Genomic DNA, 144,179 nt, shown 5'->3' on the forward strand with positions numbered 1-144,179 from the left:
AAGATTACTGAAATGAAAGAGAAGCTGCTTTGAACAAGATTTCAGGGATTTTTGTGGAGCTATTAGACACAAAAATAATCTTTCATTCCCATTAATATTGTAAAGTTAAAATTTGAATAACTTTAAAAGTAAGCAGCCTGTTCAGCAGTGTTGCCATTAAGGGCAAACTTACCACTCCCAAAGTCCAGTAAGTAGCTGCAGAAATACAGGTTATTGAGGGAAGTGAAAATGTGAATACCACAGCCATTAATGAAAGTTTCCTGAGAACTTTAGGAAAAAAATGTAGAAAAAGTTACAGAGCTAGGCCTGTCCTGGAAAGACCCAAAAGATAATCCATAACACAGCAAAATATTTGAAAGATCCAACTTTCCAGGCAAACAGGAATAATTACTAGCCTATGATCAAATGAAATAAATTCCCCAAATGAGTATTTTCTTTACAAGTCTGTCCTCTCTTCTTTTTTCTCATACCATTTACACCTAGTCTAAGTTACATGGATAATTAACAGTGTCATGACTAATAAAAAGATCATGGGATCACTGGAAATTATGGGTTAATTTTAAGAACATATTATCGAAAAGGAAGAGAACAGGAAATACGAACCTGCCTTTTCTTGTATTACCCACAAAGACAACAGAAGAGATTTTACACTGGAATCTGAAAAACTTTAATGTTTTAATACAGGTGGAAGGTTAAGACAGCTATATACATTTTGTGCAACATATACACAAGCCCTCTTAACAACTGCTAGCTCTACCACACTGACACAACTCCTAGTGCATTCAACACGTTCAGTACTAGAGATCACAGTTTTTTCCCATTCTACTAAAATAATAAATTAGAAATTACAAAGTTATGATTTTCATAAGACAATACTGAATAAGATTTTCAAAAGTTAAGAGGGTCAGGTCTCACTCGATGTGAATTGAGTTCTGAAATTCCTGATTCTTTGAAATCCTACCTCGTATGTTGCAATACACCTTCTGCTCACATACACATTTTAACATGTAATAAATTTGCTGTATCTTTCAATCGCCATTCAACAGTATATTGAGAGTTACTCTTTAGATACATGACAATACTCAAATACCACAGAAATTATTAAAATTAATACATAACAAAACAAAATTGATAAATGTATTGTCATTGTAAAGAAAAAGAACTTGGCTAGTGTGTTGTAGAGTGCAGTTTTAGGTATCGACAGTGTCAGAACATTCAAGAGGAAACGATTAATCACCAGCACACTGCTAACCTGTCTCGTTTTCCAGCTTTTGTATCTCATTTTGTCCAGCCTCTGTGAGGTGAGATAAGAGTCTTTTATAGGCTTCTCTGTTGAAAAAAACAAAAGAATGTAACATGTTACTTAAACAATCTCAATCTCACACATCCTAGGAGTAAAAGCACGTAATTCCTAAACACATTGTTTACATATTGGGATATTAAAACATAGTAACTTTCCTCCCCTCCCACCCACCCCCATCTATTCAACTGCTTTGTTTGCTCTGAATTTTTAGCATGGCCAGGTTGGAAGAAGAATAAGGATTGCATTGTTTATGGCTACAAGTGTAGTAGTGAAGATGCTTAGAAGTCTACTTGTTTAGTAAAATGCTGTTTTGTTTTGGGTTTTTTTTTCATTTTAAAACATGAAGTTTCCAAGGCTTAGATGAGATGATTGGCATTCAGACTTCATCATGTTTGCTATCCGATTTCTGCATAAGAAATCTGTCTGTGACTCATGCTACAGCACAGTGATGTGAGCCACTGGCACTAGGGTGCAGACTGGCACTCACACTGATTTAGACCATCATCCTCAACAAAAGGGAATGACTGTTTCAAAATAAACCTGGAGGTCAGAAAGGGACTGTCACGTAAGTGGATTTTCCAGAAGAGTACGTATGCATTGGCAAGACTTTTCACTTGATGTTGATTCTAATCCTCTCCAACCCACACAATATAAATTTTGTTAAAGTACTGCCTCTGACATTTAGGTCTATTCTAATTATATATCTTTTTCATGAAATATTAACTTGTGCAAACAAAACTGCAGTTTTCATACTAGTTCCTTGCAATAATAATACTGACATCACCAGTATAAGCATCTAATGCAACTTCTGAACTTCGTTCCTGGTTTTTTTTTATATATATATATATATATGCTTGCAGTTTAATGTCTACAATAATTGCACAGAATATGTTAATATAATGTTACTTAGTGGCCAGGACTGAAGAGAGAAAATCAGTTATTAGTGTTCTTACAATAAAATGTTCAGGGATCACCTTAGACTGCTGGGTAATGGAATACATTCTAAATACAAATTATTACTACTAAACATCAACAACAGATTAGGTAATATATACATTAAGTGATGAGGCTAAAAGAAATTTAGCTCTTCAGTAATTTCCAAGCATGTATTTCAGGAAGCTCAACTAACCTGCTTTTTTTTTCATATTTTTTAGGTAAAGGGATGAATTGTACCTTATTAACAGTATAAAAAAAAATGAAAATTGGCTATGAAATATATTATCAAAAGATCAAAACGAAATAGTTTGAAAATCCTGCACATAATGGTACTTCAGTCTGACCTTGGATGAATTCCCTTAAATAAAAACAAATGCATTTGTTGGTAGAGGATAATAAAAAGTGAATAATATAACTACAAATGAGTTAAATATATTTTTCATGCAATGGAAAATGAATAACCTTTCCTGTCTCAAGAGTTACATTCTTGTACAACTCCGTCTTTTGGGTGTTTTATAGCCCCGGCCCTGCTGAGATGCACCTCAAAACTTCTCCAGCCTGAGGCGCGACTAGGATCCTACCCGTGGAGTAGTCCCAGTACCTGAATTAATGCAAATGCTGAGGCCAGTTCCTTGCCCGGACCCACACGCGGGTCAAGGGCCAGCCTTCCAGTGAGCACAACTGCCAGGAGAAGCCCTTCTGGCTCAGGTGCCGCACTGGGCAGAGCGTCCTGGAGTTTTGTAAGAGCATTTATACAGATGCTGAAAGTTCACTGCCGCATCTGTGCGCTGAGACGCTGTGCGTCTGCACGGAGCTGCTCACCTCGTGTGACAGCTCCTCCTAATGTTAGATGGATTCACGAGTCAAATATTTCTGTCCTAAGTTCTTGGGGGCAAAGGGAGGAAGTGCGAGTCTGCTGTGCCTATTGGGGAGAGGCGGCCAGCCTTTTCTGGATGCCCACTACTCTCCTATGTTTGTGTTATGAGAGACCTCTTGAAATGAAGCCATGGTTATTTCTTTTCCAAGCATCTCACTCGGATCATACCTGATTATATTGTAATTTTAGATATGACCCATATAGTCCTTTAAAACAGGGGCTGACAGGAAAATTCTTTGGGGCAGGAATTCTTCTTTATTCTGTTTTGGAACATAGAGTGTAGTGAGCAGAGGCAACCCAGCTTCACATAAATTCTACTGGGGTCTGGAGCCCTAGTGTCAAAACATCTCTGAAAATATTTAGCAAATATAGATGGCTTAAAACAATGAAAAGCCTGAGCAAAGGGAGATTTCTAGCTGAAAACGCTTAAAAATCACTCATTTTTTAGTATCTGTGCTGCTGTCTGACATTGCTTTCTTTCAAGAGAATAAACCTTGCTGCTCATCGTCAAAAACCAATATTAAATAAAAATCAAACCTCTGTGCAGCATTCCTTCCAAGACCTTGTTTGTGCTCCGACTCCTTCAGAGACTGTGTGATTGTGGGAATCAGGCTGGTAACTAATGTCTGATCCAACACTGCCACTGTTTCTAGTATGCTGAAAACCCGGTGATCATACACGGCAGTATAGTCCTGGATAAACTGCCTGAGGGGGACACAGAGGCATTTAATGCAAGGTCAAAACTAGATGCAGAGAACATGCCAAGAACAACTGAAGAGTCTAATCAGAACAAGCAATCTGGCTGCATGGCAATTTTCATATTGTTACACTGAAATACTCTACATGGAATACTTTCTCCAAACGAAGCCATGCTTTTGAAGGCTAATGCTAAAAATCCTACATGTTTATTTTCGAGCAAATAATTGTCAGATTCTGCTGCTGTTTCACCAGGGCTGACTTGTTCCAGAGCACTGCACTTTGTAATGTGCCTGAATGCAAAACTGTGTATTATTTAATAAAAAATAAGAATTAAAAAAAATAAAGACCAGCAAAACAAGAGATATCGATTCAATTCTGCAGAAATAATGTTAGCATTTCTTATAAAGCTCCACTGGACCTTAAGCAGGGCAGACCACTGGATGGAAGCATACCCATTTGTCTTCCTGAGGGTTTGAGGCCTTTTAAGATCACAGATTACATTTGAATCAGAAGTAACACCCTAGGGATGAAACAGCCCATGAACGTGATATATCACATACTGGGAGACTGGCATGCCCACAAACATCCATTCTTATTTCAGTGAGTCCCTCTGGAGCCTTCACCTAGACATGACCCAACACAGCACCAGTGCCTAGGTTTGCAAAATGTCTTCAGGTCTCAGCTCATGCAGCTCTTCTACTGTATCCAGGTGAGAAATAGGATTCATTTTGCAGAGGTATGAAATAAGTATAATTTACATTATAATAAGCTATTATTTATTTGTCACAAAATCAAGTCAATCAAACAAAAAAGAAGCTAAGCTTCTTGTATGAGGATTTGCTCTTCATTATATATGCTTCAAATCAGGCATGCACATCTTTCACAGCACCTAACACTGACCATCCCCATTCATGAGCAGTTTTTCCCATTGCAGCAGCAACATACCTCTCTATTATACACCTTTCAAACCAGTACCTAATCCAGCAGAAAGCAGGTACGTTTCTCTCTTCTACTTTTCTTGCTCTGGCTTTTTGGCCAAGCTATGTTTAAAACCAGTGCCAAAAGCACCATTATTTAAATACCATAAACAAGTGATAATGCAGTATGTTAAGGATAATCAGTTATTTTAAAAAAAACATGTTTGCTGACAATTGGCTTGCAGTAGCTTCACTGCCAATTGGCATATTTTCTGGTTACCTAAATACAGAAGTCAGCTGGGTGGCACGTTCTCCTCCTGACCCTGCTTGGCAGCCTTCTACCATGTACTGTACGATGTCTGTAGATATTTTTTTAACTGTAAAAGAAAAATCACAAGATTCACACAGAGCTCTTGAACTGACCATCTGGAGAATGTCCTTCATGAAGACTACAATTTTTAAATGAGAAAAAAATGGTTTTATCTTACTTAGATGCAAGGGAAATGACTGTGAGAGCAGTTAGTTAGATTGGCTATAAAGAACAGAATGAATCACAGATTTATGCAAAAGTCTTATTTTCACTACCATTATCCTTTAAACATACAGATTTTTAAGGACGCTATGGTCTCTAAGTCAAATCAAAGAGACACACACTTAGTGGAAATAGAGATTTTATTTAAATTTAAGTTCTGTTTGTATTCTTTAATCATTCCTATTTGAATTAAAGAAAAGCAGTCATGGCATTATACCCTGCCCAAAGCTATATAGATCTACTCCTTACTTTCAGTGGTGGGTATTGTTCTGAATTCCACCCTACCTCTTTTTTTAAGGGGCAGAAAAAAACCCAAACCCACAAACCCCACTATTTTCTTCCTCTTAATTGTTTCCGAATAAATATTCAAGTTGCAAGATACAGCTCTTCCTGTATAAAGGTGGAACTGGGCTGCCAGGACTTTTCTACACAGGTGTGGTGGAGCCCTGCCTAGGCAGGCAGTGAGCTGGTGGCTACAGCAGCCCAGACATTCAGCTCATTCTACTCCACAGCACGTTGCAAAGCAAGTCCTTTCAGCTTCAGGCAGATATGGCTATGATGGCAAAAGGGGGAAGAAAGGTGTGTGATGATTCAGCTAATTTCCTAAGCATATCTTGTCCTTGAAACTTTTATAGAGCAGAATCAAAAAGTACTTTATTAGACAAAATTCCCAGGAGAAGTCATAGGTGAATCCCCATTTTGCTTAATGCCTCTACTGGCAGCAAGAAGTGGAAATTTTGAGCTTATGCACACATTCATTATACAACTGTGGGGTGAACAGAGTGCTTCATTTTTTAAGAAGCTAAAAATAAAGAAGTTCTCACTACCAAACAAAGCATGCTAAAAGAAGAAAGAAGACTCAAAGATGCCTACAGAGAGCAACATGCTGCTTTTAATCCATTTATAATGCCTCTATGGGGAGAACATACGCTAGTCTTATTTGGTCTCAAACCTTTAGGTGCAAGAAAACTTCCACAGTTTCCAAGCTTGGGAGAAATGAGAAGGCAAGGATGGGGAGAAAGGAAATGCTCTTTAGATTCCTGAGAAGTTGATCATTAGTTCATTAGAGAGCAAAACGAGGCAGGACTTCTCTGCCTTTTGGAGACAGAAACCCCAGACGAGTTAATGAAAAAAGAAAGCTTGTCCAGTTTATCTGGCCATCTAAGAGTCTTAAATACTGGGATGAAAGATGCTCAGCAGTACAAAAATCTTACAGAGATGTATTTAAAGCGAACAAGCAGCTCACCTTGTAGCTCGTTAACCAACACGATGCATTTCAACACGGCCGGGAGAACTAAGTCAATGTCACACAGTTCAGTGCTCTGGGTTCTCTGAAGTACTTCAAGAATGAAAGCAAGAACTGAGGCCAAGCGAGGAGGTGGAGCATTGCCTTTGAACTGCATGTAGTTTTCACTGGGAAGACAAAGCAAACCAAAAGAGAGTCTATAATTTGTTTTTTTCCATTCAATGCAAGCACCATACACCTTAAAATAACTTTGTGATATTTCAGCAGGAGGCCTATTACATAGATTTCTATCTTTATCTAGGCTCAACTAATGGCTTCTATTTGTCTTAGTCTTAGAAAAGACTCCCAATTTATCAGAGGACAGTGATGCCTTCTGACTCTTCTGTTGAGGGAAGTGAGAAATAGCAGCTATCATAATTATAGTTAAAAACCAAAGTGTGACTATAAAAGTTAAAATATGAAGGCAGCTTCATCAAATAACTGAAAAAAAATGGAGGAATCAAGACTCTAAGACCCTAAACCAACATCCAAAATACAACTGTTGTTCAATTACTTTATTTAGCTTTATGTGCTTTTGTCAACTCACAATCCAACTTGTTATAACAGCTCTGCTTTTATACTGGTACTGTTATTTTATTTTTGTCAACAGTATGTTGTAGCGGGGCAGCCAATGTCTGCTTTTGCTCCATCGCAATTAACACAATCATGTCCAGTATAAAATTTGTTACAAACATAAAAGGTGACCTGTCGATCTGCAGCAAGAGCAAATTTTGACATCATGCACACTGAATGTTCCAATCTGAACGGCTTGATAGGTTATTTTTCCAGAAAAGGATATAAAAATCTGAACTACTGTTCATTTGTCATTACAAATGACTTTACTGGAACCTGAAGACCCTAAGTTTCAATGGGAGTATTCAGGACAGAAAAGTGCCAGTAAAAAGAACACAGCATTTAATCATCAGTTAGCAAGAGCACTCTCAAAAGCTGCAAAATAACTTTTTAGGTATTTAATATTAGGTACCATTAGCTACCCAAAGGAGGCATCCATGTTTACTGAGCAACGCATCAACTAAGAACTACCATCCTTGTTAAAAACTTACTAAGGCATGCTTCTACAACTTTCAAATGAAATCTGACTTTCAGAGATCTGGGTATTTCATTGCACAGCTTGAGGGCACTGGTATAACTTGGCAAATGAAAGTTGTAACACTTTACTTCTACGTTCCTTCTATCGTGTGGTCTTACTCACTTTAATATTAGCAACTCTGAAATCTTCTATCCCATTAATTTACAATGAAAATTTCACACTGATTTTTTTTGGAGGTGCTCTTCCACTAAACCAGTTCTTTGACCTGGGTAGTACACCCCTGATCATGTGGTTCAATTTCCTCTGTGCAGCAGCAAGATATTCACTTGCTTTCATATGTCAAAATTGCTAGCGATCTCTGTATGTATTTATGTAAAGACTGACTGCTTCCTGACCACACAACAGTTTGTAAATCAGACTGCTGCTCAGTTCTAAGATGTTCTTCGCAGATCACTAAGGAACTTTTTCATGTCTTACAAGTCACCAAGTGCCACTATACTTTCAGAATTTACTTTCCACTATCAATCTTAAAATTCACACATGCATGCACACATTCACAAATAAATTTAAGATGATTGAGTATTCGTAAGTTAAAAACATGTCAGAAATCAGACTATGAAATCTTAATTCACTCCTTCAATATGTGATAATACAGGCTTTACTTACAGGATTGCCTGTAATATTTACTTAAAATCAACACTAAAATTCTCTCAATCAACATGTATACATACTCTTTTAACACAGAAAAATACAATTGCCTTAGATATAAGCAATCACGTTATATTTGAGGGGGGTTAGTTCCTCTCCCAACCTAGACAAAAAGTACAGATTGTTCCCTATTCTGCAGTACATAAAACAAAACGTTGGCTTTTCAGCAGCAGAGACCCAGCATTTATAGCTGCTGTTGACATCATGCAAGTAGTGACAGCACAGTGAACAAGTACTCTCTCCTTGCCTCTACCTCTCCCTCTTCCCACACCCCAAATTTTCCTTTTCCCCTAGGTAGCTGGCACACTTACTTATACCCTGACACAGAGCAACAAGGCCTCCCATGTGCAGGTAACTGTGGCAACACTATGGGTCTGTGACCCTAATACAGCCTGAGACACAAACATACGATGATGCATATCGGAGTGCTATTTTTCTAGAAAAATACTTGCTTTTCTTGTGGCCCCATGTGATATTTTTTCTTATAGTCTAGGACCTCCATCCTCAGTGACTCTCTTATTAGCCTCCAGATCTTCCCAACTTTACTCTTCTGCTCTATACACGTTGTCTTTCCTTTGCTCCCTGCCCAGCAACTTACCGGCTCTTCCCACAGCCAAACTATTAGTTACTGAGAAGAAAACAGTGGCATTCCCTTTCTCATTAGCTATTTTTGAAATCTGAGTAAGTGATGGTTTTTACTTCACTGGTCCTTACTTTATGACATGCAGAGTGGTCTTCCTTAGACGGAGCATCTGGGGGGCTGTAATGGAAGTACATAAGGCAGTCAGCATAGGATGCTGTCCGGCTCCAAGCGCAGTCGGAGAAGAAGGGAGAAATCGTCCAAAATACTGTTGAATGATGCTCCCAAGCAGTTGATTTAAGTAGGCGCCCTGCATTTGGGACTGACAACATATAAAGGACAGACCCTGCAGAAGAAAATTTTTAAAAGTGAGAAATTGAATAAATCTTTAACAATACTTTTGAATAAATCTTTAATAACCATAGGCTAAATACTCACTACATGCTGTGTAAACTGCTGCACACAGAGTAACTACTGCATGACAAATAAGCATCAGTAATTTCCTGCAGATATGATGGTCTACAAATGAAGACAGAGCCAGGGCAAGGCTTGCAAAGGAGAGAAAAATCTTTTACTAGACTAATTAATATATTGGAAGATAAGCTTTGGGACACGCAACCTCCCCTTCAAATTTGAAATAAAACCTTGGCGTTTCAGACCTGAGAAGTGTTTCTGTGCCCAAGAGCTCCCAATTTCTTTTTCAACTCAGTATGTGGCCTAACAAAGTACAGTTGAGTAAGATTTAGGAAGGGAGAGAGAGAATACCTCATCTGTTTGTAAAGCACCGTGTGAAATTTTTGTATGAACAACACAGCAGAAAAATGAGGACTTAGAGTCGTGGTCTGACAAGACAAATCTTGCTCATAGTGTGAACAAAGTAGGGTAAAAATTAGGCACCATTTATGGGGTATTTAGAGGGTTTCTTTAAGTCTGTTTAAGATAAGGCTAAAACTGCTGTGATTTATCCAATATAAGCTATATTGATCCAGAGAAAAATCTATAATGAAAGTACTTGCCCAGAAAGTGCCTATATGAACGCTACCCATAGTTATACAACATATATACGGTACGTCTCTGAAAAAAGAGTATTCTTCTTACTGGTATAGGTTGCTGTGAGAAGAAGTTAAGAGTTTCCTTCCCCTTTCTTTGATTACTGAAAGCAAGAAGAACAAATCACTAAGAAAAAAAAAAGTCCAGTGATCTCTTATCACAAGGGTCGCACTCAGTGGCACAAACAGAAGCCTCTTGAGAATTCAGTTTTCACAATAGTTTTGTCCAACAAGAATAACGGCATAAAAGAAGTTCAAGCAGAGTTCTCTGGACAGCTACTTCAACAGTACTTCAAACTTTGACTAGCATTGCAATTCAGACTCCAGTTTTCGTAGGAGGAGTATCTGCCTGAATACTGATGGTTACTGAGGTAAGCTAATGCCCCTAATATATGAATATATAGTTCAAGACAAGCTGCTTTTGTTCCCCCGCTATTGACGATGAGTATTTCTGTTGCTTTTCACATAGAAGTCCCTCCCCCAAAAGATTTTCATTTACACCTGCCTGTGTGAACAGGACAGAACAATTCATTCAGAAAAAAAGCAAGCTGAGACATAGCTGAGGGTCTTCTGGGCACTTTCTTGAAATGGGGAGTTCCCACTTCTGGTTCCACAGGAAACAAATACAGGAAACGTGAGATTTCAAGAAACAAGGTGCTTCAGGACCTGCCTGAAGACTTGCTGTAGGTGGCCCTCTTGAACACAGACATGTTTGGTTAGAGTTTAACTTCACATACTTCTAGAGCCCCTGGGTAATTTTGGTAAGTCCCAATGATAAAAACCGCACTTCCTGAACTGGGGCTTTGATAAACAGTTCAGATTCTCTCCTCCTTTTGAGTACATATGGCAAAGTTTTGTAGGAAAAAGCAGCTGCTGCTATATCAAAATTCTTAAAAACACTGCTTAGCAAGTAGCAGACTCAGAGAAACTGTTACAGATGACATTATTTAGTATGTAAGCTTGAGTGTTTGGTGTTTTCAATAAGATGTTGCAGCAGGCATAAAGAAGAGTTGTCTGTGCTTTCTGTACTAAAGCTCTTACAAAAAGATAGAAAATATTGCATAATCCCAAAATCAGAGCTGGCACTCTTAAGGCTCTAGACTGTTTTAACAGTAAGAAAGTGTATTAATCTATCTGATAAAAAGGACACAAAGAACATCACAACCTTACAGAGGCCACCTGTAGGAATACATGAAGATGTAACATCTGTGAAGAACTAACAATGATAATTACTAAAATGAGACAGTTCTTCAAATTAAGGATCAACAAATGCTACACAGTATCAAGAAAAGAAGAAAGAAATCAGTTATTATTAAATAATAAGAGTTATTGTTTTTAAGAAATTATCCTAAAGATACTTAAAAGGTGCAATAAAAAGCAAAAAACATTAGAATTTAGATATCTGAAGGAACACTGACTAATTTTTGCAGCTCTTCTAACAGTTTCATTTGAAGATGGCTCAACAAGTCTAGCCTGATCCTTCATAAAAGCATTTTTATTTTTTGAGTTGAAGTAAACTGAGTCTAATTTTCAGGTATGGGATGGGAAGAGATGTAGTCTGAAAAAGAAGGGAAAGATTAAAGAAGAAAACAACTAATGCTCTTGACAGGGTGTTAAGAAGAGTACCTTTCAGTAGAGAAGAAAATAAGGACATAAGTTAACCAGTGATTTTTTTTTTTTTCTTATAGTTATCTGATGAGGACAGAGTTCTCTTGAAACCCTATAAGGAGAGCTGTTAACTTAAGAAGTGTTTAAAAACATGGAAAATGCCTTTTTTCTGTAATCTAATGTTTTCTTTGAAAAGATTCCAGGTTCTCTTTTGGTGGGTCAGGCAGAGATGCTGCCTCTCAAAAAAGGTGTAATTTTTAAAACCACATAGTAATACCAAAATTCTCTACTAAAATTCTCAATACCAAAATCTCTAAGGAGGATCCTTACAATTTTTCCTAATGAAAGTTACAAGATTAGCACCAATGGCTTCCAAGATACAAATTCTTTTTTTGAGTGAGACAACAGTGAGAAAAATCACCTTCCATTTTGTTGAGAGCCAGAAAAACACCCCCGAACAAAAAATCCTTCTCTTCTACATAGTAGAAAAATCCATGAATCAGTCCTCACACATGAAGGGCATTTCTACAGCATTAAAGCACTTCAGGGAAGATTCGTCACACCTTTGACCCTTCTACTGTTCCCAGAAGTTTCCAGAGAAGAATTTGGATTTCTCTTTTGGACACGAAGGCCCATTGACTTTAGCTCAACACTGTGTTCTTTATTTTGGACTCTTTTTTCTCACAAAAGTGCAGAGAGCAACAAACCTGCACAAGGTCTGACAATGCCAAGTCCCAAGTGGCACAAGGGATAAACTACCAACACTGCACAGTAGCTGCAAATCTGTCAGTACAATGGCAAAATATCCTAGGCAGCACTGGCCAAGGATGTGATTACAAGGAAATCACATCGAACTTTCTTCTTTTAAATCCTACCAGTAATTAACAGAGATGAAGGAAGCTACTGTTCATGTGAGAGAGAAAAGAAACACATGCTACTGGACTGCAATTCTGGACCAGAGATCTGAAATCAATCACATCAGACCCCTAGGACAATCCCTACAAAGCAGATGGACATTAAAGGGTTGATAGAGCCGCTCTCTTTTTCTTAACTATGTTCTTTATCCATCTTCTGAGGTTAAAAAAAACCAACTGGAAAAACAAAGACATTTTAAGGGGAGCAGAGGGGCATGACAACATCTGCTCCTCATTTTAGCAGAAAGGCAATTGATTCCTGTGCGTGTTCACTGCAGGAACCTTTTGTGGCCAGAGCTGCCTCTTTCTTCTGATTTATCCATATATCTGTAAATCACCTGTGGAGAGCGAAGAACCGATTAGTATGGATTACTGGAACTATTCACTGCAGAAATGCCAAGCTACCTAATGATGACTTATAATATCAGTCCTGCTGTTGGAATAAATCTGCTGTTCACCAATTAATGTTGTACAATTCCTATTAAACACATACTATAATTCACAAAACGTATTAATAAGCTTGCTTAAATATCGGACCACAGATGTGGCTCACAGGAGGGCTTTTAAGGTCTGATCTCTGACAAATGCTGAGCCTGCACAGGCCCATTAAAATCACTGGAAAATGTATGTGCCAAGCACTACTTAGAATTAAGATCTTTCACCACTCTCCTGTATTTAGATAGAAATCAACCATCTCCTGTGTTTGGACAGGATTAATGCTGATAAAGCAAGCAGGGTATCTTACCTTTCCCATCATTATGTATATTATGCTTATTCCATGCACCTACACTGTATTCTGCAAGATATATTTAAACTAGTATTTATTCTCTAAAATAAGTTTCGTACACTGCTTCAGTTCTTTCCCATATTACTGGTAAACGCGTACCAAATTTTCTCCAAATCATTCTCCAAGAAATCCATCCAAGAGCAATCTCAACTGCTCTCAAATTTCCTGTGGTAAGCTTCAGCAATCTACTATCACACAAATCAACTCAACTTCTTTTTAAAATGACAGAACATCTAGAGATAGATTTTTATATGCCTCACTATCTCATAATTAAGAACAGTCCCATCAAATTATAAAATGGCTGTTCATTCATGTTCTTCATGCTTCACTTTCTGAAGTCCATCATTCAAACAACTCTGAGGACAATTTTGATATTATATCCCAACAAAATCTTTCTTAGGTCAGCAAAGATTATCCTAACAGATGATGCACAGTGAAAGAAATAATATCCAGACAGTAATCCTTTAGGCAAGAAAAAAAATACTAGTTTAAAAGTTGTTAGAGCTAAGCTATTTTGACAAGGCAGCATCAGTGACTTAACTTCTAGATAAGTTCCATGTAGAGTGGACAACAGACCAGCTGCCCAAAAACTGTCAAAAGGCACAGCTGTATAGCCCAGATGTATATATACAGTAAACACAAACATAACAAGTAAATAAAGTCAGTCTGAACTGAGGAGAGAGAAATGCACCATCTAGTCTTAATTAGCACGTTTGACAATTATTTGTGCTTGTGTAAAGTTAAACAAAGCCTGTAATTTTGATCTATTAAAAATAAACCTGTAGGTTTGGGGTGGTAAAGGAGGGTGAGATACAGTCATCGGTTTTGATGAATTGTGAAGGTAGTAATGAACTATGTTGTGGGGAGAGAAGGAGCTTTGTATGTTGCCCTAAAAGATGAAAAATTGGCCTCCGCCATTATAGGGTGACAAACAAAGGCGATGCCCTCTCTTAATACAGCCCAGTGACAACAACGTTGTCCCTGGGTTTAAGCCTGCTGCCCAAGTTGTGTGGCCAGTTGCATTACCATTTCACAGGGTATGTGACCGTTTGGGGAATCTTTTTCTATACAGTTCCAGAATTCTATAGGATTTCATAAGATTGCTGCATCAATGAATATGAGAAATTAATTACCTGCTACTAAGACTGATTTCAAATCCTTTCAAAAACCCCTACAAAAGGATCAAATAAACCACATTAAGATTAGTTGTTAAAAGCTCTGGAAAGAGGGAAGTTTCACAAACCATTGCTTGCAAACTAAGACGTTTTCTGAGATCTAAGGAGGTTGGGGTTTTGGGGGGGTTTTTTTTGGTTTTGGTCCCGTGTCCCCCCCCCGACAAAGGAGCAGCAGCCCACTGAAGAAGGAAAATTCAGGACAAGAAAAGAAGAGAAGATTCTGAGTAGAAATGCTACTCAAGGGCTTTTATGCTTTGACTATGAATAAATGTATAAGAAGATATTTTGCATGGTCTCCAAATTCCTGTTTCTTTATTTTCATGTAACTGCCAAAGGATTAAGTTGTAAGCTAGAATATTAACGGGGATGGATCTATAGAACAATGTTTGTCAAACAGTAGGGTGAATTAAGGCTCCTGCACTAAATACCACTGTTCCACCTCTATGAATGGGCACCAGACACAGCGCAGCCACCCAAGGAAAGCTTGATCACACATTTCACCAGCAGTTTAAGGTAGTCAAGGTGGGGTTATTCCCAGAGGATTCTGTTTCTCTATCTCTCCTCCCACCACATTTCCATGCTTTCCCTCCCACATATACTGTTTTATCACTTTTCTGATATGCCCATTTGGGTTTGGTTGGGTTTTTGGGGGTTTTTTTGTTCATTTGTTTTGTGGGGCTAGTTACTAGTTGAGTCAGTTCACAAATTGGTATTGACAGATTAAAGCAAATTAAATGGGAATGCACATGGGGGTGAAAGGGAATGAATTTAGCCTTAAGCCAACTTGGCTTAAGCCAACTGTGAAACAATAACCTGAGAAGTCAGAGAGTGTGTAGAATCCATGCAATCTCAAAGGAGCTCAGAAGCAGTCCTAAGAGTGTTTTTTTAAAAAAAACAGATATTGACATATTTTCATTTTGAGTTGATTCTAAATTGGAATTTTTCCACTTTCCCAAATAAAGGGGAAGGAAGTACTTTGAAATGAATGAAGCATTTTGAAGCGCTTAAAAATTTTGGAACTTTGTAAATACAAACAATTAATAAAATGTAGAAGTACCATATTGAAACAGGAAAAATAAGTCTTCTCCGCTGTCTTCTGTCCCCCAAAGTGTTTGTCAAATTAAAGAACTACTTGTTTTCTAGAAGCAGCATTTGTCCAAAATAACCTATTTGGTCAATAAGATCATCTAGCTTAGCCAGAAAGCACATGGACTACGCAGCAGACTGCTGAAGAGTATGACAGTGAGGTCAGGAAGTCAGAGACTGACAAAGAAAACAGGAAACAAGGGTCCACAACACTTGAACTTCAAAACCAACTTGAGTGGCTTCATCTTAAAGCTACATCTGTATGTGCAGACTACAGAGAAACAGTGGTCTCTAACTAAACTACTGAATTAGCAACCAGTCACACCGTGGTCGTATCAGTGTCCAGGTGGTCCTACATGTATATAGCTTCTGAAAATACCTACAGAGCAGCAAAGCAAGTCATATTCTGCACATCATTATATAATCATATTCACTTCTGTATGACATGCCATCAATCACAATGCAACTTTTGAAAGGAATAAATCCGAGGGATGCTTACAATGTCACCACTGCATTGTTTCACAACACAATCCTGTAAAGTAATCAGTTAAGACTGCAATCAAAATGAAGACTTACAAGGGAAGAGAAAATAAGTAAGCAAAAAAGACCCAAGGATTTACAAGGACGAACATGTGAACTTATTTTAAAAAATATATTCTTTTCTCTTCCTCACTGGCAGGTATTAGTCTCTTTCTACAGCATCAAGAAGCCTTATAGAGTTGCAAGAGTGACAGGTAAACTGAGGGAAGAATAGGAGGAATAACGGGCAAGAAAGCTTTAGTCATGTAAGCGTAAGCAGCAGGAACTTGGTTCAGCAAAACATACTCTCAAACTGTTAAAACAGTGCCATGATACACAAAGGATTGTCTTTTGTTCCTAAAAGCAATGAAGAGAGAGTAGCTCATCTTTAATTATCTACGGTTAGCCAAGTCACAGATGATTTAAAACATTTGTTTGCTCTGCCATCTCAACAAGTGTCTTGCTACATATCATGATTATTTGATCCACTGTTTCAGAAATCTCTCACATCAGAGACCAGTGTAAACAGCAGGTTGGCTAACAGCTTTCTCTACACAGCTATTAGACTAGCAGCTCTGGAGCGTACCACAGCATAGCTGCATGCAATGAGAGGAAAGCCAATGGGGTGGCATTTTTCCTTCCACTTCTACAAGAAGAAAAAACTCCTCTTGCTGCTTCTTTTAAATTCAGTCAACGCTTGTTTTGATTAGGGAAAAAGAAAACATCCTCTGCAATATGAATCTTTTCCTGAAGATAGGTTTTTCTGCTGATAATAGAGTTCAGCTTTTTACCTGAAGATAAAGAGGTAGGCTTTCCTGAATGGCTGACAGCAAAGCCACAGGCAGCTCTTTGTCCTGCTGGAGCACAGAGTGTGGCAGCAGTAAGCAGTCCACAATGCGGAACAACAGTTGCTGCGCTTTGGAAGTAGCCAGTATCGGTGCCCAGAACTTTACCAGACATCCTGTTGAAAAAAAAAAAAAATAATCAAGAAATCCCAAAACAATTTACACTCAGGAAAAAAAAAATAAATTAAGAAAGCCTAAAGAGGCAGTTACGTTAAATTAGAGAATCCAAGAGTAGCAACAGCAACTGAAATGTCTCACTCCCATGTACTCATTCCATGTTATTCCCTTAGAAAAAGCCCAGTCAAGATGACTCAAAGTCCATTTACAGTTCAGCAAAATGGAAGTACTAAATTGACTCAATACATTACAAGTTCTTAGGCAAGTGGAGCTGCTTTAGTAAAAGTACAGTAAAGCTAAAGAAAGGACAGTCTCTCACATCCATGCAGAAAAATTAACTAAACTTGACACATAACACTATTGCAATCAGCACACATGCACTTAAACATTTACCTTACTGTGTGCATTCATCACAATTTGCAGAGACACTGCCTTTGCCTTCCCTTCACATTTATCTAACACCACTGTGGCCACATCAGTAACTACTCACATAGCAATTCAATGTTAGGAAAATATCTTTCAAGTTGTATTTAATGCATCTAATTCAGCAGATTAAAAAGAATGAGGGGCAGCCAACTCCATTAAGCCAGCATGGTCTCTCCAGATCTTTGTGGGCTCGGGTGACAAAATGAGAGCCTCAGAGAACATCTTTCTTGTTTTCAACACATTAATGTATCACTTGCACAGCTTTGAGCCAGTTTATAACCTTCCTTTTCAGTTGCAAAAAAAATGTAAAAAGGTGTTGATGTGTAAACACCTAACTTTGAGAAACATCTTTATTGCAGGTGAGGTGTACTTTTTCTTGAGAAAATAACTATACTCATGAGTGTTAATACTCAAAATACAGATTAAAAAACCCAAGGTTTCTACATAGTAGTTCCCACAAATATTCGTAACTTTATATTTAATTAGAAGCAAGAAGAAGTTTGCTGGGTTGAAAATACAGGAATATCCCAAGAAAAAATATGTTTAAGACTTTGAAAATAATGAAAGATCAAAAGTAGGCTGTTACAAGATATTACTAATCCATAAAAGTCATTCATTACCATCTCTAAAAACAACGCAAAACAACATTAATCTTGTGGAGTGAAAGAAAACACAATGATCAATCATAGAGAAAGAGAATGATCACTTAACAATACTTCTAATAATGTTGTCTAAGCTTCCTGTTTTGAAAGAAATATGCTCATTCCAGCTGAAAGTACTCCTTCTATTATCACTGCTGTGATGTACGGGACAGTAGAAGACACAATCTGACCACAGACAGGAGGTGTTTAGACTTGTTAAGTTTCTTGCTTTTCATTACAATTTAACAAGCCCACAGAATGTGAGGAAGTGATTGAAATACACTTAAAATATTTCTTTTCTTTTAAACTTCTTTTATGTTTTCTTAACTAAAAAGAAAGGACAATTCCTCGCACACAACAGCATGAATGAAGATTAATCATTTCCTACTGCAAAGAACAGAAAGGAAAATACCAATCTAAAATTACTTTACAAGGCTCTAGCCCAACCTCTGGATATCTAAAAACATTTGATTTGACATATGTCTTGTGTAACAAAATATGCAGATCTTGCAATAGAAAAGTAAAGTATTTTACAAAATTCATATTCTATTACATTTGATGCACCTTCTGCATCGTGGTCACGCTTTTCACTGTAGTCCTTATAATCATGATATACACTGCGTGTACATGCAAATCATTACCTCTGTCTTTAAGATACACAAGGTTTACCCTGTTTTTAAAGGTAAGTGAGTCAGACTGGCACATTCATTCATAATAAACAGCACTCATATTTTTCCATCTCATCAGTGGTTCCACACTTTAATGAACAAATACCAGAATTTGGGCTTTAATAAAGTTCTAAAAGGAAGCAGATTAAATTCCTAAACCAACCTCTTCACTGTCCTAACTCCATTAAATACAATTTACCATGTCATAACACTGTGTCGTGGTTTAACCACAGCCAGCAACTAAACACCACGCAGCCGCTCACTCACTCCCCCTCCACACAGTTGGATGGGGGAGAAAATTGGGAAAAGAAGTAAAACTCGTGGGTTGAGATAAGAACGGTTTAATAGAACAGAAAAGAAGAAACTAATAATGATAACGATAACACTAATAAAATGAGATCAGCAATAATAAAAGGATTGGAATGTACAAATGATGCGCAGTGCAATTGCTCACCACCCGCCGACCGACACCCAGTTAGTCCCCGAGTGGCGATCCCCTGCCCTCACTCCCCCAGTTTATATACTGGGCATGACATCCCATGGTCTGGAATACCCCTTTGGCCAGTTTGGGTCAGCTGCCCTGGCTGTGTCCTGTGCCAACTTCTTGTGCACCTCCAGCTTTCTCGCTGGCTGGGCACGAGAAGCTGAAAAATCCTTTACTTTAGTCTAAACACTACTGAGCAACCACTGAAAACATCCGTGTGTTATCAGCATTCTTATACTAAATCCAAAACATAGCACTGTATCAGCTACTAGGAAGACAATTAACTCTATCCCAGCTGAACCCAGGACACACTGCTTCTCTAGCTTGTCACTGTTTCTGGTTTTCTTTAGGTAAAACAGGTGGTTTTCAGTGGTAAAAGACATGAAAACATCTTACTTTTGAAAACACTGATTTGCAGGGGGAATTTAAAAAAAACAACAAAACCAAACACAAGGAGGTTAGGCATCAGGATAAAAACCAAAGAAAAACAGTGCAAGAAAATTAAGTATCTAACTAACATCTTGGTAGCTTTGCTTTTTTAAACCATTAAGATAGACAGTATATAGGAAAAAAAACCCCAAAACCTAACAGTATTACAAATCACATTTTACTGACTCCTTAATACTATTTTCTAAAAAAAAAAAAAAAAAAAAAAAAAAAGAGGTTGTAAAATAATTACCTATGATCCAATATGTAAGCTGCAGACCTTCTGGAGGTCCTTTTACCTTCAGATAAGGTTTTACATACTTTAATACATCACCTAAATACTCCAGAGTCTTTGCTACCATGGCAGATTTGTCAGGGAGTGTCTGCAGGCCACTGTAAGTTCTACCAACAGCCTGAGAAAACAGAAACATTGAAATAAATAAATATAAATAAACTTACTAAGTCTCTCACAAGGTTTGTATGAGTAATTTCTTTTCATACACCAAACAAAATCTGGTACATAATTCCTTTTCCCTAAAATTGTCCTATGAAGCTAACACAAATGTACAGTACCTTAATGAATTGGACAAGAGCATTTTTAGGGTCTTGCTTGAAAACTGACTCTTCAACGTGAGCCTTTGAAAGAATGTTTTCTACTTCTGAGAGTTTAAAAATCAGTCTTGTCATTTCAGTCAGCTGCTCCATATAGGCTTTCCCTGTTTGTTACAAGAGAGCACAGCAGTAAATATAGTATACAGTTACACTTTTTGATTTACTTTAGTCCCAAAATCATAAAATGAAACATGATTTTAAAATATCTAAAATACAAGGATTCTGCAACCAACTGCATCTCTCTAGACAAAGAATGTGTGTCTAAACTAGTTATGTTTCTAATACAGATATATGAGAATGAAGAGTATTACTTATGTATAACCAAGTCTTATTTTACTGGTAGTTTTCTTCAAAATCTACAAAATGTGTATGAAAAATAGTTGCTAGAAGATGTGTTCTACAAATAATTAGAACTGCAGTGTTTTATAGAAGTGATGAAGTATGGCTCTAAATACCCATAAAATATCCAATACAGAAAAGGGAAGAATTACTTGCAACTGGATTTTTTCCTTTTTTTTTTTTTTTTCTTTTAGGGCATGCACAGCATGATTTCTGACTATTTACTTCAGATTTTCACTTTTTTCAGAGCAGTTTCTCCACGGGGGAAAAATAGCTTGTCTCCTTGGGAGCAAGTTTTTGTTCTTTGCTTCCAAGGAAACAAGCTCTTTTATCTTTGTTTGTGATAAATTTGTCATATGCAGAGCAGGCAAACTATCAATAAATAGCACAAGCAGCATAAAGAAACACATTTTGTAATTAGGTAAAAGTAAAGGAATACAAACAAAAATACATTTTGTAATTAGCTGAAAATGTTTGCCAGTTTTGCAATATAGAATCGTTACTGCAAACATTAGGGAAATGTGAACACTTACCAACTGTTCGCTCAGCATCTGTCTTGGCCAGCATACCACTTGGTTGATCTATGAACATTTGCAAAATGCATCGAAACCAAGAACGTACTGTCAAAGCTTCATAGGATGTATATCCCATACTAGAAAAAGCTTCACACAGTGCACTGCATAGGTAGAAGAGGAAGAAAAAGGTAAAGAGATCTAATAAAAGTATGCAAAAAGGTGGCAGAGTGTCTCATTTAGCTGTAGACATATAGAAACAGCGCACAGAAACAATTAGAAATAAAGTAACAGCAAGGCCAACTGGCATTCCTGCAGAGTCGGGCACTCTGCAGACTTTGCTCACAATATCCTGGTGCCCAAATACAGAGAACGTGAAAAATTTGGTAATGCCATGCATGGTAATATAAAAGCATATATACACACATACATATGTTTTTGCTTCATAAAACAAAACGGGGGGGGAAAATTCACACAATGGGAAATACCTTATTCTAACAATGGATAATTTGACAGTATTATCTAAATTGATGATGTACAATGCTGGGAATAGTTTATCTGAATCAACCTGGAACTTCATATTGACACTGCTTAAGCTACTCCAGCCTTTCATATAAAGCTAGCTCGGGTGCCCCACGCTACTCTGAATTCTGCTTAGTTCTAACTACATAAAAGATGGAGAAGAGAAGGTCTGCTTTAGCATCTAAAGATATGTCATGTTAGTAACAGATCAAAAAGGGAAGCATAAAAAGGCACTTTGGAGATGAGAAAGGAAACCGCTATACTTGATGCACACTTACAGACATATGCATTTATGTATGTATACACACACGAGTATATACATTCCCCCACACAGCAAACTTGCTGTATATAGTTTCAATCAAACACTTGCTACTGTTCTGCCAGCCAGGTGTCAGGCCAGAGTCAATGGCACCATCAACACTCAATGCACAATCCCTGTACTCTACTGTTCAGTATTCCCAAAGTTTTTTTTTGCCTTACCATCATGAGTAGCTGCTGTAGGCAGTTTTTCCCAAGCATATCAGCCCCGCACCATTAATTCTGCAGATACTCCTTGCTAATGGACAGTGGGTCTGTTCTACACCCTGTTTCCAATTCCTATCGGATGAGCTCCATGTGTGCTTCAGGTCAGTGAAATTTCTTGAAAATAGTTACACCTTTTTATTTGAGAGATTTCCTCCCTGGTCAGTCCTAGGTGCTTCAACTTTAATGAAAAATGCTTGTACTCTTTTCTTGATATATGTACATATAAATCTACTTATTTTCTACTGAATTTTTACTCATGCGTGCAACAGAAAGTCAACACAGGTCCAGATGGAAACCAAACTGGATTCTGTTTCTCACTAAACAACATTAGTAAAGTCTTCTTTCTGTTTCATTTAGTTAAAAACCAATGACAACTGTATATTTTGTCTGAACATCCCTGCTGAAGTACTATTGACAAAATAAGGAGACCAAATGCAAGCAAATAAAATATAAAAAATGAAAATTAAATTCCAGTACCAAAAGAGAAAAAAGCAGGATGCCTATGGACTTAATGCTCTTTGCAGTAACATATTAACAATTCCAGCCTTATGTAATCTTGATGTACACAGCCAGTCTGCTTGGCCCCAACAGCTCAGGAAAACACTTTCTGCTGTAGTCTCACTCTTGTTTCTCTCGCTTGCTGATAGGTAGGCCACTTAGGCATCTTCCTAGAACTGAAGGATTAGGAGCATATTCCTCTCAAGAAAGGAAAGAACAATAACTACCTGCTAGAAGCATGGCAAGTGGTCCTTTTAAACCACTGAGGTTATACACATGCTCAAATTAGTTTAAAGAGGTTATAATGGTATCACGCACTACACAACATGGATCTGGAGAGGAACTCTTAGGCACTACTGCAAAAGAAATGCCAAAGCTTGTGTGCATGTTCCCAAGGGCACAGCTTGTCCATCAGAACTTTTACTACTGATATTGAAATAGCTGATATGCAGAACAAGCTTCAATCTTAAAGAGACCAGGCAGAGCTTGCAGGGTATAGAAAAGCATCAGCAACAAAATAATCTTTTTACTTTTTAACTGAGAATGTTTCATGTGAATATTACCAGAGCACAGTAACCATGAAGTCTTAAGATCCCAGCACTTAGATACTTTGACAACTTTTGCTCTACAACTGCCTAAGGTAAATAAGTACACGAATCATGCTACAAAAAATTTGCTGTCTTATTAGCATATGATAAAATGACAGTGTTTAGAGTATGATACCTCTGTATAATTCCACCAAAAAAGTCTTGTCTTAGGTAATCATTGTCCTTTCACAAGGAAATCTGAGCACCTTACAGCTCTGTTGATGAGGTAAGGACATACCTTCACTTAGTCTCAGATACTTCGGTTTTTACCTTGTTGGCCTTGAGGCAACTGATAGGGGAAACAGACAATTCTCCTTGAGGCTGGGCAATTGCAACCCCAACACCTTAGGGGCAAAAATATTTTCCTCTCTGTGAGTGCTTTCTGTCCTATGCTTCCAGCAGGGGGGAGATTCAGAAAAGCAGAGAGAGAGAGTGAGAACATATGACAGAGAACCAGAAAGAGTGAGAACATACACACACGTAAGCAAAAGACAAATATCCATCATCACTCAGCTATGGAGTCATGCTTTCTCCTGCTAGTTCTCTCAGTATGGATCCACAAACCTGACATTTTCAGTTAGTCCATGGCACAACCTGCCAGAGGAGGGCAAGGTCCTCTCATTCCTTTCTAAGGCAGTATTTGGAAATAAAGGTTTGAATTCTCTCAGAGTGCAAGACCCACTTAACTTGGGTTTTCCAAATACCTGCACAAGTGCTCTAACTTCTCAACTAATGTACACCAGCTAACTATCATCAATACTAACTGCATTTTTAGATGAAATTATGGCAGCAGGGCTGTATAGGGAACTCAGTACAAGCCATGTGTGCATGCTCTGCACTTGCTAATGCAATCGTGCTCCCAAGCACTTGGAAACATGAATGCTTTGGCCTTTGTTCCAAATACAGTAAATATTACCTCAGCCAGCATAGCAATGTATCTGCAGATACATATATAACAATGTCAGGTGCTCAATGAATATTGCTAATGAATACTTCAGTAACTGCTTTCAATGACCGACTTAAGTGTTAACTGGGGGAACCAGTAAGGCAATTAGCCTTAAGCACCTAAATTATACCAAAATTCCAGTTTAGGCATCAAAATGTTTTTCTTATTTCACCTGAAGAGCAACAAAATTCAACTTATAAATGGGTATTTATGTGCTTAACTCCTATTTCATTCAGCACAAGCTAGGTATCTGCAACCTAGCATGAAACTCACCCTATAAAGATCATACAAGAGAAATACAGCAAATCAGAGGACTGAATGCTCCTCTCCTGAGTTCCAAACTGACATACGAGGAACTAAATTCAACCTCTTTTAACATCTCCCTCCAAGAAGGCCATAGCCTCATCTTTGCTGATCACACTGAAATAGTCTTTACCATATCCTGATTTACAGCTATCCTCCTTAGTACAATATGTACCCTAAAAATGTGCAACATTTTTCACTTTCAAATGCAGTCCGACATAGAAACACTCCCTCCTTCTCTCTCATCTCTCACCTCCCCTGCTTCCAAAGCCTGATTCAGAAGCAGGGCAAGGGGGTGTGGGGGGGAAACAACACCACACCAACCACCACCATTCATCTATCATAGGTTCATAGAGATCTACTTAAAGCAAATAAAATTTCTCAGGTTTATAAAATTCTGACTGGACAGAGTCCTGGGCAATGTGCTCTAGCTGACCCTGCTTGAGCAGAACCATTGGACAAGTTAGACTACATGATCTCAAGAGTCCCTTTCAACCTAAACAATTCTGTGAAAATTCAACATTGGCATGTAAAACACAGGAATGTGATAAATTTTCTAAACCTACTATTTAATTTAAAACATCCATTTAGCAGGTCTTGGAAACCTCAGCTACATGAACATTAATATGCAATCAGAAAACGTTCCAAGCTTGTCAAAAAGAAAGTTTTAATGCATGCATTTCCTTACAGTCATTTTTCTTATACTTTCAATACTGCCCAACCCATCTTCCTCAGCTTCCTGCAGAAGTTCTTTGCTTTGAAGAAGTCAAGGTATTTAAACATGCAGTACTTACTATATAGCATCTTCAGATTTCTGTGATAATGTTCATCTTGACTTTTTATAAGATTTAAGTTTTTGTGTTAAGTGTAACTGGTAGGGGAAAAATAAGACCAGTACTTTTAACTAGAAATTTTAAAATTTACCAAGTTACGTTATTCAACTTCAAATGCAGCTAGGGCAGGAGGCTACTGCCTTGCCAAGCTGCAACAACTTTGCCCAAGTGTAATAACAATAGAAGGGGGTGGATAAGTATAGCTATGCAAATTAAAACTAGGTTATGGGTTCAGGTATTTCACTTTGATACAGTATTGCTCTTCATGGAAGTATTTCTCTGAACACACTGTCTAGGTCCCCATTTTCCAAAATCTGTTAGTAACAACACTGTTTCCATTGGGAAAAAACAAGTGGTTAGCTATATAAAAGACAACTTTTTCAACATGCTTACCTATCTTCCTGACAAATTTTGAGTATCTTAGGCTATTTACACGTAAAAACAAACAAACAACCCAACCCAAATAACACCCACTATCCCCTGTGAAATGTCCCAGATGATTTCAAGAAACCTAGAACTTTAACAGTTGCAAAGAACTTGGACCATCTTAATAAAACATTACTGTTTGAAGCAACATTTTCCACAAGTCTAATGAAGGAATGAGAGGGTACTGGAAGAACAAGCAGTCACAATTTTTCACCTGTTTTGAATTAAGTGACTTAGATATCTTGACACCAGCTGAGGCCACACCATGTCATCCCATCCAAACAGCTGCATCATTGATAGAACAGGCTGTGGCTGGAGATCTGATAGGGCTTTGCTGGGTATATCCAAAGCCAAGAGAGTAAAACCTAATTTTAAAGAGAGAAAAACATGGCACCATATTAATGGTTTCTCAATACATCCCTTTTTCATTAGAAAGCATTGAAAATTAATTATGATTAATAACGTGCAGTCTGGGAGTAACAGAAATCTCAATTAAAACTGGGCAACTATTCTAACAGATAGTGTTTGTACACGTGTTAAAATGTAGTCTCTGTCCCAAGGAGTTTGTAAGTCAACATGACACACTGAATGCAAAGGAGGGAAAATGGATACAAACATAAGCAATTTTAAATATACTCATGAAACCACAGATTATAAATCCAGAAGGCATAGCTTTACCACCTATGCAATAAAAAAGATGTCTTAAAAACTTGCTTTTTTGTCATCTTGGCCTCCCTTTCTTGCCTCCATCCACCACTTCTTCCCTTATACACATAAGTATTACTGTGCTTTACAGGGTTGAGTTTTATTTATTTGCTTAGTTGTTTTTACACACTTTTCTCAATGAAGAACTGTATTTGGAAAGAATTTACTCAGTTAAAGCTGGTATCTTTCTATTTTTAGAATAGACTTTCATGTATCAGAAACTACTGTGTAAATAAAACACTACAGACAAGCTTATTCTTGAAAAAAAGGATCTTCATAAAACAATTGCAGATCTAGAAACTGGGACAGTACTTTGCGCAGAGTTTTCGTTAATGAGGCATAACCTTTTGCTGTTTCTGTTAGGTCTACTGTGGAATCTGTATCTAACAATACAGCATAAAAATATAGCACATTCTTTATGCTGCAGACGACAAGGGCATTTAAACTGAGGAAGAAAATGTAATCTGAAATGCTGAGCCGTTACTAGGTTATAGGAAATGAGAGGCATCAAATGAGTCAGGAAAACTGACTTCAGAGGGCGATGAAATAAACAGGCTCACTAGTTCCCAAATTCTCCAGTTCAAGTTAAATATAAGTGTAATATTAATTTATTAAAATAGTGATTTATAAAACTGCATGCATTGCAAAACTGATTTTGAATTAGGCAAAAAAGGCTAGTTTTCAGAAACAACAATGAAGCTATTTTAATTAACGGTGTGGGGACAGACTACCTTAAGCTATGAAGGACTTAACGTTTGCTTACGTGCCTCAGAATAAAAAAGGAGGTCACATACAGAGTCTCCACTCTGCCTTAGGTGAGGAAGCAATTTGTGCCAGACTTCTTCCAGATTATCATGTTGTTTCTACAGCATCAGCCACAACATGGGTGGAGGAGAAATGGGAGAGGGAAGCGATAATGGGGGTCCCAGGCTAATTTGCCTGGCAGGGGGAGCAGGAGAGCCGTGACAGCTGCTCTCTCCTCTGGGCTGCAACCTCTAAGGCAAGAATTCTGCTCATGCAGCGTGGGAAGGGTTTGCCTTCCTCTGTAGTACTGCCTAACACAGCTCTATAAAGCAGGTCACAACTGCACTCCCCTGCTTCTAAGTGGAGTTTAGAATAGATTGTTCTTTTTGCTATTTCACTGTGTTAATATAAAATAAAAAGATATGACGCTGTAGGAAATGAATGAAAGTTTTGACATTAACAACCTCTTCCTTTGATTTGTATTGCTGTTTCCCATACATGCTTCAGCAGTGTGAGACCACTACTGTTGCACGCTGCCTCCTTCATTAATGTTACCTACTAACTACTGCAGAGCTGCTTCAAATGAAGGATCTTTTAACTCTTCTATTACTAACTTGGTACTTCTGAGCTTGTAACTTTAATTCATATCATGATGGGAAAAAATATTTTATATTTCACTTCTCTAAATTTTAGTTAAATAGATACAAGATTTCATTGTAACCACAGAATATAAAGCTAGCTACTGATGTTAAAGATCAAACTGGGATTTCTTTCTATTCACTGCCACGCTGACTTGTTGCACGTAGAGTTTGCGTATGGAATGTTGTACTTGAAGATTAAAACCCTTCAGTGTAAAACAAGATAAAAAATTAAAATGAATTATGAAATGGTTTTATGACCATGACCAGAAAGGTTCAGCAAAATGCAACAGTCACGTAAAAAAACCTTCTAAAATTTGTCTTCAAATGTAAAATATTATTTTACAAAATGTAGTTTGAACCACAACCATAATGAGTAGTTCAACACAAAATCGTAAAAATTCTACAAAAATATGTAAATTCTAGATACAGTGAAAGAAGTTATTCTCATTTATATTGGACAACATTTGCAATGTTGATTATAATCTGTGACTAGTAGGGAAAAAGAAGTCAGGTTTGTATAGCTTCAAAGCCCGTTGGAGTTCTCAATCTGTTTGTATTCTATCAGTAATTCAACACTACAATATTTCTTCTTGTCAAAATATTTAGCACACAATCTACTTTTTTGCATTTACGCATATTTAAGTTACTACACGGAAGCAGAACTACCCCAAAATGCAAAATCCTTGAAAGTTTGTGACCCAGCCAGCAGCACCAAATCCAGTAAGTCGCAGGGAGGATCAATGCTAACCTGCAGCTGTATCAGCAAGCTGCGGGGAAGGTGGCATCTGTGACATTCTCTGGCTCTTCAAGTAGGGAAAGAAATTTCTCCAGAGAGCGCTGGCGACAGCAAGGTGGTGCTCTTTAGCCGCTAATGGAAGCTGTGCGTCTGGGGCCGTGTTCCCTAGCTGAAGTCCCTGGCTCACACGTTTGTGCACACTCCTAGGGAGAAACAAAAACAATGTTTACGTTCAATAAATGAAAAATTCACATCTTTTAAAAACGCATTTACAACTACTTTAAACCATAGAGCCTGAGAACTGAAGGATCATTTTGTGCAATTAAAACCTTTATGCAAAGACATTATGCATACCGGTTATTTGACGGATGAATGATGGCATATTAAGCATCGTAAAGTTAATGTTAATTACTAATGTCAACCATTAATTATATGCTTTTTAATATGTCAGATCAAAATGAGAAATAGGCAGCTTTAAAATTAATATCTGCACTTTGCAACTGCTAGCATGACACGCAAGCCTGCTTACAATCCCAAGCCAGATGCGTTTTGAAAATTTTTGTCAGTAGGGTGTTTAGGATAGGGCTGTGTACAGCAAATAATGGCAAATGATTCTGATCAATTGTAAAGCTTCCTTCTGAAACGTATTTCTCATTTGTAAAACCTCACTAGGTACGAGTTTAGATAAGAGAAAAGATTCATTTTATCCTGATGCGCTGCAGACAATTAGGTTTGACAGCAATGCCCACAGCTTTGTTAGTACAGTAAGGACAAAAGTTACCTCTACACGTAACTCCCATCTCTTCCTGAGACAATGTGGCATGAATTCAATAACGCACTCAATTTTCTTTGATTCTTCTAGTACCATTCCTGCTACTTAATCTAATTTGGAAGTTGTGACTTTCTAGAGGTTTAATAGAGATATGTCTGCAGGGAATCAATGTTCTCAGAGAAATGGGGGGCGGGGGGGAAGCATTAATAAATTTGTCTGGTAGAGCAGGATAGGAGGCATTACTGTGCTGGGCTGATCAACTAAATAACATGCTTATTAAAAACAATCTGTAGGAACGCACTATCATTCCTGTTCCTATTTATCTTCTGGTCAACTCAATTGAGATTGTGCATTAAAGCACAGGCAGCATTATTACATTTGCTTTATTAAATTCTATAAACAGCACTGTAAAGTCAGAGTCAAGATATTTATAAGATAATGGCAAAAGCAGAGGCATCGAGACTTGCCTTAACACTAACATTTGTAGACTATAATATTTTTTTTTCTTAATTGCCATTCTCGCAATAGCAACTGTTTTACAAAACTATTCCCCTAGATCTTTATTCTGTGCTCACTCTAATTTGAAATAAACCAAAACAAAAATAGAAAAGACTCTAGCCCCTAGTTCTCTTCTGGGAATGTGAGAAAATTATGAAAGAATTACACAACTCACAGCACTCATTAGGACATCTGAAATGGAATAATTTTAAATAAAGAGTAGGCTGGCTGCAAGGCCTTCCCATACTACGGTTGATATTAGAAGCGCATCTCATTATATCAAATTAGTATCCAAAAATTCTGCCTAACACATAATTTAAAACATAAAACATACTGGCTGTCAAAGGTAACGATACCTTATGCCTGCCTGCAGGCATCCATTAGTTTCAATAGGACAGACAGAGAGAGAATTGAGTACCAGCTACTTTTCCAATGGCTACATTTAACAGACATGGAAAGGTATGTAATATTAGGAGGAATCAAGTATTTCTTTGAGAGACAGTGCGAGTCTAAACACAAGAACAGAAGCCAGGAATTCTAAACCCAACATTTATTCCCTCTGTGGCTTCACATAAATCATTCAGCCTTTGTTAGCCTCAGTTTCCCAGCCATGATATTTGGATAGTAGACAGCTTACCCTTTAAGGATGCTGTGAAAACAATCAATGCTTAGAAACTGAGGATTATATTCAGTATGTCAGTGGTATTCCTATTTACAAGGCATATTCTCCAAGTCAACATGAATTGAAATAGAAGTGAGATTAGCATAAAAAGTCAAGCAATACTTCTTTGGGAGTATCCCCTTATTAAAAAAGGGGACAAAGAAAAGGGTATAGAAATAGTGAGGTCTAGAGGACAAAAAATGAAAAAGTAAAAGCAGGGCTAAAGAAGCAAGTTAAAAATATATTTTTGCCTATTAAAAAAAAAAGAAAAGTTTAACAGTAAAAACAAAGGGCTTTTCTGTTTTATTTTGTTAAGAAAGGAAAGCGTGATGCCTCATAGTGCAGAGAATAAAACTTCTGGGTCCAAATTCAGCCCTACTTACATCCAGAATATGCTGTAAAATTGCACAAAGACCTTTTTCTCTCCTCTAAATTGCCTCTCCAAAGAAGGGTGCCTTGCATCTCCTTTAGCCATCTATGCAAAGTAGAAGGGTGTACAGACTTCCAAAGTAAGGCAATATATCTCTGTGTCAGTGGAAGGGCAACACGTACAAATCAGTATTTATGTTTATTCATAGTAACCTACACAAATGCTTGCAATAAGGTAAACGCTTAGAATTGATGGGGCATCAATATATGCTGCAGCTGATGTAGCCAGCTACTTCTACCAACAAGCAAATTTTTTAATTCTGTAAAAATATGGATAAATACAATTTTACTTTTTATTCAGGCTTCCACATTTTTCCAACACTAGACAAGCATATCATCAAACATAGAATCATAGAATGGTTTGGGTTGGAAGGGACTTTAAAGTTCATCTAGTTCCAACCCCCTGCCATGGGCAGGGACACCTTCCACTGGACCAGGTTGCTCAAAGCCCCATCCAACCTGGCCTTGGACACTGCCAGGGATGGGGCATCCACAACCTCTCTGGGCAACCTGTTCCAGTGCCTCACCACCCTCACAGGGAAGAACTTCTTCTTTACAGCTAATCTAAATCAACCCTCTTTCAGGTTAAAGCCATTACCCCTTGTCCTATCACTACATGCCCTTGTAAAAAGTCCCTCCCCATCTTTCCTGCAGGCCCCCTTTAGGTACTGGAAGGCTGCAGTAAGGTCTCCCCGGAGCCTTCTCTTCTCCAGGCTGAACAACCCCAACTGTCTCAGCCTGTCTTCACAGGAGAGGTGCTCCAGCCCTCTGATCATCTTCGTGGCCCTCCTCTGGACTCACTCCAACAGGTCCATGTCATTCCTATGCTGGGGGCCCCAGAGCTGAACGCAGTACTCCCAACATAACTCCAGCTCTGAAACTATATACATCTAGTTTTCCATTGTGTTAAGAGCTCTGGAACCACCAGTTGCCTCATTACAACAGTAATAACTTGGTGTTCATTTTACTTGTTTTCTATCATGGATTTCCTACTTCTGTAAAAAGAGGCATTTTTTCATTTTGCCATCAGATCAAATAAACCCTGGGTTTATAAAAGAGGGGAATGTTTGTGCTACCAGAATGAGGACTGTGCTGATGTATAGGTATAGCAGTAGCATGTGGGATTACTTTCTACATCCTACACCTGGGTCAGGAATTTCAGCCATTTATCTAGATGCAGGTATTGTAATCGTAAACCATGCTTTTACAATCATAAACCATGCCTTTGCAAGCCCGGATTACTAAAATGGAGTGAAAGTTTAGTTCAAGCTGGAAAAGTAAAACACATAAAATGCAGAAGCCTCCCTATATAATGGAAACTCAAGTCACTACTAGTCCATAATCTGCACCAGCTGCATATTGGCATCCAGACTTAATACAATGTCATTTAATTTGATCTACAAGGGTTCCGAAGTCCCCAACATGAGAGAAGACCTCTCTCCTCCTACCAGCTTTGCCAGGGACACACACTACCACCACCAGGGGCTCCCAGACTATAAATACAGACGCTGGTTTCTCCACAGACTGTACTCCCAGTTCCTCTGCTCCCAGACAATGCCAGGCCAGCCACAGCATCCACAGAACTCAGCTGCCCAGTATAGCCAAGATTAAGCTCAGGAAAGTCTTTTTAAAGGACCTGAATGACCTTCTGATGTTGAAACAAATAAATAATTAAACCCCAACACCTGCAGGACCAACACCCTTAGATCTAGGGAGATTGGGTAGAGATATATGAGTATTTCTAAAATGATAAATGGCTTTGATGCTTAGAATTTCAACTACTAACATCAGTTCTTTCAAGGAAAACTCAGGCAAAGTGAAATGAAACAGCACCATCACACTCAGGTTCAAAGACAGGTAATAGGGTCTTTGGGCTCTCTGCAGATCCATGGAACTTGAATAATACTTGAATTTGGAGACTTCCCTTCCAAACATCCTCCCTCTTTTTGCATCATTGTAAGACTATCAACGCAGTTCCTCATTTTGGTATTTTGGCAGCAAATGCATTGTGCCTTGGTCCTTTTTTAATGTTGCCATAAAGCACAGCAACAGAAGTGATTGGGGGAAGTTGAGGCTTCTTCAGCTATGAGGTAGCTATGAAGATTTCAGCATAAAGAACTTTAGAGATATGGAGATTAGCTGATGCAGAGAACAATAAAGTGGGAGTTTTGATTTCAGTGAAGACGACAGAAGAGCTTTACATTCTCTCAACAAAGCCCAGACACAGAGGTGATGTCAGGTACTCAGAAATGTGCACAACAATAAAGTCATCAGCTTAAGGTCTCCTGAAAAATCAAAAGCCACATTAACACAATGAAAAGTATATTTGTTTCTGCTGAAAAGATTAGCAACAAGTTACACAATAAACATGGCATTAAAATAAAATCCAAAACAGACGTGCCAGTGTTGGCACTACTCCATTTCATATGAAAAGGTGTTCCTGCTTCCCTTCCCCCTTACTTGCCGATACAAAAAAATTATATAGCACTATTGCATGGCAAAAGATTGGACTGTAGAAATCCATCCAGTCATATTTTCTGTAGTTGTATAAATCTCACTGCAGTGATACATTCAAAATATGTTCTACTGCTACAGGTGCAAAACTCTGAGATCTCTGCTAGACAGCAGCCCACTCAGGTTCAGTGACCAAACAATATTTACCAAGCAGCATTTCAGAATTCAATTCAATATTACTCATCCAATTTCACTTTCTTCAAATGCAATAAAACACCAATACTTCTTTAATACCTCTACTCATTTCTTCCTTTCATTCCATCAGAACTGTTGCTTCCTACAGTGACCAGAACTGGAAGCAAGGTTTCAGCATTGAAGTCACACACACTTCCAGTAACTAGTCCTATCCAAGGTTAAACTGAGAAACATCCTTGCGTGGCTTCTATATGCCTTTGAAAATAATCCAGTATGGATATTCAACTAGTTGACCGTTATGCCATTTAGTTAACTGATAGTTATAGAAAATTGCAACTATAGCACTTAACTCATTGATCCATACAGATACCAACTCCCATGTTGACAAACTGTCAACTTCTACTTAGTAATTTATTGATAAGCATTTACTTATTTTTATGTCTGTGCTTCAAATATGCAGTTCACACTAAATACATGTACATTTCTGAAATCATAACCTGTTATACTACCACAAAATATAACACAAATGTGAAGGAGAATATGTTTTTAGAGTTAATTACTTTTACACATATTTTTTCAAAACATTCAAAAAAGAAAAGCTAGTTTAAGCATGGACTAGAATACTGGCATTCACAAAAGCAAGGACAAAACGGTTGCGTCTGGGTTCAAGTCTGCTTTCAATGCAGTATCATGGAGCTTTGCCAAGGTACCAGTAACAAACTGTATGATCCTACCTCTCTTATACATGCAGATTCATGAAAATGAAATGGACGTGGATTCATGGAAGTGGCACCCTAGCTGCACAGTGGTTCCACAATGGCCCAGCTCCTCCAAGAAGAAAATGCCCCAACCTAACCATGCTTAGAGATCGGTGGCAAGTCACAGATGTGGGTTTCAGGCCTCTCATGGTAAAGGCTTTTGGCTTCCTGATCACTGGTGAATGATGTGACCACTTGACCTAACGTGTAAAAAGGTGAACCTTCTTTTTCTTGGCCATAGTTACGAATGCAGGTGTGCCAGGTTGCAGAGCTCTGCACTGAACTCTTGGTTATCAGCCTGTTTAGTAAGTGCACTGACAGCATGCTTACGAGAATTTTAAGTGCTAAAACATCTAGTTTATGGCCTCAAAGTGCCTAAGCTGGATGCTAAACAGCTAAGGCCTGTGAAAACAGCCTTAGTGTCCCTAAGCACACAAGTTTAGGTACCTAGGGAACTTCAATGGTTAAAACAGTCATGTACATACTTTCAAGACACTTCCACATTCAGGCTGTTACAGTGAAACGTGCATGAAAGAAGGTGACTAAATTCTACCCAAGTGTGATTCAAACATCCAAGTCCTCTTTTAAATCTGTTTCTAAGCTCTTTGAGATACAATTTCTTTTTTATATCCCTTTATATAGCACCCAGTATATTGACACTGGTATGACTACAGTGGGAACCGGACAGAAGAAGCAATTCCACCTCAAATCAGAATCTCAGTCAACTTCAGTTGTTTCCATATCTGCAATATACACACAAAGTATTTATAAACTGTCTTCATATTTGAGCAACAGCCTTTTCACTCCCTGATAATTAAAAAACTCAAAAAAGCACAGAATTTTCACCCACCTTTATGGAATTAAAAAATAGATTTCAGAAAGATAAGCAACTTGAGAAACTTAAGGCGAAAAATAAATTTTCCCAACCATTAAAGGAAACACTTGAAAAAGATCCCACAGTTTATAATGAAAGCATCAGCACTGTGTAAGCCCTAATGATAGCATCACCACCACCACCGAGCTGTACTGCTGACTGTACAAATAGAACTGGAAAAATCATGATACAGTACTATCAAATACTAACATGCCCCCATCAGATCAGTATTTATTAAATCATGTTTCAGTGTTCTCCCTTCAGTTTAATTTGCTTCGATAATCCACAATAAACTGCATATTTAAATGTTTACCGCAAAAAGGATGTCCAAATAATATGCCTGGTTATGTATGTGTATGATGATCACTGATTGGTGTGATGAGGTAGGGAAGGCTAAGAAGGGAAGAGAGATGCTTTTCAGAACTCTAACGTCCAGTATTTTTATCAAATGCTTTAATGCATCCATTTGTGCTTAAGTTTTTTATAGCACAGACTTGCACAACATCATACATGCCAGTGTTACAACATGCCTTCATCAGGCACAACAATGTGAAGCATACACAAAGTGACAGGTCTTAGATGTTGGTTGAGATCCAAAGGGATAAAAGGATGTAATGGTTAAAAAGCGGGGCACAAACAGATCTCGGACTCCTGGATCATAATTCCCAAACTGCTCACTTAGATCACCCTCTTTTGACCAGAAGTTCCCTAGGTGCCTGCAATTCAGCTTCACAAAAGCCTCTTGAGCTGAGGATCTAACCCACAATCTCCTTCTACTGGGGCCCAGAAATCTGATAACGACTAACCCACAACAAACAAAGCAGGCTGCACAAGGTCCAGCAGTAGCTACCTTCATTTTAAAACCCAGAATACACATTTTTTTGAAGGTAACAGCCAATGAGTCACAGCCTCAGGGTGGAAGGCACCTGGGTCCAGTTTTGACAGACTGTTGGGATCAGGCTCTGCTCGATTGTGAATTTTACATTAAGTTAGTCACTGGATAAATACGCGAAATCCCAGAACAAGGAATGGAGCCCATGACATTCTTCCTTCCCCATATTATGTCCTAACCACTAAGTAACATACATTTAATCATTCAGACTGTTGTATGTTATTTTAAAAAACAAACTAACAACAAAACAAACCCCAAACATATTTAAGTACGCGTTTTCAGCAGTGGGACCTTAAGAGTGGTTCCAAGCACACAGATTTCTGTTCTTCATGACACTGAATCAGACGTCTCTGGGCCCATCAGACACACACGATTCAGGATTCAATCCTCCACATTTTCTGTAGGCTAGCGGTAGACAAAGGAGGCAAGAGTGGTTTGTTGTACAAGACACGCATGCTGTATGTGCCAAACAAGTTGCTGCTCAGCTGGACCTGTTACTGTAGGCCATCAGACCATAGTATCCTGGAAGACCCCCATGCCATTTCAAGGCAGGAGTCTCCCAAGCTCTGGCATCCTCCTAGCTCACCTGGACGGAGCTGTCAGGCAGGCAGGTGCCCTAGTGCTCAGGAGTAAAAGGTCAAAAGAGGCCTAAATCACTGGAACACTCTAGGACTGAGGTGCTTCAGACCATAATTTAAAAGGCTTGTTTATATATGTGTGTGTGTAGATATATATATATAGAGAGAGATAAATAAAAATACCAGGGCATCTAGCTTAGGCTGGAAGAGACACACACAGACATCAGGGCAGCATTTCAGTTTTGACAGCTTCTCTCTAAAACCTTAGCTAATCATCGCTAAAAGATACTTCACCTTCCTCCACCCAAAAATCCTAATCGGACTGTTTTCTGGTTTTCCCACATGCCCATCAGGAAAGCATCGCCCCTACACATTCTAAAACATATTTTGCATTATGTTCCCTTAATTGAAAAAATGCCTATTAACAAAATAAAAAAGGCTACAGATCCTTTCAATTCACCACACATCAATCGCTGCCTGAGTAGAAGCAGATCACATATGCTTTCCTATTGAAGATACAGTAGGTTTAAACAGAGCCATTCCAATTCTTTCATTGATGGTATAAATCTTCAAATCTCAGTGGAAGAGCCTAGTATATTCCTATTGTTAGTGGATCACTGACAGAACAGACTCAACAGTTAAGAGGCTTCTAATGTGACAATTTATATAAACAGAGTAATTAAAGTATATTAGAAATCCAGATAATCTCCCCCAATCAAACCAATGAAGGGCAGCCCATGGGCATTCAAATCACACATTGCAATTTAGCTCAGGGTCACCTTCCCAAGTTAAATAATATCAACAGAAAATACTTTAAACTAAATGATCCTTACTCATTACTAAACCTATTCAGGAAATTACATAAAGGTCTTTGAAGATACAAATATTTTAAGAACAGTTAACCACTTTAAATAACTACTTTTTTCCTTTTAGTGATTTGAAAAATAAAGCAAAGTTTCATTTCTCAGACGTTACTTGGGATATTCACTAAAACATAGGAAAGAGGGGGGAAAATGTGACAGATCTTTTTAAATGTTATAATGCAAGTACAGCAGCAGCAATATTTTCTCAAGTTACCTGAGAGTGCATTAGTATAGATGATGCAAGTTATCAGTAATTAAATTATTACATTATCAACAGCTAGGGAATCTAGCTCTTATGATTTTTTAATATTCTCACAAGCAATTATATTTTTTGACTATTTCTGTTTGGGGTTTTTTTGTTTGTTTTATGTATCTCCTACAAGTAAATTTATCAACTGCACAATTAAAAGGATTTGATTACATTACATTTTGACATAAAATAAAAAGTAAATCAAAACCAGCACTCTTTATAAACCTTTCCAAATTTAAGCTTATATTAAAAAAACAAATTAAAAAAACCCCAAAACATAACCATTGCAACCAAGCCCATAACAAGCAAAAATGGAAAACATACACTATTCGAATTTTAAGTCAATGTTCCTAAATTTTTTTTTTTTTAAACAACAGATGCTGTAATACATAGCTTGGCAGCTACTTCATTAGAGAAATGCAATTTAATAAATGTGGCTCTTTATCTGACACTAACACAGAGGAATTTGGTAGATCTATGCTATTCACTACATTCTTTAGATTTCAATGTAACACTACAAACAGCATGTAGCACAGAAAAAAAGTGAACTGAAAGTCTCAGGTTTTAAGATAGTCTTCTTTTCCACAGCAATACAGAAACAATAATATGTTATGTTAGGATATATAACCAGCAAAGTTACCTCTCATTGCCCTATCCATTTTCCCAACCAAGGAATCACTAAAATTGGCAAAAGCAACCGTGACCTAATCCAAAGTTTCAAACCAAGTATTCAAAGTAAGAGATGTTAGTTTGTCCAGCTGCAGCATCTCTGAACACGGCCATCCCTTGAAACTTTAAATATATTCATTCTTTGGGAATTCACCTTCTGGACTTGTAGAAGGAAGTAGCGCATAGGAGTGACAAAGACGACTCAAAATCTAGGTGTAATTCACATATACTCCTTTACTTTTTTTTTTCTACTGGAAGGCAAAAGTTGCACAAAGGCCAAAGCAGTAGTAGCCTGAACATTCCCGCCCTTCACTGGAGAGCTGTAAAAATTCTCAGGATACCACCAACAGACTTGGCAGAGACAAGAGGATAAAAAAAAGGCTATTTTAAAACTCATGGAGTTGCAGGAAGAAATGTGGAAGTCCTTCAAAAAGCAAAGTGCTGGACAGGCAGCAACTGCTGAAAAGTTTAACTTAGAAAGAAAAAAAACCACAAATGAAGTGACCTCCAAGCATAGCCAGCTCTCCCTCCTCTATTATACCACTTCTTTCATCACATTCTTCCTGCAACGACCTTTCCCCCATGCACTATATGGCAAAAGAGAGACCTGGAACATGTTATGATCACCCTGTCCTGTCCTTCTGACTCTCCCAGACGACTGTGGATGCAGCGAGACTTGCAATGATCCAGGCAAAGAGATGCCATAATCGTGAGATGCAAGTGAAAGCTGTCATATAAACACTTGCAAGAATTTTCCACAAGTTGCTTGATGAAGGTCTTAAATATATGGAGAAATGGGCCAGCAGTCTACCTGAAATAATTATTAAGTTACAAGAAACAGCAAGTATTTGGAAGAGAACTAGCATAAAATAAAATCGTGGATAAAGAAAAGGAAATCAAGTTTGAAATTCTTTTTTACTGGCTGGATTCCCTTTACTATAAAGAGAGGCAAAGCAAGTGTCACCAAAATAGTGATTCCACAATGTGCAATGTTGAAGATGGGGCATTAAGTTCCTATGATTTTCTATGCATTTAACTTTAAATTTTAGAGGCAAGTCATTCATTAATAGGTCTGCATTCATCACAGATATGAAATGTCAACATATCTTATATTGCTCTTTCAATCTACTGATTTGTAGGTAATAATGTTTCTTTATTTTTAGATGTGGAACACTACAAAATGTTTTTCTTAATTACTCTAAAATGTTATCGTGGATTTCTTTTAGAACACAAATATTTTCCTAAAGTATTTACCATTTTGTAAGCAATCAAACAGTGTAACAGTCCCTTAGTTAACCACTAATTCATTCACCAATAAATTGTTTTACCCATTTTTGAATGGTTAGGCTTGATGAGCATTCCTTGTATATGCCCAGGAGAAGAAATATCCAAGGCAACATCTACAGGACCACACTAAAAAAAAACAACCAAAAAACAAAACCAAAAACCCCTATCTCCACATCAAAGAGCTCATATCCTGATATCAAAGTTTCTAATCTTCACTGGGATGGAAAGTGTTAATGCTGTGAATAAAAGGTTTTCAACTGCAGCTGAATCATGTGAAGATTATCAATATAGCAGCAATGTACAAAGGGGCTTCAGCAAGGTTACCGAGTTTAATATAATCCTCTCTATAGCTAAGCACAGTAATAGAGAACCCTGTGTTCACTGTGACAGCATGTTGTGTATGCTCAGTAATACTTTTAAAATATACAGGGAGAACAAGAAATCCCCAACAACTTTATTACACTCAAAGACAAAGTAAAGATATTAACAAGAACAGACACACAAACCCTAAAACACAAAGGTACAGAAAAGCCAAACATTGAGAGCTGCAGCGTATTAGTTAGCACTTTCTCCTAACCCTTCTCAAAGGGTTTAACTACACCACTGAAAAGACAAGTTGTTATGACTATAATTTAAATGCAAGCAACAAAGCTCTAGCCTGCTTTGGCTAGGTCTGCTAGGAGGGAACATTACATCCACTTCAGCCACCCTAGGAAATTTGTGCCAGAGAGCTGTTGTCTTTTCCTAACCACATTTAACTAAGATAAGGTTGCAAGAGCAGCAGAAACAACACAACCTGCTTGAATTCAGTGCAACTGGTTCACATTTCAGCTTGTGGAATACTCTTGGGAAAAACAGACAGCTAATTTGAGCCCAACTGCAATTTTCCTTCATTACCTTCACTGGTATTCAGCCAAGTTAACTTCTCCCCTGTACTACACAGGTATATGCTAACATCACAGTTTTCTTTGTGTCTTTAATGCAAAGTATACACTGGAACACACAAAGTGACCCTCTGCTGTCCCAAAATCTGAAGTCCCAGGAGAGTCAGTCCAGGTACTCATTTCAGCAGCAGGGTTCAGCTGTTCGCAGATCTCAGCCAAGCACTCTATGCTAGGCTCTGCACTGTTCAAGGCACTGGGAGTCATGTTGTTGCTTTGAACAGGTAAGTCGGAGCTCAGTTTTTTCAAGAAACAACACAGAAAAATCAGTTAAAAAGACATTTAGTTTGCCTAAGCAGTCTTTCAGCATAGGTCAGATTCAGATTTTTTTAATCCTCTCAAAGAACAAATAGAGAAAAAATAAAGGAAAATAATGGACAGGCCGCACTGAAATTGATGCTATCCTAAGCTGTTGTATTTCCCTTTTTAGTTCACATACATACACAAAAAACCCACCTAAACCAAACTTAATATTTCTAAATCATTGCCATTTCACAGAACTTAAAATAGGTCCATTCCAATTCTTAAAAGCCTTATTTTGAATAGCAATCTTTGTAACAAACTGACATTACAAAATAAAGACAAAATTCCCTATAAACTCCCGTATTACATGCAAAACTTCAGAACAGTAAACCTGCCTCAGCCTCTACTGCAGTGTTTTGCAAAGGTCCTTTCAGAGCTCCTAGTGATCTGTGAGCCACATAACCTGACCCATAAATGCTAAGTCTTCCCCGCTGTAGGATTCAAAGTACATTCATCACATGATTGAAATATGTTCTTTACCAAAGGCAGACTTTCATTCATGAGGGCAGGGTCTGCAGGCACGTCACCTCACACGATGAGAGTTCAAAAGAAAAACACAAAACACACTCATCCAACATTGCGGGGGTGGGGGGGGGGGCACATGCGGAGGCTTGCAGGTGTCACTGGAGGCTCTGTGATCAGCCCTGACCATGAGACACTTCACTCTTTGGCTTTGAGGGTTTTATTTGTTTGTTTTAAACAGAGGTCATCTGTTATATAAAAGATTTCTTAGGAACTACTGAGAAATCGTAATTACAGTTCTGTAACCTTAAATTACAGGGGCATAATTTCATTTTTTGTTTTTTTAAATATGAGACTGAATTTGGTTTCCAAACTATTCTATATTTGAAAGAACAGTAAGTCTAGATCACTTCAGACAACCTTTATTCAAGTTGATGGCTTATTAGGAACATAAATGCTAGTATCTGTCATATAGGAAACAGACAGTATTAGCTGTTATGTATTTAGCTGGAAACAGCAAATCACTGCTGGTACGCAAGATCATTTTTAACAACCTTCCATGACAGCTCTTCCTCCTTGCCATCAGAGCAGGATGGAGTTACAACCAGAGACTCGAGGGTCACAGCAAATAACCTAGCAGCACCATTTGCTTCCTGCTAAAGACCTTCAATATGTTCAAAAGAAAGATCCACTCAACCCCATCACGGCCTTCTGAGTGAGCTCTTTGCTTGCAAAGTTCTAAAAAGATGCCACACATCAAAGAATATCCTGGTATTACATGCAACAGTCCTGCCTTGAATGTATACTGTTGAGTACAAAACTCACATTCTCCATTCTTACTGAGAAATCAAAAGAATCACAGAATGGTTGAGGATGGAAGGGACCTCTGGAGATCACCAGGTCCAATCCCGCTGCTCAGGCAGGGCCACCTAGAGCCAATTGCCCAGGACCATGTTCAGACAGCTTTTGAGTATCTCCAAGGATGGAGACTCCATAACCTCTCTGGGCAACCTGTGCCAGTGCTTGGTCACCCTCACAGAGAAAAGAGTGTCTTCTGATGTTCAGAGGGACCTTCCTGTGTTTCAGTTTGTGCCCATTGCCTCTGGTCGCATCACCGGGCACCACTGAAAAGAGCCTGGCTCCGTCCTCTTTGCACCCTCCCTTCAGGAATTTCTGTACATTGAGAAGATCCCCCTGCGCCTTCCCTTCCCCAGGCTGAACAGTCCCAGCTCTCTCAGCCTTTCCTCACAGGAGAGATGCTCCAGTCCCTTCATCTTTGTAGCCCTTCACTGGACTCCCTCCAGTATGTCCATGTCTTTTTTGTACTGGGCAGCCCAAAATTGGACACGGTACTCCTGGTGTGGCCTCCCCAGTAATAAGCAGAGGGAAAGGATGGCCTCCCTTGCACCCGCTGGCGATGGTTTGCCTACTGCAGCACAGCATACCATCAGCCTGCTTTGCAGCAAGGGCACATTGCTGGCTCAAATCCCTGATGAAGGTATATGGAAACCTTCCACATCATTGTAAAATGAATCGTACATGAATATAATTTACAGTGAGAATCAGAATGCCAGTTTATCAGTAGAAATGCTGAAGTGAAAAAAATGAGTGCTGCTTATTTCGGTCATGTTACTAATACATAGACAAACTGCAGATTGCAAATGGGTATCTTCCAGAGAACTCTTCTGTTAGAGCAAAACTTCTAATTGTAATCTTCTAGAAACTGCGTGTTAAATAGGATTTCTGTTCGATTGGGGTTTGTTTGTTTTTTTTTGGGGGGGGGGGGGGGTGTTTGGTTGTTTTGTGGTTTTTTTATTAAGAGCTAGAATCATAGGAAAATCTAAACTGGAAGGGACCTCTAGAGGTCATCTAGTCCAACTGCTCAAAGCAATGCCAGTCTTGAATAATCCTAAGGAGGGAAATTTTACAACCTGACTTAGAAACTTGTTCCAGTGTTTGATTACCCTGGGAAAATTTTATCCTTGTATCTAATAAAAACTTCCTTCATCACAATCTCCAGTCCATTGCTTCCTACTACTATACACCTCTGTGAAGGGCCTGATTCTATCTTATCTATAACCCCCCCATTAGATTATTGTACAAAACAATAAAATACCTTCCCCCGGCCACCTCCCATCCAACCCTTCTTTCCCTAAGGATGAACAAACTCAGTTTTCTCTGCCTCCCCTCATAGGGCCTTTGCTCCAGACCCCTAATCCTGTTGGTGGTCCTCTGCTGGACTTAAATCAGTATTTCAATGTTTTTCTTGTATTGGGAACCCAATATGCTGGTTACTTACACAACATAATTTACTTGAAACACATTCTTCTAGACCACCAGGAGGGCAATGAAGTGTAGCCATCTATAGCTATACAATAGCCCAGACTCTACAACAAATTTTCTGAATTTTTACAAGCTAAGCCTTTTTTACCAATTCCTTACTGTCTTTTGTTCGCAAAAAAAACTCCATGAGAAATGATAAATATGCAGTGTGACTGGAATGCCAACCAACTGGTTTCGAAAGGCCAGTTACTGAAGCCCATTTTTAAAGTACAGTCATTTCCAAAATCCTACCTTATCTCTTCCATGGGACTCTGAGATCAGGATAACACCAGTTGACAGAGAATTATAATGATGGGATAGGTTCATATCTTGTGTAAGCTATTGTTTACACTTTTTTAAAAAGTAATTTTTCACACAGTAAAGATACATTAAAAAAAAACAAAACAAAAGCTTAACAGGTTGACCTTAAACAGACAATATCTTACAATTCAGAGCCCAGTAGTTAACAGACTCCCAGTGCTGGGATGGACTTCCAGTGCTGATGGATGCCCCACACTGGGGAACAGACACCCACATACTGTACTAAAGTGGATCTCTGTTTAAGCTTATGGTGTTTTATTCAAACAGATCAAAACCACACAGATCCCTTTGGAAAAGCTTAGAATTTGAGAGATGTGATGGTCAATTTATGGTCAGGTGAAGATCATTAAAATTCTTCTTAGCCACACTATGAAAAAACTCAAAGTTTGGCAAATTACTTGAAACAAATTCACTGAGATCAACTTCACCACATCTCTCAAATATTTTACTTTACCTAGCTGTCCTGGTTTCAGCTGGGATAGAGTTAGCTGTCTTCCTAGTAGCTGGTACAGTGCTATGTTTTGAGTTCAGTATGAGAAGAATGTTGATAACACTGATGGTTTCAGTTGTTGCTAAGCAGTGTTTAGACTAAGTCAAGGATTTTTCAGCTTCTCATGCCCAGCCAGCGAGAAAGCTGGAGGGGCACAAGAAGTTGGCACAGGACACAGCCAGGGCAGCTGACCCAAACTGGCCAAAGGGGTATTCCAGACCATGGGACGTCATGCCCAGTATATAAACTGGGGGAGTGAGGGTGGGGGGATCGCCACTGGGGGACTAGCTGGGTGTTGGTCAGCAGGTGGTGAGCAATTGCCCTGCGCATCATTTGTACATTCCAATCTTTTCATTATTACTGTTGTCATTTTATTAGTGTTATCATTATCATTATTAGTTTCTTCTTTTCTGTTCTATTAAACCATTCTTATCTCAACCCACGAGTTTTACTTCTTTTCCCGATTTTCTCCCCCATCCCACTGGGGCAGGGCGGGGGGGGGGGAGTGAGTGAGCGGCTGCGTGGTGCTTAGTTGCTGGCTGGGGTTAAACCACAACACTAGCACAGCTTTAGAAATGCAGTTTCTCTCATTGAGCATGTTCTCACCCAGACTCAAGCATGAAGAAGACAGAGAGAAACCGGTAAAATAGCTGTTGCGGCTGCAGAAATTCAAATGTTGAGTTGGTGTCATCTCAGCTGAAATTTCCTGATCCGATCAGGAGATGTGAAAGGGACTCTGAGGATAACTACACAAAGTCCTGAGGGGAGGTAAAGGAACAGTATCAGAATATAAATTCCCAATACTGAAAACAAACTAGAAGTACTACTACCCACAGTTATCTCTTCAAACATTCTGAATATAATTTCCAGTAACACACCTGTCTTACCATTACATGTGTAACACTTTATTATTATAATGCCATTCTTATTTTTCAGGTAGGAAGCCTAAGAAAATATTTCAAATTGTCTGTGTTTCTCTTAATTTAAAACAAGACTGTAACAGACAGGAACTGTAGTTCAAATAAAGTTTTTCTTTTTTAAAATGCAACTCTCTTGCTCCAGCTCCTCTAGCTGCTTTTGCAGAAAATCAAAAACTATATGCATATGGATACTCTCTAGCAACCTGCTGGGAGTCATATACTGTAAGTGGTTTAGGAAAATCTTTCTCTCCAAGAGAGAAAAACAAATTTTGGAAGGCAGGCAAACTTGTATTCAAGATAATGAACTAACTTGTTTCCAAATTCCAAAACAAAGTATTTTATTTCCTTCCTGAAAAATCAATTCTGTTCTTTATGGAGTATCTGTTGTGTTAAAGGATGCTGTTTGTGTAATACATCTTTTTTAGTGAAGGAGATTACTTTGGGTACAAAACATCCCCTACTAAAATTGTTCCCAACATTTGGTAATAGAGACAGTAGAGCTAATTTTCTGTCATCCAGGAAGAACGGTAGGCTTGCTAAACTTTTATCATCATCCCTTCTGAAACACAGTAAAAATCACTGTTAGAACTGATAGTTTATTAGATCAAAGCTACCATCAACAATGTCAATTCTGCCTGGTCGTGTTAACAGGAAAATGTTTTACGAGTTCTACCACTGGGCATCCATTTAACTTTCAGCACCAGCTATGCTGTAAAACATAATTTAGTTGGTGACCTGCGTGTGTGGGAAGCATTATCCAAGCAAAACTTCTCACAGTCTGACAAAATGCTTTGATTTGCACTGTTCAGATGATTGAACAAAGACTTTAAGCAATCACCAACAACAGCTTTTATCTCCAAATGTGCTAAAAGTGTAATACTACATGAGAGCAACCTATTGCTTTAAGACTAGATTTGATAAAATACAAGTGATTGGATAAATACTACATTTTAAACTTGTACACATCTTATCCATTAGGCTTAAGTATTAGTAAAGTTTGCATTTAAATATAATTTTTAGCAGTTTCCCCACACAACACTCATAATGCCTCCATGGTATCCATGGTAACCTCTTTGCTTATATATAGCTTAAATGTACATTGATTCCAATTAGGTGAAATAAACAGAAAATAGCCATTCATAATTCCTCAAGTTGCTGCTGTCCTTTCTTTTAGATAGTATTTGACACGTCTTCAGAACAGTTTCTAGCTTGTCTGCCACATGCAGTCGAAGACAGGTAAGTATGTCACCAAATTCTCTTCCCTGCATCACAGCAGAACTGATTCTATTACTCCCAATAATATGCACAGTATACAAATGCAGGTATCTAATAAATTCCTACATAACTCCAACAATGCAGATACAATAACTTACTGTGTTTCTTTTCAGTGCAAATGTATTGCTACTACTCTGCAAGGCTTCCTAGAGTTTAATCTATTCTTTATACTATAAAAAACATTTGATTTATAATAATCTGACACACATGCAATGTCTTCCAAAAAAGACTTACTTCTGACAGGAAACATGCTCAATAAAATATTATTATATCTAATATTCCATTGTATTTCATATCAAAACAGAAAGGGATGTTTTTTAAAAACTTGCAGGACATAATTTTTTTAAAACATTCTGCTTCTATAGGCCTGTTTGGCACTTTTTAGAATTCCTTAAGATGCACTTGCCTACTTCATAATTACTTTTTTTTTTTTTTTTTCCTGAGAAAGGAGCTGATAAAGGCATTTTCTGGTGTTTTTACATAAAAACCACTACAGTGAAAAAACAGCATGAGCCTTGGGACACCTACCAGCTCCTACTACTCTGCCTACATTCAGCATGTCATGTCCTTGCTACACAGCATCACCTACCACAGATAGATGGCACATTGTTAATCACGTCAGAAATAACTGCTTAAAGTTTTCTATGCAGCTGCTGAAAGAATTCAGAGACCTTGCAAGGCACACAGAGTTAATTGTTTAAGCTGTTTTTCCTATTTTGCTCTTCAAAACCTTAAACCAGAAAATCCCTTGAGTGAAAAGTCAGAGAAAGGCTACCATCCCTTCTAGGGTTAAAAGATGCTTTTGTAAGATTTTTAGGTCAGATTAACCTTTTGCTCACAATAGGGCTGGTTATTGGTTTTATTTTTTACTGTCTTTAACACAGGTAAAAAAATCAATATGAAGCGAGACAAAGGGCTCTGGAGGCCCTGGCTACACCAGCTTTTGGGTTGGCTCACACACAATCCTACAACATGCTGAGGCTGGGAAGGATTAGCCTGCTTGTGTTGAGTAAACCGATGATACTCAATAAACAGTTTCTGTTGTAAACCCCTTAGGACGTGCAAAGCCACACTAGTTGGCATTAGACCAGATAAGCTGCCGAACCAGCTGTAATCTCATTTAGACCTGAGCTGATCCTCCTGTCCTTTCATTCCACAGGATCAAAGCAAAGCACTGAGGAGGCAGCTGTATTATAGCAGCAGTGCTTGCTGGATGCGGCAAACATTTCATAAATTCCTCTCCTTGAAGCAAGCCTGCACATAATCTACCCAGAGCCAGTTCAATCAATGGATTTCTGAATTCATTAGTCTTATTATTACAGGATAACTGTTTTCCCCACATAGCATGGTAGTTGTTGCAAGCCAACTTTGCAAAACAGCTCTTATTGCTGACCATTTCTTTCTGGTAATGGGCCTTTGCATTTTTGCTGTGCCACATGAAAATGATTTAAATCACTTCAATGCAGTATTTTTTTTAAAGACTGGAAATAAAACCAATTCACGAATATTCAAGTAGGAAGCCCTGAAATACAGTAAATTCTTCCAAGCATAATTACTGGCTACCTGCTCACATGCTTTCATGCATCAGTAATAATGACCAATGTTTTCTGAGCTCAATGACAGCAAATGATAATAGCGAAAGCAGAGATTCTATCATTGTAGTAGCATGCATACAGACAAAAATTACAGATGTGAGAGGAGTCATTCTAAGAAAGAGATTTCTATTTGCCTTTTACTCTTTGTGTTCTCTGGAATTAAAAAAGAAGAACTATTTTCATTGTTAAAGAAACAAATAGCAAAACTTAAAAAAAACCAGAAAAGCACAAAAGCAACAGGTCTTTTTAAACTAAGCAAAAATGAAATCCAAGACGCTGGATCAAATAAGACTTGAGGGTGCAACATTCGATTTCCGTACACCATATGGAGTTTTCACTGTGCAATTATAGATAAAAAAATATTATTGTATAACCTTAAAAGCTTTAGAAGAACAGAAAGTGTAATTCAGAAAACACGTCAACTGCTCCATTTCCCACAAGTGAAGTCTGCAATATAACACATATTCACAGATAAAGAAAGTAAAATTAGATTTGTAACTTACATTAGAATAAGGAAACACTACTAAAAAAAATATTTTTCAGTCCTTTGATTTGATAATTGTATTAATTGTTGATGTAAAGATCTAAAGTTTTCTGGTGTAGTTGCACTGGCAAAAAAGGATGTAAGAAGAATGAGGCAGTACAGCAGGGATTTTTGGGTCATGTACAAGTAACGTTAGTGATTCTTGGATCACTCTTTGAAGAATGAACAGTAGCCACAGAACTAAGTTTGGCCAGAAAAATAGGGGAGGCCAGGTAACCCTTACAATTAAGGTAAAAATAGAAGTGTTTATAACTTACTGTTATTTGCAGCCAGTATAAATATACAATACGTTCATGCACACAAACTGAAAAGACAAAGGATCCCTCACAGAGAACTGCTCTGAGTTTACAGAGCACAAGAGAAAGATCTGTATCATCTTTGCATGCACATCCTAACCCACACTACACAGATCTATTGGACTTCTGTATCTGGCCATTAATGTTTTCAATAAGAGTAGAAAAAAAACCCTGTCCCTGTAGTAAAAAGCTTCAATGAAGTATAATAAAATCAGATGTTTAACACATGCAAATGATTTTTTAACAGATTACAGAGATGAGATGTTTAGTATGAAACTTTTTTTAAGCACTGAAGCACAGATGTGCTAGAGCATGTCATAGGCAGCTGGCAAAGATGAACAAAAGGTATTTGCACCTATCATCTACAGATGTGTAAAAAACCCCGCCACACATCTCTTCCTCAATCACTTAGAAACCATCTGATGTGTTAGTTAATGATTCCCCTCTCTCCACTTCATTCTTCAGACATAAAGGGGTCCCATTTAACATAATCACTTAATAACAGCAAAGTGATGGGTATCAGAACCCTAATTCTTCTAATATTTGCAAAATCCAGCTCTTTGTAATAATAATAACACCATGATAGCAAACTGTAAAACTGTGTAATTATACTTTAATTGTATTGTGAGGCATGCATTAATCACAAAGTTTAAGTACCAAGGATGGAATTATAATAATTCTGTAAAACAAATTTAAGCTAGCTAAGTAGGTCAGAACCACTAGCATGCAACAGGAGACCTCTGGGAATTTATCAGTTAATGGCTATTTATGTGCAAATGAGTGCCCTCCAACCCTCCCAAATCCTGTGTAGCTGAAGGGTATTTCTGTTAACCAGGAGCATGCTTAACTGCTGAGGCATAAATTAAACCATTTATTGGAATGATTTTAATTCTTCTCTCCCCCCACCCACTCTTACTACTCCCTCCACCCTCACTAGCAGCACAATTTACAGTATTAATTTACATGGAGATAGGATTGCTGAAGAGTTTTCAGAAATTACTCTGTTTCGGGGCGGGGGCGGGGGCAGGGAGAAGGAAAAGAGCAAGAGAAAAAACTTTCAGTAAGAGACAGTAGCAGTGCTATACTTAATCTTCAAATCTTCCAGAGAGCAGGTTGAGTTATTAGAAATTCCAGAGGCTCAGTATCACAGCAGTGCAGTGGAAACCCTTTCATAATGAACTCTAATGAAATAAAATTCTGTTTTATGTCCTCACGTTCTAAACTTGGAGAAGACAATGAAGCTCAAGGGGGACTGCATCAACTGTATTTTCTGTCATAATGCTCAGACTGTACACATATCAAAGGTTTTCTTTTGAGAAAGAAAACAACAAAAAAATTCTTGGCTGCAGGAAAAACACCTTCAATTTTTGAGTTTGACTTGGAAAAAACTAGTCATTTTTGATGTCTTAGGAAAATAGATACCTTTACAAAATACTCATAATCAAGATGTATTGAATTTTCACTGTGATGTAAAATGGGGATGATTTACAGACAATATAAATGATTTCTCAACACTTGTAATCATAGCAGTAATTCAGTACAGCAAGGTAATACAAGCATAACCTCAAGATTCACTTTTAGGCTTACATTTTTATACATTTGGGGTTTCTTTTTTCTAAGCACATGCACACATTTTCTTGCAAAGCCTAGGGTCCCAGAATAATAAAACAGTAAAAGTTTGATTATCCTAACATCAATTAACCATAGCTCCCTGTTACCCTAAATAGGGTCACATCTCCCCAATGTCTAATAATTAACATTGTAACATCCCTTGGTTGCCTGAATATATTCACTCTCCTTACGACGTTTGGATAATCGTGGTTGTGCTATAGTTAATTATTATTTAAGAGATGATCACAGTGCTTTACTTTCTGATGTCATCCTTGCACCTAATACAAAACTCCGCGTAAACGTAACACGCTGAACAAGTACACACGCAGCAGATTTCCTCCCCAAATCAAGCCCTTGTAGAATACCCCTGGATATAGAGGTGTGGTGTGAATTGGACCAGTTCCCTGGGAGCAAGTCTTTAGCAGCTTTAAAATATTTTAGGCAGATACCTGGAACACTTACTGAAGTATCTGCAAAAGCACATCGCCAATAGCGAACCACTATATTCCCGTCCAGGAAAACAAAGAATGCCGATGAAAATATTTGCTTTTATTCTCATGGTCGACTTTTTGTAAAGGAAACAAGACTGCAAAAAAGCAGTAAAAGAAAAGCCCGTTGTCCTGGCAAGCACATGTGTACGTGCCTGTTCCTCCCCTCTCGTGCCCCTCAATAAAAGATGACACCATCCCCGCTGCAGCGAGCGCTCCTGCTGCGCGCGTAATGGCTGCCGAGGCTGCCGGTGCGTCACCACAGAGCGAACCAGAAGGCTTCTCTTCCTTAACACGGGTTTGCAAGCACACACGTTAAACCAGAGACTTCACACCCCTCTTTGATAACAGCCAGAAATTAATAAAGGAACAGAACTATTTGACAAAAAAAAAAAAAGTTCACTCGTGTTTTCAGAAAGAATTAGCACAGCTGTGTTATCAGAGCCTGCGACAAGCCCAGGGTTACCTCTCTGTTCCCTACAGGGAGGGGCTGCAGCCTTGATGATGTCTGTACCTTCCAGCCATTGGCAGGGTCTCAGCGTTGCCCTAAGGCTTTAATTAACCCCATTAGAGATAAACAGGGCCTTCTGGTTGTGAGAAAGAAGAGAGAATAGACAGTATGTCCAGCTTATCAGAGAACTAAGTAAACCACAAACTGCTTTTACCTTTCTCCACTTGCTCCTCCCAGTAACAATGTCAGGAAGGGACCCCCACAACAACAGGAGATGATGCACCGTTGCAGAGTATGCTCTACTCCTCCCATTTTGGTTTTAGGGAGGATAGAGTGGCCTACTATTTCAGGCTCATTTCACACCGTCCCTGGTTTAATACCACTGGAAAGAAAGCTGGAGCATTTAGGCATTGGCAATTAATGGCACTTGGACTTGCTCCAAGCCAAATAAAACAGGACAACACACCGGTACATGCCCTGTATCAATTAGCTTTCTTTAGAAAATGTCTAAAAAAGCATTTTCAAAGTAGTTTTCTAGACACATTTCAAGGTGAACACAAAAGCACTGAAAACCCAGCACCCTCTTCAGCAGAGCCGCTGTGCTGTGCACACAGTACGAGCCACCCTCGCACTCCCACTCCAGAAATTCTGAGAACTAGTAGGACACAGAAGCACTAAACAAGTTCAACTTCCCCCCCCCCCCAAATAGAAAGGGAAAATTAAACAGAGTGCAGATACTACAAATCAAAATGAATGACAGATTTCCAAAGTTAAATTTTATGGCAGCCTACAGTTTCAGGCACAATTTCTTTACCTTCCAATTTCACTGAGTTTTTGTTTTGTAAGGAAAAGCACAGAATACTGTTTAGGAAGCATCCTTACTAATCAATCACCAACTGCACTGAGCGCTCCTTAATATCAAATCACAGAAACATAAGTGAAGGGCTGGGTACCATCTCAAGTGTCATTTAGGGAGTTCATCTCAGCAGTCTGGTAAGCTTACAAATACTACCCGCTGGCAAATGTTTTGTCAAATGTCTAAAAAGTAAAAAAAAAAAATTAAATTTGATTCCACAACTGTCTCTTGCAGCCTGCCAGAGTGTTCACATTTGCAGCCTACTCTAAATAACCACACTGAACTTCTGCCTCAAATTAAGCCAATTCCTTCTTCACCGGCATGGAGAACAACAACAACTTGTCTTCTTTGCAACATCCTTTTACATACTGGATACTTTCAGCACGTCTTCCCTCAACATTTCCTAGCTAAAACTGGTTCCTTCAAACTTCTACAAACTTCCTACTCTCATAATTCCCTTCTGTGACTCTCTCCGATTTTCTATTCATTCATAGAAATTTTGTAAACTGACATGTCCAGAACTGCATACAGAACTACAGCTACAGACGGAATACACAGCTCCTCTCACCTGCACAAGTTTTATTAACACACGCCACAATGATATTCAAATTTATTTATTTTTTTCTTAAGCTGAGTCACATTAAGTCCTGCTTCCTAATATCGTACAGGTTGTGTGCATGAGAGAAAGTCACCGTTAAAAGTTAGCCAATAGACAGATTTCAATCAAATTTCAAATTTTCTTACAGCCACTATGGTCTTACAAATTCATGTAAATAAATATCCATGTAAATAGCGGTGAAAACATAAGTACCACACCCACGCCCCACTCCCTTTTTAAGATACAACGGAATCCATTTGAACTACCATTGACAAACAATTTTAGTTTTCCTCTCTACACCAGGCAGAAACTGTGCTAGTGCAGGGACAATACTGGACCTTGCAGCCACCTGTGCTGTGTGGGCACCAAAGACTACAAGCAAGGGCAGGACAGACAGATGGGGTAACAGCTATGGTAGCGACCTCACTTTAACCAACCCCAGGTGTGGAGATCCCCTTTGTTTCTCTCACCTCATGGTGCATACTATTTCCCCATACTTTCACAGTATGGCTGTGACGCCAAGCATTCCATATGTTGTATTTCTTCTTCCTAATTTCAGTACTTGCCCTTCGCTATTTCCTCTTGCTGATGATCTCTTTTTTTTCAAAATATCAAAGTAATTTTAAATTCTGGTTCCGCTTTCCATTTGAACACAGAGAAATACCCTGTAATTTTTGTCCACACACAAACTCAGACAAACTCTGTAACTCATTTTCATCTACTACAACTAGTTGTGCTAAACAGTTCCTCATTTTCAGTGATCAGAAGCGATACCATTAAACACTGATAATACCAAGATAATACAAGTAACACTGAAGCCTCACACTAATTACGTTCTTTATGAAAATATTCTCTCTCATTCCCATAGACTTACACCATTTCACAGAAATGTTTGTACTTGTAAGGCTGCTGTTTTCTTTTCTTTTCCTTTTTTGTTATGAATACCCAGAAACAAGTAAACTGCAAGTTGCTTTATGTCCCAGAAGAAATTTCATCATGAGCAAAAGCATCCCAGGGGAAGAAGAATCAAATAGTATATACACAGAGAACAGAAAAACAGTAAACAGAAAACACAGAATGTATTTAGAGTCATCCCTTCTCTTCATTTAGTCACTGGTTTCATGAGAGCACCAAATTGCTCTTGCTGATGAGGTAGTCCCCTAAGTTAGTAGTAAGAGAAGCTGAGGCTGGTAGGTTACAGCGGTCAGTAACAGAATCTGAAACAAATTTGGAAAAAATTAAGCAAGTGGCTTTTTATCATCATTGTAGCTATTACTCAGTTTCCAAAGCACCACTGATGGAGGTGGGGGGAACAAAACCCAAAAGCTTGTTCTACTGAACCGAATCTTTCAGAACTGCACAAACCACTACAATCTGTGTTGTGTTCAGCACCCGGCAGGTGCTTTGCTTGCTTTTCATCCTCCACCATTAAGATAAGTATATTCATGTGTTCAGTTAGCATAACGGAACATTCCTTTGAGTTCGTTCACATTTTTTTTTCTCCTCTTTAAAACATGCAGGCACAAATTAATTCTCCTCTCCAGAGATGACCCCCTTTCACAGGGGCTAGCAATGGAGAAAAGAGTACAAAGGCAAATAATCTGTGTGAAGCAGAGACACACATGTATAGTTCAGTGCATGTAGATGACTCGTCTAACCGTTCCTGAAGACAACGGTGGCTTGCTCTTGTCCCAAAAATGTACACTTGCTATTTTGTCAATCAGGTTTGCAATTCTCTGCTAAGAGAAGAGACCAGAAACTTATGGGAACAGATGGGCAGAGGCACAGAGTGCACTCTGGTACACTAGAGAGCCCGAGAACCTCATCCCAAGACGCCTATCCATCCGCTTTCTCCATCCTTCTGCACAGACTGTCGATAGGAGGCAGCATTGACTCTGACAGCAGCAGCTCTGCACCACAAAGTACTTGGGAGCTAGCTTCATTCTTCTGTCATTATATAAGCAAGATGACACTGTTCTCTAATCCAGCCAAAGCTGATAAGTACCATCAACCTGTCACTTCCTACATTTCAAATTCTAACATTGCAGCATCAAAGAGTTTTTACATTTCGATTTCTTTTGCTGGCAGCGGTCGGTAGCCTCTCATTCTCCCACGGTGTTCTAATGCAGCATTTGCACACCGGGGTTACTCCCAGCCTGAATAGCAGGTCATCCCCTACTCACTGAGCTCATCTGCGGCCCGTGTGCTAGGCAATTTAGATCCAATCAGCCCTTATTTAGCTCAAGAGTAATGAGCAGCATAGTGACACAGACTTAAGCCTGACCCTCAGGACACTGCTCATCAAGCAGTAAAACTGTGACAAAATCATTCATCTTCCACCCGCTGGCAAGAAATAATACTCGCACTCACTGTATTACTTTTTCAAGATATAGGAAAAAAAAAAAAGTCCTGAATTTTCATGATGTGAGACATTAATTTGCAGAAAGCTGAATTCCCTTAAACCCCCCTGTTGCTATGAGCTCACCAGGGGGAAATAGGCCTTAGGAGACTGAAATGGAATAAAGAAAATTGCTTCAGCTTTCTGTTCATTTTAAATAAGCCTTAAATCTGACAAGAGATATCCTAAAGAGAGAAGAAATATATATCTTGTAAGGTAACGAAGAAACAATCAAAATTAAGAGATTAGAAGGCTACTTGCACATAATGGTTTTATTGGCGAAAGTATTTCTTTGTCTAACATGCACAACAAAAAAATACTCCGTATGAAAAGCCATTCTCACACCTCGTGTGAAGAATAAAAGAAGGAAAACTGAGAGGAAAGTTAATTTGGGGAAAATAGTTTCAAAAGTGAGCTACTTCCATCAGAAAACAAATCTGTGCTTTATGTCCTTCAGGGAGCACATATTTCTCTGAACAACTGCAGGGTCCCAAGCAGCAGGTTCTCAGTACACCTGGGTATGATTTTACTCTCTTTTTTTGGTGGATTTACTCTTTCACAACAGTAAGTCTTGTACTGCTGTCAGGTAGGCCACAGAAAGCTTATGTGCGTTAATTTTTGGTAGATAAAATGGATACAATGGATGAAACACAGAAAAGTATTTCCATCTGTAGCACACGGGACAAAGCTGTGTATCTTCATGATTGATGTCCGAGTACTAGACTCCACTTTCTTTAGCTTCAGATGTCTACCAAGACTGGCTTTGTTTGGGCACCAACAATCAGAACGTCCTTTGACAGCTTTTCTTGTTTCAGTTTATTCTTAAAGTGATTCTAAAATAGAATTTTTCAGTTGGAAGGGACCTACAGTGATCATCTAGTCCAACTGCCTGACCAGTTCAGGGCTGACCAAAAGCTAAAGCAAATTATTAAAAGCGTTGTCCAAATGCCTCTTAAACAGACAGGCTTGTGGCACTGACTACCTCTTTAGAAAGCCTGTTCCAGTGTTTGACCACCCCCTCGGTAAAGAAGTGCTTCCTAATGTCCAGTCTAAACCTCCCCTGGAGCAGCTTTGAACCATTCCCGCGCATCCTATCACCGGATACCAGGGAAAAGAGCTCAGCACTCCCTCTCCACATCCCCTCCTCAGGAAGGTGTAGAGAGCAACGAGGTCACCCCTCAGCCTCCTTTTCTCCAAACTAGACAAGCCCAGAGTCCTCAGCTGCTCCTCACAGGACATGCCTTCCAGCCCCATCATCAACAGCTTTGTTGCGCTCCTTCTAAAGGAGATGCTCTCTATTACATCTTAAACACCAATATGAAATTGATTTTAAGCGATTATTCAGCTTTCCCATGGCCACCTACTGATTCAAGAAAATGGGCGGTGGGAAGTGGAAGTGAATATTCTTGCAAACCTGAACCAATGCTAAACATACACAGAAACTTTCTATAACCAAAGTATTAGGTACACAGCTCCAGTGCACACTGTAGCTCATTTCATTCCTTTGTATAGTAATACTCTCAGAGCAGAGGACATACAATCAAAACACGTCAGTTTTAGCTAGTCATCTTTGAAGATCAGAATACAAGGGACAAAGGTGTAAAATGTTTATACCAAAAAAAAAAATTCCTGGAAAAAAAACCCAACTCAAATCCCACAAAGTAGAAGGAAGAGAAAAGAAATTCAGTTTTAATTACCAGAGCCATACCTTAAGGCAACAATTGTAGCTAAGAGCACATCCAGTATTCCCACAAAAGACGGTAACATTACTTTTAAGGATTTAGACACAGCAAACCTCTCAAAATGCTGCTATATTCTAAAGCAGTGCTTGCTTACCATGTCGTAAAGCATTTAGAAACTAGATTTTCTTTACATTCATTCAAACCTCAGTTTTATTAACGGAATAACTGAACTTTAAAAAACCCTAAGAATACTTTAAACCATAGGTCAAGTTAACACAGCAAGGCATGCTTGGTCCCCAAGCATAAGATCTATGTTGTGAAGTCAAAAAAGACAGACATATTTCCTTTTTCCACACAAGTAAACAAAGTTCATAGCAACTTCTAATGTCTTTCTAAGGGTCATTTATTAAGCCTGGGAGATCTTAGAGCCAAACTAAGATCTTCTGACTCTCAGTTCAGTGGTTTAGTCAGAGTCGCCCTCTGTGCTTATCAGTACATCACAGCTGGTAGCTCTAAATATACTCACAGGATGGGATGGGTAAGAGAGGACTCATGCTCTTCCAAACTCTTCTGGATACAGTTTTCAGAAGTTCAACATCAGAAAATGCGTTTTACAAAGACTAACACTAAAACCCCTGAGGGGGAAGAAAAGAAGGAGGGAGGGGGAAGGACCTTTCTATTCTCCTCCTGAGCTTATCTCCTGACTTACATGGTAACAGAGAGGGGGAGAGAGGCTTCTGTTGGTCTCAGAAAGCTTCCCACAGGCTGTTTTGATGGCAAGTAACGCAAAAAAAAATTACAAATGACTATACATTTCCATAGCAAAGATATACTGGATAATCCATTCCTATCGTGATTTCTCTCACAACCTCAAGGCTAGACACACTCTAACAGATAGAAACATCCAGTTCTGCTGTTATCCATGGCTCAATTATTAATGTAACTTTTAATTAGAGACAGGTTTACCTGATTAGTATTCCTGTAGAGCTTATGAAATTTACACACTGAAATTTTCAATAACTTTTCATGTCCTTCAACACTGGCACAACAGTACAAATGGGCATAAATACACAAGAATTGTTTTCAAAACAAAATTACCATTTATTATGTTATTAGGTTTGTGGTAATTCTTATTTCTGCTATGGGACTCAGTAGCAAGTCTCCCTGAAACTAGGAGTACAGCTGTGATTTTACACCTGGGCATGTACTTCCATTTTATAATCCTGTAACTCAGTGGTAATACACTACAAACCCCAAATGCCAGGATGATGATAACGAGAGAAAGCTCATGTCAGAGCAATACTTGATTACAATAAGAGACATTTTAACAGTTCTCAAGCATTTCTTTTAAGAATAACATATTGCAATGCCGGAACCTACTGTTTCCAGGCTCTCAGCAGATTTCTGAGTCTGTGTCCATTTTTACAGCAAGTTCTGTCAAATCCATTAAATGCCTGTATTTTTATTAACCTACAGTTCCTTTTTGTGTCACAAGGCACTCGGATGACGGGTAGTACTAGAGATTTGGAACAAATGAAAACACACATGGGCAAGCATCCCGCATTTACCTTTCATTAAAGAAAAACAAAAAAATCATGATTCTAAAACTTAAAAACAGAAACAAAAAATAAAGGAAGAACTTATGTCTGAGCTAGAAGCTGAATGCTCAAAGTAAACATAGGAAGGAAGCGCTTTGTATTTTTATTTTGGGGAGTTTCTTCATTGTTTACTGTTTATTTTACATATGTTTTTAAAAAGGGGACTGTATTAAAATACAATCTTACACTTCATACTGAATCTCACTATGAAGATCAAATACTTGGAAGTGCCAGCAAGTAGCATCTTGTTTCCAATTATCCACTCACCACATTATCAAAAACTAATAAAAATGAGTTCTCCTACCAAGTCACAGTTCTATTTAAATATATGGACACCAAAATAATCATAATGATAACAATTTAAAAAAACCCAACTTGGTTTAAAAAAAAAGCTTACTTAAAAACAGCCTAAGCATAGGTAAATACAACAATCAAAAGCTACCAGTACTTTTCTAGCAGACAAGAAAAATACAAGAAAAACCTGGAAAGGGTTATTTTAAAACACAGTAGTGTAAAAATGGTGAAGGTGGGGGTCTCTTTTCAGATGCCTTTTAAGAAAAAAGAAAGGAAGAAAACAAGCGCACTTTCAAAACCTTGTATGCCAAGTTTTAGCCCAGAGCAAGTTTTCACTGCTATGTTCCAAACCCTTGAAAATAAAGGTTTATAGTGGAAATGCTGACAGACCCTTAAACATAGCAGCATGAATAGCTATAATTAAAGAGCAGCTTTTGGCTACACCTCACTCTGCAAATGAAAGATTGCCATTTTTACAGTATCCTCAAATAAAAGCAACTGGGAAACCTGGAATGCAATTCTAGCAATCCAACAAGATATGTTAAAGGGGACTGCTAAAACTATTTGACATTTTAAGCTTTAAATACTGAGGCATTTAGTTAACGTAACCAAGTCAGTATTTTCATAATGCTACTTAATCAGCAATAAAGAATGCTCCTGTGAGCCATCATCTGGGGTTTGCAGAAAGTGGCACATGAAGTTATTATTTCCTAACAGCCTAAAGGGAGCCGCTTCTCTCTTTTAATCAGTGATCTCACTTCCTTCCTACCTGTAAATTCCCTGTCATACAGTTATAAAATTATTAGAGTGCAATCTACAGAAAAATTACATTTATGAATGGCCTACTATCTTAAGTCTGCCTGGATTTTAAAAACAGGAGAGAGGATAGCATTGAACCATTTCATCCCTTTCCAAGTTTGCAGGCAGACCAGGCCTAATCAGTCTGGTTAAGCCAAGAATAGTTTAACATCTGGCTGGCACAAAGTCATCCAAATCTTCTGAACCAAGTAAGTGGTTTTAGTGTTGTTTTACTTGTATGGCAACAGAGGACTATTTTCAGTGAGTCTGTCAAAGTGGGAGAGAGAACTAGTAACATTTTCCTGTTCCATACAGCCTGCAGATCAAAGTGTTTTATAAGCGTTAAGGAATTAAGGTTCTCCATAGATGGGATAAATAGGCAGGTAACAGTAACCAAATGTATAAATACAGACGCTGAAATGAAGAACTGTTAAAAACAAGGCTCTAATAATCTCTCACACACCAATTAATATATGAGCGTGTTGGTAATTCAAATATTTCAGCAGACCTTTTTGTAAGAAAAGGTACCAATACTGTCCTGTACTTTGTCTGTGATGACCTGAGAAGTCTGTAATGAACTTCTATGCCCGCCTCTCTATGTTTCAAGAGGATCACATAACCCCCAGTTCTGGAAAGCTTCGAAATAAAGCCAAGTTATGAAATAGGCAACTTTTTCACCAATCTCAAATTTCTCCGTATTTCATCTTTAAAAACAACACAACAAATGCTGTGTATTAGCTAATGGAGAAAATGTCAAAGTATTTTTGAAGTCTCCAATTTATTCCAGTAAATACATTCAGTTGAACTGAAATAATAAATAATAAATCAACTAAACTTAGTTTCGTGCTTCATCTTTTTTTTCAAAAGACTGCCTGAAAAACAGTTGTCTTTGGATGTATAAGCTATTGACAGCTGCAGTCAAACTACTAGACAATAACAAAGAACCTAGTTAAAGAGAGATCTTGCATATGGGCCTCACTATTCCTATTATGCACTCCTCCACAGCTCTTTCCACATATTTCAGTCTTGCACATTTGAAGTAATGGCAGATCAATAGCTGCCTCTTAATATCTTATAGAAAAAAAAAAAGGCAGTTTGGGCTTCAAACTGGAGGACTACTTCTCAAAGGCATCAGTAGACAAAAATATGCTTATTGAAGGGCACTGTGGATGTTGAAAACTGAACTAGTACATCAAAGCAAAACTGCTTGAAAGTGGTAAAATATGATTTCCTTCTTTCGTATTGAACCCCAGACAAGTATTTAAATCTCCATAACTGTTGTATTTGATTGCAACCTTGCTGAAACAGAAAAAAAAAGAATGAAGAGTCTGAAAAATAGAATAGATTCACTGAAGAAAAAAAAAAAACGAAACCCAAAACCAAACACCAAAACCCCCTAACTTAAGTAATTTAGTACAGATAATAATTTTGAAAGTTTCTGTGTCAAAAGAAAGATGGTATTGTCTGAAACAGTAGGAACTGGATGACTTTCTACAGAGCCACTAATTCATAACAAAGTATCAGGGATGTCAAACCTAATGTCCTGAAATAGTAAGGAAACATTTCTAAGATTCTCAATGCAGTGAGGTATTGGTGGATTTTTAAATTTAATGTATCATTCACAGTCCTCCAGACATTTCTCTTTCCTTTTACTCTATTTCAGTAAGAAATTAATATGAACTACAGTTTAACCCTAAACACAAAACCAACATGCCAGTCTATAGCCACAATTTAACTAAATAACTTACCGAAGTCTGGCTAGAACAACCTGAAGAAAATTTAGGACCATACTCAGTTCAGTTCCTCGACAAGCAGGCAGCAGCATAGTAAAGCCGTCATTTAGCAACTTTTCCTCAGAAAGACTCAAGTAGCAGCTGGTCTCAAAAACTTCTTGGACACCATCAATGTAGGTTGAAAGCAGAGTCCACAGATTTTGTTTCTGTGCGTAGTCATTTTTAGTTACTAAAAACTCCTTTGCCTTCTCACGGAAAGCATTTGAGAGTTTCTCAGCTAGGACGCTAATGTCCATGTTCTTCTCAACATAAATTAAAAGGAAAGCAAAATGACCTCTCCAGATGAGAGCTCTCTGAGACACAGTGAGGGAGGATGGAGTCAGGAAATCCAAAAGATCCAACACTCGATTCACTATATCTTCTGTCTCTGCAACAATTGCCAGCATGAGGAACAGGTTAAAAAAGTTCTGCAGCCCCACTTCTGTCAGCTCCTTCATTCTTCTCCGATGGAACTTGGAATAAATTCTACGTTAAAGAAAACAAACAAACAAACAAAAAAAACAAGAAAGAGAAGGTTTCTTAAAGTACACAATTTTCTATCTGCTTGATAGACTAAAATTGTATTTTCATTATTTTAGTTTACAGTTATCCTCTTCCAATAACCCTTAAATCCTAAATATCCTCTTTTCCCTCCCCTCTTCTACTCTTTTGGCTACTGGAACAAACATGCTACTTCATTTTTGGCTCCTAATACAAGGTACATGTTAAGAGTTTTCAACTCCAGGTACAGCCTAACCCTTCTCCCTCATCCAAACTCTAGTACAAAGTTGAACACAGTGTTATGAGCAGATTCTCTCTACTTTGTCTGTGATGGGTGTCTTCCATACCATGCCTTCACATTAAATTTAGCCCATGAGGGCTGCTAGGGAAGGAAGTTGTCAAGTGGCATCTCTTCGCAACAGCAAACAATTCCTGTAACCCAACTTCTTCCCTGGAAAATCCCTTATTTCCATGTGGCACAAAGAAAATTAAAAAGACCAGGGACCCTCCTTCCTTGAGCTACTGATTTCTGTTCTTATGTTATACTGCCACAGCTGCTGTGATCAAAGGCTCACCTACCTAACAATCACTGCAGCAAAAGGGAGAGGAAGATTTCTGATGGACAGCTACTTTTCCACAGTGCTTCGCCACAGTCTGTACTGACCTGTATTGCACACCTACTATACGGACTGTGGACAACAAGTTTGAGAGAAAACAGGGAAACTGAGGCATTTGGGAGAGAAACCACTCTTCAGCAGGAGGATGTTAAGAACCTTTAAGCTGTATTGCTTACAGGACAGTGGCTGATGGTGAGAAGCACTGCTACTTTGCAACTCTGAAGTGGTTGACAAAAAGCAGAAAGCTTTTACGTAAGTGTTTTTTCTGTGATCTTTGCTCAGATCTGGACTTTTAAATAAATGTCACCATTCCTATGACAAAGGAGTGAAATGAAAATGGCTTGCTTAAACACAGACATCAAAAAGTTAAAACCTTGGGTATATCCTTCACCTTGAATTTAAAGTAAGTTCCACATACAGTAGTTAAACATCCATAAATGCTGTTTTCCTATTCTGCTACCTGGAAAAATAGTTGGAAATGGTGCTGAGGTTATCAAATCTAGCCACCAAAAATTACAGCAAATCCAATTAATGTTGTTTAGTAGTAAATTACTACTGACAGGCATTTAAGTTATTCATGCATCAATTAATGCTTGGTTAGCTGCTGAAAACAGAGTTCATCCCAAAATCATAGCTGTAGGCTGTTAAATTTTGCTACTTGTGTAATTGATTTATTCAAGGTAGAAAAAGATGAATACTGGTTGAGCAGACTGACACAGTGTGTGTTGCGTATTATTATTCCCCCCTCTTAAATTAGGGAAAGTAACAAGCTATAATAGCACAAAAATATAAGTGTAATTTGTTTTCAGTAAAAACAGAGCAGGCTAATTCAAATTACTAACTAACGCAAGACACTGACTCAGCATCCAACAACATATTTGTTTCTATGTAGTTGTAGTAATTTTTAAACCTGAACTTTACTGACTGTAACAACCCGTGAAGGTACATAGACATTAGGTACATTTTCCCTTTCTGATAGCCAAGATAACCCTTCTTTCTTGGGAGAAATATACAACATAATTTTGTAAGGTGTGCATACACATGTGCATTTTTAATATATTTATTGCATACAAAAAGATTTTAACAATACTTAATAAAAATTTAATTCTATTTGTTAATACTTAATAAAATATTTTTTAAAAAAATCAAACAAAAACCCCAAAGCAAAACTAATTCTAAGTATTCTATATCCAACGAAAAAAAATTTTGAAGTAAGCACTTTTAATGATCAGTACAATCTCATTACTATAATAGAAGTTTTAAGGATTCAGTAAATATATAAAACATCAGGCTTTTGATTTAGAGCATATATATTTTATGGGTTTTTTATATCATGACTGACCATAACTCTTAATTAGTAAATTCAAAAATAAATTAAAAATTAAAACCCTCACAAAAACAATATTGTGAGAAATTTTGGAAACCATGAAAAAGAATATGGAAATATAAATGAAATTGCAGGCCTAGCAAGAGCCAGTCTGCATGTTCTTGGACAACACACATGGCTTCCATGCAGCTCAGACAGAACTTCTGTGCTTTAATTACATTACCTGTCTGGCAGTAGGGTTGTACCACTGCACAGGTTGCCAGTGTACCAAATTCCTGGCCTGTGGGACTAAGAAAATCACCACAGGCTAGGTGCCAAAGTGATTCTTGGACCCAGCTCTTGGACCCTCTCACAGCCTCAGCTGGCAACAAACTTCAGGGAACAACTGCTTTCTTCAAACTATGAATCGCCCTGGATCCCACATCCCCTTCACTTTCTCACGAGCACAGTACCCCCCCCAACCCCCCGCTTGCTTTGGAATGTGGCTGGAAGGGCCACGCAGTCTGACTGACTAGACCTCTTACAACATGAGGGAAACTAAATACCAGCCATACCGTCCTTTAATTTGTTTCCAAGGATGCACGCCACTGTTCTCCGCTTCCTTCATCATCCGTGCCAAAATGCTGACAAAAATGAAGTAGCTGTTGCTGGACTCGTACAGGGTGGGGATCTGCTGTTCACAACAGCAACTCTTTACCAACTCAAGCATTGACAAAGAAGTTTTACTAACATTTGCCAGACCCTTCAGACCAAGCCAAGGAACAGTAAAGCAACTGTTCTAAAAGAATAAATGAAAACAGAAAAGATTATAAGTAACAGTAAATGCTAATATTCCAAAGGCAATAAGATGCAATCCTTCACACAAACAAAAGGATATGTTCCTAGTACAACTCAAAAAATAAAAATGCATTGTAACTATGTGCAAAGTGTTTTTGCAAGATCTTAAAATAAGTAGTCCTGATGAAAAAATAAGAGTAAGAATATATTAGAATTCATTCTATTATGACACAATGTAAGGGACCATAACATGTATTTAAACATGATTTCCTAAATAAATATAGCAAATATAGGGATACTGCCATTGACTAGTCAGTTTTACAAAAGTATAGCAATCATGCTTTGCTACTGGAGAATCAGACTTAATTGCTCAAAATCAAGGACCATCCACATGCAATTCTACATTTTAATATAGTCATCTACTTACCAGGTTCTTGCTGTAATAATCCCAGAGTATGGTGACAACAGATAGGTTCAAGTCCCAGAAACTACACAAAGTCAAACAGCACTGAAGATGCATTCGTAAGTGTTCCTCTAACACAGCAGTCTTGAAAAGGGAATAATAAGTTTGAGGAGGGGAGCATCACCTTGTCTACACATAAACCCAATATTACCAGACTATTAAGAATAATTTCCAAATACAAAAATTATTTTTAATTTTATAATGTTGAGTAAATGCATCTGCTAATATGAGCAATGAACTAGAAGATAAAAGCTGACAATTACAACCTGCAATCCAGCCAATATAATAGTTCATCATGCACCATTTCAGGCGTCCACAGAGCTGTAGACTCATTAAGATAACAGCCCACTCAATAGGTGAGCCTAACTGGAAACATGACTGCATGGTACAGACCGACCCTCACAAAACAGTAAATGGGGCATTAGCTATACTGAATGCATGAGTTAGCGGAACATTTAAGCGCTTCTGTCATGTAAGTCCAAAGGAAAGCTCATTCACTACTGATACAGAGGGAAGCTGTAACTATCTGAGAACTCATGTTTCTCTGTTCCAAACAGGAGGATCTTTTCTTTCCGAATCATATTCCTTCTCAAATCTCTGCAACATGGTTATACTGCTAACATCCCAGACAGCTCTAAATCAAAGGCAAGTAAGTACCTGAACACCAGAAAAAAAAAAAAAAACCACCAACAAAAAAACCCAGACAAAAAACTTCCGACACCACACCACATTTTTCGTATTCATCAGTTCCAAATTTTGCACACAAAAGCAAGGCGTCTCATAGGAAAGAAAATAGGAAATGCCAAATACTTTGAACACAGTGAAGCATTCAGGTTGTAATAGTGGGATACTGAGAGTGGGATTCATCTCATCCAGCTTTTGATGTCAGCAAAACTGGACTTGCATCAGAGGTAGGATATTAGGAGCTCCATGCTTAGACTGAAAACGTGTTCAATCCAGCCTATTTTAGATATCTACTTTAATATGATAAGTATAGGATGATAAGCCCTGGAAGGGCTTTATTGTCTCCGCTGACTATAAAAGTGCTTTAGTGGACCACCTTCTGTGTAGTTGTCTTAAGGGAAGACTTTTACACATGTAAGTCTAACATATCTCTGGGATAGTAGCGAACTTGTTCTCTGACAAGAGAAACCCCTGACCTAATTCTAGCTTTCAAATACATCCAAACACTATACAGGCCTGGAATTTCTAACTGCATAAAATAAGCTGAAGAGGAATAAAAGGGGTAAGAAAAATAAAAAAAGATACAGGATGAGTTTTATGACTCAAAACCCTAGCCCCAGTGCTGTGGTTTAACCCCAGCTGGTAACTAAGCACCATGCAGCTGCTCACTCACTTCCCCCCACACCCAGTGGGATGGGAGAATCAGGGGAAAAAAAAAAGTAAAAAAAAAGTAAAACTTGCGGGTTGAGATAAGAACAGTTTAATAGAACAGAAAGGAAGAAACTAATAATGATAATAATAACAAAAATAAAATGAAAATAATAATAAAAGGATTGGAATATACAAAGCAAGTGATGCACAATGCAATTGCTCACCACCCACTGACTGATGCCCAGTTAGTTCCTGAGCAGCAATCCACACCCAGGCCAACTCCCCCCAGTTTATATACTGGGCATGACGTCACATGGTGTGGAATACCCTTTTGGCCAATTTGGGTCAGCTGTCCTGGCTGTGTCCCCTCCAGCCTTCGTGCTGGCTGGGCATCAGAAGCTGAAAAATCCTTGACTTAGTCTAAACACTACTTAGCAACCACTGAAAACATCAGTGTGTTATCAACATTCTTCTCATATTGAACCCAAAACACAACACTATACCAGCTACTAGAAAGAAAAAAATAACTCTGTCCCAGCTGAAACCAGGACACCCAGGAAGGGGAATGAAGGAAACCATTCCTCAGATAAATACTGGGAAGTTAACCCCTTCAGTTCCAATTACAATGCTATATCCTGAATTATGTCCCAAGCTCACCTTGCTCAGAAAAGGCTTAAATAAAATAACAATAATAATAATAATAATAATAAAAAAAATCACTGATGCCAGATGATGGAAAAAGATAGCATAAGGCTGTATTGGGGTTTGTTGGGGGGAGCGGTGTGTTTGTTTGGGTGGGGGTTGTTTGTTTGTTTAGTGGTTGTTGTTTTAAAATAGTCTTTCATTAAGTACCTGTTACTGAAAGAGCAGGACTTCTGCTCTTACCAACAATGCTACTTCTTACAGCTTACTATGTCTTAGAGCTGCTTTTTTCCCTGTTTTCAATGCTACACAAAGGAGTTATAACTCATTAACTTATCTCTACCTGGCTATACATTCATGTCAAAAACATTATTTGCTACACTTTATCAGAATACTGTAAACAATTACACCAATCATCTACAATAACTGCTAATCATATCTGCCTTCTCATGAACAATTAAGGTAGGGCGTATGGCTTCTAAAGTGGTCTATTTCTAAAACGACTTGAAAATTGAAAAGGCATTTTCAGTTGCCATAGAAAATTATATATTCAAAACATTATGTATAACAACATACAAAACCCCTGAAATAGAAAAGAAACTCTTCAGGAGAGACTCATTAAAAGATGTACAGAATAGTAGTTCAAATATAATAAAAATGCCTACAAATGAAGGTGACCCTCAAGTATTGTTTTTATTTACGACATAACTGTAACTATTAAATCAGTAGTCTTCCCAAAATAACAATCTTTTATAAAAAAAACAAGGGACAGAACTGCAGCCATTTTCAATAGCTGCTTTTTTTTTATGAATAAAAGGAAGAGTCTTGATATAAAACAAAAAACTGCAGCTGAACATATCTATTTCTCTAGAGAGATCTACCCATGTCATGGTTTAACATTATGAAAGATGTAAAAAAACCAAACAAAACAAAACAAACAAACAAAAAAAAACAACAAAAAAAGAAAACCCCAAACCAAAACACACACCCTTTAGGAAGAGAATGCTTAGTTTTAAAGCTGTAATTTGTGCATAGGATTATGTTTAGGATCTACTTCAACAAACAATGACTGCTTCAGTTAAATTAATTCAACAGTAAATATGGTATTGTGAGCAGCTTCAATTTCAACGATTATTTATCTGTCCAACAATAGTTTTAGAACAGTTTTCAAAACCAGGATAGTACTGAAGGCTTTATCTCAAATTTAATATGAAAGTTCTCCAGACTTCAAATATCCCTGGGATTAATGGACTCTCTCATTGCTCTTTTGCTTAAAATGTTCTCTTGCACTGCTGGAAATACTACCAGAACTCTTGAGGTAGTCAGCTTTTAATTTATCGCAGAGGGGAAGAATACCAGATACTATCAAAATGATAGTAGTATCTAAACACAACATTTTTCTCTTATGACCTCCTACTGTAGTAACAAAATTGGTTTTCTAGAACTCCAACAAATACTTCTGTATCTCTTTTAGAGTAGAATTATACAAAAAAATATAGTGAAGGTATGACAAAATTGAGGCAGAAATGAAACAACATGAAGCATTTATTTTCTAAAATGAGAGAACGCTAATAAGACAGACTGCTGTTAGTTCTTATGAATAAAAAAGCTTTTGATTCTCACTTACAATAAAACTCTGTAACTACAAATTCATCTTATACTGACAATCCATAAATTTAGTCAGTTTGATGTTGCCTAGTATAAAAATACAGCTATGTTAATATTTCTAGTACAGCCTTTTTCATTTTGTAGTACAAATAGAATTGTAAACCAGCTCTACTTTTGTCATTAGCCCAGTAACAGACATCCAAATTACAACAGAAGTAGGGAATACTTCATTTAACTAGTTTCCCCATAAACGTCCTTTTTTGTGATACAGATGGGAGATCTTTCACACGAGCAATTGTCTTCAACTCTATCCATCAAGAATTATAAAAAAAGGGAGCAGTTTCCAGCTGAGAAACTCACCAGTCTGTCAACTGTTTGAAACTCAAAGGATCTATCCAAGGAAGCAGCACTCTACACTTGCACAGGTATCCACTATTGCTCCTATGTTTATTTACAGCTCACAAATAGAGTATTTATGCTTCCCATCTCCATTGGTCCCCTAACCTGAATACCACCTTCACATCTTTTCCTTGGTCAAAAGCAGGCTGACTATAACATCATAAAGAAGGAGTTCCTACCTGGAGACAGGGCACTGCAGCACCCCTCTGCCACCTTCACCTGGACATAGGACATCTCCTCAGGAAGTCTTTACCATCCCCAAAATCAGGCACATCCTGGATGAAGGTGGCTCAGGCGCTCTGCTGCCTGCATGAGGGCTGCCCTCTCTCTGCTGGGAATCACTATACTCAACAGTTTTACTGAAACTACCCAAATGCTGCAGGTTTAACACTGGTTAGTCATTTTTCCATCCCAATACTTAGCTGTCCTAAGGATGTTAAAGCTAACTCCAGTTTCTGCTGATTCATCATCAAAGGTGACCATTCTTTTCTCTACTTTCATGGCACTCCCCTGCCCTCAAAATCCATGTCTGCAACAGTGCCTATTAAATCATCTCTTCACAACATAGAAATTGAAGATCACACAAAGAGAAATTAACAGTTACTGGTAGGATGGAGATTATCAATTTACATTACAAATGTATGATCTGCACCTTTTTCAGATGCTTTTGAATACACAAAACTATGCATACTTGATTTCATCTCCATTTCCTCCCATCCTTTGTATATTCCCATTCTGCTTTTGAAATTAGGGAGCAACAAGCACAAGTGGATTATGAGGTTGATGGACATACTATGTACTGAACATGATAGTTTTTAAGCTCCCATATACTTAAAAATGAAGTTTCTAACCACCAATTCCTGCCCTTTCTTACAAATGAGTGATTCAGCACTATCATTTCTTCTAACTTATTTTGCACAGCTGTTACCGTGCATCTCTAGTATAAATAACAGAGGGTATATGCTGAAAAGGATGGCTCAGGTAGGACTTACTAACAAAATCAAGCCAAGTGTTAGTGGGCAGTATCATCAATACTGTCCTCTTGTTCATTCAAAGACCACTATTCTCCCTTTTGCTTTTTCCTGCTTCTCCATGTTTCATTTCATTATTGACTTCTTGATATCTCCTTGTGCTTCTCATTCCTACATTTTCTGGTCTCAAACATACTCACTCAGCAGATACTTCAGAGATGCAAAAGGATAAGATAAGAGTGACCACATGAAGCTGACAGATCAACAGAGGAGATGGACATGTCTACTGGTAAAAGAAAATCTCCTTCCTAGACACTGTCAAGAAGGCTGGTGTGCAGGGATAGGAAGCAGGATGGGGTTTTTAATAGAAGTACCTACATGTACTTGTGCACACACATATAGGGACTAATGCTCTCCAAGGAGCATCTCCTACAAGCAGCTAACTCCATAATGCAAGAAAAAACAATGAACAAATAAAAAAAAAAAAAAGGAAATAAACTAGATGGCTCCTTAGACGGTTGGTAATAGTTGCAGACATATCCTTGGCAAATGAGGGTTTGTTTTAATTCCAACAGTGGTTGCCTTTGGAAATTAAAACTGATATTTGCCTCATATTACTGTGTCATGACTGACTCATTATTCGAATCTTCTGAACTTGGCCACCTAGCTGCCTTTCTAAACTGTCTACAACTCAATACTTGTTTAACAGAAGCATCAAAAAGCTGTATATTTTATATATATTCAACTTCAGAGTAATCTTTATTCAAAATAATAAACACTCACAAGAAAAGAGGAATATTTTGAAGAAAAACATAATTACAAGTGTCCTCTTACTGTTTCTCAGGTTGCTGATGCACAGAAGATGCAACACAGGAAGGTGGCTAATAAGCCACTCACAGTTTTTATGCCTCTTATCTCATGTAAATCTCTCCAGTTTCTCTTACAGAACAGTAAGCACCCAATAAGTGAAGTCATCACTGTAGTTTTAATGTATATGCACAGTGTGTGTATTCAGTTATGTACTGTGAAATCATTCAAAAAGAGTTAACCTTGTTACATAAACATTAGACTTTATGTATAGCATGATCTTCCAACTTTTTAAATACCCTATTGTTTCAACTATCCTAACAACTACAAGATATCTTTTTGTAAAAACTGTAATTGTAACAAGTATTGTTCCATACTCCAGCTTCAACCGCAGCTGTTGCTGCTGCATGAGCAAGGCAGTAATAATAAAAAAAAGAACTGATTCCTCTTTTGCTTTCAACAACAGAACTTTGCAGACAGTTTTTTATTTCATGAGCGACCAAATAAGAAAATAACCATGTTTATTCTTGTCTTAAGCATACGCAAATTAAAGAAATTATTTTTATAGGTGTTGCTGATACAGCATTTGCAATTTGTACCATGCAACTTCAGAACAAATTTACAGAGCTGCAACGTAACATATTTAAAAACGTGATGAACAGCATATTTAAAAGCATTTTAAAAGGAGGTCAATTCTGACCTCTGGGCCATGAAGCATTGCATTAACAGTTCTGCAGAAAGAAAAATGATAAGGTATGAAATGAGTGCTCAGAAACTAGAACCTTATCAGTAAGAGTTTGATTCAAGCCTGTAAGACAAATTGCTCAGCAAGGCAAGTCACCTTCCCGCTGTGATGAGGATATAGCTGAATTTTCAATGCAACTGACTATCTCCCTCATCATGTCTCCTCAACTTGATATCCTTACATTCAGTATCTGGTTTACATTTTCTAAGCATCCAGTTCTTATTCTGAATACATCTTGTCTGAGTAGCCAAATACCTTCCCTTCCAGGATAATTATCTTTTTCCTTTATCTGACAATTTAGCATCAAGCACAACCACTTTAAAGCAAGTGTAACCGCTAACAAGGAGGGAACTGTATACTGCCATAGTTCAGCTACGTCCAGGATGTTCATTTACCTGTGATAAACACACTAGAATTCCAAAAATATGCTTGTTAGTTTGACTTTGTTTCAAGCACTGTCTTTTCCTGAAAGCATCCCTGACACTTCCCTTGTTCATTATTTCTTCCTTTACACACTTACTTGAGCATCAGTGGATTTTTTAAGGAGTTCTTCCACAAATTTCCAATTGGATTCCTTCTGTTTCTGAAAAATAATGATTATCAGCATTTGTATTGCTCACAGGAATCATTACATAATAACATGAAAATAAGCAGGCAAGAGATTTCCAGAAATATTTCAGTTCATGACAGCATATTGCAGTCATCACTACAACCAGCTTTTTCATTTTATGAACGTCATTGATATCTGTCCTAAAAATTAGGCCTCAAAAATGAATAGAGCCGAAAATAAAGAGTACGCAATTTAAACTGGTTTCAGTGACTCATTTGCAATCCCAACCTTCACTTTTAGTAAAGAAGCAAAACATTCATGCATTTTTGATCAGTACAAGCAGTAAGTATGTCTTACAATTTCTTTCTTTAACATTCTGTAAAAAGGAAGATATAAGGGGTAAGAAGGAGGAGAAGGTACAACGTCACCTTTTCTTGTTTTTTTCATTTTCAATGAAAAAAAACCACTACTAACTCATTTTTCCCAGGCCAAACATTAAGGATTGTTTTGGCCAATTCAGTAAGGAGTTGGCCAGATAGTAATGGCCTATATAGATAAAAAATATAGTGTAGGTCAAATATGGCCCATAATTCATATTCTTCAGCTTGGGAAGACAGATGACTATCCATTTGAATCAACTAGACCATGCTAGTGAAGTAAGATAGTTGTGTGGCAAAGTATATTAAAAAGGAAGAGAAAAAAACATACTTAGGCAAAGCAGGAAAGAAAAGGGTAGAAGGTTTTGCAACTAAGGCTATTTGCCAGGAAAAAAAAATAAAAGGCAACCAAGCCAACAAACTTTGAATTCTAGGAGGTCAAAAAATCATCTCTTACACTCAGCTTGTGTAGATAACTAGATGTGTGAACACAGTACTTTCATCGTTGTCCCTCCTTACTCATTCCCTCTGCTACCACACTGTTAAGCCCTGTAAATTATTCTGCAGATACCTGTCCTTTAAATGTCTGTATCTAGCTTACAATAAAGGGCATCTTATGCTTTGATAATTGAAATATAACTACTTTCCAGCAGCAACACCATTGTGCCCTATTCTCCTCTGCTACTGACTACGCTACTTAATGCTGTGACTTGGTGACAATTCCACAGAACTCCAGAAAGGACTGAATTTTAAAGATGAACTCTTTAAGAAGATGCACTAATACTAACGTAACACAATTTGACTACTTGGTGGCTTTACATTTTTGCACGACAAGAAAAAGAGAATTCTGAAAGACTGCTGATGGTAGCAAGTCCCAGTCTGTAGACTGTTTATGGAACAAATATGAATGAAAGGACAGATCTGCAGGAAGTTACACTAAAGCTGTGATTTCACGATTCAGGAACTTGAGCAGCATCAATTAAGGAGTTCCCACTGCTTCCTCCTCATCCTGGCAGCTGTTCTTCCTGCCCTCACAGCTGTAGCATGCCACCACTCGGTTGTTCTGGTACTTCTGTTTGTGAGGGACAGTGTGAACCAGATCAGTGAACTGACCCAGAGCTTTAGGAGAGAAAGAAAGAATGGAAAAAGGGAGGAGGGCCTGACCGAGGGCATAGAACAGGGACACAAATAATTGCACCATAACAGCAGAAGGCATATCATGCCTAGGGTGGTAAACAGGACTTCTTAAGCTGTCATTGATGCCAAAGCCTTTGTATCATGAAACCAGAGCTAGCATCCTGTCACAGAAGGAGAGGCCACTGCATCAACAAGTAGCTAAGGAGTAAAAGTAGCACTTCAATAATGAGTAAAACCCATTGCACAATCAGCATTCCTAGACAGTTCTGGCTAGTATTTTATGTCATATTTTGACTGCTGTATTTTAGAGCTTGATGTTACGTGAATACCTACACACTGGCATGGTCTTACTGCAGATCCCAAGAAAAGCTAATCAACTGTTCAAAAGCCAGATTTATCAGAGGTGAGTAGATATTAGAGTCATGCTAAATGACTATGAGACCTCTGAATGTCTGGAAGCCTGCTCAGAACATGCTTTTAGCAACCCTATAGCCTAAGGACACATGATTTATACAAAAGGTGTTTATAGCCAAAGTTCCAGCTTCTGCAGTATGCAGATCACCTTACAAGATCTTGGAGTAATCTAGGGCGAACTCCTGACACAAACTGAAATTGATTACAAGAGTGCACCCAGGTTCAGCCCAAACTCAGGAAAAAGTGACACCAATCGCCTGCTGTGCCTTTTTTTTTTTTAGCCTCAATTACCTCTATCTTAACAGACTTGTTTCATGCAAATCTCACTAAATTTACATCCTAACAGTATTCCCTGCTACCCTGGTGATATGGCATGGCAACTGTTTACAATCCATCCTTGTCAGAGAATACATACCTCAAGACCTTACAGGGCATAAAAGTGCTGCTACGACCAAAAACTTAAGCTGAGACCCTCTGGGTTTGCAGGAAGAAACTTTCGCAAGGACTAACAGATGACTACCTGGAAGAGCCATACCAAGCTTCTCAGCTGGAAGTCCATGTTTGCATATCTTGCCATGTAGTCATTTCAGATTATTCTATTCAAAGGCAAGAATTCTTAGCCCCAAGTAATTCTGCCTATATTTCCCTAGCCCATGGTATATTGAAATTGACCCCTGCAATGTTCAGAAGTAGCAAATTTTCTCATCAGGTCCCATTTGGTTTTCAAATGTACAAATCCTGCTTTTCAGAAGAGTGAAGTAGGACCTGAATGGAGGGTTATGGAAAGACATGTACTGTAAAACACTCACAACAGAGTCTCTAAGAAACCTGGCCCAAATTTTCTAGTTTAAAAAAATGGTTTCATGTTTATGAAATATATATTCAATATATATGAATCATTGCATATTTGAAATTATGTTATATGAGCTAAAGGGGAAAAAATAAAAAGAAGCAAGTATGAAACCTATTTAGAATTTTAAAAGCTTTCATAATAACCTCAAGGCCATGCAGACCACATTAAAAAATTGAAAATCTTCCACAGATGACATAGGCTTAGAGGCAATTTTTACTACAGAGCACATGAATAACCATCATTATGACACATCACCCTCCCACCTCTGATCACAGTTAATTAAAAGAAAGCATGTGTCACGAAGCTATCATATCAGATGTTTAACCAACAAAACAGGACTACATTGAGCCCTGATGTAATTCCACTGACTTCACAAATTTATATCACGGTCTTGTAATGTTCAAAGAATGTTTGAGGCTGTAATTCGGCAGGGGGATGGGGGGTGGAGGGGCATTGCAGACTGGACCTAAAGAAAAATGGTTACCATCAACTATCCATGACAGATTACATTCCTGTGGTGTGTGAAAAGGCACTGCTGTTACCAATAGATTTTTTTTGTAAGCACCCATGGCACTTAAGAGAACAGGGATCCCTGGACAAACTCACAGCCACACTCAGAGAAATGCGAAGCACAGCTAATAGTCTGAACATAAAGACTACTGGAAACATCAAGGGGAGCATGCACAGGATGGTCTCATGATTTACAAATCGAGACTTGGAAATTCTCTTCTCCCAGGTGAGCTCTAAGGAAAAAATATTATTTAATCTCAGGCAAGTCACTTCCTGTCACTGCATCTCAGATTCTTACTTTAAAATAAGAACAACAGGAATCCTTTTTTCCATTCTACATCTGTTTGGCTTATTTAAATAATATAGTGCCTGGGGCAAAAAATAATCTCTCATGAGGCTAAATACATAGTATGTATCAGTATGAGATACAGGAAAAAAAAATCCAATGATCAAAGTAAACAGTATCACTGCATTTTGATTAGGGCATAAAATATAAGAAACCCAGGATAAATGTCTGCTTCACACTGGTTTCTGTATTCAACCTGGGAATAACCTTTTCTCTCCATGTAGGTTCCTCTAATAAGCAGGGAGTATAGTAATTCTAATCTTCCCCAATGTCCCTCTGAAATACACTATGGTTTGTGGTCGTCCCCCACTACCATAGTAATGGGGCAAAAGCAAGTGAAGCTTGAGACAACCTTCCGTATAACAATCAGATGTGGTCTGCAATTTTATACTGTATGAATAAGAAGTTGCTTTATTTTGCAATGGTATTATCAGAAAAGACTGAACCACATGATAATGAGCAGCCTGCCACAGGATCCTGAAGGATCTGTCAACCTGCAGGCAGCAGAAGCAGAAGCATCCCACATTGATCAAGTCCTCTAGTCACCAGAAATGGTCATGAGTTTTTCAGCTAAATATTCAAGCAGAGTTACCACACCTTCCCCATCTTTTTTTTTTTTTTTTTTTGACAAATCAGGGAATTTGCAAGATAAAAATCAATTAAAGTAATTCTTACTTTTATTAGAAAGTCTAATTTTACTTAGGATTAAAAGTATTCACAGAAGTTCAACAGTTTTCCTTCCTTCTCTGTTTATATACTAATGCTTTTAAAGATCTAAAGATGGGGGGGGGATTTTAAGTTATCAAAACAAATTGATCAACTAATGTGATCAGACTCTTCCCTCTTTACAGATCTGCAGTTCACAAATGTATTTCAAGGTTTTCAACTTTTCGTCCCAAGTCAGAACAGGAAAACATGGTAAAGATTTTGGGAAAAAGGAAAAAGGGTATGACATTTCCAGTTTTAATACACACTACTAAATTACAAATAATAAAAGACACTTTACAAGTAAGGGCATTTACAAGTAAGGGCATTTGAGCCCAATTTGTGGAAGAAGCCATATATAGCTGGTGCTTGGCAAACTAGGGAATATAAACCCAACCAACCAAAAGAACACCCCACCCCACCCCCCAACTACAATGAGGCAAAAGATCAAAGAACAGAAGGACAGATGACAGAAGATGGCATGACATGATTCTCCCTAGTGCCAAAAACACTATCAGACAAAAAAAGCCCACAAAATCTAGATTTCTGGATCTTCAGCTATCTCTTTGGCTTCTAGTCAGCTCCCTCTATAGTCAATTAAGAAAAATGGTCAGCTTTCGTACCTCTCAAAAAGGATGAATTGCCTCAACAAATGCTTCTTTCCTTGCAAATAAATGATTAGAAACTTAAAACTAGGCAGGATGAAGTAAGAGAATGAAAGAAGCATCAGGGCTTATATGATGCTGGAACTGCAGAAGACTGCAGTGAGGTCCACGAAGGAATGTGATGCATCAGTACCAAGTATGGCCCTATATACATCTTACAGGTGTAGGAGTGGCATATGCAGGTCTCATCTAGGTCCCTTACAGAATGCATGGTAATGTCAAGTCCCTCACAATGAGATTCACAGACAAGAACCTGATTAATCGGGGACTAGCCTGCTCTAGCCAGTAAGAAAATCTAAGGCCACCTTCTAAGAGCAAACATCTTGCAACTTACCGCCAGAACTTCCTAAACTGAAACCTGAATTCAACAGTTATTAAACAGTGTCTATTGGTACCACACCAATACAGAAAATTAAACTGCATACATAAATATATGTGCACCTCACCATGCCATTGCTGCGATGCAAAGGGAATGCAATTAGACAGATTGGAATTTATCCAGAACAGACCTACCACTTTTTTTAAAAAAAAAGTGGCATTAACAATTACACAGTCAATGTTTGAGGTTTATACTTCATACAGTACACTCTAATGTGTTCAGTTCCTAAAACAACAAACCCAGTGAAGCATTTATGCTGCAGGCAGACAGTCTTAAAACATATGCTACATCATTAAGTATATGTGCTACTAACTAGTTGGGATATTTCAAGTTTCCCAAATACAGTAATCTACTGAATATGTGGTGTATAACATGAATATGTCAGGGGCTCCTGGAATGTTTACTGACTTGTACAAAGCACACTTTAACACCACCAATCTTAAAGGACCTTTTTTTAAGGAGTGTGAAAATTCCTATATTACAACATGAATTGTTTTCTGTCAACAAAAATAACCAAGCAAAGTTAGAGACCTGAATAAATTATAACAACTTTTAGGTATTTAGAAAAAAGCATACCCACCTTTTCATCTAGATTTCCATTACGGTCAAACTGGTAGAGCGATGCCAGATGAGTAATAATCCACCAGCTAAAACTCAACGGGTCTTTACACTGAATTGTTTCAAAACCAGACATCCTTTCAGAACTACTTGGCCTTTCAAAAATATTCTTTAGATTTTTGTTCACCAAGCTCCAGAAACACTATAGAAAATGAAAAAGTAAATTTGAAGTGTGTTGAATTACAAAGCCTATGTTAACAATTTTCTCTACAATACTGTCTTATTGATTAATTTGCTTTTACAGAGAGCAAGCAAGATGACAAGTCATTTAAAGAAAATAACAAAAACCAGTGTTCATTATTACCAGAGAAAACCTGGGGCTACTTTAGAATATCAACTTTAAATTGCCAGTAAAAAGCATTGTGAAAGCACAAGCTTTGGTCACAAGGAAGAACATGGTGTGATACTTCACAGACAAAATTACAAGGTGATGGAATGACGATGTGCAGACAGGATGGTGCACCAACACTCACGTGAGAGAGATTACAGTTCTTTAATGAAGACTTTTTATAACAGATTTTTGTAAAACTCTTAGTGCCAGCCTAACCTAACCAAGAGGAATATAGTAGTAGATGATAGAGAATCAATGTGAAAGACAGCAAACTGAGGTTCAAATTCCCTGTTTTGTTCCAAGTCTGTTCCAGCACTGACAAACTGATTAATTCTTTGGCTCAGATCCCTGTCTACACCACAATATTACTTCTTCTTACAGCCTGTGCCTATCTTCCCTAATTACACAGAAACTCTCTGCAACTTCTTTGCACCTGTATTTCACCTACCTTAGCTGGGTCCTGATCCTAACTTATGCTTCAACATGCTAGTGCTAGCATGAACAATTAACTTTAATGAAGTTTCACTTGTGTTGTCCACCTTTACATCTGTTGTCATTAATGACCAAATAGCTATGAGTACAAACACTCTACTGTGAAGTACTTCATTCTATACTAAGTAAACAGTACTCATTGTGCAGATGGCAGCTTTAGTGTTTATAAAGATTATTTCAGAAAACTTTCAAAGGATTTTGACACTTCTTAATATTCAGTCAGAGAAACACCAGCTCAATTCTAACCAGCAGTCAAAGAAAAATCAAAACACTAGAAAATATTAGCAAAGGAAAAGAACAAAATAGAAAATATCATTATGCAATGTATAAGATCATATGGCCACCTAACCCATACTTGGAATACTGCATGCAATGCTGGTACTCTGCCATTTGAAATAGGATGTAGTAGTATGGAAAAAGGTTCAGAGAAGAGTGACAAAGATGACCACAGGCAAAGAATGGCACCTGTAAAAAGAATGACTAAATACAGTAAGACTCTTTAGCCTAGAAAAGGCAGAAGGGAAGAGATACCAGAAAAAAACCTGAAGAGACATATAAAGTAATAGTGGTACAAGGAAGGAGAACAGGTAGTGATTGGCTCTTCCAATAAAAGTGTAAGAGGGCATCAAAAGAAGTCACCCACTACAAGATTCAAAAACAAAAAACACGTTGTTTTTGTACAGGTAGTTAAGGAATAGGTATCAAAGACAGAAACATGGGCCAGATGGATCATTGGTCTGACCGTACTCATGTTTCTAATGCCTGCAGATGAACCATTGCATGACATAACACATAAATTGCAAATAATAATTTCTTTTAAAAATGGGTAAAGATAGTTTCTTTTCTTTTGTTCTACCATACAACTTCCACAGTCTGTTCCTTTGCTTTGCTTTCCTTGGCACAAGGAGCACTCCTTATCAATGCCCTAGGTCACAACTAAACAGTACACCGCAAACCTAGAGTCAGGACGTGATGCACATTCAAGACGGTGGCCTAAAGCATCACAGCTAGCATGCAGTCCTCCTAAAGCAAATATGAAGCTCAGTTCTATTATCAGATATGTGCACTAGTGCATTCATGGCAATCTGGGGACATTTGGTGACTGTATTGCGTATTTAACACGCATGCATGTGTAACAGTACTCTTCCATTACCTCTGTGTGAGATCCTTTATTTCTGTGGTCCAGCAACTGAATAAGTAGAATCCATAATTCTTTAATGCAAGTACAGAGATAATGGTGACTAGTAAGAGCCTCAGAGGGTCTCACCTGAAAGAGAACATGCAATACAATTATTCGGAAAAGTGTTATTTTTTGAAATTGCATTTTATGTACCAATATTTCCTCTGGTTTTGGTTGTTTGGGTTTTTTTGCAGTTAAATAATATAGCTACAAATACCTATTGGAAAGTGCATTATTTCATTAATATCCAAAATATCTCTCTCATACAACAAAGACCGTTTCCTAATTCTGCATAAGTTACAGGTTGTGCTATTTCTTCCAAGCCACTTTCAAGCATTATTTAACCAAATGAAAACGGGATGCTGAGGCCTAAATGAAAAGGAATTTCAATAAATACTGATTCATTGTCTGACAGTATGGAAAAGAAAAAATGATTGATTAGATTTCTTGATGTTCTTGGGAAGATAAGAAAAAGATTTCAAATGATTTAATAGCTATTATTGTTGCTATTTTTAAGTGAAAAATCCTTAATGACTAGGCATAATGCTAGTAGAATATGTTTTTGTTGGCATGAGGATGTTAATGTTCCCACAACATTTCACAAAATCTGCTTTTCGGTAAATTTACTGGAAGGCATTCTTTTAATATGCATAAACCAGCATATTTCAAGTCATGTACGTTATTTGATTACTATTCCATATTTAACAAAATTCACTCAGACTGATGCATTTCAAATGCTAAGTAGTCTTCTTGTGATTCATCTTTCAGTTTTACATTCCCTGAATTGTGAAACAAAATAAGCAAAACAGCAAAAGGAAGTGCTAAATACATAAAAATTCTCTGTACGCTTTAATGTTTTTAAGACCTACCAGCACTGTATTTGAAATAATCATAGTATAGACAAAACTTTAGTTACTCTGTCTTAGGACCTATGAATCCACTGAATTCTATTCAGAGGTAGTAAAAATAGTGAGAAACACTTTGCTTAAGTAGCATAATTCAGCACATTTTACCTTCAACAAGGACACAATAGCAGAAATGTTGAAAGAAGAGAGGCAGGACAAAGCACCTCATACTCAGTTTATCCCTAAACAATGAGTAGTCCAAGTTTGAATAATCAACTTACTGTCCTCTAAAGCAAATAGAGGGGAATGGGCACTTAGAGAGACTAATTCATCTAACTCACTGCAGAATAAAGAACTGTTGCTATCCTTCCCTGACAATAAAAAGAACCTAGAGTGACTAGTTTAGCCAACTAACTCCTAGACACCTAGATCTGATGAGGTGAATCCTGAATTTTTACATGCTCATGCTCTTCCTGATCCATTCATGCACAACTATCCTCAAATCACACTGGTACTTAAAATAATTTCTGAATTTGGAAATCTAATGGTGTAAATTAAAAATTAAATCAAAATATGCAATGCCAGTGACAGCAGTATCTGCATGAAAAAGACATTACAGAAGTGAGAGTTAATGACTAAAAACCACACTCTCACAATTAGAAGAACAAGTATATCACCAATAGATTCAAATCTGTATAACATTCTATAAGGATACAGACTTTTGATTTACCACCCACCTTTAGAATAATAGGTTTACAACTGCTGTTTTCATACAGCTCCAAATCAGGTTTAAATACTGAACACTTAATTATAAATATTAATTTATATGTATTTAGAAGTGTGACACATAATTTGTTTTACTCTCTCTCTACAAAGAGCCCTGCTTACCCTATGAAATTGCCAGGGTGGACCCTGATAATCAATTTAAATACATCACGAGGTCAAGACTGAAATATTTAACATAATTGTATTATTCACATTCCACATATGCTGTTTAGAGTTTTTCATGTGCCTATGCCTCCTCATGCTTTTAGTTAAAGATCTGTTATGGGAATCTCTCAACAACCTGAATTAATCTTATGTAAATATTATCCTGAGAATAAACATCAGTGTGACTACTAAAGTCTGTTGAAAAATTTATTATTTAACTACCAACTTCCCAAAAATGAAGCGCCTCAAAAATACTCTGGTTATGACTCATCACCAAAGAGCAAAACAGATCCCTCAAAAAGGAGCAGTCTACTTATTACAGGTGCACTATAACACTGGAGGATTTTATGGAAGTACTAGGTACACAAACTATCTTACAAGTGACAGTTTCAGGCCTTTTACATGGAGTACCAGTTGTTGCAGCAACTAGGTTTTTCCATCTACTACTTGCACCTACTACTGTGTTCTTCTCAAGATAGCAGGATCTCTTCTGCAAGAGATGTGCAGTATCCATCCAGGATAGAGTTTGGCTAGTAGTATCAAAGCAAGACACCACGCAGATACTGGTGAGACTTAGGATAATCGAGACATTGTTTTCTTCAGAGATAGCTTGGATTTCCGCTCGCAACATCCCAAGTTCAGTATATTGGTAAGAATGGTTATAACCTCAAACTGTGGTACTGTCGAGACAATAGAGCTCTGGTGCCAGAAATATGCTGCTGAAAATAGAAAGAAGATATCCAAGGATATATATTTCTCTGCCAAATGTATCTCAGAGCACAATGGGCTCAGTACATGATCCAAGTCAAGTGTCTTGATACCAGAACTGCCCCAAGAAACAGATCTGCAAATATGAGTCTGGTGGATTAGAGTTTACATCCGTCCTTTCAAGAATACCCACAATGTTAAGAGCTGCACTTCTGAAAATTCTCAGCCAAAAGCTTAATGACGTGTTTTAGTGATGATCTGGCAGTGTCATCTATTATGGGTATCGGTGTTTTCAACAGTTTTGAGGGACATTATTTCTATTACTGGATTATAGCAATGAATGCATACTAGAGGAAGCACCAGCTGAAGACATGTTATCCAGCTCAAGTGCAAGCTCCACTTCAGAAATCAATCTCCAATAGAACTAGTTCAAGCTCTGAGCCTCAAGCCCAGGGAGAGCTGAAGAGAAAGCAGTGGCAAAAAAAAAAAATCTTCTCTCCTTGTAATGTAGCTCTGTGGAAGTAGGATGAATTTGTCATTTTAACATCTGACATTTCAAAGCCTACCATCAAGCACAATGGTCAACAGATGCTATTTGAATCTTCCTTTAAAAAAATTACTCTCATGTATTTGCTTTTCATGGGGCAGGAAGTTGCAGTATTATCTGATAATTTAATAGATAAAACTGATTTTAAAAGGTAACAGAGTTCTCTACAGAAAGATACTTTAAAAGAATAGTTATCAAATGCTAGCACACCCATTCCCACCCCCCCAACAGTAATATGAAAGAAGGGGAACTTCGTTTTTCATGTCTTTGTACTAGGAAAACATAAATTATACAGTGGTCACTGCTACTTATTCTCAGAGTTCAGTCCTGCACTCATGTATGACACATGCCCACCTAAAGCAGGTTTCACAATGACACAAAGAAGATTATGTAGTTCTTTTACTAGCTGCTATACAGAGCTATTATGACTTTCTAGCTTTGGCGCGCTCAAAACAAGTGAGAAAAACACTGCAGCTGTAGAAGGAAAGAAAAAGAAAAGAAAGGAGAAGGACAAGTTTTCCCTTGACAAACATAAAATCACTGTAACAGAAAGATGAGGTTGTGGAAATAGGAGCAGTGCAACAATAAACTGTAATATGACAGTCTCTAAGTGTCCAGTTAGCTTACTGCCAGGATTATAGTTACTCCCTTTTTGTTTCTGTTGAGAGGGTTTGAAAAGATTTTTTTTTTTTTTTTTTTTTGCACCTATAGCTCTAAACCTTTTAGACTGTGCCATGTTTGGCATTAAACCTGGAACACTGAACTTACGAAATGTGGCACTCACTTCTGCTCTGTACACAGTGCATTTCAATATTACTCTCTCATTCAACTGCCAGATGGTCATGAATAAATATAACACAATTTTAGCTCCTAACAAATAACACTCTTTAAAACATGGGGATATAAATCCATACATAACATTTAAAACTTAGCAGTAAGAAATCATCTATGCATTGGTGCAATATCTAATTCATATGGGTCCCAATACAAGCATCTAACTGCCTGTGTCCTATATAAAGAAAAAAGTTACCTTTATATACTTGTTGATGGACAAACTTATTAAATCAGATATGAGATTTCCACAGTGTATTTCAAATAAACTGATACTGGTTAAATTCTCTCCGGTTAGATTTATGAAGCGGTTAGCATATACAACTTGTCCTAAAACACAAAAGAAAGTTAGACCTATTTAGTCCTGGCTGTAGGAATACAAGACAGAGAGAAATTTTTTTTCTATTCTATATACTTTAGAATTGGCTTGTTGAACTATATGTAATTTTAATCTACAAACTCATTTGGGAAAGTTCATCCATTCTAAGATCAAGCTAGTCCCTGCATTATTACCCTGAAGTCTGGTATTATTCTGGTTGACAGTAAAATAGTTTGGCACTTTACAGCCTTTTATTGGCACAGTTTTTGCAGTGGAATAAAGATTTATTTATCTGCAAGTTCCTTTTTGTCACATGCCAGTGCGCATGTTCTGAAACCATGACATGTTTTGCAGATATGCAAGTTGATGACAAACAATTCTGGAGAGGTCTAACACTTTCTTTTGGATGTGTTGATGTAAAAAGCTGGCATGATCATATTCCAACTTGAGCATTTGTAGACATTAACACAGATAAAATGGTAAAGTTAAGAGGCTGTAAGATCTTATCCCACAAGCTTTTCAACAGTACAACTCCCTTGACATCAATGGAACAGAAGATATGTAGAACGAGCCTGTATTTTATTCTTGGAAATGCAGGGTGAAGCCCTGAACCCACTATCCCGCCACTGGTCTCAGCAGTGGGAAGTTTCTACTCAGCATACTCTACAGAATGAGATGATAACCTATGAAATTCTACACGGCACATAAGAATACAAGACAAGATAATATATGCAGAGACACTACTGTCTTGACCAGTAAATTTTGTTGTTAAAAAGCACAAGCTTTCTCTTACAAAAATGCATTACTGCATTATTACTCAGAACTTTATGTAGAAATATAGAATTCCAGACAGTAAGTTGCCTCCAAGTTTTCCCATCCTTTCTCCAAAAAGCCCCCCAAAAGGAAAATGGGTTATCCCACAACAGATCATAAAAGAAAATTAGAATTATAGAACAAACAGCCAATCCATACATTATCCAGTAACACAGACATGCAGAAACAGTGAAGATGCATTAATCTGAGCAAGGCTGTGCTGCAACAGAACTCAGAGCAGGCAAAAGCTAATCCAAGAGTTCAGATTCATTACCAGTTACCTGCGCTAAACATACAATGCATTCTTTCTGGACCTCAACATTACTCCCAATTGTTGCAATTTCGATATGGAATTTATATTGATAATTTATAATAATGGGAGGGTGGGGGGTATGTTTGGTTGTAGTGACACAATGATTATAGAAGAAAATACATTTTTGTGATTTATTTTGCTAGCATGGACACAAACAATAGATATAATTCTCACAAAGCATATAAAGTTGTCTTCTGTATTTTAACAATTCTTCAGCAAACTGAACTAACTTGAAGTTGGGTTCTTCAATTGCATTCTATGACCTTTTTTATCTAGCTTCTATGAACAGCTTATTCTTATCAATCTACTTTTTGCCCTTTTAAAGACTTTAAAAAAAAGTCCCTTTTCTTTTTCTGTACTTTTACAAACTCCTCTGAGGCTTCTTCTTTTGCCCAGTATTTTCTTAGCATCACATATGGTTAACAATACGAATTCTCTGTTCTGAGATTCTTTGCTCTGGTCCATCCTTGGACACTTTTTCTACATTGTTTTCATCAAATTGCTGTTCACTGTTATGCATTCTGAATCTCTGCAAATGTATTTTTATTTGTGATGTCAAAAAGTGTATTGTTATTAAGTATTTAGTATGTTGTAAGCATCAGTTGAGAACAAACTTTGTAATCGTGGTCAATTTTTGATAGAACAAATTCCTAATGCTATTTAATTTAATTTCAGCTACATGAAGATTCACAAAGAACCTGCCTTCACCATATTTGAGTTTATCCTATTAAATAAAGCTATGCTTAAAAACTACCAAAAGTAGTAAATGATTCCAGACAAATTAACATGAAAAAACTAGGTAAGTCATATGTACAAGAGTAAGTTCAAGAAAAAAACCTACATACTTACTCATCATTTTTTCACTTAGTACATGAAGAACTTCCAATACTAGCCAGTTAATATCCAAGTGGAGGTGTAGTAAATGCCATGATGGGGGAAAGACCTGTGATTTGAAATATACATATTTAATTATTTTTAACATTTCTTTAGCAAATTCTGGATACTGTACGAAGACATGTGAAGATGTGCACACATTTTGCCTGCGGTGAACATTATGGAGATCTATGATCAAATACACTGTAACACACAAAAATGCCATTTAGTTAAAAAAAAAAAAAAAAAAGAAAACAAACAAAAAACCTTCATGACAATTAATTCTGTCTGTAAAGGATGTTCGTGAATTCTTTATATCTGATCTAAACTACAATTTAAACACAATGTTTTGATTCAAGCTTGACAGATTACAACACCCTTAGTTATCCTTTCCTTTCCAGAAAAGTGTGCTCTTAAAGTAATTCCAAAATTTTAATATTATCTTCTGTAAAGTTTACTTGAAATTACTGTTTCTTTCATCAGCTCAACAGTGGCCATACTGACAAGCTAAATGAACAGAAAGATTCAAAATGCTGCTTCCCAGTGGATCATTCCTCTCCAGATACTAGTTTATACAACCCAAGACTGAAATTCCTTTTTCTTTCTAAAAGATTTAAAAGCATTTATTATATGTATGTACAAATATTAATGGTGTATACTTCATTAGTGTTTAATGTTGCAGCGCCTACTTCCATGTCTGCACGTTCCTTCTTTATATGCATGATCTTTTCCTATTTTGAGTCAGATTTCAGAATGTGTTTTAAAAAAAAGTGCCCCTCCTACTGGGAAGCTCAGAAATTCTAACTATTAGTAAGGACAAACACCAAGGAATTTTTTAAACATACCACACTAATTCAAGCCTACTTATCTACCTGTAGATATCATCATTTGTTCAGTGCAAGAAGAATTCTAAAAAGCTATAAAACATAAAACATAAATAAATAAATAAATAAAAACAACAATGGAAAATCCAGAGCTCATTAGTTGAGTTTGCCAATTATGGGATGGCACTTAGTTAATAAAGGGGAAAAAAAAATACAAAGCATAACTTCAATTTCAGCCTGAAGAAACATTAATTCTTATTCAGCCAAAATTTATCAAGTTGAATATGTACTGTTACACAAAAAAAAATTATAAATTTATAAAAGACATCAACCTTTGCCTGATGTTGAATTGTAAATGCTGCCAGGACACTACTAGGGAGTTCACAAAGGTGACCAATGTGCATGGTCAAAGCATGAAGCTCTTCCACCAACACAGATGGTAACTGTGCTTCTAGTTCTTCATATGGATGGAGCATTCCATCATATTCCACTTTAGGGGGTTCCAGATACCTGAGCACACATACACAGACACACAATCAGAAAACAGATAAGAAGCAGCTACACAAAGCTCAGTACATAAGTTGGTAAATTGTGTGCAAATCTCACCTGAATATGAAAACTTTCACATAATGCAAAAACTCAGTACATTGACACCTGATGGTCTTCGCTTCAGAGTGCAAGTTTGCAGCTTGACCTGAAGTAAAAGAGATCAACAGCTCAAAGCAGATGTGCCCAGACTGTGACTCATGTAACATGTGCATTTTCCCCAGTAATTAAACAAGACCACTGGAAAGCCACCCTCTTTTCTGAGGACAACTTGAAAGGTGACTGGTGGCAAAACCCCACTTCTAAATGTCATCTTGCCAGAGGGATCCATTCTTTATCTCAGGCACATATCCAGATAGACAGAGAGAAGAAGGCATCCAGTCCCTCAGGAAAGGTGGCAGAGGCAAGCAATCAGGGCTAGAAGAAATCATTCAACCCTACTGCCCTGCTCCTTGTCTGCTTCCAAGACACCTTCAGAAAAGACGTGTGAAACAATTTCTCAGCATCCTTTTCTCTTGCAGGACTTAAGCAGGTGGACTTATTTGGAAATATGCTTTGTAACTTCTCTTCCTAGGAAGCATCACGTTGCTGCACAGTGCCTTAAAATGTGTAATGCTAAGAGCCATCCACTCACGATCCTGTAGCCTGCCTTTCACTTGCAGCTCTGTACTCTTTCAGCCACTTATTGAGGCTATATGTCTCCTTTCCTTTGCTCCCTGAAGTTGTTGTTCTCATGGTGTTACCCTCCTTATCTTGCACCTGCAAGCTCAAACACCATCATTATGGCAGAAATTCATTGGAAGCTATTGCCATTGGTGTGAGAATCACTCATTTATTCCCACATCTTGCCTTGTAGCTTTCAGCTTATAGTAGACATGGATGAAACTTAGTGCATAACAAAGCAGATGCAGTCATTTAAATACCCAGTAACTACTGCCCAATAATATAAATATATATATGCAAATGCTTAGCAATCAGTTAGCCTGCAACACACGTACCTGATTAAGCACGTGCCAGTCATTAAGAGCATCATAAATGGGAACAGCAAATGAGGAGTTTGGGCAGGCCCCAATGAAAGTGTATCGTGCTAGAGGAGATGAATGGCAAAAACTTTGACGCCTGCTGCATTTGACTGCATGTCTAGGGAAAGGCAGTCGCCTTTGCTCCTCTTCCCAGCTGGCCACTGGGGAGTCTTCCCTTTCCTTTTCTTGCTCGCTGTCTCTCCTTTGTTTCCCCTATATCCTCCAGGTAACCTTGAAGTTCACGTATGCCACCTGTTATGGACCCCACAAATAACAGTTTTGTGCGTATAAGCCTATCTCAACATCTTGTGAGCAACAACACTCACAGAGTAAAGCAAATCAACTGGTACAAGTACCATAATATTCCAGTATACAGCCTACCCCTACCACTCAAGATGCCATAGGATCTGCCATGGTAGTGAACCACAGGTTTAGAGGCTCCAATCACTCTGTTCTAAAGGAATTATTTATAGATATTACTGCTGCTTTGTAGCAGTAACAAATATTTTACCCTAAGTTCTCAGAAGTTCTGTTTAAGCAAAATTTTATATTACAGTATTTCACTACAAAATCTTTTGCATACTGTCATAAATCATTGAGCGATGAAGTAAGTGGAACAAAACAGGAACAGTAGAGTGTTAAGAACAGATCAGGTATTTTCAAAAAAAAGACAAAACAACACAGAGCATAAGAAAAGATTTTATATGGCTTCCACATTACACAGTTCTCAGTACCAAGTCTCCAAAGCTCATTAAGACTGATAGGAAATTAAATATACAATATTGATATCTGTAAAAACATATACGCACAACAAAGATTTACTGAGTTAAAACTCTAAACTGGGGTTTTAAACAGTGGCAACAGCGCATTTATCTAAGACATCAATAATACCTAACATCACACTGCCTGATCATTTTAAATATTTTACTCCTCACAACACCCCTCTCCTACCAGCCTGCTTGTATAAAGGAGGAACTGAGTCATAGATGGATCAGTGACTTGCTCTAAGTCACAAAGAAAGCCTGATGCAAAGCATAAAATTCAACAGCTATTTATTTTACGAGCTTATTTGACAAGAGGAAGAACAGGATACAGAGAAGAGGACCAAGCAGATGCTTAAATTTAAGGGAAAAAGAACTACAGAACAGTTTCTTGATGTCTGGCTACCATATCAAAGTTCAAATGTAATTTAAAATAAGGCTACTTCCACTTATGTATTCAATGTCAGCAAAATTAGACTTTTAAGATACAATCAACAAAAGCATATGAAAGAAGCTTGATGATAAATTCATACCAATGATTTAAATGGCAGAGCATGACAATACCAAACCAAAATAATAATGTATAAAAATATTCACTCACACTCTTAGAACACTAGCAATTTATCTGTAATGAGAATATACTACAGACAGTTTATTTCTGAGTAATTACTTCTCAACTTGCTAAGTAATTCAGCCTTCAAACTTAGAATAAGCCCAAGGCTGCAATAATCCTTCAGAAACATACTGCTTCTCATGCCTTAGTGTTTAATTGAAACAAAGCATTTTGTAGTGATCCCATTTTATCGATCCTGCTGCAAAGATAATTTAAGTTTGTAAATAACTCTAAACTAAGCAAATATAACTAACTTGTTTAAATGTAAGCCAAGAGAACACTGAAAAAAGTCCCAACCCACTACCTTTGTAACTAAAATAGTTATTGGGAGTTTTGATGCAACTTTCCATTTTTAATTAAACAAGTTAACAGTTTCACCAAATTCTACCTTAGGCGTGACATCTTGCTCAAGTCAAATTAATGCAAAATTCCCCACTAAGGTCAGTAAGGTCAGGATTGCCCTGTGTACCTACTATACAGGCAGATCTGGTTTCAAACTGACTCACAACATTTCCACTATGTATTTTCACACTACCTTACATCACTTGGTTGCCTATATTTGCACCCTTACTGCAGGCTTATGCTGTTCTGTGGCCCACTCCATGAGCCCTTGGTCAAGAGTCAAAGCACGATATGATCTGTGATAATATAAGCCTATAATGAAAAGGTAGTCAGATACCTATCCCAATGTCAGATTACATGTGTTAAACTTACCAAAATCAGATGAACTCATTTGTACTAGGTTTTCCAGTCTGTGTATCTGTTGCCTAATTAAAGGAATACAAAGGTTTATGGTATTTATATAGGTAAAAGTCCTTTAACTACATCTTAGTAAGGTCTAAATAGAACAGAGAGAAGTGAGAGGTGTTTCTTGCTTTCTATTTCTGAAAAAGCTTACAGAAATGTAACTTAGGAAAGAGTATTAGTAGAAGGCAACAGACACATCCAAGTGTGAAGCAATGACAATGGATAGAATTTTTGCTTGTTTTTAAAACATTAAACACAGTAACAACAAACACAAAATTAGCTAAATATTTTGAGAGGGAAAAAACAACCACACACACAAAAACCCCGAAAGCCATTCCTTGTAAGTGATCTTTCCACAAGTGTAACTCCACTTCATATTTGACCACAGGATAAACCTGAAAGTTAGCCCTCACGGCATACACTCAGTAGACACTAAATTAATTCACTTGTGGATGAGCAGTAGTGAATTCTGTCAGCAGCCTTTCCCGCTTCCTGCTTAGGGTGGTCTGCTGCTTAACTTGAGCACAAAAGATAAAGAGCAACAAATACAGCAGAGTAAAAGGAGAAAGTGCCTCTAGAATTAAAACTCAGTTCAGTTTTGGGGGGGAGAGAGAACATCTTTAAAGAAGCTGCTAACTGCTACTGCAAATAAAAATTTTAAAAAGCTGCAACATAGGTAAGTACTCAGCCATATTCTGCAACAACTGTTATTTTTAAGTGGTCTTCAAGTATAGTCTCCACAGAGATAACACAGTACTAAAGTGAATATGTGAAAAGTGCAACTGTGTAAGACAGACTTTTGAAAGAAAATGCTGCATAAATTGAGGAAGGAGCTCTCTGCCTCATTTCTTATACAGTCAAAGCAGCAACTACTGAAGGATTCAAAAACAGGATACTTGGATCAAACCCAGATCAAATGTTCTTAGGAAAAAAATAAATTGAAAACTAGGAAGTGCCCACAAGGATTCAAAACCCCAGGTTGTAACCTGCATATTAAAGGACAGGCACACATTAAAATTATCTCCCTTAGCTCTTCCTTCCTTAGATAAAATCACACCAGCTACTCAAGATTATCTTCAGCCATTTAGGTGAGTTGTGGAGTTTTTCTGTTTGTTTTGTTTTGAAATCAAAGCTGAATTTCTACACAAATTTTTCAAGCATTTCAACCATGTAGAAAGGAAGGAAGTCTAAAGCATGAGGACTTTATGAAAGAAGGCTGTTGAGGCTGAAGGTTAGAGAAAGAGAGTAAGAAAGGAGCCACACAGGAAGGGAAAAAAAAAAAAAAAGACTCTCCACTGAATTGACAAAAGACAGAATACAGTGGGCTGATAAAATAAAAGCACAAACTGGGCATGAGAAGCATAACAAAGATATCATCAGTTAAATAAGTCTTTTTAATTTCAATTTGCTTTGTACCAAGATTGATCCTCATGTTTGTTAATTATTAAATCATTTGATTTGCAAATAAATATTCTGACAGTTAAACTGGTACTTCTGTTTATTAATCAGTCAAAGATATATTGTCTTAATATACCCACTTCAATGGATATACTTACTCACTTTGACTCACACAGCTTCAATCACATAAAAAAAGGTAAGAATTTTTTTATTGTGCAATTAATAGTTTTAACTTGCAGTTCTGCTGTATAGTATTATTATTTATTATAATATTTTAAAATAATAACAATCTTTAATATTTATGGACACACTAAAAAAAGACTAGGATTCTGTAAGCATGTATTTAAACACAGATATTATCTGTACTTCATAAATTGACCTATTTACAGCCACCTTGTCCTCAAGAATCATTATAACTTGTACTTAACACATACGACTTCTGCAATGGAAAAAGGAGTTTTCCTACTTTCACTTGTCAACTGGTTTGTAAATGAAAGTGTTCCATTTTATGACTGAACAAATGAACTGAAAGAGAGAATATCTTTGCAGAGGGACTTGTCACACCAAAAGACAGCTTAGCAACCAAACTCTCATAGCCGAGAGTTAGCTGAAATCCATTATTCCTACCAGTTCAGTAGGTTTTAAAACATGTATAGCTTTAATAACTTCAAAACCACAATATATTATGCCTTAGGTTCATCTGTATTACAATTACAGAGCAGTTTACATTAAAGAAAAAAAATCTATTTAATTCAACAAATCAACTACATCACTCTCACTGCCCAGTGATTTTATGTTAATAAACAGGTCATAAACAGTTCAGACTAAATGCTGAAAGCGATAGTGTTTCTTTTAACTAAGGTATCCTCTTATCTCCTTCATTATCAGATTTTTTTAATTTTTTTTTTAAAATCATAGTGAAGTCAAAGCTTGCATCAAACAAGCATATCTAAATAATACTGGTTTTAATATACTTCCTGCCACCTATGCCATTGTGTTTCAATAAGCCAGACCCTATTAATGATGTTTCACATCATGCCCTTGATCATACCCTAAAGGGATGGAAGAATCCACTACAATCAAAGGAATGATGGAATATATCACATATATTTGTGGAATCATACAAAAGCTCCTCTCCCATCCACTCTCTGTATGTGCTGTACATCCTGAGGATTATCAGAAGCAAAGAGGATTATCAGTGATCTGTGTATTTGCATTGACCAGATTAAACATCTACATTGAATTAGTCAAACACTGAGTAACTGTATCTGAAGAGATTGCTGAAGCTACCCTAATCCAAACAATTGAAGAAAGTGCTACATCCAGCATTTACGGTATTTGATTTTTAACCTCCATTTTTCTTTATGCACAAAAAAAGGACATAAAACCTTCAAAAGACAACTTTAATTATATGGGTAGCACAATCTCATTCAAGGAAATCTTACATAGTTTATTCATATATTCTGAAGTTAGAGCCTTCTAAATTAATCACAACACTCTGTTGTAATAACTATACTTATCAATTTTTATCTGATGATGGCTAAGATATGCACCACACTGCTTAGAAACTTAATAATAAGTCGTATAATATTAGCAACCTGTGACACAAAATTTACTTCTTCCCATAATTCCATCTGTGTCTTACCCATCACTGGAGTGTTAAGACACCATAATCTTTTTGGATGCATTGCATAGCTCACAGCCTTTTTAAGTATTTCATAGTGAAATCATAAAAGTTTGTTACAATCTTAAAGTGGGTATAATTACAGAAGTGGATTAATTATAAAATACATGAACATTACCATACCTAAGTAATCCAAAGAGAAGTCTACAGGATTCAACTAATGCCATTTCAGTAACCCACTGAAAGCCAAACATTTCCACTACATCTTCTTCATAGTCATTTGGAGAAGGATCTAGTCTCAGCAAAACCCTATAAAACAGAGCCAACAATATTCATACATTTCCTAGTAATAAACCTGTAGAATACAGTATCTATAGCTGGCTTACATACCACTGATATTTTATCAGTATATCAGCAACATGTATACTGTAGATAGGAAGGAGTAGCAGTGCTCTCAAAAGACAGACTGTTACACCTTTTATAGCAATATAATAGTTAGTACATAAAATATGTCAACTCCTAGCTTCAAGAGCATAAAAACAGGGCACAGTATATTTCAGAAACAAATAAAAATTAACAAGCTACCACCCTGAAACATCTTAATCCTTACAAAGAGGCTGAGACACAACATACAGACTGTCCTTAACAGAAGAGGCTGCTATGTTAGATAACATGCTCCACTGTAAGTGTGTGTTTGCAATCTGTCTCCATGTACACTACATGCCTAGTAACAAATGCTAGAACATACATTTGCTCCTTTAGATACATTTAATAATATTTACATAGAACACACTGATAAAAGCACATTTATTAATATAAAAATATATAAAGCACACTTTTAGGCAGGTGAACTGACAAGGGTCACAAAATGTGACTTCATTATTAGAACTTAAACTAACACTAGGCCATGACTACCCTTTGCACTGGTTAAAGAAAAAATAAAATCAGAATTACCATTTTACTCAAAGTGGAGAAACTCAGACAGCTGTGTAGAATTGTTAAAACATTACTAATTGTGCAAATATAAAAATATTTCATTAATATGCTTTCAAAAAATATCACAGCAAGCTGTACAATAACAACAAAGGCATCAAAGCAAATTATTTCAGAATTTTCCCACTGCTTTTCATATGTAGATGAAGCTGAATTCACTAATATGCAAGAAATATTTCTGGTTTTAAAAATAAAAAAAATGTACTGGGCAAGCACTTGGTTTTCATTATATTACACACCAAATTTGTATTCTTCTTGAACTATGCACTATTACCAATTCAGTTCTCAGAGGCAAAAAGAGCATCTGCTGAATAATTGGCTCAATCTCCCATAAAACCTGTAGTTCACTTGGTAGCTGCTTAAACATTGGTCTGTTTTGAAGCCCTTAGCAATTAAATTCAGTTACTCCTCTTCTAGATAATGACAGAGGAGTCCCTCACATGCAGGCTTTTCCAAGAATTTACAATCCAAGTAGACAAGGTGAATAAATTAGAGGAGAACAGTATTATCATGACTGTAGTGATCCGGGAAACCTGTCTACATACAAGCTCCTGAGTGAGTTTCCCCATTAAATTGTTTCTGTCATGAAATGTTTCTTTGTCAGTGTGGAATCCACTACTGATATGTTCCTGCAGACACAGGCTCTCTCAATCCTCTACTTGACATCAATTTGAATTAATGTGCTCTGACCCAACAAAAACAAAAATATGATAAAAAACGTAGGGAATAGGGGAGGTGCAGTGGAACCCCCTTTAAGGCTTTACAGAAGAGGTTGTGGAAATGAAGGTTAAAAATCCCCAAAGTAACCACACAAAATATAAGGCTTGGTAGGAGGACAGACAGATAGACAGAAAGATTACACTTTTGTAGAAAAAACAAGACAACCCCTGCAGGATCAGCAAATGGCACAGAAAACTAAGCTGGATCACAGACAGTAAAGAAGGTATTAACTAAACCAAAGTAACATTTTAGAACCTCATGGAAAATACGTACTTGTTATGCATGCAACTCCTGAACCTTAAATACAGAATGCATGCAAAGGTAGAGCTTTGAGGAAGATGGTCTTAAAGCTACAAAGCGCAGTCCCAGCGATCTGGGGAAGCTGGGCAGAGCAGGTTTGTTTCTATCACATGGAAAAGAGAGAAAGGGCCAGCACTGAAGAGAGCATATGACTGGAAAAAGCAGTGCTGCAGCCTCCTCAGAAATTTAAGGGGTCTCAGATGCTGTTGCCCAACAGGCCAGTTTTGAAGTGTCCTAACAGGCTTGTAACAGCTCCTTTACAATACCTTAAAATAAGTTCACAAAGCTAGGAATTGGACCTAAAACTCTGTTCAAAGCAGTGTATCAACACAATTGCCCTGCCCCCTTTGGTATACCACCAAGTTGATCTCAGGATCATAAGAGCTGAAGAACAAACTGATTTGGAAACCCTGTCAGCATTGAGAGGCACCAAACACCAGTGGAAAGAGCATCTTAGAAGGGTATTATAGTTGTAACCCAAAAAAACCCCCATACCTCTTAAGAGACCCACTTGCTAAATAAGATTCTGCAGAGAAGCTTCTCCCTCCATTTTGGTTGTCAAAAGCACAAGAAAAACAAGGCGGCTTTGAGTTCTCATTCTCCACTTCCATTGCCATCTCCAAGCTTTCAGTGAGAAACGGAGGTGTGGAGGAAGCCACAAAGTCATCATCCATTGTTTCCACCTGATCCAGAAAATAAATAGATAAATTAAAAAACACTCACAGTGTTTCTTCAAATAACTTTTTCATGTTACAACTCTCCATAATCCTTCAGCTGAGGTGAGGACACAGATCTGACTAACTGTAACATCAAACTAACAAATAGAGAGATATCACCAAGAAAGGCCATCATGGTCTCATGCCCTGCCACAGGATTCTGCCGCTTTGCGCAATTTCATCTTCCTCCATCACAACCTGTTCAAGAAGTCACATCAGTGACAGGTTCATTTTCTTCTGGTTTAGCTCTCTAAATTGACTACTCATGAGGTTAGACTAGCACTAGGGTAAAATAAGAAGCAGGAATGCATTACAAGACATGGGTGAGCTACTTTCAGCAACACTTCATTTTGTGACCAGAGTAGCTATGCTATGAAAATACAGGCTCCCAGTTTTCCATGACTTTAAGGCAACATTACAGCTCAAGTGCCTTCTAAGAAGCAGCAAATACACCCCACATGATAATTAAGGAACCCTGAAGTGCTGAAGTTTTAAAGCTCAGAAAATGACCATATGGCTGATTCTGACATAGCTAAAGTTGGAAGTTTCTATTTAAGAAGAGTGACTTCCCAAGAATCTGAAAAAAAGAGAAACAAAAGCAAAGGAGAAGGAAGATCATGTCCAAAAAGGTTCACTGTATGCTTAACATCAGTGAATTGATATTTTATACAACATACTGAAAGAGCAGAACTAGGCAACAGTTTCCACAGAGTTCTACAATGATATTCAAACAATATAATTAAAACTCTAAATTAAGTTTTCAATTTCGTTTCTGGCAGTTTTTGGTACTGCTCTTGCAGAAACCAGTTTACATCACAGCTAGAGGATGGTAATACAGAGGCTTGACTGAAAAATGAGCTCAAGGAAAAAAAAACAGTTTCTGTCCTGCTTTTCCCCCATTCATTCACATTCCAGCGGTGCAGTCGGCTGTGCAGCAGAAGCAGTGCAACTCTTAAGTGAAAGAATGACTTCAGTGCTTCAGTTTACAGCAGGACCCCACGTATAGGTGTGTTAGCGCAGCTGGCAAGGCAGAAATAAGCAGCTAAAGGGAACGGCCTAAATCGGAAGAAGAGTTTCTACGGAAAGTCTGTTCAATTGAGAGTATCAAAATCGCGCCACACGATAAAAAGCACCGGGAAAAAAGGTACAGCAAGGGCAGCTCTCCACGGCCGCAATTCACATCGGTTCTGCCCTTGCCTACCACAGCCCCGATCCAGCGGAACCGATTACTGACTTCAAGCACCGCAACTTTCCCGGCCAGCCACGCTGGGGAACTTCCCAGGCGCTTGCCGTCGGCGGGCAGCAGCTGCGAACCGGCGACAGAGCCGCCGGCCGGGCAGCACACCCGCCGGGGACCTGCCGCGAACACGACGCCCACCCGTAACGCCTGCGGCCCAGCGCCGCTCTCTCCTCTCCGCGGAGGCGCTTCCCCCGCCGGGCCGGGCCGGAGGGATGCGTCAGGCCCGCCAGCCCGAGGCGGGCCGGGCCGGGCCGTGCCGTGCCGTGCCGGGCCGTGAGAGCGGGCGGGGGTGCGGGCAGGAGGGGCGGCGGGGTTACCTGCGCGCTGCCGGGGGCGCCGCTCCCCTTCCGCGCCCGGACACTTTTCCGTTCGTCCCGCGCGCCACCGTCAGCACAGCACTGCGCAAGCGCCGCGGCGCCGATTGGCCGCCGGCCGCTGCTCCTCCTCCTCCTCCTCCCTCCTCCCGCCGCCGCCCGGCTCTCCTCCGCCCCGGCGGCGGGGGCCGCCCGCCCGCTCCCTTCCGCGCTCCCTGCCACCCGCCACGCCACGCCACGCCCCGCCCCGCGCTCGCCCCTCCCTCCCTCATTCCCTCCCCCCCCCCGCCCGCCTCAGGGCGAAGCGCCGCGCGCGCCCCCAACCGCCGCCCGTGAGGCGGCTCCCCGCGGCCGTCGGTCTCGCCGCTGCGGGGCGGCTGGCGGACCCGTCCTGCCGAGCGAGTGTCCCCCGGCCCCCGCTGGGCCTCTGCCCGCCGCCTGTAGGGCCTCTCCAGGCAGGCGCGGCCCCCGGCCCGCCCGCAGGCCCCGCCGCGCTCCCCTCGGCGCGAGCTGCCCGCCTCTCGGCTGCTGCCCCTTGCTCCCCCGACCCCCTTCATCCGCGCTGCGGCCGCGTTTCCCAGCCGCCGTTAGTTCCCAACGGGCTTCCTACTCGCCCGCTGCTTGAGATTTCGGTGGGGCTTCCTGGCAGCCGCTTGCCCTGCCCGCCCCCCCACCCCCGCTAGCCCACAGCACTCCCGCAGCTCCCCTCAGAGCCCCCAAGGCCCCTGCTTCCACGGCTTTGCCAGGAGTCCCTTGCCTCGCCAACCACCACAAGTGGTTTCTGGCCACCTCTCACCTGAACGCCACCATCTTGCCACTGCTAGTAAGTGCCCCAGATCAGACTGCTGCTTCCTAATCTTGTCCTTAAGCTGTGCGCTACCTTTCTTTGGTTTCCTTCCTGTCTAGCCTGTGTGTGAACCTCATTTTCCTTCTTCTCCTTGGTCTCCTCGGTTCAATCATCCCCATGCTCCCTCACAGCCGTGGCCAGGAGGTCCTGGTCTTTTCTGATGCCTTACAGACCCTGACCCAACCTTCCCATGTCTGTCAGGTACGGCTCCCATCTCAAGACACAAGCAATTCTCATCAAGCATGGGAAGCGGTGTTGAGTACATTTGAAATTCAAGCTGGGTATCACTCTTTTCGTTTACTGAAGCGCCTTCATTGGGTATGACAGTCACCACAGAATAGGGGCCTGGGCGAAAGTCCTAAAACCTGTGCCTGGCATGACTGAGCTTAAAATGCATACTGTGCACCTAGCAGCTTCTGGGTCTTTTTAAAAATTATTGTATTATTTTGGATTGCCTTTGTTCAATTTCATTTCAAAATGAACGCTCTTCCAGTTTTGCCTGGTTTTTGGATGTAAATTAGCAGCAGTGCATGAAACTTTTGTTTCTAACAAGAAAGTTGCTATAAAAAGTTTTGCTGTTGCTGCTACAGCTTGCTGTGAAAACTCTCCTGTGATTAAAAATGCTTCGTTTGCTCCTGTGTCTGTAAGAATCCCTCATTTCCTTCTTTAAATTCCTGTCTAATTAAAAAAACAGTACATCATGGTTAAATAAAACTGTACCCAGGATAACCCTGATTTCCATATGCAGATTTATCTGCACTGACAGCCCCCTCTCTCTCTCTCTTCGTCTTTCTGTTTCCTCTCTCCCTCCCTCTCTCTCCCTCTTTCTCTTCCCCTCTCTTTCTCTTCCTCTCTATCTTTTTGTCTCTCTTTATGTCTATTGCATTATGCCTGAATAATTTTCAGCCTTTTTTTTTTTCCTCCCTTCTTGCACGCACATGCTAAAATAACAAGACAAAGCTGCAAGGTGGTTGCTGCAGTCCCTGTCTCTAGGACAAAACCAAGAAAGCTCGTGATTGCAATGCCACCTTTCCTTTTTTTTTCCTTTTTTTTTTTTCCCCCCACCCATGCTCGGTGATTAAACTTCCCCAGGATGGGGAAGAAAAAGGAGCTGGAAATGAAATAGGGTTGAGGAAAAATCCCGTTGCAGCAGCTGCAGCCAGTGGTGTCTGCTGCCAGATGTGCTAAGGTTCCTGGGATCCTTGACACTAAAAGGCAGTATTAAAATATTTGGAGACAAAAGCTGCATCCTCAGTGATCATTTTCTTTATTTAACATGGCAGCAGGCGCCGTGTGGGGGAAAATCAACACGCTGGATGTTGAATTGGACTTTTCTCCTTTCTAGGATGAAAGGATGTTATCTATCCCGTGCCAAGAGGGAACTGAGGTAAGAGAGCTGATCCAGCTCCTGCTTTTTCGTAGTATATTTCCTAAGCATCTTTTCTGAAACAACCTATATGTATATGTATATATTTATATATTTCTATGTTTGTGTATTTGTGTATTCGGTTTCAAGTCAGTAAGTGGTAATGGTTTTTTTTCTGTCTTTACATCAAGCCAGAGAAAGTTAATTCACAATATATATTCAGAGCTTGTTCGTAAGGGTCGTTTTGTGGTGGTTTTTTTCGAATAGGTTTTTGTTTCCAGACAAGACTTCAGCAGTGACATCATGGTCGACTGCTGATATTAAAACCGATTTTCAAAGTCTTTAAAAAAGAAAAAAAAAAAAGCCAGTAACTTTGCGATAAGAAATTGTGCTGGAGATTCATATGCTCTATTTTTCAGTTGCACTCTAAATATTGGAAGTCTTATTAAAGCGATAGTGAGATTTTTTTATTATTATTTCTAGCACAGAAGCGATGAATGCTGCATAATTAAGTACAGTATTTAATTTGGCTGTTGTGAAGCAAAAGAATAAGGTAATAATTTTTATTGTACTAATCAGACTCAAGATGTTCTCTGTGTTAATTGGGTTAAAAAAATTGCAGTACTTATTAGAAATTCTAATTTCACAATGCAGCACTGACAATAAGCTCAGCCAGTGAATTATTCACATCTTTAATTTGCTCTCTTAATGACAGTGTTCTGTAATCAGAGTGCAGAGACTGCTTCCTATGCATTATGTATGATGTTCAGGACTTAAATGCAGGACATTATGAAGCCTCTCAGTGGCTCAGTAATTAGTTTTCCACAAGACAGGGCTTAGATATTCACAGATAAAAGTCTACAGTTGAGATAATGTTAAGGTGGTGACTCATGGTAACAAAAGCAGGGAAGTTCAAGTTTAATGCTGAAACTGCTCTCCATTCTCCCTCATTGTGCGTAGGTGCAGGGGGAGGGGAAGAAAGTCTTCAAAACTAGCCCGCCATGGTGAGTACGCTGCGGACAGCCCAAGGGGGCAAACGGGGGACTCATTTCACTTTGGAACCGTGTTTTTGGCAACTTTACTGATCGGCGGGTGGAGGTGGAATTGTGTTTTGTGCCTCTTTTTAAAGGTTGTGAAAAGGACAATAATGTACGCTCCATCAGAGAGCAGTCATCTGTAGGAGAGATTAAGTGTATTTTAAAGGATTTTGTCTGAAGCACAGGCGTTTGTAACACTGTCAAATTTGAATGGGAGCTACTTTGTTATGTGTAGAAACTTTGAGAACACCTGATGCTTGCTATATTGCTGGTTTACCTATTTCAGTTCTCATGGTCTTAACTGTACACACATTTTAGAAACATGTTATTTTTCTAGCAGTTTAGTTGTCACCATCGAAAAGGTGAATCATAATGCAGGTTTGTTCTTTTTTCCTTGGATCATCATTTACCTGGTGTTACGTCAAGTGATTTGAATGTAGGGAATATGCATGGTTGTGTAACTTTACTACTTCTATATGCTGCTTATTATAGAATAAAAGCCAAGAATATTGAAATGAAGTTGGAAAATGTTACTTTTTCCATACGTAGTCGCTAGTCATACTGGCAGCTGTACATTTTTCCTGTGTTCTCACATTAAAACAATCATAAATTTTTACTGGAAACAAAATATCTGACTAGAGAAAGTTATTTACTTATTTTTTGTTAACTCTCAAAAGTCTACTCTGAAATAAAGATACACTTGTGCACTGTTTACAGGATTGCAATTCTAATTATTAAAGATGATCTACCAATAAAAGTTTTAGGCTTAAGTTTAAAAAAAACCACTAAAGATCCCAACTTAATAGTCAAGTACAGATATGGGATTAAGAATTTTGAGTACATTAGATTTTTGAAGCAAAATATTTTAAACCTAATTCCTTCAAAAAAATTTCAGCAAAGACTACATCTGGAGTTTGGCCTTATTAGCAGCTGTTGCTAGTGTTGTCTGACCTTAAGGGCATACAACAAGTTACTAAGGCATTCCTCTTAGCAAACAAAGTGCTATATATGGTGGCTGAATTAGACATTATGTTTATGTATAGTCCAATCCTAAAAGTAATTATCGTTAAACTGTTGAATAAAGAAGTTGCAGATTAGATCAGTGTAACTAGGTGATCCATAGCTAGACGATTGTATCAGAATTCAAGTGATTGTCTACATGAAGAAATTGATTGAGTCTTTTGCAGAATATGACTTTCATTCCAAGTGAAGATCCTACAGCTGTCACTGTCACTACACAGCTACATTTATCGTTCACTTCAGTGTAGAATCATACAGTTGAAAAGGACTCCAAGAAGGTGTCATGCCCACCCCTTCATTCTTCCTTCAAAGCCAGGATCAATAAAATCTGTCTTGTTTAATGAACGCTTCCTGTCTTCATAAAGATTTCTTATGATTACTTACTGAAGTTGTCTATTCCAACATTTCACTAGTCTTCCCATTAGAAAGTTTTTCCTGCTTTCTGATCTTAAACTTAACTTGCTGAAAGTAAATTGCTTGAACCTATTACTTTTTGCACAGTAAATTTTTACAGGGTTACAGGGAATTTATCTTCCTCTTTGTAGCAGACTTACATATTTGAGATTCTTAATCATGTTTTCACTGTGTTCTTCTCTTAATCAATCCCCATTTGTTGTTTTCTTCTTTACAGAAAAAAAAAAGTTGGGTTTTTTTTTTCTTTTACTTCAAGTCATTATTTCTTGTTGCTCTCCTCTGGCTTCTCCCTATTTCTGCTTTCTTGAAATGTGCTGCTCCAGACTTAGGCATGATATTGCAACTGCCATATAAGTTCTATATTTTCATTTAATGAAACATAGTTTGTCACTTCTGTTGTTTTCTTAAGAAAATCTTAACAATATGACTTGCACACTGTGCGTGCAACCACGTCTGTTAATCCAGGATACAATCTAGTACAATATGAAAAGATGCAACATGTGTTTGAATAGGTTTTTAATTCAAAGGTTTATGTTCCTAGCAGGAGTCTTCATGGATATAGTATCCAATAGCCTTAACTCTCATGGTAAGTACCTGTGACTGACCTAATTAGTGGTGTCCGGATGTGAGCCATCATACTGAAAAGAATATCTGAAGTGTTCAGTCCTCAGAGATTGTTTCAAGGTGTAGAATCACTATGGAGAGTCAAAATTTTAGCCTCTACCCCTGTTGTAAAGCATCTTGGGTGGCCAGAAGAAGTTAAAATCTGAATTTTTCCACATAACCCCAGCCACATTGGACAATCCAAGTTTGAGGCACTACAACAGTCAGGTGAGAAAACTTTTTTATGAAAGTGGCAAGGGTGTTAGCGGCAACCAGAAATTAAGGTCCAGGGTTAACTGTGCAGCAAGGATGAACAGTATGTTCATCAAATAAAGATTAGAAAGTTAGCCCATTCTAACTAGCCTAGCAGATTGATTCTACATCTGAGCTATGTACCTGGGGAAGAGCAAACTGTTGTCTACCCAGTCTGTTAGAGTGAAGGCGAGGTCAGTTCATTTTTAGCTCTGAGGAAGGAAGGGCCCAATATCATTCCTAGGTTAGAGGAAGACAGTTCATACTGTCCTCGAGTTGTCACAGCATGGGAGGAGGACAACACTGCTGAAGCCAAAATGGAAGAGTCATGTGTCTGAAGAATTAAAGATGATTTGCTATGTTTCCAGGGGATCAGGGTTAATATAATCTGGTCATGAAGACATAGTGGCTACCAAAGAAAATTTTAAGGACCTTTATGTGATCACACAGGCATCTAATTCATGTATTTGGAATGTAACCCTTTTACTGTCCTCTTACTGGATTGTACCTTCCCATGTTTAGGAATACTGCAAGTTTTTTGCAGCTAACTGATTCATATTTCTGTATTTGTTCTTATATCAAAAAGTCAAGAAAGTAGTTTTAACACAGTGCAATTTTTAGTGATATCTCTAGTAAAAACTTTTAAAAAAAAACATCCGTAATATATTTCCAGGAGTCGTGTTTTGTGCTTTTATTTATGTTGCTACAAGCTCAAGTACCATTATAAATATTAGGTTCTGAAGTGGTATGATGAGTTAAGTATTTCCAAACGTCTTCTCTTAATCTAGCCTAATAATGCAGTCCTTTCATATGCATAATTCCTATGAAAACCAGTGGGGAGTACTACATTGTAGAAGGAATAATGGATACATATGCCAAGGTGTCTCCCTTTTGAGTCATTGTTTTAACTTGATTGACAAAGAATAAGGTTAACCAAAAGAAACAAATATTGAGAGTGGAAAGAGTTATTGATAATATTTTGAATTCCAAATTTATCTGTTTCTCCACTGAAATATATATGCTAATGGAATGACAGTAATCAGAATATCTGATAGAAATCTCAAATTAATTTACATTCACTAATGCTTTCCAGGAAATATTTCACAAGTAGATCATATGCATTCTAGCCAGTAAAATTCCGTATAATTGAGTCAATATTAAGAATTCCGACCTATATGTAAACCTATGTATATATTATATAAAGTAGAATATTGATAAATATTCATACTATAAAGTCAGTTTGGGCTTTTTTTGCAAAGTCAAACTAGAAATAGCATAATGTACTGTATGAGTTCACATACTCAATCTTCTATAAAATGGAAATCCATAAAATTTTGCAGTTCTTATCTGCATCCATAGTAGGCCAGAAAAAATAGTAGTAAGAATACCTAATACTGCACGAAACCATCTCGCTGCTTCCAACTGGCTTTTCTTCTGTCTTGTCTTCTATACATACTTTCTGTACATCTATACATACTTTCTCTACTGACTGGCTTGCATCCTAGGAGCTACTTCGTACCCTCATTAAACTCCAGATTTCATTGCTCACTTGCTAATTTTTCAGCCATTGTTTTTAAACTTTTCCCGATGCTTTGTTTGAAGCTTAGGAGGCTTTTACTATTCCCAAAGTATCCCTCTTTAAAACTCTTTTGTTATGTTGCTACATGAGTTGACAACAGTTAGACTGCTGATGTCCTTGAAATCTCTTCCTATCACAGTATCTTTTTTCAATGTTTTCTTGTAGTATCCCATTTCATGTCTCTTGCAATGTTTAGCTCACAAGATCAGTGGTGAAAACACAGGGTTTTTTTCTGTGCTTGTAGAGAGGGCAAAACAGACGGCTTTTAGGCTCTATCTTAATACAATGAATAATCGTAACAGTAGTAATACAAATAATGTGTGCAGTTAATCATTTTAACTGCTACCCTTTTAATTCCTAGTAACGCAGACTTTTCAACTCCTAAAAACTTCTTTGCAATAGAATTCCATGTGGGTCCTGTGAAGTTGGCAGCTTAGGGCAATAGGAAACTGAGGAAGAAAGGGGTCGAATACAAGCAAAGCAGAACTTATCCTCAAAATGTTCCTGTTTGGCATTCTCTATTTATTATCTTTGCTTCTCCTGTGTAATACTTTATCAAAAAGACCCTCGGTCCAATAACAATTGTTCTGAAACCTTTTTGCCTTTTAGGTACACAAGTTGTTTATGGTGTGTGGTACACAGTGGTAATACAGACTCTAGGTATGGCTGAAGGGTTGCATCGGTCCAGCTGTACACTGAGGGGGTTTTTGCCGGAAGAAATAGCTTTAGCTGAGAGTGGCTGTGGTGGAGCAAAAAGTTCCTGTGAAAAAGACATTATAAAGCTGTGGTGGGGACACCATGCTGCAAAGAGGGGTCAGGATGTTGAAAGGCAATGCAACTTGCTGGCAAAGGCACTGGCAAGTAGATCCATGAAGGGCTGCTGGACAAGGAGGGACATAGAAATGGGACTGAAATAAATAGGCCTCTAAGAGCTATGAGCTCTTGAGCATAAATGCATACAGGCTTTAGAATCAAGGTCAGGCTGGGAGAAGACTATAGTGACCAGGCAACATCGAGGAAGAGTTTGTTAAAAGAGTGAGGGAGAAAAGATATTGCACAGTCCTGGAAAGAACCAGTGCTTTTAAGATGTTGCAATACACACATATTCTACATGTCGGAAGATGAGTTTCTAGCTATCAGCATTTTGGTGTACTGTATGTTGGTAGTATCAAATGTGAAGGGATACTTGGAGAAGTGGAAGGCGCAACTCTGCAATCCAATATGACACATAGCAGGAACCTCTAGCTAAACCATATCACAAACTTTTTGGTGCAGAATTTTTAAAAACAGAATATTTGTTTTACAACCACTGCATGGTTTTGTAGTATTTGAATGAAGATGGTTAATTCGAAAAGACTGTAATTCTGTGAGGCCAGCTATCACTCTAACTCACACTGTCTAATGTTGGGAAACCAGGCTGGGGTCCTGGTTTGCTAGTCAGCAGAACTCTTTTTCTCCTGGCTTGTCCAGAGGCTGCAAACTTAGAAAGCATATCAATGATCTCTGTGGATATGAATGCGGGCATCACACAAAAGGCACTCTCAATGTAAACCACATTTTCAGACAGGTGTCTAAAAGCAAATAGCTAGCTTTAACCAGTGTAATTTGAGAATTACAATAATCATTCAAGAAAGTGGATCTCCAATGAGATGTGGTTTCCAAAAGAATACTATTTTGTCCATTCTTCTGTCATCTCAGTAATAGTCCCTTTTAATTTTCTTGGTGCTTTGTACACTTTGCCTCAATCTAACCTTCCAAAAAGAAAATTTTGGATGACTATTGGATACTTAGCATGAATTAAAAGATTTTGAATTAAAAAATCTGTTGATTTTTTTTCCCCTCTGAATTTTATAGTAATATTTATATAATGGAAGAAAAAAGTGCCCTGCATATCTCAGGTCCTCATTTAGCAACTTGTCGTTAGCAAAAAGGATACAAAGGCAATGGCTCAAATTCAGTGTCTCATTCTACATAGCTTATCTATATGATTTCAGGAACTCCGTTCATCCTTGTGTCTCCATTCCTCGACTGTGTAATAGAAAAGGAAATCTTCCTGCCTTTTGCAGAATCTGAAGTTCAAATCTCTTTGGACTGTATGAATTTTAATGCGGGTTTTCTCTCGTAGCATGTCATTAAAGCACACCAGTAACATCTTACTCTCATTTAAAGTCTCCAGGAGGCACCTAGACACTCTAGGACTTGAGCAAATGCATAAAAACAAGTTGGTATGAACAGGTGTGGAGATTAACAAATGGTTAATGAAAAGAAGTTCTGTTGAGCATCTGTCTAGGGAGATTCCTGAAAGGAGGTGGGGAAAGAGCTGATTTTTAAAATGAAACAGAAACTGTCTGTGGAAGGGGTCATTTAGTATGCTGCCTGAGAAATACCTTTTACACAAAACATCTTTTTGTAAGTGTGGTTTATTTCTAGATTTGCAAGGGAAATTTGTCAAAAAACCTCATTCTTAAAAGGAGTTCTGCACTGAGGTCTTCAAATTTGAATTGAGTTGTTTAGTTTCCTTTTATTTATTATTTATTTTAGGTCATCACTGCCCTGTTCACCTTTGTTATGATTTCCCATTGCTCTGTTTCTTGGAACTTGGCAACAACACAATCATATAGCGCTGAAGCTTTTCTTCATCTATTTAGAGTTCGTCAACCATGATATTTATTTCAGTGTGTGGGATGAGGTTGTCCGAACTGTGTGTCATAGAGCTACTTTTTAGCTAACTATATTAAAAACATATTTATGAAACTAATTCCTATTAGGTTTATTGGTTTTAGTTGGGTTTGGTTTGGTTTTTTTCCTTAGGGAAAAGTGAATAGTGAAGAAAGGAAGACTTTTCTCTATAAAGGGATTCCAAAACTTAATAGGAACCAGTAAAAAGAAATGCTTTTAAAAATATATCTAGAAATCAGTACAGGTTGTCTGAAGATGAGCTGTTAGCCAGTACATTAAGACAACTGTATACAGATACCAGTTTTCATCAGTTGATCTCAAAGCCTTTGCCAAAGTAAATGAGCTTAACCTTAATTTTGCAGATGACCTGGCTACCTAATTTGTAAAACATGGGTGTAAGATGATGTAATCTTTGTTTTGACAGCAACCACTTAAATAAATATGGCTGAAACAGATATTCTGGCTGAAGAGTTTGTAATAGCAAACTTTGATGTGACTGTACAAAGGAACTATTCTGAAGTGTCTGTCAGGGAGAAAAAAGGAGGAGTTTTGTTCCCAGTATCTGGTATCTAGCCTTCAAAGGGCTAGGTCTGTACGATAACTGAAAATAATGCTACTGTTATGATCCTATCTCTGGATGTCCACACTATGATCTGAATATGAGTTGTACTATCCTTTCTGCAGGGAAAGGTTTTACAAGATAAGAGGGTGCTGATGGTGTCTGATGACTAGATCTGAAATCTCCAGAGGCAAATTTCTTCCTGGCAAGAGAGAACAGGAAGTTTGTCTGTCTGCCACTGCAATAATTTTTCACTTCATAGTATACCTTATATTTCATTTTGTCTACAGTAAACACACAGACACGGACGCTGCAATGAATTACAAATTTTTTAGAGATTTTTCAGGTTTCCTGATGAGAGTTTTGTACTGTAATTTGCCAGGTGTGCTTATATGACCTAGAAGTACATTAAACTTTCTTTGTTGTCAGTCTGACATGTGAAGTTTAAGCTTGGAACAATGGTAGAGAGCAGTGAGAATAAATTGACAGCTGTCTCACATCAAGCTTAAACTACAGAAATGAAAATATATTATCATGAAAATTGTATTGGAAAATGAGTCTCAAATTAAATAGTGGGCATAAGTAATGAATCATACCCAATTGCATGTTGTATATTCTAATAGATTTAACAGTACTTACCAAATTATGGAAACTGCTATTTTTGAAAAATGAAAATTGTACAATGGTATTATATAAAAGATTAGATCTCATAATTTCAAATAGGTTGATAAAAACTGTAAAATTGTGCTATAATTATGTTTAGAACTAACCACTTTTAATCAACCTTAACCAGTAAAACAACAGTCCAAAGATATTCTGATTTGTCCCCTGCTCAGATAGATGTGGTTTTCAGTATATGGCTATCCTTTGTGGACTATATTAGAAAAATAACCTCTCCCAGTTCAACATTGAGTGCAAATACAAGCTGAATGTTCCAGGAGCTTGTGGCAGCCCATCTCATAAAAAGGACTGAGGCAATGGTCCTTTCTTATCATTATTACTTTGGGAAAAAATGAATTTTCAAAGGTGCATTGAATGAATGGTATTTGTGTTTCACCAAGGGACAAACTATAAGTAGCCCTTGCAACTCTGAGTGTACAGGGCTCACCTTTGCACTTTTGATAGGAAGAGGTCTTGCATAGTCCCTTGTCCTGGTATGTGAACAAATATGGTTCTCAGCAAAAAAACCCAAACAAACCCTAAGATCTGATCATTTAAATTTATGACAAAAGTTTATAGTTTTATTTCAGTGTGCTGGACAGCTGCTCACTGGAGCAGACATTTGAATAATCAGATATTTGAGAGTAGATTCTTCCTACACTAATAGAAGGAAAAGAGATATTTTTTTGGTTTGAGCATAATGAACAACAGAGACAATATTGTTGGCTGAAATGATGAAAATTGTTTTGACTTTACCTGGAGGAGGTATGAGCCTATTTAAGTTGAATTTTAATTTTTTTAATGGAAGGCGTTATATCATAAAGCATGCAGAAACAATTAAAAAAACCCAAACATCAGGAAACTGATTGAGAGACCTGGAAAAGAGAATAAATGTCACTGCTCAACTGTCATTCAACTTTCTAGGTATTTAACAGTAGAGAATACCTCTATACTGCTCAGTAAAGCAGATGGACTACAAAAATTTACCTGGTTAGTGGAACGGAATGGGTAGGAGAACTTATAGTGAAAATCTGGCAGATTATTTTAAAATAGATTTATTTTAGAGGTTTTAAAAAACAACAGCTGATTTTTTTTTTTTGTCTTCAAGTTATGAATATGCAGTTTGAGATACTTAAAAGTGACCAAGCTTTCTGAACCTTTATTGTCTGGAAATTATTTCTTGATTCTAAAGTTTTAGAATTCACATTCTGATTGCTTTTGAATATTTTGATCTTGATTTTTAGTGTTTAGCTAAGTCACACTTCAGATATTCACAGGGAAGCAGGGAGCATTTTTAGAGAAATGTTGCAAGTCATCTTTACTAATTGAATCTCTTGTATATTAGCACAGTAATATAGTCTGTTTGTAATCAATACCATATCTTAATAGTTCTTAGACCAAGCTATTATTAGCACTGAAATCAGCTAGGTATACCAGATAATCATAGCTACACAAAAGCCACCTATCCATTATAAGTAAACAGTATGATAATTAACCCAGAAGATTTTTCCGGACCCTAAAAGAAGGGTCAATCAAGCAGATTATGTCATATTTGAAGTGCAGAGACACTGGCTAGGGTCTCAAAAAATAATATCACTGAATTAGGATTTTGTTTTGTCCAAGCAGATATATTGTACATCTTAACACACCAGTTATATTGGACACAGCTTTGTGCTGATGCAATACTGCTGTCTACTTCTGCTTCAGGAGCTACCTTGATCCAAACACATTTGTGGGATATCCCCCCAGTACTCTGCCGCAAACACAAACTGCAGTCTCTCACCTTATTGATTTTGAATAGTATACTTTGGAAACTCAGACTTCAAATTGTTAATGCTTCTCAAACTATTATTAGTTGGGAAGGCAAAGTAGTCTTCTATTTCACTAGTTTTAATATGGTTTATGAACTTGCTCTTAATGTAAAGATTGTTAATAAAGTTAAGTAAATTGTCGTGAAAGGTTTAGTATCATACAGTAGTCTGATAGGAGAATTTTTTCCATTTAAATTCTGCATTGTTAAGTTGCAGTAATAACAGAAGTGATATGCTCCATCTCTTGGTAATAACAGTGTTCTCCGACTGCTGCTTTCAACATATATACAGGACTGTGTAATGTCTTCCGGAGAGATCCAGTAAAATGTAGATAGCGATAAGTCCAATTCTTAGGAATTTTTTTTTTTCTTTTTTCCCCACAAAAGTAAGTTAGTGGGAAATAAATTGAAAAATGTCTGAACTCTTTTCTAACAGCTGAGCTTGGACTTCTGTGTGTCATCTTTCAAAGCTGTGATAGTTAACATCTTAACAAAGCTTTGTTCATGAACACCTTTTGGTGCATCTGCTCATCTCTTCTTTCCTTTAGATAGTACAGAGGGGTCACTTATTTAAGGAGAAGTGTAGGACTACTACCTTTCTGGACCCTATGAGTCACCAGCAGCATAACCCTCCTATGAAGAATATTATGAAGACAACTTCAAGTTCAGGAGATGAACACAGTCTCACTCTTCCACAAACACAAATACTGACTGCTGAGAGAATATGCCAGGGAAAGAATTATGGTATGTTTGTTATGTTCTTCTTTTCGTTCCCTTGGCCTGCTGTCAGAGATGCTGTCACAGGCAGGATATTGAACCAGTTGGACTTCTGATCTGATCCCATTCAAATGTTCTTAAAGCAACTGTCTGTTGTACCTAAAATCTGATCCAAAGGATAGATAATTAAGTTCCTAATACAAAGAAAACAGTGTGGCATAGTAGCAAAATGCACATTTCTACACATTGTACATTTCTCTAGCTATTTGCAGCACTTTTTGGCAGAATGTTAGCAAGAGTAGAAGATGGATAAAATACTTCAATTCCATACCATCTTTTGGACATTGTTTATGTGTATAATTGCTGATGATCAAGAGTATTGAGAACTAGATTGCCTGACTTCGTGATTAAAATGAGACTTGTGGAAGTTTGGTGCCTAAATCCTAGAAAACAACCCAGGAAATCAATGCTCTCACAGCTGCCTAAACCTCCATGTGCCTAAAACTCAGCATATATATGTTACTATGATCTTAATTTCCATGGACACTTAAATTCAGGTTCCTGCATGTAGTTACCTGGTGTGACCACTGCATCCTTGCTTCTCCTTAATAGCTGTTAAAATCTAGAGATAAAAAAGGGTGGTGCTGAAATGCTGCCTTCATCTTTGGAGGTATCTGGTATGTTTTGGGAGAGGTACTCAGTACACTCCCAGGGCAGAGGGGCTGCACTAAGTTCTGCATAAATCCCTAAGTGTGATCACATCTCTGTTTTCCTGTAGCTGGTTTTAACTACCAGGTTGTTCAATAGTCTGAGGGAGATGATTGGGGAAGGGGAGCTAGTGGGTATTGGGCTTTTTGGTACTAAGCCACTGTGCAGGCAAGAGTGCCAGATTCATAGGGCAAGGGAGAATAAGAGAGAGTGGCTGTCTGCATGCTGGAGAGATGGAGGGAGGGGAAGGAGCAGCGTACTGGGCTTTATACTTTGAATTAGAGGTTTTTAGTTTAAGAAATAGTTCTTTAAGACTAAATGCATCCTTATTTCCTGTGGGTTTGTATTTGTGAATTGAGATTTTAATTGAGTAGTACTCAGGCTGCAGTATAAACTCGCCCTTTATTAGACAAGAGAGCATCAATTTGAAAGAGAGGCCTTGACTGAGAAGTAGATTCTGCACTGCTAAGTAAAAGTTGCATTCACTTCATTTTCTTTTAGCTAGCAGACACCCTATCCAGCTGCCTCCTTTCACAAAGTTTGTAGGAATGTTAAATCTTTGAGACCTTTTCCTATGTACTGGACTTAGAATTGGTTACTGGAAGTGATCAAGAGGAGCTGAGCAAGGCAACAGTACTCATTTTTCAAGAAACCATGTAAAAAGGAACAATAGTCTTTGGTCCAAGGAGCTTTTTGTTCTCTCACTCTAAAAAAAATCCTGCTAAGCTTGGTGTCTTAGTAAAAATATGGTGCTTCTTTCATTTAAACTCATTTAAATATGCTCATTATTTCTTATTCATAGAAATCTGATCCATATCCTGAAGAATCAGGTCAGGTGCCAGACTTCTAGGAGTAACAGCTTCTGATGGAAAGCTGTTACTGCTGCTTCTCCCTACTCTTACCCTAGAAAACTGCACTACACACCCTGCATTCCTATTTTCTTACTCTTCTCTGCTCTTCATATCTCTATTATTTTATGGTTTATAGTATTCACTGTTTTATCCTTTTCTCATACAAGTGTTTTGCAATGGATTATTCTCTTTCCTAGCTCCAAATAATCCATTCCTTTCCCTCAATACTTAATGGCAAAAAAAAAAATCAGAAATTATTGCCAGGTAGACATTTTGTGTGCTTTTTAAAAGCATCAGGTTTCTTTCTTATTGCTTTAGAAATCCTTAGAATTTTCAATTAAAATTATGTCATTTCATGTTATCTCTGTGTCATCAATTTTCTTAATCTAGGAGAAGAAAACAAATTGGAATACGTCTAGGAACATGAAGTGATAAATAGTAAAAAGTTGACAGTTGGTAGTAGTATTTTATTAGAATCATCTTTGATAACAACTCCTCTGGTACCTGTTATATGTGCTCTTGAATAGCCACTGAACTAACAGAAAACATCTGCTGCTTTGGCTGAATTTAAATACCCCAATCTGATAACCTTGTAGAGAAATTTACTAGTCACCTAGAATTGAAATTCAGGTACCAGTTCTGATCCATCAAACAGAACGAGACACCACACATCCAGAAATACATGTCAGTAGATTCAAATGCAGAACCAGTTTTTGTGTTGAGCATTATTTTGTATCGTTATGTTTTACATAGAAGTTAATAGTTCAGAAGTAAAGAGTACTGTAATTATAGAAGTAAATATGCAGCACTGCCTATGATGTGGCCCTAGAAAAATAGGCAGAAATTTTTTTTTATTTAAAATTGGATTCATTGTTACATGCATGTGTAGGTTTTACAGCAAGTAATAAAACTTTACATGTAGGACCTGTTCATATTCCAGATTCTTCACATTTTCTAGAATTCTTCACCTAAGCAACACTTAAACAAATGTTCCTTTTACAGTATCACAGGCAGTTACAAGTTTTTCTGGGGAAGTATTTTGTATGATATATGTTGAAATTAATTTTCCAAGAAAAAAATAACACTCTTACATACTTGTGCATTTTCTGTGATTATTCTTACAATATCTTTTCTTCTGATTGTTGTCAGTTGTGTTTGACTGAAGGTTTTACCCTAATTCTGTTTATTCTCTAAAGAAAAGACTATCATCTTTCTAGTTAGAGAACAAAATTATTTAAGTTCATGCTCCTGGCCAATGTGCATTTGAAAAATTATACTTTTCTTATCTCTTCTATCCATGAAAGTGATTGACTAATAAATGTTTTCTTCTCTGGAAATCATTGAGTGGACTTACAGTTTTTCACTGCTTTTTTAAAACTAAGTGTAATTTAGACTTTAATGGAGAGTCTGTTTTACTTAATGAAATCTAACCTTTCTCTTATTTTCTATCTTAGACCTTTTAACTTTTTCAGTTATTTATTAGAAAGAATTTTGACATTATGACTTAAGAAATCTTAAGGTTATATAGTTGTTACCATTACTCTTTTTGCTCTTCGAGTGGTTTTTTTTTTCTAGCTCTGCTTGCCTGGCTTCTTGCTGTGGGCTTGAAGATATGATATATTGGAAAGTGATGACCATAAATCTTTTAATCTTTATTGGTATGTTACCTGTTTCAGGTGCTTCAACACTTAGAAACAAATAACCACTTCAGTCTGTCAAAGTCTGTATTTTTTGAATCAAAAAGAACAGTTTGCAAAGTTTGTTCTAATGGGAAATATTTAAATTCAGTTTGAGCTTTCATTCTTGAGTATCATTACCCCAAAAGTGTGACACGGTTCTGTAAATCTAGACAATGAAATCTTTTGCAGAAAAGTAAATAGTTCTGAATGAAGCATAGCTTATTAAATTTTCAGTTGTCTTAATACCACAACAGCTGGAACAGACTTGAGACCTGATGTAGGAGTTCCTGGGACTGCTTCTTGAAGGTGCTTTGCTATTTTTCTGGGAAATTTACATGGCTACCTTAAGACCAAAATGTCTGTATTTGATACAGAGTTGGTGGGAAGTCAGTACTGGAGCACGAAGGAGAAACTGTTTAAAGAGCAACTTGCAAGTTGCTTGTTGTAGCAGTTCTGGGGACTGACCCAGACTTTCTGCTGTGTTCTTGGAAAAAAAGTAGCAAGACCTCATTTTTTTCCAAGTGTATGTATATGCAGGAATATATAGTAAGTATATATATTTGTAGGTGTGTGTATGTGTTTGTGTATAATTGGTTACATTGTTGTTTTCTAGAGAGCTCTGACACCCTTCAGTATCATCCTTTGCTTGATTCATTTGGCTGGACGATAACATTATGCCATGAGTAAGATTGTCTTCAGTCCTTTATTTCAAAAGGGAAAGGCAGGAGCTTTTTATATACTTAATATTTTTTGTATACTTAACTTTAAATTTTTTTGTGTATGTGCTTGTGTATTTATTTCCTTTCCTTGTCATAATAATAGTTCCACTGTAATAAGTTTATATTTTTCCTTTTGATTATATTATTTGCAGTGCTTTATAAAATTATTGGGTTATGATCTTGTGAACCAGGAAAAACTTGTTGATCATACGTTGCTGTTCATTCTCAAGCCCTCAGTTTTTACGAGAAATGAGTTACATACGAAATATCTCTCGGGTATAATGCTTGCTGTGTATGTAACAGACATAGTAGTCTGTTATCTGGTCATGAATGAGAAATACAGTATTCTGTGCAAATACTAAAAAGTAAAAATAGTATGCGTATCCATGAGGGGAAGATTGGTAGTGCCCAAGACAATTACTGTATGAAATCTGAGTATTGTGCACTTTTTATTAATTGCATTGGTGGCTGTTTTGGGGCTTTCCTTTTTCAGATCAGAAGTTCTAAGGGGCTGATAAATCTGTCATACCTAATATGCCATTTTCTGATATTAAATGGTTTGTCAAAATTCCTAGCAAGCTTAGGAATTTGGCTGGTTTTTTCCTTATCTTTTAGGTGTCTCTCTTTAGCATATCATTAGGAGGTTTTGGTACTGTCATTTGGTTTAGTATTTGCAAGATGTTTTATATTTTTGTCTTTTCGTTTTAAACACACTGACAGGCTTTACATATCCAATAGGGGTTTTTTTTCCCCTAGAAACTGTTTTGTCGATGTTCATACTCTGTCCCTTTGCACATTTTTTCAGGTCTGTTAAAGTAGTGTCTTTGGGTTTCAGGTTTGATGCCAGTGAGGTTGCATCATCTTTCCTAAGTACTCTGTGCCATATATGTTCTGGAATTTAAGGATGAACACTTACAACTTTCTTTGGCAAAGTGTTTAATTTTAAATTCAGACTGAAAGGTGTTTTGTTTTGTTTTTTAGACTGGCTGGCATAGCTCCAGTACTTATCCTTAAATTATTATTATTTTTTTAAACGTGTTCGTTATGCTAGAAACTCCTTCTTTATATGTCAGTTGTTGCAACCAACCAGTCAGACTTGCTTCATTTAGTAACCAGAAAATGTATTTACAGACAAGTAATATCTCTCTGTGCAATGGTAGATTTCATCCTGTACCCTTGGGAATAACAGGTGTCTCAAATAATGTGATCTGAAATACAGTTTGCAAGTGCATTTATAGAAGTTTATTTATAATTGTTCTTTAATAGAGTGGTATCATAACAAATATATGGAACTTGTTAACACTGAATAATTAAATTTGATGGGTCTTAGTCTGGGTTCACTTAGGTTTGCCTTGGTTTAAGCTGGGAAAGCTACAGCTTTTTTTTTTATTTTATTTTTGTGATTAGTCTGTTTAACTTCTGATTGATCTCTAGTCGTGATTGGTAAGGAGAGGACCTAGAAGACCTTTGAAGGTCCCTTTTAGTATTTAGTTTTTCATTCTATTATTTTATATAACCGTTTTACCTATTTTTGTGTCTGGTGTTTCATTCTAAGTAATGCTAGTTTTTTCAGTTGCATAATAGATGAGTAACTAGGACTTTTTTCACGTATGTCTAGTCAGTTAATTGCTCTTGTTTTACCTTTACTTTGTTATTTTTAAGTTCAGGTGACCAAAAATGAGAAGAATTTTCAAAGACAGGATTATATAATTCATGTTATAATGGCACATTTTTTTCATATTGTTATCTGCACATCTTTCTACATTCTCAAATGCGAGGAAGTTTTAAGGTAGGCACTTGAAGCTAGTTGTGGCATGAATTAATAATTCTAATAAAAAATAAAGAAATTCAAGTATTTTTTATAGATACTTCCTCTTCTCCTATATTTAATAGCATGTATGACCTACAAGTAAAATCTAAAATAATCTCATGAGTTTCTTGAGCAATGGAGAATTCTCTCAATTAAAGAAAAATCAGAGAGCCAATCCACAAGTGTAGAACAATCCTGTTACTTTTTGCTAAAAAGTTACAAAAAAGAGGGAATATTCCAAAATGGCTATATTGAAAGATTTGCTAAACTTCCTTCACTATTTTATCTCTAACATTCACAAAATTGTGCATAAACAAAACAGTGCAACTGGACCAAAAGACAGATTTTCTTAGAAGAACTGAAGGGAATTAATAATATGAAGAGGGGTTTGTTTGTTTGGGGTTTTTTTTTGTTTGTTTGATTTCTTTTTTTTTCTTCAGCTGTGCAATTAAAAACTGGAGTTGGCACCAAGTGAAAGAATTTGAGTCCCAAAACTGGGGGATAACAAAATACAGAGCTCATACAAGAGCAATGAATTTGGTCTGATTGTATTGCTTATAGCTTTGTTATTTTAATCAGTGCCAGGACTTCCTATACTTACAACTTTCTTTGACATCCCACATCAAGGGAAGCCAGAAAAAGTTCAGTATTCCTGTAGTAATACTGCTTCTAGAAATCATTATTTATTTTTCTATCTGGCTTTGGCGGAGATGGCCATGCAGCTTATACTTGCTGTTGCCTACTGAGATGTGGAATATACATGTGATGAAGAAACCTAAACTTTGGAGGATGGTTCCACACTGGTCTGTGGGGTATGATAAAGTTTTGAGTAACCTAACTTTGCATTAAACTAACAAAAGACAAACATCAGCATGTAATACTAAAAACTGTAGTGAGATCCTGATGTGCTTTAAATACTGTGTTAGACAGACTGGAACATCTGAAAGAAAAAAGAAAAAGCACAAAACCCTACCTTATGAATAAAATTGTCATATATGTAAAAAGGAACAGGAAGTACAAAACTGAGGTCAGTACTATTTTCATTTCTCTCTTCTATTTTGACATTTTTCCTAATGAGCTAGGAAAATAATAAAGACTAATTTCATTGGCAAGGATTAGAGAGTACATAGGAAGGAACACTCAGGATGTGTATCGTTGCTTTTGAGGACACTTAGAGTAAAATATATATATTATAAAGTGAATTCAGTGGTTCTTTTTGTCTAATTGGCTCATATATCAAGTATTAATTCTTTAGAATAGTCAATGTAGAAAACAAAGTTCATCATATTGGATATACAAAAAGTATTTTGTTTATTTCAGTCACTTTCACATTCTCATAATGAATGCCTGTCTGGTAATCTGAGTCCTTTCATAAAAATCATAAATCATAATAAATGTAACTCAAAGTGTCAGTATAATACAGGAATTGTCCTAATAACTCCTTGTTAATCAATAATGTTCAAAAATTAAATATATTCCATGTGCGTAATCTGTGATGTAGTTTCTCTGAAAGAAAAATGCAGGGTTTTGTACCTGCTATTGGAGATTAACTACTCAGCATCTGGAAAGTTAGATATATTAATTCTGGAGTTAAGAATGTGGTTGCACACTGAATACCCAGCAACAGAAACACTTGGATGTTGGCAGGAGAAGAAAAGAAATTCCTTAAAGCTGAGAAGGAGCCAGATGTTCTTTCAAGCAAAGCATCTGGGCCAACTGACCCTGAGCTACACAAGACCACCAGGAGGAAATGGTGAGTGAGAGTAGTAGGTGCGTGCCTCCATGCAGCTGGGGTTGAAGGCAACCATCTGCCAACCTCACCTGTTGTCTAGAGAAGTTTTCTGCTTGCCTGGGATCTGGATCCAGGACACTGTGGAAAGACTGCCAAAGCTTGTCTAGACCTATAACTGTTACGTCCTGCTGTTCTTCCATGTGGGCACCAATGATACTGCCAGAGGCAACCTGTAGAGTATCAAAACTGACTACAGAGCTCTGGAGGACATAGTTAGAGATATGGGGGCCCGAGTGGTATTCTCAATCTTGCAAGGAAGAGGAAGGGGCATAAGGATACTGCACATCAACACTTGGTTGCAGAGCTGTTGGTGGCAATGGTTGGTTTCTATGACTGTGGGACCCTGCTTGAGCATCAGCATCTGTTTGGAAGAGATGGGGATCCACCTCCATAAGCAGGGCAACAGTGTCTTTGCCAGCAGGATGTCTGACCTGATACTCAAGAAAACTTGTTAATATTTAAGGAATGCATCCTCCAAGCTCAAGAGTAGTCCATCCTAATGAGCAGGAAGTCAGGCAAAAATGCCAGGAGGCCTGCGTGGATCAGCAAAGAGGTCCTGGCAAAACTCTGACTTAAAGGAAGTATACAGAAGGTGGAAGCAGGGACAGGTAACCTGGGAGGAATAGAGAGGCACTGTCTGATCATGCAGAGACCCAGTTAGGAAAGCCAAAGCCCACCTGGAACCGAAGCTGGCAAGGGATACCAAACACAGCAAGAAGGGTTTCTATAAGTACATAAGTGGCAAAAAGAAGACTAGGGAAAATGTGGACCTGTTGCTGAATGAGGTAGGAGCCCTGGTTACCCAGGACATGGAAAAGGCACAGGTACTGAATGCCTTTTTCGCCTCAGTCTTCTACCAGCATGGTCAGCCTTCAAAAATGACAGACCCTAGAGACCAGGGGAGAAGTCTGGAGCAAGGAAAATGTACCCTTGGTGGAAGAGGATCAGGTCAGAGAATACTTAAGCAAACTGGATATACACCAGTCCATGGACTCTGATGGGATGCAGCCACGAGTACTGAGGGAGCTGGCAGATGACACTGAGATTGCTCTCAATGGTCTTTGAATGATCATGGTGACTGGGAGAAGTGCCCAAGGACAGGAGGAAAGCAAACACCACTATCTTCAAGAAGGAGGGCCTGGGGGACTGCAGACCAGTCAGCCTCACCTCGATCCCTGGGAAACTGATGGAATGGCTAATCCTGGAAATCCTTTCCAGGGTACATGAAGGACAAGAAGGTGATCAGGAGTAGTCAGCATGGCTTCACCAAGGGGAAGTCATACTTGACCAATTCGATAACCTTCTATGATGAAATGACTGGCTTGGTAGTTGAGGGGAGAGCAGTGAACATTGTCTACCTAGACTTCAGTAAGGCTTTTGACACTGTCCCCCATAAGATCCTCATAGAGAAGCTGTTGACATATGGGCTGGCTGAGCAGACACTGAGATGAATTGAAAATTGGCTGAATGGCCAGGCCCAGAGGTCATTGATTGGTGGTAGTGTGAAGTCTAATTGGAGGGCAGCAACTAGTGGTGTAGCCCGGGATCAATACTGGGTCCAGTCCTGTTCAGCATTTTCATTAATGATCTGGATGATGGGGCAGTGTGTATGTAGCCTTGGCAAGTTTGCTGATGATACAAAACTGGGAGGAACAAAACTGGGAGCACAACTGGCTGAAATGCCACAGGGTTGCGCTGCCATCCAGAGGGACCTCAACAGGCTGGAGAAATGGGCTGACAGGAACCTCATGCAGTTCAGCAAGGACAGGTGATAGGCCCTGCATCTGGGCATCAATAACCCCATGCACCAGTACGTACTGGGGGCCAATTGTCTCAAAAGTAGGTCTGCAGAAAGTTACCTGGGGGTCCTGGCTGCAGTCAAGTTGAGCATGAGCTAGCAATGTGTCCTTGCCACAGAGAAATCTACTGGTATCCTGGGCTGCATTAAGAGAGTGTTGCCAGCAGCTCAAATGAAGTGATCTTTCCCCTCAGCACTGGTGAGGCCACACCTGGAGTCCTGTGTCCAGTTCTGGGCTCCCCACTGCAAGAGAGATGTGGAGCTACTGGAGCATTTCCCTTATGAGGAAAGACTGTGAGGGCTGGCACTGTTTAGCCTGGAGAAGAGAAGGCTCAGGGGGAATCTCATAAACATGTCCAATTATCTGAAGCGAGGGAATGAAAAAGAGGGAGCCAGGCTCTTTTCAATGGTACCCAGTGACAGGACCAGAGGCAATGGGCACAGACTGAAACACAGGATATTTGCTCTGAACATCAGGAAACTCTGTGATTTCTCTGTGTGGGTGTCATGGTTTAACCCCAGCCAGAAACTTAAGCACCATGCAGCCACTCATTCACTTCCCCCCACACCCAGTGGGATGGGAGAGAGAATCAGAAGGAAAAAGGTAAAACTTGTGGGTTGAGATAAGAACACTTTAATAAAACAGAAAGGAAGAAACTAATAATTATAATAATAACAATAATAAAATGACAATGAAAATTAAAGGATTGGAATATACAAAAGAAGTGATACACAATGCAATTGCTCACCATTTGCCAATTGATACCCAGTGAGTTCCCAAGCAACGATCCCCCCCCAGGCCAACTCCCCCAGTTTATATACCGGGCATGATGTCCCATGGTATGGAATACCCCTTTGGCCAGTTTGGGTCAGCTGCCCTGGCTGTGTCCCCTCCCAACTCCTTGTGCCCCTCCAGCCTTCTCACTGGCTGGGCATGAGAAGCTGAAAAATCCTTGACTTAGTCTAAACACTGCTTAGCAACAACTGAAAACATCAGTGTGTTATCAACATTCTTCTCATACTGAATCCAAAACACAACACTATACCAGCTACTAGAAAGAAGATTAACTATCCCAGCTGAAACCAGGGCAGAGGGTGACCAAGCACTGCCACAGGTTGTCCAGGGAGGTTATGGAGTCTCCATCCTTGGAGATATTCAAAAGCTGTCTGAACATGGTCCTGGGCAATTGGCTCTAGGTGTCCCTGCTCGAGCAGGGGGTTGGACCAGATGATCTCCAGAGGTCCCTTCCAACCTCAACATTCTGTGATCCTGTAAAGTCAGCTGAAGTTAATACATGTTCCATTAAACTCACTATTTCTGATCATATATTTCTGAATAGTTTTGGATAACAAGCACTGGCAATAAAGGACATGGTACCTTGTTTTTTCTGGTGAAGTAATGTTGTTTAGGTTATAGAAGAAATATCTTTTAATGGTTTCCTTTGGAGTAAATAAGCAGAGGAAAACTAGCTCAAGTGTCATGGATACCAGAAGTTTGATGCGATGTATTCCAAGGTATGTTTATTCTCTACTTACCGTCTTACCTGAGCATTGCTGAGAGGACAACTGAATTCTTCACATCCACTTTGAAAAGGCTCTTGTAGAAGCAGTAAATCTGCTTCATACTTCTGGTCAGATTTATTTTAGAAAAAAAATTAAATGTGCAGTTTAGTTCTAATGCATGTTTTCCATAAAAGCAAGAATATATAATCACAGCTGTAAGTCAGTGTAGTTTTACTTGTGATGTCACCACATGATTGGATTAAATTCATTGTTACTTCTGTAGCATTCCCACATCTTAAAAACAGACTAAAAATTTTCTAATATTTTAACGTGATAAAAGGAATACATATTTGGGAACTCCAAATTTTGCATTTTTTTTTTATATTCAGTGTCTCAAAAAACCACTGTCACCTAAGAAAAAAGCAATCTATTTAAATAATGGGAAGTATACAGCTGTATGTATTTTATGCACACCATAATTAAATATTCTATCATGAATAAAAGCATGAGTACTTAATTCATTGTTGGCTTCTTTGATGGTGCCCAGCTGACATACAATAAGAGCACCAAGATGTTTTTAGTGATTTATGCATCTCTCGTATGGCCTCTTAGCCTAGGTGTAGAATAAACTTGTAAATGCAAAACATCTGGACATGAAAGGTCTAATCCTATAGTTTTAGGTGTGCTGTGGTTATTGCTGTAATTGTGAATGAGCAGCCAAGGAAAGAATTCTGGTACATCTTTACTGTGTTTAACAAATTACAAGGGAGACTAGAAAGGACTTTAAGCCTTATTATTAGCACTTACCAGTGCAATACACCCCCCTGCATCACATGATTCAATCACACTTTTGGGGCCACATAGCTTTTCTGTTCCTCCCATTCAAAATATTGAATGGACTGTGTATGCCATCAGGTAGTTGTATTATGTACTTCTACAGACAGAATGGTGAAAAAGGCAATGTAGAGAAATCTATATTCCTTTTGCGGTATTGGCACCCTACTGAGCAAGTATCTCCTCTTACTCTAGGATAGCGGCATTACATTAACTGTTTCTGAAGGAATTTTCTAATAGAAGTTTCAACAGAAATATAACAAGTCTCTTGGATAATTTTTTTTCCACTAGAGAAAGTGTTTAAAAACATAACTGTCCTTTAGAGAAGCTATTCTATTTTTATACCTAATTAACAGTGCAAAGTAAACATACTACTTACGTTGTTTAATTTATTAAACTATTGAATATATGCATATAAGTGCCTGAATGTCTCACACTAAATCACTACTTTGCTGTAGGAGATATTTGTGTAAAGATGTGAAAGGATAATTTCTTCAGAGAGACTACATGTAACAAACACCTATATAACAAACACCTCATTGTGACTTCATTGGAACTGCATACACATTAAAATTAAGCATGTGTTTGTAGTGAACTGGGGACCCAAGCAGAAAAATGACAGAAGATGAGATGCAGTCAACGTATGTAGAGTTACAGGCATATATTTCCTTGAGTACTATGTAGATAAACAAAACTTAAAAGCATTAAATTTAATACAAGCAAGAAATTTTAGAGGTAGCGTTGTTTCAGTCTTTGTTCTCTCTAAATCTTTTTTCTCTCCTGTTTGTCTTGTCATCTTTTTGATCCTTCCTATTTTATGTTTATCTGTATTCCTTTACACATAACACTAAGACCTTTAGTGATTATGTGGTCAAATACCTCTGGACAATGGGATTCTGTTAGGCAGACTGTCACTTCACAATAAATGAAACAATATGTAGGTATAACGAACATATTCTGTATGTTACACATTTATTGTGCTACATTATTAAGTTGTAATGATACCTCGACACCTAGGTGTTCCCCCATCACAATGTCTTTTTTTAATATACATGGAAAAGACTGGGAGCTGAGAGTTAATCTGGGTGTTAATTATAGACTGAATTCTTATCATGACAAGACTGAAAACCTGTTTTATGGAGTCCAAACATTGGTTAATGGTCCAAATATTGGTTAATGCACATCATAATTCTAAACCTGGAACTTGGAGTGAGCAGAGCTTGTAGCACTTACACCTTAAACAATCTCTGTAAAACTTCATTGGATATTTATAATAGCGTGTTTAGCATGGTGTTAGGTTTCATTAGTTGATGTCCTCCTGTTGAGAAGTGCATCTTTGTTACCAATAGTTCTTTAGCTAGGAAAAAACAGATATATTTTTACAAGTTTTGAAATTAATCAGTCTTCATGGCATTTAGTAACAGAAGCAGCATTGCTCAATTTTTATGAGTAACAGTAGGTTGATGTTGAACAATTTTGGGGGGAAAATTCCATCAGCATAGTCTGGTGCTCTTATGAGACTGATGATGTTGAATCTACCATTTTTGATGCCCTAAAATCTGCTGCCACCAGAATTTCTTTTCTTAATATCAAGGACTGCTTTGGCAGAGAGACAGGGGTCATATTGTCGATCTGAAGAAAAACAATTTTGGTGCCAAAAGAGATGAAACAATTGGTGCATAAGGTCAATTGATGTTCTTGCCAATTGCTTCATGGCATTAGGCCCTTCTGAATCTTTCTTTAAAAATCTTCCATCAAAAGATTGGAATACATTAATCTTGCCCTTTACTACTCAACAGAAATGATGAGTAGTTCAGTATTAAATTTGAAACTATTTTTCTCAAGAAAAACAATCTACAGATTTTTAAAAATGGCATTTTTGTCTTTGAACAAAGCTATGTTTTAGTTTTATGCCTTTCTACCTGAGCTGGTAGCTATTTCATGGGTTTAATTTTCCCTATAAAATAAAGAGAATTAGTTACTCTCTTTTAAAACATGCCTAATTATGAAGAATGAATAAAATCCCATTGCCTGTAATATAAGAGAAATCAAACTATAGAATACTTTCTTCCCTACAATTTTATCTAGCACTTGGTGAAAATGGCAAACAATAATTCCTATTTACATCCCTAAGATATATTATTGCTATCTTTGTGGTTGCTGATATCTGGCTACTTTCTTTGCAAAACTTTCTCTAAATTGGTTTCCTCCTGATTCTGTTTCTTTCTCATGCACCTCTACTAAGAAAATACCTACCTATATTCTTGAATCCTTGTGTGCCTAGTAAGGGTCTTAACCAATCTGTACTACCTTATTTAATCTTTTTCTAGCTTAATATTTCTTATCAGTTTCGATAGTGAATTTAGTAAGATTGAAGGTGGAAAATTGGTGATATGCTTCCTGTAATTTTATACATTTTAATACACTTTAGAAATTGATAGAGAATTGTCTTCATATAAACATCCTCTAGAACACTATTAAGGTCAGGTTTATAGGGAGGGTCATCTCAGGGCATTTGTTTAACTCTGTATTAAAATACTGTGCAAACACACAGATTTGATTGTGCATGTATAAAAGGGGAAAATACTACTAGTGATATTTTCAGTTGCTTTGGTTGCCAGTTTATACTGCCAGAATATTCTCAGTGGCTTTGCTTTCCTTAGTCATGGGCACAAAACTGAGCCAGAATCAAGCACTCATCTGGAAGTTGGCAATGGATCTTGTTGGCTTGCCCATTTCTTTTGATAAGAGGGGCTTTGTCCCTTAGCATAAGATATAGTTGACCTTGAGTTGCCTGGAATGTTGTTAATGCTGAAGAAATGACTGACAAACAGCAATTATGGAGTAACATGTGGTTGTTGCTATTCTTATGTTCTCATCAGGTATTGTTACACATTTGAGGTCAGACCATGAAAGGTAACATTGTGGATGAAACAATGAAAAAGAAATAGCATTATTTTCAAACTCTTTATTCATGACTACAGATATTTTCTATGTGATTTGCCCTTTCTATCACAGTGACCTCTACAGACAGGATGATGAAAAATATTAACAAAAAGATAACAACTGATAGCTGGTATAAGAAGTTATTCAAAACACTAAGCTAAAAGCAGACAAATAATTGCATAAGCCATTGTTGGCATCACAGCAAGTATAAAGTCAGATCTGGTTTTCAAATTTACTGGTGTAAGGACTCCCTGCTGAAAGCATGTACCAGATGCAGGATTTTCTCAAGGTTAAATGTAATTATAGCGCGCACACACATACAAATTGCAGACAGAGATTAAATCACAAAATAATGAGGTCTTTTCAAAAGGTAGTAAACTACTCTGATTATCCTCTCTACCTTTAAGATATGCTTGTGTTTTAAGTCTTTATACACTATGTTTAATGGGAAACTGCATTTAAGGTGATATTATGTCATTGGACTTGAAGGTCTGTCCATTTTATTGTATTACCTGCAGAAAAATTAATTTTGTGTAAAGGATCTACAGTTTTACTTCTGTGTGTCAGCAGTCAGAATTATCTTCAATTGTTTTTTGGGGTTTTTTTTTGACTGACTCCTTATGCATCTGAAATGAGATAATAAAAATCACAGGACGATATTAATGAAATGGAAACTACTGTAAGAAAATGAAATAGATATGAATAAGTAACATTCTGTGCTCCATACTGAAACCACGTTAGTTTGAATTTATTGCTAGCTGTCAAAATCAGTGACTTCAAAACTTCAAAATCCTATAGTGAGGTGGATTTTTAAAAAATATTTTATTATATCTCTAATACTATGGAGCGATGGTTTAACACAGATGGAAAATAGTGGACTGGTTAGATTGCCATAGCCAGAGGGTCTCTGAAGGCTGTGTCTACCCTAGTGATTTGTCTTGGTGCAATATTTTATGTGAATTGCCCAATGGTATCCATTTGTCTTATGCTGGTTCAGGTCTCCAAGTAGTTTGATGCACAAAAATAAAATTCCTTTTTGAGGAAACTAAATCAAATGTGTTCCAGTGCTAACACTTTTACATTAGACTCCCTTTTCTGCAGTGATTTAAGAGAAGGTATCTGGTAAACAAAACCAAGTTAAAATTAGGCTATGCCAAGCCCGCGTCAAATTTGTGAAATGATGGTGGAACTGAGTGCATAAACTGACTGAGGGTGATGCTGCAAAGGGTTAATTTTCAAATTAATATGTTAAACAAAGCAGATTCTACTGTATACTGTACGTGGTCCCAGCTTCAGCTCAGAAAGGACTGAATGCTTTCCCCATTCAGAGTAACACCATATTGTGCTATCCAGAAGTTTTTCACAAGCCTCCCCCAAAAACAGTGCTATGCCTTCAAGGCATAACTAGAGCTCACTGGAAAGCTGTTGCTTTAAAAAATGCTCATTGAAAGATGCAGTTTCATTGAAATGGAAATGTACACAGTTTCATGGATTAAAAAGCCAGAAGGGAGTACTGTGATCATCTAGCCTGGCATACTGTACAACAGAGACCTCACGGCTGTCTTAGTTTCTTCCCATTTGAACTAGGTCATGTCTTTCTAAAGATAAAAAAACCCTCTACCTTGCTTTTTAAAAAGCATACTTCAAGAATGGGAGTATCTACCACAATTTTCAATGAGGTACTCCTCATTGTTAATTATGCTGTTAGTTCTAAGTTTGTCTGTCTTCAGTTTCTAGTCCGTGGGTCTTGTTATGACCTCTGTCTGTGAGACTGAAATTAAATTTATCTTCTTATGTATATATTTATGGATTGTAATCTAGTTATTCATTATACTAAGGAGGTGAAATTTCTTGATTCTCTCAGTTTAGGTCATGTTTTTGAGTACTTCGATGGTTATATTGTGAATGCTTTGCTACTTACCAAAGTTATTTTTGACTTGTGGATGCAGAAATCGGATGCATTATTTGAACACTGAAGTGTCTGATGATAAGTAATGTCTCTGTTCCTGCTTGAGATTCCACTGTTCATAGATCCATGTTCACATGCTTTTTTGACTGAGATTAAGAAAAGTTTGGAGCTATCCAGATGGCCTGAAACTGCAGGGAGTTCTTTGCCTTACAGCTTGTATTGTACGCTTTTAGGTGTTTGTAGTTTACAGCTCTATTGTCACCTCTGGTGACGTTAATCAAACATTGTTCTATTCTTCCTTGATGCTAAGTCCTTTTTAGGCCTCTAATTCTGGGAGAAGTTTCTTTTTTAAAAAGCAGAGAGCTAAGACTGCATTTCTGGTTTACATAAATGCAGTCTTGGTCTCTGGTTTTGGTTTACTTAAAGCAAATCACAGTTGGGGATTGGCTTATCCAAACAGCAGCCTTCAGGAAAAATGAGGAAGCGGAAGGACTAGTCTGATGATGTAAATGATAATTGTGTTGCCATATCCATTTTGTGTGAGTTCAGTGGTTAGAGCGTTCAGCCCAGACGTGGGAGATATTAGCTCACTTTCTTCCTTTGTCTCAGGAAAGACAAACTTACATTTCCTACTCTCCATGAGAATAGTTTTACCACATGGACAGAAAGTGATTTCACTGTCTGCCAGCATGAATATTTAAGTGTTTCACGTAAAGCTGAATAGATGCATAAGTTCAGCAATGTACTCCAGAATATCTCCTTTTATTGCTTATCTTAACTAGGGCAAAGAATCACTTTGACCTAGGAGGTCTCACCTCCCTTTGGAGTATCTTGGCCACTGAGACAATTACGATGCATGTTTTTTTCAGTTTTCCTGATTACTATTAAAAAAATCAGAATTTCCTATTTCTTGAAAAAATATTCTCACATTTGTGTTCTTTCTCCTAGTGAACAGGGAATATTTAAGCATTTTTTAAGAAGTAGACCTTAAATAATTCCTAGAATATGATTTAATGACTTTTAAACTTATTTTGAAGTACAAATATGCCATCTCTGAGAACTTTCCTTGTAGCTTATGCCAATAGTACATAGAGGCATTGAAGTGAAGTTAGAAAATGGATGGTGTTTAAAATAAAGTTATTATGTCCGCTATGGCAAAATGTTACCTTTCTAAAAGACAGAATCATATGGCAATTACAAATAGTTCAGTCTTTGCAAAAAACCAATATTTCCCAGGGAAGAATGTAACAGGTATGGATATAGAAGCAGTAGTATTACAGGCCTATTTTCAGTTGTTTACAACTTGCCTAAGTTTGAGAATTTTAAGCAAAATTTTACACGCTGGTGTCTGCATTAGCTAGCTTGTTATGGTCATTACAGCTAAAAAGGCCTAGTCACTTCAGAGAATGGAGAAAAAGAAATTAAAAAAAGAAGAACAAAAGAAGTTGATGCTATTCCATTTAAATACTTCATTGCCCTTGTGCTTTGACATGGGACTAGCTTCTACATCAGAAATGTGACTTGGTTGCCCAGGTGAATAAATCTCTACCCAAAGCTTCCGCACTTGGTACTTTCTTCCCCATTCCCCTCCTTCAATACTTATTATCCTTTGAAAAACTGTGATTTGTGTGCTCAGTGTATCTGTAGTCAGCAGTGACTTCCTGGAACTTAATTGCTAATACTATGTCATCACTAAGCATGCTTGATCCCCTCATAGTTTGTAATTGTAACAGATGGCAACTGAATATACTTCCTTCCTTTGCATCTCCTACATCTAACAAGAGCTTGTGCATCAACCCCAGACATTCAGTTGTCTCATCACTGCTAACACCTGTGCCGTTCCTACCGTGCTACTGAACATGCTCCAGACTCAGAATAAATTTCCTCCTTAGTGCAGTTCTGAGCCAGAATAGCAATGGAGTATCGGAATTGTGAGTTGCAGTGCAGTTCCTTTCAGTCGGGCCGTTGCTAGCCCTAGCCTGGCTGCTGGTGCATGGGTAGGCCTGAGGTTGAAAACAAAGCATCTGCTGAGACTGAGACTTAGAGAGAGAAACTGACTGGAAATTAGATGAAACTGAAAGTAAATGAGAAAAAGACTCTTTTTGGAAGTTGGTTTTAGGCTGAGAAGTTGAAACTGAGAAATGAGAGTGGTAAAAGTTTCATTTGCCTATCCATCCATTGCACAGATTAATGTGAGAGAAGAACATGCTTTCCAGCAGGGTTTCACAGATACTTATGGACAGCTATGCTGGTTTTAGCTGGGATAGAGTTAATTTTCTTCATAGTAGCTGGTATGAGGCTACATTTTGGATTTGTGCTGAAAACAGTGTTGATAATTCAGGGCTGTTTTCGTTACTGCTGAGCAGTGCTTGCACAGAGCCAAGGGCTTTGCTGCTCCTCACCCCACCCCACCAGCGAGGAGGCTGGGGGGGCACAAGGAGTTGGGAGGGGACACAGCCGGGACAGCTGACCCCGCCTGACCCAAGGGGTATTCCAGACCATTGGACGTCATGCTCAGCATATACAGCTGGGGAAGAAGAAGGAAGGGGGAACGTTTGGAGTGATGGTGTTTGTCTTCCCAAGTCAGTGTTATGTGTGCTGAAGCCCTGCTTTCCTGGAGATGGCTGAACACCTGCCTGCCCATGGGAAGTGGGGAATGAATTCCTTGTTTTGCTTTGCTTGCGTGTGTGGCTTTTGCTTTCCCTATTAAACTATCTTTATCTCAACCCGCAAGTTTTCTCACTTCTACTCTTATGATTCTCTCCCCATCCCACTGTGGGGGAGTAAGTGAGTGGCTGCCTGGTGCTTAGTTGCCAGCTGGGGTTAAACCACAAGAGCAGAGGACAAAACATCCAGAACCTTGGGGCTGATTTCAGGCTTTGGATGAAAGTGTATCAGTGTGGCATGGACTTTTCTGCCCAGTCCATCTCAGTTTTCCTGGCATCTCCTTTTCCACCCATATCACCTTGGCCATGGTTCCTCGTCCCAGTGTCATCCAAACTTTTTATATCCCTCACTCACTCCTGTGGCTTCCCATTATGGCGTATTTTTTATCATAACCCATGGACCTGATTTCTTCATGCATGCAAGCTTCCTGTCTTAGTCAAATCTCCTTTCTGCTTTGCATACACAGTTCCAGATTTCCTGTGTAGCCACTCCAGTTCTAACTCCAAAGACCTCTCCCAGTTCCCAGTCTCATTCATAATGTCCAGTCTCACTTTTTTCTGACCTCTTAGCAAATTTGCGTCCCTACCCTCCATGTGGCAGAGGCTTTCTGATGTAGTATGGGTACTAAAATAGGATGAGTGTTTATCTCAGTCCTCTTGTTTCTTTTTTCCAGTGTTTGCCCAGCTAGTCTTAGGTTTCTCCACACCCTTTGCCTCTTTGTGAGAATGCTCTTTCCAAAATCCTTTTCCTGTCCATCCACTACATTTTTCCTTGACCAGACTGTCTTGAACTTTTCAATCCCTGACAGTTAAGTGAATTCCAGTGCTTATTCCCAGACCACAATCTGTGCAATTTAGATTAAATACATGCATATTAAATACAGGTCTCAGTTACAACTGTATTTCAACTTTGTTGGCCTCCTGTTTGAGATGTAACCTTCTGCTTTCTGTGTTGCTCGTTTTTGCTCTGAGGACTGAATTACTGCATTTTCATGCCACTCACTATCTGAGTCTTCATAATCTTAATTATTTTATTTTTACAATCTTCTAGAGAATTGAGGGTGGAAAAAGAGTGGTGTTATCCATATAAAATAATTCAGGATATTCAAATTGAAAAAACTTAGAACCTAGTTTTTTAGAGTACTTAACATTATATGCTGTATGTTGAAAGCAGAACTCCTATGGGTTACATGTGCAGCTATGTTATCAGCATTTCTGCAAAAGATATTTAGGAAATAAGTTGGACAGGATATGTGGGGGAACAATTAATGATGCCTCAGAAAAGCTTGGTTGAAGTGCCTTATCAATGTTGTTAAGGCCTGCAGCAGGAGAACACAATCCAAGTTTTCCAGGGAAGCTATCATTTGTTTTGATCATGATACCTTCTTTTCAATTGTGCAGTTGTTTATTACATGATTTCCAGGTGCTGCAGCAAATGAAATAAAAATTCTACTTACAATCATGGTTTCCTATCAGAGCAGATTAATCCTGAGCATTAAATGAATCTGGAGTTTCCTGGGAAAGAATGGTGGATGTTCATGAAGTACCACAGTGTTGTTATTCAAAGGTACAGGGAGACAGAATTACTTCTGGATTGGTGGATATAAATCTATTTTGAATGTTTGATATGCAGTCCCACTAGCATTCTATTAATTTATCAAGGTAACTGTGATATCTGAAGTTGAAATGTTCCTCTGTGGCACATAACTACTTCTCTGTTCTAAACAAACTTTGGAAAAGTATTAAATGCTAAGAGGATTTAAAAAAAAAATAAATTTAGTAAGTGGTACACAGCGGAGATGGATGGTTCACTATGGATGTAATTTGGATGTAATTATTATAAAAAAATCAGCTGCTATAGTTTGCTGATAGGCAGGGCTTTGACAATAAACATTAGTTATCTCAGGTTCTTTGCCTGACTATGGCACCAACTAGCATGCTTTGACATACCATACTGACTACCAAACTTTTATAAATGGAAATGAGTATAACTGACATTTGGGTCTGTATAGACCTGAGCCACCTCTTTCAACATAAAAGGTAGGATTTAATAACCCAAATGTAGGTGTCTAGTGCTATTTGAAATGCCCTACCACATTTAACCTAGCCTCCAGCTGTTACTCCAGAAGAATTCAGATTTCCTCTAGTCTCATGTCTGTCAGCCCCAGGTCTCAGATACCCTAGGTGTCTGAAATGTCGCTGGCTATGTTTGAGCCATTGAGTCACAGTTCTGTATTCAAGAAGTAAATTTTTGATCTAATTTGTACAGATTTTGATCTGTGAGTGATCCTTTCCCAGAAGACCCTTCAAGGCTTAAATAATTTGGAACTCAGAAATCTCCTGAATTAGGGATATTTTTTATTAGGGAGTTTTATTTTTGGTAGCCCTTGGTGGATTTGTGTTTCCCCATGAATATTTTGATCATTTTGAGTGAAATTTAGCATCCATGATTCTGTGGCCAGATGTATAATTTAATGGCATGTTTGAAGGATTATCTTCTTTTTGTTTATTTTGAATCTTCTGTTAGCTATTTTCCTTTATTGCTTCCTACTGCTTCTATTGGAAGAGACAGTAAAAAATACTTCCCTGTTCACCTTCTTAATGCCACCTCTAATATATGGACTTTGGTATGTCCCCATCTCTTTTCTAGGCTAAAGAATCCTGGTCATTCTTTGTACAGAAATTGTGTCAACTTTGATCCATTCTTTGTCCTTTCCTGTACCTTTTCCAATTGTATTGTATTCTTTTTGAGGTAAGAAGGACCACCAGAATTATAGATAGTATTCAGACTGGAGTTGTGCTATTAATTTATTCTGTGGCATTATGGTTTTTATATTCCTTTCATAGTAATTTGCATTTTTCTCTTTGCTTCTTTTGACTATTACTAAGCATATTCCTGATATTTCCAGGGAGTGATCTGTTATAACACCAAGGTCTTACTATTGATTTATAATACTTCAGAGTCTATCACTGTGTATGTAAAGCCAGAATTACTCTTCTTTTGGTCTATTAATTTATATCTGTCTATGCTGAATTTTTGTCTGTATCCTAATTGCTTAGTCACACAGTATCATGATACTTGAAACAACCATTACCTTTACTGTCAAAGTGAGCAAACTCTGTAATCTTTCAGCATTCTTTCAGATCATTTATGAATCTGTTGAACATCACAGGTTGCAGTACAGATCCCAGTGAGACTCTGCAGTTTTCACAGTGAAAACTGACAACGTATTCCTACGCAGCTGGTTCCAGTGGGCTCTGCAATGGACCCACAGCTGGCCAAAGCTGAGCCCCTCAGACAAGCTGTTTGCACCTCTGTGATAACATATTTAAGAAAGGGCAGAAAATACCAGATGGAGAGAGGAAGAGGGAGCAAAAAGAGTGAGAGAAACAGCAGAGGCAACATCAAGGTCAGAGGAGAAGGAGGAGAAGATGTTCCAGGTGCTGGAGCAGATATTCCCTGCAGCCCATGATGGACCCACACCAGAGATGATTTTCCTGACAGGAACTGCAGCTTGTGGAGACCCCACACTAGATCGAAGAAAAAGTGTGAGAAAGAAGTAGTTCCTAGGTAGAGAGGAACTGCTGTGTACTGACTGTAACTTCCCATCCTCCTCTGTGCTGCTCAGGGCACAGAGAAGTCTGGAGGGCAGGAGTGAAGCTGAGCCTGAGAATGTGTGGAGGAAAGGTGTTTTTTTAATGTTTGTCTTTTTGTTTCTCACTACCTGAATTAGTAATTACACTTTTTATTTAAATGGACAATAAATTAAGGTAAATTCCCCCCAAGTTGAGTCTGTTTTACCTGCAACAGTCATTAGTAAGCAGTCTCCCTGTCTTTATCACAAGATAAATATGCTTTCTCATTCCTGGGTTATCTTCCTGGTTTCACCCCAGTTCTGCTGAGGAGGGAGAGTGAGAGACTGGGTGGGATTTTGGCTGTTAGCCAAGGTTAACTTACCTCACTACCTTTGCTTTCTCCTTATTACTCATTATTAATACATACAGGTATTTTTCTGAATGGAATTGCCTGGCAATTTAATTTTTTTTAATTTTTTTTTTAAAGCAGTTCTGATAAACAACCTTGTTGAATGCAGACTGGAAATTTTAAAAAAAACTTCTCTGGTCTATATATACATTTACTCCTTTAGAAAAAGTTAATTGAGTTGTGAGGCACAAGTTTCCATCAAAAAAGTTCTTCTCTATTATGTCATAGTTATTCATTTGTCCACTGGTTCTATTTTTTAGAATACTAGCACTTTATTTACTTTGGACATTCTTGTCTGCTTCTCTGCTGGGCTCCTATGGTATCCATTTTTAAGAATCCATGTTGTGTTTAGCTATTTTTCAGTCCTCAAGCTCCAAAGCAATTCTGAGTAAGATTTCATAATGTGCTTAGTTGTGTTATTCTTGAATCATTTAGAAACTTTTGGCAAATATCAATCAGTAGATAGGAAGTTTGTCACCTTCTGTCTTGATTGTTTGGGGGTTTTTGTTCTAGAACTTATTCCAGAACTTTGAAAAGTTTCAGCAATTTTTGGTTTAAGATAGACCCTTTAAAATGTTGAATGTAAAGAAAAATTCTGGTAAGCAAGACTCTTCAAGCTCTTCAACAGTGATTATGGATCTAAAAATTAATTTAGGGGTTTTTTATGTCTTCTTTGAGTGTTCCTTGGTTCCTACAAGCTCCACGTCATGCCCCCTGTTCCTCGTCTAGTTGAAAAGGCATTTGTTATTAGATTTTCTGCCTTTTGCAAGTTATTCTTCAAACTTTTGGTCTTCCTCACTGTATTTTTGCACAAACAATCAGAGTTTATGATTTTTTCTATTTTACTCATTTGAATACAACTTCTTTTTCTGAAAGATAACTTCCTATATTATTCAGCTGGTCTCCCTGACTATGCTGTAGTAGTCATAACTTGGTCCTTTTGATAGTGGTATTCATTTGCTCTCACCCTTAAATACAAGACCTTTAGTTTCCTTAATGACCATTCTACCCTTTCTGCTGTCTCCTTTCATTTCTTTTCCATAAACCTAATTTTTATATAGTTTCCTGATTTGAAATTAGTAACTTTGTTTCTGCAAAGGTGTTGAAACTAAATATATGATGGTTGCTGTCATAGCACAGCTCCTGGAAAATAATGTGGTGAACTACATCCTTCTTGCTGTCATGGGCAGGACAAGAATTACTTCTCGTTTTGGATGTTTTGCCACTAGATGCTCTAATCATTTACAGGAACTAAAAATTAAGTGTTATAATCATGCACTAATGTGACAGCCAGTTATCAACTGGAGATTAGATGAAGTGTTCCCATTATTATTTTCTGCCTTTGCATTCTCAGTTCATGGATGGATTCCTGATTCACGTAACTTGTTTATCTGATTTAACTCTAAAGCTTCCGTAACTTTTAACAATAAAACTCCACCAACACAACCAGCCTTTCCTGGGTACTTTGGTGGTAGTGTTCACTGATTTATCTTCTTCCATCAAGTTTCTAATATAGCTATAAAGTCAATTTCTTATTTGAATCTTAATCTTTTAAATACTTTATTATTACTCTTCCAGCATTTGTATAGAAACATAGATATTATTTCATTTTTATGTTCTTCTGTAGTCCATTGAGATTGTTCTTCACTTTTTTATTTGAATTTTATTCTTCTATCTCAGATTTTGAGGGTTTGTGAAGAAGTAGGCATTTATGCAGAGTTTTTTATGAAACAACTCTTAAAAGATCTATTATCCTAGATGCTTCCCTTGCAATGGATGCAACCCTTGTTGACTTTCCTGGAGCTAGTGTGTTTTTAAAGTGCAAGCAGTCTCATTCTGTTTTGACTTTAGCAAAAGTTCTCTTGTACAGGTTCTGTCTGCCACCAGTTCTTAATATATCCTTCTTCCTGAAGTAATTTATTCAGGCATGTATGGAGACTTCCACTCTGTCTGAGCCAATAGCTGGTACTGAGAACATCTCAGAGAATGCTGCTGTGGAGCTTCTGGTATTTAGTTTCCCGCAGAACTGCAGGCATTTTCCCTTTGGGCTCTTATCCTGCTCTTCTTTGAGTCACTGAGGGTCTCTTAGCCTGCCAGCACTGGCTCCTTCCTAGCGTTGGACCTTACCAGTCACTGCCCTCCTGCACCCGAGAGCCCGGCCATTAAGTGACACCTCTGCATGTCACAGACTTGTTAACAAACTGCAAGTTGGTTTTAACCTGACTGTAGTATGCCATTCTTTCCACTAAAAAAACCCCAATAACCTGCCTTCAGATTTCAGTTTGGGAAGCCTGCTTTTTATCCTACAACCTTTATTTATACAGCTCACTAGTTATATGATAGCATATTTTCAAGGTGGGGTGGTAAGTTATCTATATAAAATGTATGTATACAAAAATGTAGATGATTGTCAATAGGTGCTGTTATTTGAACTATGGTAAAATTTATATTTTGAGAAAATGCTGTTCCAAATAAGTGCCCAAACTGTGATAATTTTAACTATATAAAATCTTGGATAGATAATCCCATTCTGGTTCTTTGATTAAAAAAAGCTCACCCAGTATGCAGTTTTCTGGAATGAAAGAGTGCCCATCCCTTGGTTTCCTATACCTCTGCAAAGCTGAAACAGATCGGGACTCCCTAGTTATTCTCTGCTTCACCTAGCTTCTGAGAAGCAGTATATAAATGAAGGCAGTCATGCAGCTATTCTAATGAATACTGGAAATTTTGTAGGAGCCATCAGATGTAGGGCACAAAAATGGCTTAAACCATCTTCTTTACCCTATTTTCATTTCCATTCCTCTACTGAGATATTTATAGTTGTAGGTAACACTGCAATATCCAGAATATTTTATGTAGTTCCTGGTGTTGCATGATTTATGATGACATTCATCCCCATCAAGTTCACATTTGTATGCACTGTTCTTTACAATTAACTTGTATAACAACAATAGCTTGGTTTCTGGGTTAATATAGAAGTATCATCCCTTGATAATGTGAATAAAAGCTCATAATTATATATATTAACATTTTCTTTGACCACATCTGTGTCACTAAGGACGATCAAACATGACAGTATTCCAAACATAGCTGCTGATAATCCATCAACATTTTTTTCCCTTGATTGTCGTGTAGTAGAATCCTCTTTAATTAAAATATTATGCATGAAAATTAAACAATATTCCTGATTATCAAAACATTACAGAAAATGACAACATTTTAACAAAAAGCATTAATAAAAATCTAACACTTTCTATACTGTAAGATATATGAAGGTAAGGATAGGGTGAAGGTAAATCACATACTATGATGCTGATTGTGAACACCAGTTAATACCTGTCATCTTTGGGAAATAAGCATCAAGTGTATCATTTAAACATAAATTTCACTATTGTACACTCTATTACTTTACTTCAAAATGCACTGTGCTGCTTCTTCTATGGCAATCAGCCCAGGGAAGAGCAACATGCATGTGCATTTCTGGTGTATATTATACCTCCAGCGCTGTATAATGGAGTATGTATGGTGTCAGTAAGATGACAATATTCAGAAGGCAGGTTCATGTATACAGTCATGATAAAGTGGCCTAGCAGGGGAAATCTAGGCTAAATGGACAACTGTTTTTATAAAATCCTGTGAAATGCGGTTTATGGCAGTACTTCAGTCTTCATTTTATACATTATTCTAGGTGGTACATATTTTTTTGTACATAAAAGTAGAAATGTGACTGTACTGTCACTGAGATACCATTTAATTTTGTTGTTCTTGCTATAAGATACTGTAGTGCCAGAATACTGTGTTACCTTAGAAGGAATGGTGACTGCGTTACTTAGAAGAAAATATTAGTAAAGTAATTATATTTAATATCTTTCTCTATCTTTTCTTTCAGTTAAAACCATAGACTTAGACTAGTTCAATTATACCATCCTCAGACTGTTGGTCCGTGAAACATAAATATAGTTTTATTTGACATAACGTACAGTCTGCCTGTTTCTTTAATGCTTGTTCCCTTTTTGTGCATCTGTTGTTTGTGCTGTGATACAGTAAGCATTAGAAAAATGCCCAATATATGTCTTCTTTTTTGTTGTTCCTTTTTTTTTCTTTTTTAAGATATGTGTCTGTGAAAGTGAAAAGTATTCCAAAGTGAGTGTAAACATTTTATTATTTATTTAACAGCAGCATTATTGCTAACTTTCTCACAGTGACTTTGAAATATATACATCTACATTTATATGCACAAATCAATAAACACAGTATGGACTGGGTAAAAACCCCACATTTTCACTCTGAAAGACTCTCCTCATTATATTATAATGTCTTTAAAGTAAGTCACATGTTAGATCTAAACTACTTGACAGGTAGCCACTTTAAAGACATTTATGAATATAATCAATGTAACTCTCAATAGTTATATTTCTAATAACCAATTTGCTGACTTCATGTTCTTGTCAAGATAATTTATACATATACACCATATGTTCTGTGAAATCTTTCTTTGCCCAAGTGAGCATTTAATCTTCCTTTCTCCCTAAAGGAATTATCCACATCCCTGAAATCAGAGGATCCTCCACTTATTTTTCCCTTCTGTCAGACCTTCCAGCCTTAAGACCTCAAGTCATAATGATCATCTTTTCAGCAGAGGGCAGCATATGGCATTCTCAGAGTCCATCAATTCCACTGTTTAATTGGCTGTAGAAATCACTGTTGAAAGGTGGTTCTGAAGCATTTCCAATTCTTCTTGACTCTTAGGCAAGATTCAGATTTTGGTATCCTTTGTGATTGTATAGAATATTTCTCAGGGGAATGATCTGTAGTGATGAACCTATTAAATAAAATGCAAGTTGTTTTTCCTTTTTTTATTGTTACAAGAAAGCAATACTTCTCAGGTTGAAAGTTTCTTCCTAATGCTAGTAAAATTTGTAGAGAAGATTACTTCAATAAATTGAATAGATGCTAAAAAGTTGCATATCAGATAGTTTTCAGTTTTGGTAATCTTAGGCCCTTGTCTTCATAATAACGGTAAACACATTAGCAGAAGAAAAGTTTGGCAAACCATTTGTTATTGGGTATCAGACAGCCTAACACGCTGACCTACTAATTCTGTTTTACAGTCACCTCCAAAAAAGCAGCAGTTTATTTTTTAACACACTTTTTCCCCTTGCATTTTCTATAGAAAGAAGAATGCATTTACACCCATGTCTTATTACTCACATTCTGGTTTTTTTATTACATCATATACTTCATTTTCTAAATTATAGACATATGATACGGTTCATGCACTAAGAAATCACCTAATATCCTGCAGAAGCTTCAGGATGATCCTTACCTTTCTGATTTTTTACAATCACATTTTCAAGTATTCTGTATATGGCATCCTTGTTTATTGATCAGACCAGATGCAAGTTATGCTTCTAGTGCAATATGTTTAAATATATTTGGTTTTGAGCAACTAGTTAGAACAGGTTCTTTATTTGCCTTAGAATATGACTTTATTGCCTTGTTCATTAGGTGTAAAAAAGGGTCTTCCACAGAATGTCCAATGAGATGACATTCCTCATACTAGTGGTGATGCTAACATAAATTTGCTCTTTTTTCTTTCCTTTTTTAAAGTAACAATTAATGCTTTCTGGTTTACATAAGTTGAAACGTTCTCAAAATGACAACTGATACTTTTTGCATGCTGCAGAGGCTTCTCAATAGATTAAGAAGCTTAACACAGTTTTTACAATATCATACAGCCTCTGTTTTCTGGAAGCTATAGAGTCATAGAATCATAGAGTCGTTTGGGTTGGAAGGGACCTTTAAAGGTCATCTCATCCAACCATCCCTGCAATAAGCAGAGACATCTTCAACTAGATTGGGTTGCACAGAGCCCCATCCAACCTGACCTTGAATGTTTCCAGGGATGGGGCATATACACAGAATTGTGGGGAATGATTCATTCCTGTCACCTTGGTGGTGGGATAAAATAAGAGAAGTAAATGTTTTAAGAGCTGCTCCAGATTTTTTGTGTGGTAACTGTGGGGGAACACTGTTGTGTTAGTCTTCTTGAAGTTCTATTTTGGTGTTAATTGAAGTATCTGTTGTTTTTCACAGAAGGGAAAAAAATTTGTAGATGGACTATCTTTTAATAAAACTTAATGCCAACAAGTGGCTTGGCAGTGACAATGAATGCCCAAAACCCAAATGTAGAAATTGTTTGTTGCTCTTATGTGTCATACTACCATAAACATTAACATGAAAGAGGCATTTCTGAGTTACTTTAAAAAAAAAATAATAAGTAGTCATTTGCAATTCTAACTAGTTAAGCTGGCTCTGAGTTGATTAAGTCTTACTATAGAGAAGAACAAAAACCTGTTGACTCTAAGGTAAGGGAAAGATATTCTAGAAATACACGGTTGACATTTAAGCCAAAACCTTTAAAGAGGCTTGGATTAGCTTACACTGTTTGGAGGGCTGGGTAGGAATTTGTTGGTCTAATAGCAAAAGGATTTTGTTCTAAGTGCTTAAGTTGTTCATCTTAGACTGAGTATTAAGACTGCTGGGCTTCATGAAAATATACTTTTTGGATATAGTGGTTAAGTCTCTCATGAAGTTTCATTCTAGCCCCTTAAAAACACTTAAAGCATGACTCAGTCATTTAAGTGTTTTCTCATTGTTAATGTAATCCTCCTTTGTACAGTTCCACTATGTCTCCTGTTTATTCTATTTCTTTTTTCGTACATTTATAAAGTTTCATATATATTTAATCTATATTAAATGTGTAACATTAATTTGTCTGGACCTCTCTTTTTCAATTTTGTTTCTTGTTCTCATTTCTTGAAGGAGCATAGTCAGGGGAGAAGCTGTTCTTTTTCCCTTTTGGTACACTCAGATATCTGTATCCTTTACATAAGATTTTTTGCAGCCTTATTACTGACTAGCTGTGAAGCACACAGAAGTGAGCATGACAGCCTGTGTAATTTAGAACACTTAATTTATCTATTATATCATCCATTGAGTGATAGCATAATTTGGGCAATTTTAAGTGTGGGATAACCACCCAGTGAGTGGTTAAACCTCTACAGTATAGCATGTCTGAGATATAGTTTGGCAGCTGGAATTTACTCTCTAAAAAAACCCCCAAAGTTCTCTAAAAAAACCCAGAAGTTCTCTTGGAGGTCTTCAGATTGGAATGCTTCCTGAGCACAACCAGTGTTTGTGGTACTTCAGTAAAGAAATCTTGGAGCCTTCAAACTCCATGTTTCAACATGATTGAAGTGGTTATGCCTCTGCGTACACTGGGAAAATGTTCTCCTAAACCAAGAGTTTTGAGCCATTCCTCATCTTTTCTGACTCTGAGGTTAATATGGATTCTGGAAGTCCTTTAGAACAAGCTCAGGAGTTCATTGAAGTTATGCGGGGTAAAAGATTGTCTCAAGACTTTTTCTTTGACTTTGGCAATTTTGTCAGAGCAGAGAGAAGCAAGTGCTTTATACCAGGTATAAGTTTTCCATCTTCTATAATGGTCCTATCACCATCATAGTTAAATAATTTTTAGCTATCATTTAAGACTGGTTTAAGGTTATTTCACAGTATTCTAACAGTTGAAAACAGCTTAAGCAGGGGCTTTGCATTAGTTTTGTTTCTGGGAGTGAACATTCTTGGCAATTAAAGAGAACCTTGAAGTAGGATAGCTATACGAGCCTTACTGAATTTTGAATTCCAGCTTGCATAGCTATGTCACATTTGCTTTAATCCAGAACAGCCACTTCATCTCTGACCTCTCAGCCCTGCTTCTCAAGGGAAACATACAAAATACCTTCAAAAGATAATTCTAGAACTAAAATTCATAACTCTACTGGGCACTGAAAACCATGGACTCAACAGAGACATTGGTTTTATGGCACATTATATTTTTTGCCACCCCAGGATAACCTTTCCCTGCTGCACAGACAATAAATTATTTGTCTGTGTGTCTCTCTCTCTCTGTCCCATAGGAGCAAACAAATGTATTGTCTGTCCCTTTCTAACATTTCTCTGCCCCATATTTATGAACTGTCTTATCTTTTAGTTAATTGAATTGGCAAGTTTGATTAAATTAAAATCAGAGCAATTGTTCTCAACTTTTATTTATTTTTGAAGATTGCTAATTCTACTTCAGACTGGAGGAAAGTCTTGCATTCCTGAAAGCTCATCATTTTCCCCTCAAATATTTCATTTAGTCTAATAGAAGATAGTAACTTTTCTTATAAATAGTACATATTTATACTGTTAGAACACATAGCTAGAGTAGTACCACTTAATTCACAGTAACGTGCTGTTTAGTTACAACTAATTCTTCCCTTTCAGTTCCAGAAGTTATAGTAGTTCAGTCTTTTAATAAACAGGTTGGCCAGTCCAAACTCCTAGGTAGCTGTGGTTTTGTATTTTTAATATCTTCTATTTATTATTCTCATCTTATTGTGCATGTGGTTTGTAAAACATTTTGAGATCAATCCAGCTGAGGAGTGGTGTTTAAATGTCCTGTTTCTTATTGTCCAACAAAAATGGTAGCAACTAAAGGAACAAATGCCCTCGATCATAAATGTCCATGTTTTCAAGATTAAACACTATCTACAGAATTTGCTAATTTCTGAAGTTTCTTGGCACTCCATAACGTCCTCTGAAAGTGTGGTAAATGCCAAGCTGTATCAGTAACTGAACTCTATTCAGTTTCTACTACAGTCAATAGTGCTTTGATAAAGCTGGAAAATGCTGAAATGCTGACAGTTTGTAAGATAATCCTTTAAAAAGTGGTTGCCAGTACATTTTAAACTAAAAAAATATTGCTCAGAGAAAATGCAATAAAATGATGTGTGCATTATTACATACTCTTCACTTCAGTGATTCTTCAGTGAAAAAAACCAACATCAACAGCACACACTGTCTCTGCAGGTCTAAGACATCACAGG

General features: G+C 37.7%; 1 protein-coding gene across 1 annotated transcript; it reads right to left on the reverse strand.

Moving 5' to 3' along the window:
- Positions 1–654: 654 nt before the first annotated feature.
- Positions 655–98,577, reverse strand: MMS22L (MMS22 like, DNA repair protein). Its single transcript, XM_075046648.1, has 25 exons — positions 98,507–98,577; positions 96,729–96,916; positions 94,404–94,529; positions 91,166–91,218; positions 88,116–88,203; positions 87,842–88,019; positions 86,662–86,755; positions 84,567–84,697; positions 80,480–80,593; positions 78,466–78,645; positions 72,470–72,532; positions 65,407–65,526; positions 64,757–64,980; positions 61,734–62,243; positions 28,575–28,765; positions 25,951–26,101; positions 21,118–21,260; positions 20,207–20,349; positions 19,887–20,046; positions 16,818–16,987; positions 9,023–9,234; positions 6,511–6,677; positions 5,013–5,109; positions 3,654–3,821; positions 655–1,329 (listed from the first exon to the last, which is right to left on the reverse strand). Exons 2-25 carry the CDS (start codon positions 96,905–96,907, stop codon positions 1,248–1,250), a joined length of 3,744 nt encoding a protein of 1,247 aa, XP_074902749.1. The 5' UTR covers positions 96,908–96,916; positions 98,507–98,577; the 3' UTR covers positions 655–1,247.
- Between the last annotated feature and the right edge of the window lie 45,602 nt (positions 98,578–144,179).

The sequence above is a fragment of the Buteo buteo genome, chromosome 15, assembly GCF_964188355.1.
Source record: "Buteo buteo chromosome 15, bButBut1.hap1.1, whole genome shotgun sequence".
NCBI lineage: Eukaryota > Metazoa > Chordata > Aves > Accipitriformes > Accipitridae > Buteo > Buteo buteo.

Excerpts from the sequence above, each read along its gene's own strand:
- MMS22L (XM_075046648.1), bottom strand. The coding sequence starts at position 96,907 with ATGGATGATGACTTTGTGGCTTCCTCCACACCTCCGTTTCTCACTGAA. Across the intron at positions 94,530-96,728 it reads GCAAGTGGGTCTCTTAAGAG|GGTTTTGCTGAGACTAGATC; the intron begins GTATGGGGGTTT and ends TCTGTTTTATAG. Across the intron at positions 9,235-16,817 it reads GCCTACCTCTTTATCTTCAG|GGTCTGTCCTTTATATGTTG; the intron begins GTAAAAAGCTGA and ends TTTCTTCTGCAG.